Source organism: Pristiophorus japonicus, chromosome 22 (assembly GCF_044704955.1).
Source record: "Pristiophorus japonicus isolate sPriJap1 chromosome 22, sPriJap1.hap1, whole genome shotgun sequence".
In the NCBI taxonomy this organism is placed as follows: domain Eukaryota; kingdom Metazoa; phylum Chordata; class Chondrichthyes; family Pristiophoridae; genus Pristiophorus; species Pristiophorus japonicus.
In genome coordinates this window covers 60,995,180-61,104,965 of record NC_091998.1, presented here as the reverse complement: position 1 = coordinate 61,104,965, position 109,786 = coordinate 60,995,180, and the positions used below count along the sequence as shown (strand labels likewise).

At 45.2% G+C, this 109,786-nt stretch overlaps 2 protein-coding genes across 8 annotated transcripts in view; both read left to right on the top strand.

The window, feature by feature from the left end:
• LOC139235078 (protein phosphatase 1 regulatory subunit 3C-like) overlaps positions 1–4,071 on the top strand; it is a 12,086-nt gene extending 8,015 nt beyond the window's left edge. For 3 of the 4 annotated variants that reach the window (XM_070866215.1, XM_070866218.1, XM_070866216.1), the window contains exons 2-3: positions 168–1,088; positions 1,393–4,071. In XM_070866215.1, the coding sequence (XP_070722316.1) occupies positions 211–1,088; positions 1,393–1,426 (912 nt within the window). In that variant the 5' untranslated portion in view covers positions 168–210 and the 3' untranslated portion in view covers positions 1,427–4,071. Of the gene's footprint in view, positions 1–167; positions 1,095–1,392 lie in introns of all 4 variants that reach the window. The other variant, XM_070866217.1, reaches the window with a different exon arrangement.
• Positions 4,072–15,338: 11,267 nt separating this feature from the next.
• On the top strand, positions 15,339–94,410 carry gpat4 (glycerol-3-phosphate acyltransferase 4). Of its 4 annotated transcripts, XM_070866213.1 has the most exons (14): positions 15,540–15,613; positions 19,901–20,036; positions 40,856–41,035; positions 42,324–42,393; positions 43,711–44,008; positions 49,767–49,841; positions 52,195–52,284; positions 63,497–63,590; positions 67,739–67,854; positions 68,162–68,217; positions 78,341–78,426; positions 84,237–84,365; positions 86,641–86,720; positions 90,728–94,410. In XM_070866213.1, the coding sequence occupies exons 5-14, from the start codon at positions 43,758–43,760 to the stop codon at positions 90,834–90,836; spliced, it is 1,086 nt and encodes a 361-aa protein (XP_070722314.1). In that variant the 5' UTR covers positions 15,540–15,613; positions 19,901–20,036; positions 40,856–41,035; positions 42,324–42,393; positions 43,711–43,757; the 3' UTR covers positions 90,837–94,410. The 4 variants fall into 4 exon arrangements, with proteins under 4 accessions (XP_070722312.1, XP_070722313.1, XP_070722314.1 ...); XM_070866212.1 differs by lacking the exon at positions 19,901–20,036 and having other exon boundaries at positions 15,527–15,613; XM_070866214.1 differs by lacking the exon at positions 40,856–41,035.
• Positions 94,411–109,786: the final 15,376 nt, after the last annotated feature.

The following is a 109,786-nucleotide window of genomic DNA, read 5'->3' as shown; positions in this document are numbered from 1 at the left end:
CTCCCCTCCTTCCCCCCCTCTCTCCACCCACCCCCGGCTCCGCAGCGATAACAAGGGTGCTCCCCCATGCCCGGCCCCCTTGGCCCCGCCACAGACTCTCTCTCTCTTTCTCTCTCTCTTCCTCCCTACTCTTATGGTTAATTGAATATTGTCTCCTCTCTCTCCAGGGTTTTGATTGTCTGCAGTGTTCTGCTGGCCCCTCCTCCAGTCATGCCTGTTGATATTGCCATGAGACTTTGCCTCAGTCACTCCCCTCCCATTCACAGCTTCTTAAACTATCAGGAGTTCAGGGGAGTGAACATATCCCGACTAAAACCACTGCGCCCATGTCTGAACCAGAAAAGCAACTTGTGCCTGGCCAGGGAGGAATGGAAGCAGAGCAAGAACAGCAACATTGAGAAAAAGAAGGTGGTTTTTGCGGATGCGAAAGGTTTATCGCTCACTGCGGTCCGAGTGTTCTCCGAGTTTGAGGAGGACTTGGCAGACCTTCAGTTTGAACTGTCTGACCTCGCAGACTGTGTTCCACATCCTAGCAAGAATGAAAAGTTATTCCTCGACTTTCCTCAGCCCATGGCAGATTATTTAAACTTCTGTTCTCGTTTGCAAGAAAACTTTGTTTGCCTCGAGAGCTGCGTCGTCCATGAGATGTCCATCTCTGGAACTGTCAAAGTCAAGAATCTCGGCTATGAGAAAAAGGTCATGATCCGGATAACCTTTGACACCTGGAAGAGCTTCCAAGACATTGAATGTGTTTTCTTGAACAATACATATGGCTGCACGGACACAGACACGTTCTCCTTTCAGGTCCACCTGCCAAAATGTTTACAGCCTCGTGAGAAAATTGAGCTGTGTGTGTTCTTCACATGTGGCCGAGACACCTTCTGGGACAACAACAATGAAGAGAACTACAGGATTACTTGTGTGGACTGGCCGTCAGATGGTGGGAAAGTTTCCTACGAAGAGAATTCATCGAATTACAACATTAGAGGGAAGGCTCAAGAAGTCGATTTTGAGCAGTTTGGCAGTCCTCGATCAGCGGATGTGATATTCTCCCAGTGGCAGAGCTGGGGCAGATTTGATGGTGATGGGTATTGGTGAATACCTTTGGTCCCTTTTTTTTTAAATTGGAGGGGGTGTTGACTGTTGAAATGACAGTTTATTAAGTAGCATCAGCTGTAAACCCATGTACATCACATCCATTGTTTTGAGGCTTGGTCCACACTTGCATGAAATTTGAATGAATAAGTCCTTTACAATGAAATATGAAAGCTGTGTTAAGAATGCGATGATTCTGTGCTACTTAACATCACTGCAAAGCTGTTGCCCAAATGTTAAAGAAACTTGAGCGTTGAATCTATCATATGACCCTGTTCTTTCCTATCTTTTCCCCAGATTCGGAGGACGTAGCAGAGAATGTCCAATGTAATTAGCCAACAGGATATAGGGAGAGTGCTTTGGAATAAGTGTGATATTCCTACCAATATGCAATGACTCTAAACTATCGTAATCCTTCACTTCACAATGTTGTAAAATGTCCTCAAATGTAAACCTTTTGATCTAAATCGGTGACTTATATGAGCAGGACACAGTGCCTGAACTTTGAATTCCACAAATCAAAGTTGCACAAATAAGGCAAATCAGTCTGTTCACATGCTTTAAAGTACTCATCACTTGTGCAAATCACATTCTCCCTAACTGGGTACATTCTGATATAACACAGTCTTCTGTTAATGGTTGTATTGATGCACATCATCTGTCCTGTGGCAAGCCGGGACTGACATTGCAGTAACTACTACAGGATCTTCATTTAAATTGAAAATTAATTTAGTTTGGGCTTCAGCATGGTTTCCTCAATTCGAGTACTGCGTTAAGAGATGGACATATGGTGGTTGCATCACGGGCTCCACATTAATCACCCAGTGGTCCTCTTGATGTCCACAGCACTTTGTGGCTGGACAAGGAGTGTCTTCATTGTGCATACCCTGTTAGATCTACAACAAATACAATTTGAAGATTTTCCTGCGATATTGTGGTATTTAACTAATTCTAATTGCATTCTTGCAGCCAAATTTGATTCTCAAAAATGCAACATTCTGCCCACCTTCAAATCTTTCCTTTCTTTGGAATCTCCAAGCGTTTGGAGGTGGCACAGACTTAATGCCAGATAATGGGATGATGCCCTCATACTAGGGGTGTCTGATTTTTACCCCTATAATCTTATAACTTTGGGGGGGGGGGGTGGTGTGTGTAGGAGGATCTGTTGAATTCTCCTATGTTGTTTATCTTCCTGAAATGCGGAAACCCAGTGAGTTTGAGTCATGAGGTGATTGACGTATTAAATTTTCTTGCCATTTTAAACACTTGCACTCTTTTTGATTTTGATTGATGCTTTAGCCTATGAATTTTCAAACAAGATTTCCCCTTGATGGTCAGAGAAAACTATGCAAGTAATGTACATGTAAAAATGGAAAATTCATGGATATTGTTGGGAAGTAATTATTTTAGACATGGATTGAATGGAACTGCAATTGCCAAAGCAACAGAATAGCCTATGCTGAGCACTTATGCTTGTGGTCTGCTCATCAGTGTTGCTGTGAGGTCTATGGAATCTTGCAACTGAATGGTTTCCAGGTCCCACCTGAAGTATAAATCTCATTCTTTAGGAGGCTGTTAATTTGTATGAAAGCTGTTTGTTAATAAAAGATCATCTTGTATTTGGATTGATCCGTGAACTTCTTCATATTGAAGATTCTTTCATGGAGGGGAGCATACTTAGTAATGAAGGCTGGAATCTTTGCCATCAGTGCCCCTCGCTTTAATTGTTCAACCTCCTAGAGTTAATACTTGTACCTTTTTTTTTTAAAGTGTGGCTATTGTTAGGGGTAGAACTGGGCTTGGCTGTGATGTCCCGATAAGACAGACTGAACACTCACTGCCTAGACGTGCACATGAAGTATGATTACTTGGGAGGGTGTCGTCACCTGTTAAATAATATCCACGTATCAGTTGGTGACTTTGCCCCTGAGTGAGGGGGGTGAGGAGGAGAAATACTAGGCGTGAGATGAAGATTGCAATTGAATTGCTGGATTAGTTTCACTTAACATAGTTCAAGGTTGCCTGATTTCTTTGGTTTGAGACTACACATGAGTAATTCATTCCACAGTATTCATTTTAATAAAAGATTAGTCAAAATCTTCTGAACTTGGCTTTTTTGTGGCAATTGACTTAGACACTGGCAGATTGGGATCTGAACATAAGAGAACTTTTAGCAGATGATAGTGATTGGGGAAACTGACATGAGGTTTCTTTTCTGATTCATACCTCCTCGTATGAGAAAGCTAAAGAACCTTCACTTCAAACAGCACATTGAAGTGGAAGCTTAGAGCCCTAGATGGCTGTAGAACATGGTGTTTGGGGCTTGGGAGAGAGGGCATAGTAGGAAGAAAGGAAAGCCCCAAGTTCACACACATCTCAGTATTGATTATTGATTTTGTTTCTATTCATTCCTTGTGGAAAAGGGTGGGTGAGAAATGTTCAGCTGGAATGTATTGGGAAAGTATATCTCTGTCCACCCTGAAGACTTGTCGATATAGCCAATAATTTATAGCGGCTTTTCAATGAAGTAGTTGAGCAGCAGCTCGAGTGTTCCTCCCCAGTTGTCGTCCTATAGTAGGTACCTGGTAGACTTCTTCAGAAAGAGGAAGCTTAAAAGGAGAAGGTTTCGTTGTTGAGCTAGCTTGGGTCGAGGAAAGTATCCTTTCTTCTATGTGAGCTTGTGGCAAGGGCGTACAGTCGGTGAATTCACCAGGAGTCTGTCAGCTGGGATCTTGGTTGTGAGGTGTTTCACCGGGAGTAATAAAGGGAAGTGGTTATTGCCACTGAGGAACTCTTTTTGTTAACTGGATGGGAAGATGGCTTTGCGAGGGGAGAATAGAATGGTTTCTCTGTTCAATAAACCAATGTTGCTGCTTGCATGTTCTGGAGTATTTGTTAACTGTTAACATTTGAAGTAGATGGATATTAGTGTTTTTTTTTGTATTTAAAAAAAAATAAAGTTTATATAAAGTTAAATTCTTAGCTAATTTCTTGGAGTTTCATTTCCTGAAGTCAATTATTTTTTCAGGGTCATTGGTAAATGGTAACTAATTCAAATGCTGTTTATATTATGAGGGACTTGGGGGATTTGCTGGTTTATTGGGGTATTGCATACTGCAATTGTATCCCTTTTTTTGTGAAAACTACAAACTATTAGCATTGACTGAATGGAATTGAAGGTCACCAAGCTTGGAAGTACTTTTTTTTTTAAAAGCGAAGTATGACTTAAGTTCCTCTTTATACAATATAGCTTCTGTACAACACTGTTTTTGTGTATTCCGCTTTGTCCATCTCGACCTGTCTGTAGCCTTTGACACTGTTGACCATACCATCCTCCTCCAACGCCTGTCCAGCTGCGTGGGACTGCACTCGCCTGGTTCCATTCTTGCCTATCTAATCGTAGCCAGAGAATCCCCTGCAACAAAATGTCTTCCTGCCCCGGCGTCGTTTCTCTGGTATCCCCCAAGGACCTATCCTTAGCCCCCTCCTATTTCTCATCTACATGTTGCCCCTTGGTGACATCATTCAAAAACACAGCATCAGTTTCCACATGCTGATGACACCCAGCTCTACCTTACCACCACTTCTCTCGACCCCTCCACTGTCTCTTAAATTGTCAGACTGCTTGTCCGACATCCAGTACTGGATGAGCAGAAATTTCTTCCAACTAAATATTGGCAAGAAAAAAGCTACTGTCTTTGGTCCCTGTCACCAAACTCTTCCCTAGCCACTGACTCCATCTCTCTCCCTGCCAACTGTCTGACGCTGAACCAGACTGTTCGCAACCTTGGTGTTATATTTGACTCAGAGTTGAGCTTCTGACCTCGCCATCCCTAAGAACACCTATTTCCATCTCCAGAACGTCGCCTGACTCCACCCCCGCCTCAGCTCATCTGCTAAAACCCTCAACCATCCTTTTGTTGTCTCTAGACCTGACTCTTCGAACGCACTCCTGGCCGGCCTCTCACGTTCGACCCTCCATAAACTTGAGGTCATCCAAAACTCTGCTGCCTATGTCCTAACTCGCTCCAACTCCCATTCACCCATCACCCTTGTGCTTGCTGACCTACATTGGCTCCCAGTTAAGCAACGCCTCGATTTTAAAATTCTCATCCTTGTTTTCGAATCCTTCCATGGCGTTGTCCCATCCTAGATCTGTAATCTGCAGCCCCACAACCCTCCAAGATATCTGCACTCCTCTAATTTTGGCCTCTTGAGCTTCCCCGATTTTAATCGCTTCTGCAGCTGCCAAGACCCTAATTTTTGGAATTCCCTCCCTAAACCTCTGCTTCTCTACCTCTCTTTCCTCCTTTAAGAACATAAGTAATAGGAGCAGGAGTAGGCCATACGGCCCCTCGAGCGCCTCTGCCATTCAATAAGATCATGGCTGATCCAATCATGGACTCAGCTCCACTTCCCTGCCCACTCCCCATAACCCCTTATCGTTTAAGAAACTGTCTATTTCTGTCTTAAATTTATTCAATGTTCCAGCTTCCACGGCTCTCTGAGGCAGTGAATTCCACAGATTTACAACCCTCAGAGAAGAAATTTCTCCTCATCTCAGTTTTAAAGGAGCGGCTCCTTATTCTAAGGTCATGGCCTCTAGTTCTAGTCTCCCCCATCAGTGGCAACATCCTCTCTGCATCCACCTTGTCAAGCCCCCTCATAATCTTTTACGTTTCGATAAGATCACACCTCATTCTTCTGAATTCCAATGAGTAGAGGCCCAACCTACTCAACCTTTCCTCATAAGTCAACCCCCTCCTCTCTGGAATCAACCTAGTGAACCTTCTCTGAGCTGCCTCCAAAGCAAGTATATCCTTTCGTAAATATCGAAACCAAAACTGCACGCAGTATTCCAGGTGTGGCCTCACCAATACCTTGTATAGCTGTAGCAAGACTTGCCTGCTTTTATACTCCATCCCCTTTGCAATAAAGGCCAAGATTCTATTGGCCTTCCTGATCACTTGTTGTACCTGCATACTATCCTTTTGTGTTTAATGCACAAGTACCCCCAGGTCCCGCTGTACTGCAGCACTTTGCAATCTTTCTCCATTTTAAATAATAACTTGCTCTTCGATTTTTTTTTTTTCTGCCGCAGTGCATGTCCTCACACTTTCCAACATTATACTCCATCTGCCAAATTTTTGCCCATTCACTTAGCCTGTCTTATAAGCTTTTGCAAATTTTTGTGTCCTCCTCACACACTGCTTTTCCTCCCATATTTGTATCGTCAGCAAACTTGGCTACGTTTCACTCAGTCTCTTCTTCCAAGTCATTAACATAGATTGTAAGTAGTTGAGGTCCCAGCACTGATCCCTGTGGCACCCTACGAGTTACTGGTTGCCAACCAGAGAATGAACCATTTATTCCGACTCTCTGTTTTCTGTTAGTTAGTCAATCCTCTATCCACGCTAATATATTACCCCCAACCCTGTGAACTTTTATCTTTTGCAGTAACCTTTTATGTGGCACCTTGTCAAATGCCTTCTGGAAGTCCACTGGTTCCCCTTTATCCACCCTGTTACATCCTCAAAGAATTCCAGCAAATTTGTCAAACGTGACTTCCCCTTCATAAATCCATGCTGACTCTGCCTGACCGAATTTTGCTTTTCCACTTGTCCTGCTACTGCTTCTTAATAATAGACTCCAACATTTTCCCAACCACAGATGTTAGGCTAACTGGTCTATAGTTTCCTGCATTTTGTCTGCCTCCTTTTTTAAATAGAGGCGTTACATTTGCAATTTTCCAATCTGCTGGGACCTCCCCAGAATCCAGGGAATTTTGGTAAATTACAACCAATGCATCCACAATCCCTGCCGTTACTTCTCTTAAGACTCTAAGATGCAAGCCATCAGGTCCAGGGGATTTATCTGCCTTTAGTCCCATTATCTTACTGAGTACCACCTCCTTAGTGATTGTGATTGTGTTAAGTTCCTTCCCACCTCCCCCCCCCCCCCCCCCCATAGCCCCTTGACTATCCACTGTTGGGATAATGTTAGTGTTCTCTACAGTAAAGACTGATACAAAATATTTGTTCAGAGTTTCTGCCATCTCCATGTTCTCCATTACTAATTTCCTGGTCTCGTCCTCGAAGGGACCAACACTTACTTTAGCCACTCTTTTCATTTTTATATACCTATAGGAACTCTTGCTATCTGTTTTTATATTTTGTGCTAGTTTACTTTTAGTCTATCTTCCTTAATCATTTTTTTTGTTGTCATTCTTTGCTGGCTTTTAAAAGCTTCCCAGTCTTCTGTTCTCCCACTACTTTTGGCCACTTTGTATGCCCTTGTTTTTAATTGGACACCGTCCTTTATTCTTTAGTTAGACACGAATGGCTCTCCTTTCTCTTGCACCTTTTCCTCCTCACTGGAATATATTTTTCTTGAGAGTTGTGAAATATCTCCTTAAATGTACACCACTGTTCATCAACCGTCCTACAATTTAATCTATTTTCCTGGTCCACTTTAGCCAACTCTGCCCTCATACCTTCATAGTCTCCTTTATTTAAGCTTAGTACGCTGGTTCGAGATCCAACTTTCTCACTCTCTATCTGAACTTGAATTCAATCATGCAATGATCACTCATTCGAAGGAGATCCTTTACTAGGAGATTGTTTATTAATCCTGTCTCATTACACAGGACCAAATCTAAGATAGCCTGCCCCTTGGTTGGTTCTGTTACATACTGCTCAAGGAACCTGCCCCTTATGCACTCTATGAACTCCTCCTCAAGGCTACCCAGACAATTTGATTTGTCCAATAATTATGGAGGTTAAAATCACCCATGATTATTGCTGTTCCCTTTTTACAAACCCCATTATTTCCTGGTTTATGCTCTAACCAACAGAGTTGCTATTGTTTGGGGGCCTATAGACAAAGCCAACCAGTGACTTTTTACCCTTATTATTCCTTATCTCCACCCAAACTGTTTCAACATCCTGATCATTTGAGCCAGTATCGTTTCTCATTATTGCAGTGATTCCATCCTTTATCAATAGAGGTACCCCACCTCCTTTCCCTGATGTGACGAACAGGGTGGATAAAAGGGAACCATTGGATGTGGCTCCTTTAAAACCTAGCTACTTTGACTGAGCTTTTGGTCATCTGTCCTAATATTCCCTTGTGTGGCTTGTCAATTTTTGTCTTAGAACACCCCTATGAAGCACCTTGGAATGTTTTACAGGTACTACGTTAAAAGTGCTATATAAATGCAAGTTGTTGCTTGTGAATGGAGTCCTCACCAGAAACTTTAAAAGATGGAACATTGGTTCAAGAAGTTGACTTCCTTAGTTCCAGAAGTGAAGGCAGCCCTCTTGGCCTAGGTGGTGAGTGTTTGGCGGCGTAGCTGAGCCCAATCCAATGCCCAATGTTCACATTCCCAATCTCTACTTGATTCAGTCGCTGAGTATGAAGGTTATGGTTCAAGCAGCATCTGCTGGTTTTCAGCATATAATCAAGACAGTTTCAATGCAACTCCCTTCAGTATTGAGTAAGGTGCCAGACTTCCAGGTCTAGGTGTTAAAATGATAGCCTGTCTGTTTCAGTGGTTTAGGTGGAATTTCAATTCCCCAAGCATTATTTGAACAAGAGCAGTGAGGTGTTCTGTGCAATGTTCAGCACTAAACCAAGACCACAAAAAAAAATGCCTCGACGGCTGAAGACACGGCCAGCAATGGTGAGGTGAAGGAAGTGGGTGGATACACAAGAGGCCAGAGTTGGAGGAACGCAGTGTCCTTGGAGGGTTTTAGGGCTGGAGGAGGTTAGTGATGGGGCGAGGTGAGGCGATAGAGGGATTTGAACACGAGGATGAAAGTTTTAAAATCGAGGTATGGGTGGACTGGGAACCAATGTAGGTCAGCAAGCATAGGGGTGATGGGTGAATGGGCCGGTGAGAGTTAGCATACGAGAGGCAGAGTTCTGGATGAGTTTAAGTTTATGGAAGTTTGGAGGCTGGCTAAGACAGCTTTGGAATAGTTGAGTCTGGATGTAACGAAAGCATGGATGAGGGTTTCAGCAGCAGATGAGCTGAGGCAGGGACACAGATGGGCGATGTTACGGTGGTAGAAGTCGGCGATCTTGATGATCACATGTCGGAAGCTCAACGCAGAGTGAAATAGGACGCTGAGGGTGCAAAGAATCTGGTTCAGCCCGAGACAATAGCGAGAGAGGAGGAGCAATCAGTGGCGAGGGAAACAGTATTTATTGTGGGGTCCGAAGACAATGGTTTTGGTCTTTACAATGTTTAATCGGAGGAAATTTTGGCTCATCCAGGACATGCAGGCTTGCAACACAGGCAATAGAAGGGTCGAGAAAGTCCCAATATCTCAAGTCTCTCCTGGTAATAGCTCCCCATCCCTGGCATCCTGTATGCTCTCTCTGGCTTTAATGCATTGTCTATAATGGGACACCCAAAACTACATACAGTACTGCTAAGAGTGGCCTTTTACAAATTTATTGTAACTTCCTTGCTCTTGAACTCTATTTATTTATAAAACCCCAAATTTCTTTTTATGGCTTGATCTAGCTGCACTTGCCTTTAAGGAACTGTAGGGGTGAAATTAGTCTTCAATGGTTGCGCAAAATGAGTGGCGGCGAATCAGCAGCTGCTTTTGCACTCGATTTTCCATGATTTCAATGGAAAAGAAAATCCGGCATGATATAAACCGAGCTGCCAATTCGCTATCGCCGAAGAGTAATTTCACCCCCTATACTGTTCGCCACCCCAGGGCTTTTGGTCCCTCTATACCTTGCAGCATCTTTCCATTGCGAGCATGCTCCCATTCCTTGTTTCTTCTCAAAAATCATCTTGCTCTTTATTAGATTGGATCTTCCACTTGTCATCCCACTCCACTACCCTACATCCTCCTGAAATCTTTTACAGTCCTTCTGATTGTTTGCTAAATAGACAAAAGTAGGGATTTGGCAAAGAACATTACCAGTCGTATTTTTTAACGACAATCCAACAACTTTCATGGTCATTATTCTGTTTGTCAGCCCACGAATTACAATCATAGGCCAAATAGCCTCCTCCTGTATTTCTATCATGCCTGTGCCAGTTCTTTGAATGAGTTATCCAATTAATCCCACACCTCTGCTCTTTTTCCATAGCTCTGCAAAAATTTTTCCTTTTAAGTATTAATCCAATTCACTTCTGAAGGAGCTCTTGAACTGAATTTTACAACTTGGCATGGTGGGATTTGAACTAGTGACCCCTGGATTTCTAATCCAGTACCATGATTTCTAAGCTACTCTGTTGAAAGTAGGTGAGCAGGTGCCTGAGCACTGGGCACCATTCTTCAGTGATGAAGTACACTTCCCTTTTAAACCCACCCCCCTTCTCAACAAACCCACCCTTGTTCATGACCCCAGCTCAATCCTCTCTTTCCTTTCCACAGTCATGAACAGGATGTTCCGCAATTGCCTGTCTGAATACCTCTAACCTGGCTTCCATCACTCCTACAGCTCACCAAAGTCATGAATGACATTCTCCGTCACTAACAGTGATGCATTCTTCTCTGTAGACTCTGGTTCACCAATCAATCATAGGCAGTCCCTCGAAACGAGGATGATTTGCTTCCACGTCAAAAAAAAAAGGATGAGTTCACAGGTGTTTCGAAAGAAGAACCCGAACTACATCCTCAAGGGTGGAAGATGCCTGTGCGTGGAGTTTTTTTTTTAACGTGGTGGCCGTTGCACACCAGCCACCACACGGGCTTAACAGAGCTAGGTCTTGGTCCAATGGCAAGGATTACCCAAGACAACTGGAGACTTGAGGCTAGACTTTCCACTAGGTGGCTAAGGCCGAAAAAAATGGGCCTTGTTCCAGTGATGTGGGACATCTCGGCCTTGCTGATCGCTGGTACAAGGCCCATTTTTTGGGGGCCGATTTTCCACTCGGCATTACCCCAGCGATGTCAAATGGGCGATGTGATTTTTCGGCGATATCATGATCACCCACCGAAAACGGAAGTTTAAAAAAAAAGCTTCCCTAGCAACGCTATTCTGCGCATGTGTGGTTTTTTTTTTAGGCTGCCTTTCTTTGCCGTGTTTTGAGAGGTCAGGGGTCATCACACACACTCAGAATGCACAGGGAGGGTCAGAGAGAGAGAGTGGGTGGAGATAGAGGGAGTGAAGGAAGGCAGAGGAGAATTTTGGAGGAGTTTGTATTTGTTTTTATCAAAAGTTATTTTTATTTATAAAGATTTATATTGTTAGTGTTATTATTGAAGAGGCTGGACATTGACAAAATTTAGATTAAACTTGAATATTAAAATTATATATTCCAGTGCGCGCACATATTGCAGTGTAGTCACTCTGGTTGACCAATGATATGGTTGACCACATCATCCTATTCCAACACCTCTATTGTCCAGGTTTGTTAAACTTTCCTCACGTGGTTCTACTTTTACATTTCCAATTGTACATAGAATTTACAACACAATAACACGCCATTCAGCTCAACTGTTCTATGCTGGTGTTTATGCTTCACATGAGGCTACTCCCATGCTTTTGATATAACCCTATTGGGATAACCACCTATTCCTTTCTCCCTCATGTACTTATCTAGCATCCCTTAAATGCATCTATGCTTTTCACCTCAACTACTCCACACAGTAGCGAGTTCCACATTCTCAGCACGCTCTGGGTAAGGAAGTTTCTCCTGAGTTCCTTTATTGGATTTATTAGTGACTATCTTATATTTATGACCAATGTTCCCTGTAAGTTGTGCTTTGTTCTACGAGGCTTGTTTCTTTCAATGCATGATTTAGATTTCTGCACGTATGCAGTATTTACAACGTAAAAGCCGGTGAGTTGTCAGCACGGGACTGCACAGCTTAGCGGAAGCAGTGTTTATGACCCCGAGGATTGGATTCCCCCACAAGTGGAAAGATTTTCTCCACGTTTACTCTCTCAAACCCCTTCATAATATTAAAAACCTCTATTAGGTCACCCCTTGGCCTTCTCTTCTAGAGAAAACAGCCTAGCCTGTTCCAAATGTAGCCAGACTATCTCTAGCAATTGCTTCTCTTCCCACCCCCGCACCATTACAACAACTAGATATAACGCTTCTGAAGTTCTGCAAGGATCCATCCATTTTCCATCTACACGCTGCTCTGTGGCAATATCAACTGCAGAAATATGACTGCTTTCACAATGGCATCCACCTCTATATCTCTATCATCTCTCAACCGTCTACTGTCTATACTTTTTAAGATACAATTTTTGATGAGTCTCAAACAATAGGCAAACGGAAGCCATCATGGGCCCATGCCATATACCCCCCTCCCTCGTCACTGAACTCCGCTCCCTCCCTAGACATTGTCTTCGGCTGAACCAAGCTCTTTACAATCTCTGCATCCTGTTCGACCCCAAGATGAGTTTCTGAACGAATCTCATTCATTGAGCGAGTCCAACTCTGTAACCACTCCTCCTCCATCCCCGGCCTTAACCCACCATCCTGCGATCTCCCAGCCCCGACCTTGGCCTGCTACTGGGACTTCCCAGCCTGACCGTATTGGAATTGAGGGTAAATTATTGACCTGGTTAGGAGATTGGTTGAGCGCCAGAAGACAGAAAGTAGGGATAATGGGTACGTACTCTAATTGGCAGGATGTGACTGGTGGTGTCCCACAGTGATCTGTTTTCAGGCCTCAACTATTCACCATATTTATAAATGACTTAGAGGATGGGATAGTGAGCCACGTAGCCACATTTTGCTGATGACAAAGATAGGCAGCATTGTAAGCAGTGTAGATAGATGCATAAAATTACAAAGAAATATTAATAGATTAAATGAATGGGCAAAACTGTGGCACATGGATTTCAATATAGGCAAGTGTGAGGTCACCCACTTTGGACCGAAAAAGGATAGAAACATAGAAAATAGGTGCAGGAGTAGGCCATTCGGCCCTTCGAGCCTGCACCACCATTCAATAAGATCATGGCTGATCCTTCACCTCAGTACCCCTTTCCTGCTTTCTCTCCATATCCCTTGATCCCTTTAGCTGTAAGGGCCATATCGAACTCCTTCTTGAATATATCTAATGAACTGGCATCAACAACAACTCTGCGGTAGAGAATTACACAGGTTAACAACTCTCTGAGTGAAGAAGTTTCTCCTCATCTCAGTCCTAAATGTCTTACCCCTTATCCTTAGACTGTGACCCCTGGTTCTGGACTGTTCTAAACATCGGTAACATTCTTCCTGTATCTAACCTGTCCAGTCCCGTCAGAATTTTATGTTTCTATGAGATCCCCTCATCCTTCTAAACTCCAGTGAATACAGGCCCAGTCAATCCAGTTTCTTCTCATGTCAGATCTGCCATCCCGGGAATCAGTCTGGTGAACCTTCATTGCAACCCCTCAATAGCAAGAACGTCCTTTCTCAGATTAGGAGACCAAAACTGAACACGATATTCCAGGTGAAGCCTCACCAAGGCCCTGCACAACTGCAGTAAGACCACCTTGCTCCAAAACTCAAATCCCCTAGCTAGGAAGGCCAACATACCATTTGCCTTCTTCGCCACCTGCTGTACCTGCATGCCAACTTTCAATGACTGATGTACCATCACACCCAGATCTCGTTGCACCTCCCCTTTTCCTAATCTGCCGCCATTCAGATAATATTCTGCCTTCATGTTTTTGCCCCCAAAGTGGATAACCTCACATTTATCCACATTATACTGCATCTGCCATGCATTGGCCCACTCACCTAACATGTCCAAGTCACTCTGCAGCCTCTTAGCATCCTCCTCACAGCTCACACCACCACCCAGCTTAGTGTCATCTGCAAACTTGATGATATTACACTTAATTCCTTCATCTAAATCATTGATGTATATTGTAAATAGCTGGGGTCTCCGCACTGAGTCTTGCGGCACTCCACTAGTCACTGCTTGCCATTCTGAAAAGGACCCGTTTATCCCGGCTCTCTGCTTCCTGTCTGCCAACCAGTTCTCTATCCACGTCAATACATTACCCCAATACCATGTGCTTTAATAGAACAAAGTACTTTCTAAATGGTGAAAGGTTAGAATCAGTGGTGGTCCAAAGAAACTTTAGGGGACGAGGGGGGTCCGCGAACATAGATCATTAAAATGTCATGGACAAGTACAGAAAATAATCTAAAAGGCTAATGGAATGCTGGTCTTTATATCTAGAGGACTTGTATACAAGGGGGTAGAAGTTATGCTGCAGCTATACAAAGCCCTGGGTAGTCCACACCTGGAGTACTGTGAGCAGTTCTGGCCACTGGAAGGATATATTGGCCTGGGAGGGAGTGTAGTATAGGTTTACCAGAGTGGTACCCAGATTACTCAAATTACGAGGAGAGATTACACAAACTAGGGTTGCATTCCCTGGAACTTAGAAGATTAAGGCGTGATTTGATTGAAGTTTTCAAGATATTCAGGGGAATCATCATCATAGGCTGTCTGTCGGAATCGAGGAAGATTTGCTTCCACTCCCAAAGTGAATTCTCTGGTGGCTGAATAGTCCAATAGGAGAGCCACAGACCTTGTCACAGGTGGGACAGACATTGGTCGAGGGAAGGGGTGGGTGGGACAGGTTTGGTGGAACTGGTAGAGAGAAACTATTTCCGCTGGTTGGGGGAGTCTCGGACTTGGGATATTCACCACTCACTCTCCAGCCCCACCAGGTGTTGCTGCCGTGCGCAGTGCGGCCGCAGGGGGGAGCCGTATTACTCATGCGCACACCCTTGCGGGCGTGTACGCGCACCACGTTCCGAGCGCATGCACGCTCCGCTCCGCTGACCCGCGCGGATGCGCGCGCCACCGCAAAGCTCTGCGATTGGTCGGTTTGTGACGCGCGCGTGCGGCCGCGGGAGAAGAGGCTCGGGGACTCGGGCCGGAGCACAGGCTGCAGAGAGAGATAGAGAGTCGGGTCGCACCGCGCCGCGCCGCGCCGCGCCGGGGCCGGGACCGGGACCGGGACAGCGGGTCGCAGCACAGGCCTCTCCCGCGCCAGGGACGGTGGTCGGACCCGAGCAGCAGCGAGTGAGGCCAAAGCCAGGGCCTGAAGAGACTGGCGGCGGGAGCGGCGATAGGCCCGGCCACCTGATGAATGAATACCTCGAGGCCGTGGATTCATGTGGACACATTGATTAGACAGGCCGCAGTGTGAGGGGAGGAGGAGAGGGGCCAGTGAGGTCTGAGGGGTGGGGCCAGTGAGGTCTGAGGGGAGGGGCCAGTGAGCTGTGTGGGGAGGGGCCAGTGAGCTGTGTGGGGCGGGGCCAGTTGAGAGTGGTGGGCCCAGTTGAGTGTGAGGGGAGAGGTGTGACCACTTCAGTGCGAGGGAAAGGGTAGTGAGGGTCGAGCGGCCTGCAAACATGTCGTTCCTCATGCCCTTCGACAACCTGGTCTGTATCCTACTTGGTATCTCGCTGACCGTCTGGATCACCCTTCTACTGGTCTTCATCATCGTGCCTGCCATCTTCGGTGTGTCTTTTGGTATCCGCAAGCTCTACATGAAAACCCTGCTGAAAATCTTTGAGGTAGGTCAAGCTCGAGTGGGTGTCACACAATCGGATAATGTTTAAACAAGGGGATGAATAGCCCTGGGACTTGGGAATGAGGAGCACACTCACCATTGCTTAACCCATGCCTATAGAATTTCTTGGCAATTTATTTCAAGGAACTCTTAAAATAGCCAAGTAATTCCATGCGTGGGGGTAGGGAGGAAGTGTATGTTGGCTGCAGATGGTATCACATCCTTATGGGGAAGGATAGATGAACAGCGGTTCTTTTCCTGTCCATTTTTGTATGGGGGTGTATGTACACAAATCTTTGAGGGTGGCAGGGCAAGTTGCGAAGGCTGTTAAAATAGCATATGGGATCCTTTGCTTTATAAATAGAGGCATAGAGTACAAAAGCAAGGAAGCTATGCTAAACCTTAATAAAACACTGGTTAGGCCTCAGCTGGAGTATTTTGGGCACCACACTTTACTCGAATGGTGAAAGACTTCAGTTATGTGGAGAAACTGGGGTTGTTCTTCGAGCAGAGAAGGTTAAGGGGAGATTTAATAGAGGTGTTCAAAACCATGAAGGGTCGATAACCAGACGACACAGATTTATGGTAATTGGCGGGGCTCTGGGGAAAGAGCAGAGGGAATGGAACTAATTGGATAACTCTGTCAAAGAGCCTGCACAGGCACAATGGGCCAAATGGCCTCCTGAGGCGTATCATTCTATGATTCTATGGAATATTGGTTTATATGACTGGATGGTGAGCTTACTCGGGAGATCATACATCATGCCACCAAGGCATGTATGTTATACCACACTATAGTGCCTTACTGGGAATTCTGTATGTTCTGGTGTATGTTGATTCGAGCTGAAAAGTCATCCAGCAGCACTCTTATAGATTGTGTTTTGTCTGGAGAGAGTATTTCGAGCTGTATGATACTACGATGAAGTACTGGTCCTTACAGGCTTGACACTGGTGATTGGAGCAATTGGAGGTGATGATAAATGCATTGAAGCATATTGATTTTAAGCCAGATTTTCCTGGTTGCCATGAACTAATTATGTGCCAACAAATTTGGTGTAGTTTTAAACTGAGCAGATGGCACAACAAAAACTTTAAGCAACCAATGAATAATGAGAGAGAAAACTTGCATTTATATAGCGCCTTTCATTACCTCAGGACATCCCATTAGTGTTATAACAGTTGTCAAAATGGTGAAAATGTGTACTAGTGTTTAAACCACAACTAACGTCTGATGGCGGTGTTTAAAACTGTGAAGACACTGGGCACAGTGTCCAGTGATCGAGCAGTTTAGAACAAGGGGATGTCATGGATACAAGATTAAATGTAAAAGATTTAGGACAGTGAGCAGGAGAAACTCTTTTACACAGAGGGTTGCGAGACTGGAATGAATTAGTGGTTAAAGCAGAGACCATAACATTTAAGACTAGGTTGGATAGCTGGTTGAAAGAAAAGTGGGATAAAGGGAAATAGGAAATAGGGAACAGGGACGGCGCATGGGATTAGGACTACAGTTTATGTGGAGGATAAACACCATCACGGACTGGTTGAGACCAAGCAGTCTGTCTCCGTCTTTTCATTGCTGTGTAATTAGATGTCGGGCTTGAGGACCACTTCCATATAATCAAAGAGGATAGAAGGAGGTCAGATTTTGAATGATAAGGGAGTCAAGGGTTATGGGGAGTGGGCAGGGAAGTGGAGTTGAGGCCAAGATCAGATCAGCCATGATCTTGAATGGCTCGAGGGGCCAAATGGCCTACTCCTGCTCCTAGTTCTTATCTACATATTCGGTCCATCGCTCCCGAACCATCTCTCTGAACGAGCATTCCACCCAGTCCCATTCCCTGTTTTTTTTCATCTTCTAAATTCAAAAGTCTTTCATTCTTCTAAATTTGTCTTTTTCATTATTTTATCCACTTCCTTTTTAAAACCTGTTCCAGATTCTGCTTGCACCACTGTTTTGTGCCGGGAATTCCACGTCTAAACCCTCTGTGTAAAATAAATAAATCATTCTAACCTCTCCTTTTGTTCCTTTTGGTGATCAGAAATTTATGTCTTTTAGTTATCAACTCACCGACCATTGAAAATGTGCTTTGCCTGAGTTTCCCCATCAAAGCCGCTCATAATTTGGAACCCCTCTATCAGACCCTCACTTAATCGTCTTTGTTCTAATGGAAAGAGCCCCGGTTTCTTCAGTCTCGCCTCATAACAAAAACCTCTTTATCTCTGGTATCATAGTGCGTTTCTTCTTCACCCTTTCACTTCCATTACCATCTTTTCTAAAGTAAGGCACGTAAAACTTGACACAATATTCTGCAGTGCAGTTTAATCATTGTTTTTTTTGTAGGTTTAGAAATGCATCTTTTGGACTTTGCTTTTGGACTCTCTACACTTATTATTAAACTCTGCGATCCCATATGCTGTTTTAATAGCTTTATAAACTTATCTTCCCACTTTTCAAGATTTGTGTATTCTAAACAAATCTGCCTCTTTACTTAACATAGTGAAACGTCCCAAGGCGCTTCACAGGAGTATTCTGAGATAAAAATTTGACACCGAGCCGCATAAGTAGAAATTAGCGCAGATGACCAAAAGCTTGGTCAAAGAGGTAGCATCTTGAAGGGGGAAAGAGAGGCAGAGAGGTTTAGGCAGGGATTGGGCCTCGACAACAGAAGGCTCGTCCACCAGTGGTTGAGCGATTTATAATCAGGGATGCTCAGGGGGGTAGAATTAGAGGAGCGCAGATATCTCGGGCGGTTGTGAGGCTGGAGGAGATTAGAGATAGGCAGGGGCGAGGTCATGTAGGGATTTGAAAATGGGAATGGGAATTTTGTTGCTTAACCGGAGGCCAATGTAGGTCAGCGAGCACATTTTAAAAGGGGCCCAGGGACATGGGTCTGTGCATGTAGGAAAATAAAAATTTGGATCATTAATTCTATTAATTATTTGTATTGAAATAGGGATGTTTCACTTGCTGTGCGGAGTGATAATTTGCACAAACTATGCGCACCTCTATGTGAGCGGGGACTACACACTGCCCCGCCCCTACAGGAACCGCGCACCCAACGTTGCGGCTCTGCATGTGCCCTGATGTTCCACCCGCACAAGCCTCAGGGCTGTGGCCTGCAGCCTGAACCACGTTTCCTCTGTGTGGAGACGGTCAGGCGATCAGAGCGGGGATCGGAGGGTAGGGAGAGGTCAGGAGATCGGGGTGATGAGTGGAGAGTAACTTGGTGGTGGGGTGGGGGAAGAGAAGGTCAGGAACTTGGAGTGTGGTGGGGGGGGGGGGGGGGAAAGAGGGAAGGTTAGGAACTCGGGAGGGAGGGTGAGGGAAGGTCAGGAACTTGGGGGGGGTTGGAGAAATGGTCAGAAACTCAGGATGGGGGGGAAGTGGAGAGGGAAGGTCAGGAACACGGTGAGGGGGGGGGGGGGGGGAAGGTCAGGAGCTTGGCGGGGGGGGAATGGAAGGACGGGAACTCTGGGGAAGAGGGAAGGTCAGGAACCCTGGGTGAGAAGGGCAGGAGTTCGGTGGTAGGTGGTAGGTGCTTGGAGAGAACATGGGAATGGGGGAAGAATGTGATCCCAGTCTAAAGGGGGGGGGGAATGAGAGTGAGAACGTTATCCAGACAGGAAGACAGATCATGTACTCCCCACTCCCCCTGCTTCGCTCTGTTAGATGTGGATCATTCTTCCAACCCCACCCCCTTTACACCTGCACCGCGTTGTCCTTCTCCTTCGCCCTTGACCTGGATCATGCTCTTGACCGTGAATGCAGTGCGTTGATTTCTCGGAAAGCCCGACGCGTGTGCAGCAAATAACATCATTGGACTGGACGAAATCCAGAAGACATGACGCTCGCTATTCACTTTGCACCCAATAAACCTGTTAACAATCCGTGACCCCCATGCAACGCCCCATCAGTCACCGCAGCTCTTACCGTGTTTAGTTTGACGGAGTGATTAGCGACAGTGCAGGTACTTGTGATTTTCGGTTGACTTGTGATGTCATCCTGTACATGAGCCAGGCCACTCAATGTCATTCTCAGCGCCTGCTAAAAATGTACGGCTCTGCTAGTGATGTAACTTGCAATAACGTCCGCCTCACCTGTTCTGGTTGAATGAAATGTGTCTCACGAAACCAACTTTGCAGCTCAAATTATGCAAAATAGTCACTGTTGTGGATTTGATTCGGCAGATCAGGCAGCATTTACGGAAAGAGAAACAGAGTTAACGTTTCGCGTTCTGATGAAAGGTCATCGACCTGAAACGTTAACTCTGCTTCTCTCTCTCCTCAGATGCTGCCTGACTTGCTGAGCATTTCCAGCATTTTATATTATATCACTCAAATGAGGATCGAGAGGAGGTTGGCAAGGTAGGCCTTGCGTGGCCGTATGAGGGTTATCTTGCTTTTCTAGGTGGCCGCATTAACAGGTAGGTGCCACTGTTGTGGTTGCACTGGAGTAGCTTGGCTTGGGGGAGCCTGCCTGTGACAATGACCCCTTTAAGGGACTATGTGGCCCATTAAAAATACAGTGCATGCGCAGTTTTTCCAATTTAAAAGCCAGTGAGCTGGCTGCGCGGGACCTGCAGAGCGCCTCGCGATCATGCAGCTTAAAGGAAAGATTGGTGTTCTCTCCTCCAAAGGCACCAATCAGAAACCACTTGTGGTGCAATGGTTGCAAATACCTTGCCCTAGGTGGTGGTCTTGCTGGAGGGCGGGGAAAGGAGCACTAACTAACCGGTCATGTCACAATCCCATGGACCGACAAACCATGAATTGAGGCACGAGCAGCAAATCTGCTGATGCCTTGGTTGAAGGAGCTGTGGGCTACAAATAGTTCTTTTGAGGTGTATTCTGAGTGCTGCTAATGTATGATATATTTAGTGTTGCAGTCACATCAAAAGAACTAATATAATCTTGGTCCTTGTAAGAGCAAAGTTGCAATCTTATAACAATTATGTATCTGAATTCAGAGATTAGATTACAGCTTTGAGCGAGCTCCCTGTTTTACAGTACAGTACAGACTGTTCTATTGAGACCGGGAACAGTTGCTCCTGTTATTATTTGTGTGATAGCAGTAGCTGTTGTCCTTTGATTAAATGAGGCTATTGATGCACTTATTTATTATCAAAATTTCTGTCATTTGTGAATTGGAAATTCTGTATCCATTCCATGTGTGATTTCAAGATCATAGCGACTGTTTGAGCTGAAGCAATGCCAGGGTTTTCTATGCTCCCAAGCTCACGACTTTCTACTCGTCGAAATGAATGTGTAGAACTCATAGGCTGGTGAGCACAGAAGCAGAAAATCCCAGTGCAAGTTCTGTGTTTCTCTCTCAAAAGTTATGACTGAATAATACCCCGAGGTGTCTGCACTCCTCAGATTTGCCCTCTTGAGCATCCCTCATTATAACTGCTCAGCCATTGGTGGCCGTACCTTCAGCTGCCTGGGCCCTAAGCTCTGGATCTCCCTCCCTGAACCCCTCTGCCTCTCTCCCCCTCATTCCTCCTTTAAAATGCTCCTTAAAACTTACCTCTTTAATCAAGCTTTTTGGTCATCTGCCCTAATTTCTTCTTATGTGGTTTGGTGTCAAATTTATTGTTTTGTCTTTATAAAACTCCTGTGAAGCGCCTTGGGACTTTTACTACGTTAAAGGCGCTATATAAATACAAATTGTTGGTGCAAACTTGCAGTAACTCTCTTGCCCCTGCTGTTGAAAAGGCATTGATTTGTGCTGGGCTGCAGTTCTACAGGCACCTGCCTACTCGGAACTCGTCCACGGCAAAAAAGCCAAAGGCGGGCAGAGGAAACGCTACAAGGACACCCTCAAAGCCTCCCTGATAAAGTGTGACATCCCCACTGACACCTGTGAGTCCCTGGCCAAAGACCGCCCTAAGTGGAGGAAGTACATCCGAGAGGTTGCTGAGCTCCTCAAATATCGTCGCTGAGAGTGTGCAGAAATGAAACGCAGGCAGCGGAAGGAGCGTGCGGCAAACAAGGCTCCCCGCCCACCCTTCTCAACCACTGTCAGTCCCACCTGTGACAGAGACTGTGGTTCTCGTATTGGACTGTACAGCCACCTAAGGATTCGTGCTTGGAGTGGAAGCAAGTCTTCCTCGATTCCGACAGCGCTTCATAGTCCGCTTTGATCCTGTCCGCCCAAAATTCGCGCACAAGCATTTTCAAATGGGGATCGCTGCATTGGAAAGAGGAACAGGGAGCTTGACTGATTTATTTTTCTTTCCCATACTCCAAAGTGCAGAAATCCTAAGGCTGCTTGTAGTGGCTGACTTGCTGGTTAAAGGGAACAGTGAGCAGGTGTTGAGGGCAGAATGGATGGAAGTGGGTCGTGGTGTTCCACAGGGTTCTGTTTGTGAACTATTTCTGTACATCAGTGATTTGGATTTTTAGCTAACGAGTGTGAAGCTACAATAAGAGGCAGAGTAAATAATGCTGAGGATTGGAGATAGTGACAAAATCATGGAACGGGCAAAACATTTGCAGATGGAATTCAATATTGATGAGAATTTTAAATTAGTGGTGTTGGAGGACCGGGAGCCTACATAGGCCAGCGAGTACTGGTGATGGATGAACAAAACCCTGGTGTGAGTTAGGATATGGGCCATAGAGTACTGGATAAGCTGAAGTTTATGGAGGGTGGAGGATGGGAAAGTGGCTAGGAGAGCATTGAAATAGTCTAGTCTTGAGATAACAAAAGCATGGATGAGATTTTCCGAAGCAGATGGCCAAAGGCAAATAATATTTTAGAGATAGAAGTAGACGGGTCTTTGAGATGCAGAGGAGGTGATGTTGGAAGCCCAGCTCAGCATCAAGTTGAGGTTGCAAAGACTGCTTCAACTGAGATAGTGGACAGGGAGAGGGATAGATTCGGTGGCGAGGGGATGGAGCGTCTGGTCTTCCCAGTGTTTAACTGGAGGAAATTTTGACTCATCCACACTGGATATAGGGCAGTCTAATAATCCAGAGGCGGTAAACGGGTGATGGAGACAGAGGTGGAGCTAGATGTCATCAGCATAAGTGAATACGGAAGAAAAGAAAGAACTTGTATTTATATAGCGCCTTTCACGACCTGAAAATGTCCAAAAGCACTTTAAAGCTAATGAAGTACTTTTGAAGTGTAGTCAGTATTGTAATGTAGGAAACACGGCAGTCAATCTGCGCACAGCAAGCTCACACAAACACCAATGAGATAATGATCAGATAATCTGTTTTTGTGATGTTGGTTGAGGGAGAACTCCCCTGCTCTTCTTTCTCTGGAGCTGTGGGATCTTTTGCATCCACCTGAGAGAGCAGATGGGTCTCAGTTTAACTTTTCTATCCGAAAGACTGCACCTGTGACAGTGCAGCACTCCCTTAGTACTGTCCCTCCAACTATGCAGCACTCCGTCAGCGCTGCCCCTCTGACAGTGCAGCTCTCCCTCTGTATTGCCCCTCTGACAGTGCAGCTCTCCCTCTGTATTGCCCCTCTGACAGTGCAGCTCTCCCTCTGTATTGCCCCTCTGACAGTGCAGCTCTCCCTCTGTATTGCCCTCTGACAGTGCAGCTCTCCCTCTGTATTGCCCCTCTGACAGTGCAGCTCTCCCTCTGTATTGCCCCTCTGACAGTGCAGCTCTCCCTCTGTATTGCCCCTCTGACAGTGCAGCTCTCCCTCTGTATTGCCCCTCTGACAGTGCAGCTCTCCCTCTGTATTGCCCCTCTGACAGTGCAGCTCTCCCTCTGTATTGCCCCTCTGACAGTGCAGCTCTCCCTCTGTATTGCCCCTCTGACAGTGCAGCTCTCCCTCTGTATTGCCCCTCTGACAGTGCAGCTCTCCCTCTGTATTGCCCCTCTGACAGTGCAGCTCTCCCTCTGTATTGCCCCTCTGACAGTGCAGCTCTCCCTCTGTATTGCCCCTCTGACAGTGCAGCTCTCCCTCTGTATTGCCCCTCTGACAGTGCAGCTCTCCCTCTGTATTGCCCCTCTGACAGTGCAGCTCTCCCTCTGTATTGCCCCTCTGACAGTGCAGCTCTCCCTCTGTATTGCCCCTCTGACAGTGCAGCTCTCCCTCTGTATTGCCCCTCTGACAGTGCAGCTCTCCCTCTGTATTGCCCCTCTGACAGTGCAGCTCTCCCTCTGTATTGCCCCTCTGACAGTGCAGCTCTCCCTCTGTATTGCCCCTCTGACAGTGCAGCTCTCCCTCTGTATTGCCCCTCTGACAGTGCAGCTCTCCCTCTGTATTGCCCCTCTGACAGTGCAGCTCTCCCTCTGTATTGCCCCTCTGACAGTGCAGCTCTCCCTCTGTATTGCCCCTCTGACAGTGCAGCTCTCCCTCTGTATTGCCCCTCTAACCATGCAGCTCTCCCTCTGTATTGCCCCTCTGACAGTGCAGCAGGCTCCTTCTGTATTGCCCCTCTGACAGTGCAGCGGGCTCCCTCAGAACTGCACTGAAGTGTCAGGCTGGATTATGTGCCGAAGTTCTTGGAGTGGGACTTGAACCCACAACATTTTGACTCTGAGATGATAGTAATATTCACTGCGGTGGTCCTAATACTGACCCCTGAGGAACATAAGAAATAGGAGCAGAAGTAGGCCATTTGGCCCCTCGAGCCTGCTCCGACATTCAATAAGATCATGGCTGACCGTCGACCTCAACTCCACTTTCCCGCCCGATCTCCATAACCCGATCTCCAATACCACTGTATACTTCCCTCCAGTCTGAAAAGCAATTGTTCAACACTACTCCCTGCTTTCTGTTCCTTAGCCAGTTTTGCATCCACACTGTCACTGTCTCTAAATCCCACGGACTTTAATTTTGCTGTGGTACTTTGTCAGATGCCTTTTGGAAGTCCGTACACGCATCAATGGCATTATCCTCATCAATGTCTCTTAACTAATGTTCTTGGGCAGGAATAATTGGTTGGCTTCTCCTGCTGTTGCACTGAGTGCTCTGTAATCTATCTCAGTACCTCTAGGTATGTCTTGCTCCACAGCCAGATTCTTTGCGATGCTCTAGTGCTCCTTCAGTCTGGGTGAGTGTTGGAGATACACGAGGAAGGACAACATTCTAATTGATGAGAGCACTGCTTGGGTTCTAGTAACACACTTACATTGCCCTTCACAGGGCTCCAGACAAGAGACTCTGGTCTTCTGGTAATTAAACAGTGAGCAGAAGGGCTCAATATATGACAGCTACGATGAGTGTTGAAATGTGGTTATCTATTGTAATGTATTTGCTTCATGGGTTATTTGCTTAAGAATTCATAGCAACACATCGCTACTAAGAACTAGTTGGTTTACTAGCAAAGGTTTAACAATCACATTACACATTACCAGTTTATCCACCAGGCTCACAGCCACCTGCCTCATCATGGATCCCCCGAACCCAACTGGCTGGGGTTTTATTGAGTCTTGTGAACATCACGTGACTGGCTAAGCCACTCCCAACTCAATAGCTCGTCAAACCTGAGCGCATCCTCACAGGGGCATATATTACACCTATGATTGACGTAATTCTTGGCTGATGTCTAGTTATGGACTACACTGTTTTGGAGAGGTATTAGTGGTTAGTTGAATGTATTTGCCTAAACCATCAGTGTACAATACTGTGCCATGTCACTGATCTCTCTCAGCAGATTTTATCAGCTTTTATCCTACACTTGCACTAGTGATTTTATTTCCATCTTTTTATGTCTCTCCTGTTGCTGCTGCCACATTCAGGTTCTGTGTTAACACTGACTGTAAGGACAAGCTTCGAGTGGTGCAGAGGTGACTTCCGACCAGTTTCTCCCTGCATGGGAGTCTGTTGTGGGCTGCTGGAGATTGAGAAGTTGTAGGGGATTAGAGGCACAAATCCACATTCTTAACATCTTATGCAACATCCATGGAAAATTGTTACAGCAACATACTTGGCTCACCTTGATTTGTAAAAGGTTTAAACTGACCTTTTGGTTAATGTTAAGTTAGCCTCCTTACAGTGCATCTAACTTGGAGAAATGTGTAACTGTCCAGTAAATGCTTCTGTATTTGTCAAGCCTTCAATGGTTTGCAGGAATTCTTTTATATCTCAATCTCGGTATCGGTTACTGAACAGCTGTCCCCTGTTTTGCTTAACTGTTCGTAGAGATCCTATTGGGAGTTATCATCGGCAAAAACATCAGAGTCTAATCAAGCAAGCTTTATGCTGCTGTGTTCAACTGTCAGTGAGGACAGCTCTACAGACACATGGTTAATTCCAGTCAAAAACATACCTGGTTTAAGTGCAGGATTTCAGCAGCTGAATCCCATCTTGTTGGCTCCGATTGTATAGAATTTTAGTGGAGCAGATAGTAATTCACCGTGTATAGCGTGCCTGCACTGTCGGAGGGGCAGTGCTGAGGGAGTGCGGCGCTGTCGGAGGGGCAGTGCTGAGGGAGTGCTGCGCTGTCGGAGTGGCAGTGCTGAGGGAGTGCTGCGCTGTCGGAGTGGCGGTGCTGAGGGAGTGCTGCGCTGTCGGAGGGGCGGTGCGGAGGGAGTGTGGCACTGTAAGAGGGGCGGTGCAGAGGGAGTGCTGCGCTGTCGGAGGGGCGGTGTGGAGGGAGTGCTGCGCTGTCGGAGGGGCAATGCGGGGGGAGTGCTGCGTTGTCGGAGGGGCAGTGCTGAGGGAGTGCTGCGCTGTCGGAGGGGCAGTACTGATGGAGCACTACATCGTTGGTGAGGCAGTACTGCGGGAGCGCTGCACCGTCGGAGGGACGGTACTATATAATTCCCAGTTTAAGTACAAAAGTGTTTTAAAGATGTTGGGTGGTGTTTTGGTGAAAGGGTGAAAACAGGCAGTAAATAGGTGCTCTGCTAATAAGACACGTCTTTAGTATGCAATTTTGGTCCTAATTGCTGATTACCATAATTTGAACTTGTCTGGAGGTGCTAAAACAGACCTGCAGATTTAGCACTCAGCGCTGATTAGACACGATTTTTGTGGAGCAGTACATGTGAGCTCCACTCACCCACTTCCACTGAATGTGCAGAGTGGGCTGGCTGGCACACAGCAGCACGTTGCAGGGTGGCTCAGGGACCGAGGGAGAGGGCGGACAGGTTCTTGTATGCGGCACTGGAGGTCCAAGTGGAGGAGATCCAGCGGAGGAAGGATGGGGTGTGTGGGGGGGGGGGGGGAGAATGTGATCTCGTCTTGCTGCCTTCCTGTCATTCTCTCGCAGCAGTGGGGGGCGGCTGCTATGCTGGCCTCATGACCTCCTCACATTCCTCCTGCTGTCCAAGGGGGACCCCTAGCAAGCGCTTCCTTTTTCCTGGTGACTCCTATAAGGCACCCAATAAAGTAGAGTAGCTCAGCACCTATTCTTTTTAGGTGAAGTCTTCAGAGAATTTCCAGAATAAATGTTGGGAAGTGTTGAAGTCTTGAAAAAGTGTCCCAGAAAGTTTCCTGATGCGTTTCAAAAGTTCGCAAAAACCTCTAGCAGCGAGTGAACAGTTAAAGGTGATATACCTTTTAAGGAGCACTCAATATTCTCAGCAACTACTTGTTCACGCCTAATCAGCTCGTCGCTGTTGGGAGAGGGCATTAGGTCAAGCTCTTGCCACCAAAATGCCGTGCAGCCTCCTTAATGAGCGCTAGGAGACAATTTAAGTAGCAATCAGCCCCTTAACTGGTTGGCAGACAGGAAGCAGAGAGTCGGGATAAGCGGGTCCTTTTCAGAGTGGCAGGCAGGGCTCAGTGCTGGGACCCCAGTTCTTTACAATATACATTAATGATTTAGATGAAGGAATTGAGTGTAATATCTCCGAGTTTGCAGATGACACTAAACTGGGTGGCGGTGTGAGCTGTGAGGAGAACGCTAAAAGGCTGCAGAGTGACTTGGACAGGTTAGGTGAGTGGGCCAATGCATGGCAGATGCAGTATAATGTGGATAAATGTGAGGTTATCCACTTTAGGGGCAAAAACACGAAGGCAGAATATTATCTGAATGGCGGCAGATTAGGAAAGGGGGAGGTGCAACGAGACCTGGGTGTCATGGATTATCAGTCATTGAAAGTTGGCATGCAGGTACAGCAGGCGGTGAAGAAGGCAAATGGTATGTTGGCCTTCATAGCTAGGGGATTTGAGTATAGGAGCAGGGTGATCTTACTGCAGTTGTACATGGGCTTCGTGAGGCCTCATTTGGAATATTGTGTTCAGTTTTGGTCTCCTAATCTGAGGAAGGACGTTCTTGCTATTGAGGGAGTGCAGCAAAGGTTCACCAGACTGATTCCCGGGGTGGGTCTGACATATGAGTAGAGATTGGATCAACTGGGCCTTTATACATTGGAGTTTAGAAGGATGAGAGGGGACCTCATAGAAACTTATAAGATTCTGACGGGACTGGACAGGTTAGGTGCGGGAAGATTGTACCTGATGATGGGGAAGTCCAGAACCAGGGGACACAGTCTTAGGATAAAGGGTAGGCCATTTAGGACTGAGATGAGGAGAAACTTCTTCACTCAGAGAATTGTTAACCTGTGGAATTCCCTACCGCAGAGAGTTGTTGGTGCCAGTTCATTGGATATATTCAAGATGGAGTTAAATATGGCCCTTACGGCTAAAGGGATCAGGGGGTATGGAGAGAAAGCAGGAAAGGGGTACTGAGTGAATGATCAGCCATAATCTTATTGAATGGTGGTGCAGGCTCGAAGGGCCGAATGGCCTACTCTTCACCTATTTTCTATGTTTCTATGTTAACGATCCTCTAGGCGGCCGTTTCTAGTGCGAGCTGCAACTCCTTTGCCAAGGTGGCGTCTTGCGCTAAGCACAGGCTGAACTGGCCTTTCAGCTCAAGACCCCATGTTGGCCACCTTGGAGGCTCTTTACTGTCTGAAGGCGCTGTCAGAAATCGCCCCCTTAATGTTTAACGTGGTATGGTAACGTCTTCATATTCTAGCTCTGCTTCTCGCGTAAAGATATAATATAAAGCAGGTGACAATAACACTGAAACCCACTTCTTGAGACTGCGTGGCAAATATAAATGGCAGGTAGGGACGTGGATGTTGCTAGCTGAGCTCTTGGTCAATCCATACAGACTAGCGGTGTTCATACTGGCTGCCTTTACAGACTACCCCTCCATATTGGAGAAGGCTCATGGTCTGCAACTTGCTTTGATACTGGTTCCATGATAACAGAATGAATTTGCAGCAGCAGCAGGCGGCTCTTGCACTTTTCTGTAAACAGAATCCGAATATAAATCTTCATAGGCAGTCCTTCGAAATCGCGGAAGACTTGCTTCCACTCTAAAAGTGAGTTCTCAGGTGACTGTACAGTCCGATGTGGGAATTACAGTCTCTGTCACAGTTGGGGCAGATAGTGGTTGAATGAAAGGTTGGGTGGGGAGCCTGGTTTGCCGCACACTCCTTCCGCTGTCTGCGTTTGGTTTCTGCATGCTCTCGGTGACTTGACTTGAGGTGCTCAGCGCCCTCCCGGATGTTCTTCCTCCACTTTGGGAGGTCTTGGGCCAGGGATTCCCAGGTGCCGCTGGGGATATTACACTTTATCAAGGAGGCTTTAAGGGTGTCCTTGAAGCATTTCCTCTGCCCACCTGGGGCTCGCTTGCCGTGTAGGAGTTCCGAGTAGAGCACTTGTTTAGGGAGTCTTGTGTCGGGCATGCGGACGTGTGGCCTGCCAAACGGAGCTGGTTGAGTGTGGCCAGTGATTCGATGCTGGGGATGTTGGTCTGAGCGAGAACACAGACGTTGGTGCATATATCCCCTCAGTGGATTTGCAGGATCTTGCGGAGGCAGCGCTGTTGGTACTTCTCCAGCATTTTGAGGTGTCTGCTGTTTTAGTCCATGTCTCTGAGCCATATAGGAGGGCAGATATCACTACTGTCCGGTAGACCATAAGCTTGGTGCCAGATTTGAGGTCCTGGTCTTCAAACACTCTGTTCCTCAGGCGACCGAAGGCTGTGTTGGACCTTGTCATCGATGTCTGCCCTTGCTGTGATAGTAGACTCCTGAGGTATGGAAAGTGGTCCACGTTGTCCAAGGCCCAGCCGTGGATTTTGATGACCGGGGGGCAGTGCTGTGTGTAGGGGTCGACCTTTTGTCGTATGGAGATTTAGCGTCAGGACCGTGCTTTCATACGCCTTGGTGAAGGTGTTGACGATGGCTTGGAGTTCGGCCCCTGAGTGTGCGCAGACGCAAGCGTCGCCTGCTTACTGTAGTTCGATGACAGAGGATGGGACAACCTTGGATCTAGCCTGGAGGCGACATAGCTTGAACAGGTTCCCGTTGGTTCTATAGTTTAGTTCCAATCCGGAAATAATGCCGCAGAAAAATCAAAGCCAGGGCCCTCAAAGACCCAGTTAAGAAAGCCCTATACAGCCAGCGCCTCACTACCAATCTGACGACCCTTGATGACCCCGAGACACACAGCGCCTGGTCTGCCCTCAAGGCCTCCATAAACAGCGCCTGCGAAGACACGCTCGGTCACTCAACCAGGAAACATCAAGACTGGTTTGACGAGAACGACCAGGAGATCCAGAAGCTAATAAGCCACAAGCGCAAGGCTTTTCTGAACTTAAAGCAGCAATCCAACTCTGGAGCAGCAAAGCAGCTCTACAGGTGGCTGAAGGCCGAGGTCCAACAAAAAACCTGCGACCTAAAGAATAGATGGTGGGTGGAGAAAGCACAGGAGATCCAGCAGCTGGCCAACAACCATGTCGTGCGAGGATTTTTCAGCGCAGAATATAAATAGACCACTGACAAATAGCAATCAAAAACAGCGGCACACTTAAGAAATTCGACTAGTTGTGTCTTGAAATAGAATTTTGCCTTTAATGGATTGAATTTCTGAATCATTCCATTGGCTGTTAGATGCCGACATACAAGCAGCCTATTTTTATCTACAAATGTTGCCGCCTTTGGCCCAGGAATAACTGCTGTGCTGATCAGGGATACTCACCAAATTCCTGATCTGATAATATGTAAAAATCAAAATCTTGATCCAAGCATGACAAATTCCTCAATCATGTTCTTTAGATGCCAGAACTGGCCTCTTACCTTGAGTGTTGTGCAACAGGTAGTGTCATTTATTTATTTCATAAGGTTATTGGATTCTCTTGTACTCTTCAGAGGCTTTGAGAGCATTTAAAACTCTAAACTTTTAAGATAATTTATGCTATGATTGTTAAAAGAATGTCATTTTGTGGGTGGGAGTGCTTTGTGTGCGTTTTGTTCAATTGAGCAGTGTGCATGAAGAACTAAGATCCATAGTGGCAGGACAGAACCAGACATGAAAAGAGGACAAAGTAAGTCAGGCAGAAGTGGCTAAATGACTCGAGCCTTGGGGATTGGTACATTTGGAGGAGGAAGGAGAGACCGGGAGGTAAGGAGTTTCATAGTATTGAGATTGTGGGAAAGAAAAAGTTAGTTATGGATGATGAGATGAGGCTTGATCAACATTTTGAGAGTGTTGTGGGTGGGTGTCAGGCAATTGCTTCAGTCATTGTGGGATAAGGTGAGGGCGCAATTGCTTTGGCCAGTGTGGGATAGGGCAGGGGAGCAATGTTCAGTTCCATTCACAACTCCTCAGATAATAAAGCATATCCCCATGCAGCAAGACCTGGACAACGTTCAGGATTGGGCTGATAAGTAGCAAGTAACATTTGCGTCACACAAGTGAAATGACCATCTCCAACAAGAGGAAGTCTAACCACCTCTCCGTGACATTCAATTGCATCACCATCGTCGAATCCCCCACCATCAACATCTTTGGGGTCACCATTGACCAGAACCTTAACTGGACCAGCCACACAAATAAGAACAGGTCAGAGGCTGGATATTCTGCAGCAAGTGACTCACCTCCTGACTCAAAGCCTTGCCACCATCTACAAGGCACAAGTCAGGAGTGTGATGGAATACTCTCCACTTGCCTGGATGAGTGCAGATGCAACAACACTCAAGAAGCTCAACACCATCCAGGACAAAACAGTCTGCTTGATTGACACTCCATCCACCATCTTAAACATTCACTCCCTCCACCACTGGCGCAGTGTGTACCATCTACAAGATGCACTACAGAAACGCGCCAAGGCTTCTTCGACAGGACCTTCTAAACCCATGATCTCTATCACCTAGAAGGACAAGGACGAGGGCAACAGGCACATGGGAACACCATCACCTCAAGATAAATTTGGAAATCTATCCGTGTTCCTTCATCTTCGTTGGGTAAAAATCCTGGATGAATTCCCTAACAGCACTGTTGGGAGTACCTTCCTTACACAACAGCAGCGGTTCAGGAAGGGGGCTCACCACCACCTTCTCGGGCAATTAGGGATGGGCAAAAAATGCTGGCCTTGTTAGTGACGCCCACATCCCAGGAATGAATAAAAAGAAAACGCCCAAGCATGGACTGCTTCATTATCTGAGGAGTTGCGAATGCAACTGACACTGTGCAATCATCAATGAACATCCCCACTTCTGACCTTATGATGGGAAAGTCATTGATGAAGCAGCTAAAGGTGGTTGGGCCGAGGACACTGTCTGAGATGAACTCCTGCAGCGATGTCCTGCGGCTGTGATGATTGACCTCCAACAACCACAACCACCTTCCTTTGTGCTCGGTAGGACTCAAACAGTGGAGAGACCCCCCCCCCCCCCCGATTCCCATTGACTTCACTTTTACTAGAGCTCCTTGATGCCACACTCGGTCAAATGCTGCCTTGATGTCAAGGGCAGTCACTCTCACCTCACCCCTGGAATTCAGCTCTTTTTTCCATGTTTGGACCAAGGCTATAATGAGATCTGGAGCTGAGTGGTTGCACCATTGAGAAATGTTCATACCTGTTTTGTTGCTGTTTTCATCGTAAGACTGCATGGTACACAGTGGCTGCCTTTCCCACATTTAAAGATGGGAAGCAAAGAAACATCCTTGATTTTTCTTTCACCCCTCTTCACACAACTTGGAAAATGTTTTTGCAGCGTTTTATCAGTGTATAAGATACCTGTTTTTTTCTTCACTCTCCTCTTTGCCGGAGCACAGCTCATTTTGTGCTGACCGCTTTCTGGTACCTCACTCGCTAAAATGACCATTCTTCTTGTGTGGCTAGCTAGTAAGTGCTAGTGGGCTATTTTTATTGTGGGAACCTTGCTGTGTGCAAATTGGCTGCTGCGTTTCCTACATTACAACAGTGACTACACTCCAAAAGTACTTCATTGGCTGTAAAGCGCTTTGAGACGTCTGGTGGTCGTGGAAGGCGCTATATAAATGCAAGTCTTTCTGCTTTTTTCTCCTTTTTTTCTTTCTTTTTTCTTTTCTTTTTTTCTTCCTTCCATCCTTCCAATGCTAGAATGTTTATGATGCCATTCAGCAGGTTGAAAATAATTTGAATCAGCATCCCTCTGCCTGTGGGACAGGATCTAGGAGACAGCTGCTTGCTCCTGTTGCACTGTACTGGCTCTGGTGATGATTTAAATACAGATAAATTGCCAATGACCTTAATTGTTCTTGGAGTTTGACCTTTTAGCTTTGAGCTAACTTTTAATTAAGTTATTAGATAAGATTATATTTAATTTTTAATCGAGTTCAAGGTAGTGTTTGAAAGGGAGAAACGCGAAACAGCTACTAAGATTCTAGATTTAGGTAAGACTGACTTCAATGGGATGAGGCAGAGACTGTCCAGAAACTGGGCAAATCTGTTAATGGGTAAAATGACAGACGATCAGTGGAAGTTGTTCCAAAAATAATTTAATGTGGTACCGAACCAGGTTATATACCCTGAGGGGCAAGAACTCTACTTGCCGAAATAAAAACGACCATGTATGACTAAAGAGGTAAGGGACAACATAAAAATAAAAGATAAAGCGTACAAAAAATGCAAAATCTATCACAGATCGTGGCAACTGGAAGAGATACAAAGAACAACAAAAGGTGATAAAACAGATAGTAAGAGCTGCAAAAGTGAGTATGAAAACAAACTTGCAAGGGATATCAAAATTAACACACACAAATTACAATTTGATAAGGAAAAAGAGAGCTGTCAGGAGCAATGTGTATCCCTTTGTCAGTGAAAATAAGGAAATGGTGGACATGTTGAATAATTATTTTGTGTTGCTATTTATAATGGAGGAAGAGGTTAGCTTGCCGGACAGCCCAAGGAAACTAATATTGAATCAGGGTTGGGGGCTCACGAAAATTAACGTAAGCAAAATAACAGTTATGAAAATAATGGCACCACAGAGTGACAAATCCTCAGGACCAGGTTTTTAAAGGCAGTAGGTGAGAACATTGCAGCTATCCTAACTATAATCTTCCAAAGTTCTCTGGTTTCGGGAACCGCTCCTTTTAGACTGCACATGTCACTCTGCTATTTAAGAAAGGTGAGAGGGAAACCAGAGAATTATAGACTAGTTAGCCTAACATCTGTTGTCGGGAAATTACTAGAGTCTATAATTAAGGATAGAGTGACACAAAATTTTCAACTGATCAGAGAGCCAGCATGGGTTTGTAATGTGTTGATAGGAGGCTCCAGAGATAAGGGAAATGGTTCACGTCCAGGGCACTTCATCAGCTCCGCTGGGCAGGCCACATAGTTTGCATGCCAGACATGAGACTCCCAAAGTAAGTGCTCTACTCGGAACTCCTTCACAGCAAACGAGCCAAAGGTGGGCAGAGGAAACGTTACAAGGGCACCCTCAAAGCCTCCGTGATAAAGTGCAACATCCCCACTGACCTGGGAGTCCCTGGCCGAAGACTGCCCTAAGTGGAGGAAGTGCATCTGGGAGGGCGCTGAGCACCTTGATTCTCGTCGCCGAGAGCATGCAGAAACCAAGCGCAGGCAGCGGAAAGAGCGTGCGGCAAACCAGTCCCACCCACCCCTTCCCTCAACGACGATCTGTCCCACCTGTGACCGAGACTGTGGTTCTCTTTTGGACTGTACAGCCACCTAAGAACTCATTTTTAGAGTGGAAACAAGTCTTCCTCGATTCTGAGGGACTGCCTATGATGATGATGATGATTATGTAACAGGTTGGTCATGCCTAATGAACCAGATTGAATTTTTTGAAGAGGTGGATAGGGGAATATCTATAGATGCCATTTATGTGGACTTCCAGAAGGCATTTGATTAACTCCCTCATGAGAGACTGTTGGCTAAAGATGAATCTCATGGAATTGACCTCGTTTGGAAATTGGCTGAGTGGCAGGAGACAAAGAGTAGGAATAATGGACAGATGCTCTAATTAGCAGGATCTGTGTAACTATTCACCATATTTATTAATGACTTAGATGATGGGATAGCAAGCCACATATCCAAGTTTGCTGCTAACAAAAGATGGCGGTATTGTAAGCAGTGTTGATGGAAGCATAAAATTACAAAGATTTATTAATAGATTAAGCAAATGTGCAAAACTGGTAAATGGATTTCAATGTAGGCAAATAAATGTGAGGCCATCCACTTTGGACTTAAAAAGGATTAAAAAAAAAAGTACTTTCTAAATGATGAAAAGCTAGAAACAGTGGAGGTCCAAAGAGACTGGGGGTCAATGTATATCGATCATAGAGAGATTGAGTAGACTAGGCCTATATTCTCTAGAGTTTAGAAGAATGAGAGATGATCTCATTGAAACATACATCATTTTTACAGGGCTTGACAGGGTAGATGCAGGAGGATGTTTCCTCTGGCTGGGGAGTCTAGAACCAGGGGTCACAGTCTCAGAATAAGGGGGTCGGCCATTTAGGACTGAGATGAGAAGAAATTTCTTCACTCAGAGGGTGGTGAATCTTTGGAATTCTCTGCCCCCAAGGGCTGTGGAGGCTCAGTCACCGAGTACATTCAAGACTGAGATTGATAGACTTTTGAATATTAAGGGAATCGAGGGATGTGGGGATATTGCTCTTGCAGTAGAAGGACAATGTTCTGACTTGTGTGTATGGATGAGTTTGATTTGAAAGGCAGAATAATCGGAGAATTTTGGTGGATTTGACATAATAAGCATGGGGAATAGAGTTATGGATGAGCTGAGGTTTATGCAGGGTAGAGAATGGGAGATCATTGGAATAGACAGGTTTGGAGGTGACACAGGCATAGATGAGGATTTTGACAGCAGGTGCCCCAAGACTTCAGTGGAAGTGTTAAGTCTTCATAGTTTTAAAAACCTCTCTTAACCCAAATCTGATTTGATTAAAAAAAGTCAATGCAGTTCTTCCAGCTCCAATGGAAACATGAAATTGATAGCAAATAGTAGGATGTTCCCTGGAGGTTGTTCAATCTATTTGGCCCTGACTTTGTGGTTGGAGGCTTCGCCCGGGAAAATGTCTCTGATTCGTAAATAAAATGGGAGGTAGGGAAATTCGCGGTCCTGGGCTTCTCCGGGTACCCGCGGGTAGAGGCCCATGCATCTCGGGCGCACACCATTCGCAAGCACCCCTGGGATCACGTGCGCCGGCCCAATGAATGAAAGAACGGGATCCCCATTCATGCTGATGGGGATTCTGTATGTACGGAAACCCTGTAAGTATGAATGGGAATACTCCCAAAAATACATCTACACGTCAAACAAATTAAAAAAAAACATTCCATTTTAAAAATTAATTAAAATGGCATTTAATTAAACATTTAAAACAAAAATGTAATTTTTTGAAAAATAAATGTACATGTTTTAAAGGGGGCTAAAATAAGCTTACCTTATTGTACAGGTTTTGTGATGGTTTGATAAAATAATGGATTGATAAAATATTATTTTAATGTTTTTTTTAAACTCTTACACTGGTTTTACCAGGTGTCAGAATTTCACGGGCATTCGCTGGGCAGAAGTTAGGCAAACAGATCGCAAATCCGTATTTTCGCGCAAGTGCTTCGCGAATGAAAACCTGGAGCTTGTGAAAATTCCGGCCTTTTATAATTGCACTTTCATGTTTCAGATAGCACCAGGAGTGGCAGCCAGTGATTTCCGCAAAGCTCAAGGCTCCAACGTAAAATAAAGAGACACTGCTATTTCATATACTTGGGCAATCAGTATTTCATTGCATTATAATTGGGAAATTTGTTCTGCCTTGCATAATGCTTTCAGTGAAAGGGCAGTCAACTGTTTGTGCAATAGTTGGCTGTGTGTTTAAGAAGGAGGAGGCATTGACGCAGCCAATGACATGATGAAGTGGCAGAACTGTTTTTTTACATGTAAAAAAAGATATGTTAAAGCCACATAGGAAGCCTCACTTTGCCAACAGTGAAAGTGGTGGGATTTACTCAGTTTGGAAGCAAACCCTTGGAAGAATTGAGCCTATTCAAACTCTTCTGCTTCAATCCATAAACAATTGCCTGTTTAAATGTGGCTGACCAATATTAGCAGGTTTTTGCTGTGAAACCTGGAAATTACTGGTGTTATTTTTCCTGTTTATAATATTTTAAAATTATCACTGACTTTGCATGTTATATTCAAGTCTACATTTTACACAGTAAGTAAAATTGTTTTTGTATTCATTCCACTGATGGTTTAATTGGTAATGTACTGCATGGTGTCATACAGCCTGGCAAGTTTGGCTGATCACAGTTGGGGCAATAATTTGGCCTCAACGCCCCTAGGCAAAGGAGGTAAAAGTCGGCCACAACTTCTGCTCCCATGTGCTATCCAGTGATAGCTGGAATATCTACATGTGTGGATACTGAGTTAGACCGGGCTGGACTTGGCTTTGATGTCCCTCGTGTGTCAATAGCCTATTCAACCTGTGTCTCAAATAGCCAATTGGCCAAGGGATAGCTTGCTTGTCAACTCCATGAAAGTCAGCACTTTCTGGAGAGAAGGGATAAGCATTTGTTGGGGAGATTTTCCAAACGTCACAAGTTCAGGCCATGTGTCCACATAGGACACTTTGAGATATCACTGGATAGCATGCGGGGTGTTCAAGCCAAATTACTGCCCCGACAGTGATCAGCCAAACACGGACTAGAGACTTTCTGATCTTTATGGTTCAGTATCACACCATGCAATGCATTACCAACAAAACTATCAGTGGAGCTTGATTCAATTCAGTTTCTGGTCAGTGGTGACCCACCCCCCCAAATGTTGACGGTGAGAATCAGCAATGGTGGTGCCATTGAAGATCAGAGGGAAGTGGCTGGGCTTTCTCTTGTTGGAGATGGTCATTACCTGGCGTGTATGTTACCTGCCACTTGCTTATCCAGGTCCTGCTGTAGGTTAGCATTGGTTGCTTCATTTCCTTCCCTCATCTCCTGACAGCACTGAGAAATGGCAGAGGTGCTGACCATCTTCCCCCGCCATGACTATGTGCCCAATCTCCATGTGTAAGCCAAGTTGAATGTGCTTAATAGCTTCCTGACAATTGAGCCCATTCTCAGGATGTCCACGTGCAAACTTTCCAGCGAATCAGTAGAAACTCTGATACTTTATTTCTCTTCTCTCTTTCCCCATCCCAGCAGCTTTAGCCTGAAATGCCAATACTGATGAGATTTTTAAAAAGACTTACACTTATTTAGTGCTTTTCACAATTTCAGGATGTCCCAAAGCGCTTTACAGCCAATGAAGTACTTTTGAAGGTAGTCACTGTTGTAATGCTGGATAACCTGGTATACACTAGAGGTTGAAACTGGAACCTGGAACTGTATAGTCTGTGAGATTCAATAACATGGGTGCCACACAAGTAGATCACTTCTAGATTTGTAGGGCCCAAGTTTCCACATGATTTGCGCCTGATTTTTAGGAGCAACTGGTGGAGAACGGACTATCTTAGAAATCGCAATTCTCCACATTTTTTTTTCTGCAGTTCTAGTCAGGTAGAACAGTTCTACTTTGGAACAGAATTTTTTCTTCAAAAGGGGGCGTGTCCGGCCACTGACACCTGATTTCAAAGTTTCCACAGTGAAAACTTACTCCAAACTAAAGTAGAATGGAGCAAGTGAAGATTTTTGTAGAACTGAAAAAACCTGTTCTACACATTAAAAAATCAGGCGCAGGTTACAAATTAGGCGTCCAGAACGAGGTAGGAGGGGGGGAAGGGAAGTCATTAAATTCTACAATCAATCCTTATTTATACTTCTACAAATATTATACAAATAAATTCAACCTGAATAAACATTTATAAGCAAAGAAAAGATTAAATAAACCATCTTCCTACCTGTGTGAAAGTGCTTCAGCCATCGTTCGTTCCCGCGGGGGTGGGGAAGGAAACCGCCGTTTGTTGCCGCGGAGGGGAGGGAGGGGAAGGAGACAGCGGTTTGTTGCCGCCGCGGAGAGGAGGGAGGGGAAGGATTCAGCCGTTTGTTGCCGCGGAGGGGAGGGAGGGGAAGGAGACAGCGGTTTGTTGCCGTGGAGGGTGGGGAGGGGAAGGAGACAGCGGTTTGTTGCCGCCGTGGAGGGGAGGGAGGGGAAGGAGACAGCGGTTTGTTGCCGCGGAGGGGAGGGAGGGGAAGGAGACAGCGGTTTGTTGCCGCGGAGGGGAGGGAGGGGGAGGAAACCGCCGTTTGTTGCCGTGGAGGGAGGGGAAGGGGAAGGAGACAGTGAGAAGGGTAGCCTCAGTGCTGATGTGCTGATGGCAATGTGCTTTTATTAAAAAATGTTCAAAAATTAAACAGCTACAAAGAACTACAAAAATGGCCGAGTGCCAATGTTTTTTTCACACTGAGCATGTGCGAACGCTCCAACGCGCACGCGCAGCGTTGCCGGCAGGAAAAAAACTAATTTAAATAGTATCCGCCCCCTCCCACTTACAAAATCGGCGTGAGTGTAGGCTCATCCTCCCCTGTGCGCCACGCCAAACAGACGAGGAACTGCAAAGCGCTCGAGAATAGCGCGTTTTTTTTCTGGCGCCGTTTTAGGCGCGAAAAACGGGCGCCCAGCTCGGAGGGGCGCCCGTTTTTTATCCTGTGGAAACTTTGGCCCGTAGTGACACAAAATGTCAAAATAAGATGTTTATCCGAGGCCCTATCTATCTGTTCAAAAAACCCACGGACTATTTTAAAGAAAAGCAGAATTGTTCTCCCAGTGTCTTGATTAATATGGCTCCCTCGGCTTACACCATCAAAAAAGCAGAATAACTGGTCAGTTTATCCCCTCTGCTGATAATGGGATCTTGCTGTGTACAAATCGGTTGTCATGTTTTCCTACGTAACCACCCTATTGGACATGCAGCACGGTGACACAACCCGAGGATGGGATAAGGCACTATATAAATGCAAGTTCTTTACACACACACTATCAAAATCAGCAGGGAGCTATAGAAATCACTTCATAAAGGCTGACCCTAACCTGCACATATGTTCTCTGTTCAGTCTCTCTTATGGGAAATAGCTGTTGGATGTGGTGCTGCACATAGCTTGGCAGGGCTGGAAAATTCCATTTAATAACTATCCCGGACTGAGGCAGAGTTAAGAGCTATTTCTGATGGTATTCGAGAACAAACCGTTCTTACTGTTAATCGCAGCTCTGTGGAACAGTGACTGCCTGATGCTTAGTTATGTTACATCAAAGGTCAGACTCTGTACTTATTGCAGGCAATAGTTTTAGATGTCACAATTTTGGCTCTGGAGCCAGCCAAACTTGGAAAAAACCACTCCATTTTTCCTGTATTTTCTCCCTCCGCTTTTTCCTTATTCACTGCTCTGTGCCAATCTTTTATTCACTACACTTATTTTCCCCTAAACCCAGTGCCCTACTTCATGTGGTTTTCAAATATGGCTTCAAATAGTAAATACTAAACTGGGATTTATGTGCCCATAGAGATATCGGTTCACTGCAGTGGCTCCAAAGAGTGATGTGTCTGGAATGTAGCTGAACTCTTTCCTCTTTGAAGGCCTCCCATTGCTAATTTACCTTTTTAACCTGCCAGTCTATGTTTCTACTCTACCTGGGCCAGACCCCTTTTCAACTCACCTGAAGTTAAGCCACTTCCAGTCGAGTATCTTCACCTTTGATTGTTGTCCCTTTCCAGAACTATTCTAAAGCTGATGATATTGTGATTACTATTTTCCAAATGCTCTCGCACAGAGACATGCTTCACTTGCCCCACTTCATTCCCCAGAACTAGATCCAGCACTGCTTCCTTCCTCGTTGGGTTGGAAACATACTGATCACAAACGTTCTCCTGTAGTAATTTCAGGAATTTCTTTCCCCCGCCCCCCCCCCCCCCCCCCTCCTTGTCCTTTACACTTTTTTTCCCCAGTCTATAATATAATCTTGGCTGACACTGTAGTGCATTGCTTGAATGAGTGCTGCATTGATGAAGGTACTGTACTTAGAATGAGCCATTAAATCAAGGCTTTGTCTACCTGTACAGGTGGATGTTAAAGATCCCATGGAACTATTTGAAGAGGAATTTCTCCGAGTCCTGGCCAACATTCCTCCCCGAACCAATACCACAAAAAACCAACTAACTGGTCATTCATCTCATTGTTGTTTGTGGGAGCTTGCTGTGTGCAAATGGCTTGAACTTCAAGTCATTCATTGTTTCTGAAAGGTATGATGAGTTAAGATATAGATTCAAGTCTCTTTCACAGCAGTTGGTGTTGTAACATTTTGGAACAATTTGCACGTTTACTGGAATTCTCCTACATAAAACAATATGGTTCAACCCAAGGGTTACTGTAGTTCATTGAGCTCTGCTGCTTTGTGTGAGAAGCGGTATTGGCTCTGTACAGCAGACACACGACCTAAGGCTGTGAATATCCAGTCAGCGTTCTGTGTCAGCTGACACCATCATTGATGTCTTGGCTTCTAAATCTGGCTCTCATGGGTGGCTGATTGTGCTATTTGCAAAATTGATGGAGATGGGCGGGCAGCGTCTGAGCTTGTGTTTCACTTGCATTGTTTACAATCTATTCGTATGGGTTTCAAAAGTCTTTACTCCAACTTGTTGTTCAATTTAAGTATCAATCACCCGACCGCTCAAGAATAGTCGAAGGTTTACAGCTGTGTTGGTTCCGAGAAGCTGTGTTTCATCTCTGCAGTTGGCAGATTGATTTATTTGAGGTGGTAACTATTCTTTTTGCTTAGATTATTTTCTGCCATTAAGGTTTAGCGTTGCAGTCCTCCAAAGACTCGGGAGTTAAAGTTACTGCGCATTGTGAAACTGAGCCACGCAGCCCGGGAAGGTTCTGTATCCAGGCTGTACTGAGTTACCTGACCTCTGTCAGGTGGGTGATAGGGATGCTGCAATTGGTCTCCGTGCTCCTGGGCTAGGGAGGGTGGAAAATTCACCCAGGGTCCCCACTCCCGATTGCTTTTCCAGTGATTCCTCACTGGAAAATATGTCTTGTATATCCATCGGATAAGGACAGAGTAAGGTTTGACTGTAACGCCTACCTCCACTCACCGTCCAAGAATGATAGCCATTAAAAGAATCACCTGATATCCACACACATCCGAAATCTCTGTCATTATATTTTTTTATTAAAAACCTTGAGGATGGACATCTATTTGGCCAGATGGGATGCACACCCATCCCTGGGTCAGGAGCTGCTCGTCACTTTAGCTGTCCTTGAGGGGTTGGTAACTGCTCCAATCTCATGTTCTTGGATGCTGGATATTATTAAATGCATCCTCTGAAACAATTTCAGTAAGTACCTAGGCCTAAGGTCTATAGTTACGACACACAGACCGTTTCGTCAAATGCAGTTTTTGTCTTCGGTGGCCTTGCCGCTTTGTGATCTTTCCATGAGCTGATGTGCCTGCATCCTCCCATTTTATTTTTTAAAACTTAAGAGAGGGTGAATTAGTCCAGTGTGTGTTTCTGCTTTATCTTTCAGTGGGCAACACTGCGGATAGAAAGAGGAGCACGGGAGAGAAAACACCTCATTTATAAAACCAACTCTAACGGTAAGTACCAAATGATGTGTGCTTCCTTTGATCACATATTGCTATGATGGGGAGGCCTGGGGTCTGCACTTGTGATTGAGCAAGTTTTATGGTTTGCAATGGGTTAGTCTAGAGTAAAGCAGACATGGACTGACCTGTCAGGGAGGTCATTCCCCTATTTAACTGTTGGGATATGGCACCCAAGGGGTGGGAATCTTCAATAACAGTAAGTAAAATTTGCTTGACTTGTTGAATCTCACTATTTAGTTACAATCATGTTAAGAAAACAAGGCTGACTTTTTGAAACATTGGTTAATGTGCAATGTCCTGGTACTAGGCTGCTGCAATGTGAGTCATGTAAAAAGGTTTAGAGCTAGAAAAGGCTGATTCACCAATGAAGCCTCCATGCAGAGTTCATATATAATTATTCTGTGTGGGACCCTCTTCCCCTGAACAAATCCTGTCGCATCTCTTGATCTTTAAGGACCAGAAAGCTCCTTCCCTTGTTAATATCTCCCTTAACAGATACTGATAGATGAGGTGTTGCACCAAGGTAAGGTTACATTCTGAGCATGGTAGTTCGCCTGATTCGTTTAATCTTGTGTGTCAGGAGCTAAATTTGCAGCTTTGACAAGAGAGTAAATGATGACCACTTCAAAATCCTTAGTGTAAAATTGTCTCTTTTTGCAACTTGAAAGAAACATTTGCAAGAAAGAAAGTCGTCAATAATCAATGTTCAATGCATAGAATTATATCGAATATACCGCACAGAAACAGGCCATTCGGCCCAACTGTTTTGTGCTGGTGTTTATGCTTGTCACGAGTACAACTTGGTTTGAAGGTTCCCTGACGATCAGGTAGCAGTAAGCCCAGCAGTCCGCAAGATCTGTCGCTCCCTTCCCTTCCTGATCTGTGCAGAGTTAGCTAATCTCAACCAGACAGCATTTGTGATGCTCCAGATGGCCTCCGCATCTGTGAAGGTGAAATTATAGCTAGTTCATTCATGTTGACATCTGGTGAAGTCAGGATCAGTCTTGACTTTGATGTAGTCCACACTCATGGTCTATGCTCTCATATGAAGAACAGGTACATGGGCAAAGATCTATCCCTCTGTAATCCTAGTAAAGTAAAAATCTTTAGAAGAGACAACAAATTGTGAAGAAACTCACTATATTTATGTTTATCAGCCTTCAGCGTAACCAGTTGCAAGTACATTAAGAGCCAGGTGAACAGGTGGATTATGTGCCGGGCTCTCTCTCTCCTATTTTAAGCAGTTTCCCACCAGCGATGCCGAGGCGACAATGGATGAAGTGTACAATGTTTGTGTCTCCTCTCTAGGTATTATAGTGAAGGAGCCCACGTCTCTGGAGGAGGAGATAAAGCAGATGCGGCGGAGCGGAAGCAACAGAGCCCTGGACAGTCGAGAGTTTGAAATGTCTGATATCTTCTATTTCTGCAAAAAGGGTGTCGAGACCATTGTGGACGATGAAGTAACAAAACGATTTTCTGCAGAGGAGTTGGAGTCTTGGAATTTGATGACCAGAACAAATAATAATTTTCAGTATATCAGCCTTCGCCTGACTGTCCTCTGGGGGTTGGGTGTCTTTGTGCGGTACTGCTTTCTACTCCCATTGAGGTAAGCACAAATTCGTCACATCCAGTCTGATGAGGGGACACTTGCTGATGCAGTGTCAGGTCTCTTCTCCACAGTCTGCTGCTCTTGACATTTGGAAACCTGCACCGAGTATAAAATGACACAATCTCTTGCAGATTCTTTGAATTCCTTCTCCCAATATTTATGGGTAGTTTTGTACTAAATACTGGGTACTACATTAATATTGTCTAATTGGGACATTTCAATTGGAAACAGTGTTCAGATGCTCAGTTTGGATTCTGCCAGGACCACTCGGCACCAGCCTTGGTCCAAACATGAACAAAACAGCTGAATTCCAGAGGTGAGGTGAGAGGGACTGCCCTTGACATCAAGGCAGCATTTGACTGAGTGGCATCAAGGAGCTGTAGTAAAATTAAAGTCAGTTGGAACCAGGGGAAAATCCTCCACTGGCTGGAGTCATACCTAGCACAAAGGAAGATGGTTGTGGTTGTTGGAGGTCACTCATCCCACCCCAGCTGCTTCATCAGTGACCTTCCCTCCATCATAAGGTCAGAAGTGGGGATGTTCACTGATGACTGCACAGTGTTCAGTTCCATTCGCAACTCCTCAGAAAATGAAGCAGTCCGTGCCTGCATGCAACAAGACCTGGACGACATTCAGGCTTGGGCTGATAAGTGGCAAAAAACATTTGTGCCACACAAGTGCCAGGCAATGACCATCTCCAATAAGCGAGAGTTTAACCATCTTCTCTTGTTCAACGGCATTACCATCGCCGAATCCCCCACCATCAACATCTTGGGGGTCACCATTGACCAGAAACTTAACTGGACCAGCCACATAAATGCTGTGGCAATAAGAGCACATCAGAGGCTGGGTATTCTGCGACGAGTGACTCATCTCCTGACTCCCCAAAGTCTTTCCACCATTTACAAGGCACAAGTCAGGAGTGTGATGGAATACTCTCCACTTGCTTGGATGAGTGAAGCTCAAACTACACTCAAGAAAGTCTACACCATCCAGGACAAAGCAGCCCACTTGATTGGCACCCCATCCATCACCTTCAACATTCACTCCCTCCAGCGCACCGTTGCTGCAGTGTGTACTATCTACAAGATGCACTGCAGCAACTCACCATGGCTTCTTCGACAGCACCTCCCAAACCCGCGACCTCTACCACCTAGAAGGACAAGCGTGGCAGGCGCATGGGAGCACCATCACCTGCAAGTTCCCCTCCAAGTTACACACCATCCTGACTTGGAAATATATCGGCCGTTCCTTTGTAGTCGCTGGGTCAAAATCCTGGAACTCCCTCCCTAACAGCATTGTGGGAACACCTTCCCACACGGACTGCAGCGGTTCAAGAAGGCGGCTCACCACCACCTTCTCGGGCAATTAGGGACGGGCAATAAATACTGGCTTGCCAGCGATGGCCACATCCGGGAACAAATTAAAATAAAAATGTCCCTAGTATAGGGAGGAGAGAAACACAGCTACTTAATGATCTCTGCTGGGAAATGTGCGATTGGACAACAGGTCTGGCTGTGGTGCACTCCATGATGGAACAGCCCACTAATCCAAATTTTGTCCGCTCTGTTCCATTTCTCTTTCTCCACGCTTGGTGACCATTGTATCCCTTATTGGAAAGTGCTTCGAGGTGTCTTCCTGCATGTGAGAAGCTTTGCAAAAATGCAAGTGGTTATTGATAAGCCTCACAAATGAATAATGTCTGCCAGTGGCCATGCAATAATATCCCAGCGATGTGGGGTGAACATTGAGAAATATGATGTTTAAAATGCTGCCTAAACTTTTCTTGAAGGTGGATTGACATTCAGTGAGAAAAGACCATTATAGCCTATGCCTGGGTTAGATTTGACGTTTGTTCTAAATAGGAAAAAGCAGTCTTGCCACCCACTGTTTCAGCAGAGAATGAAGGTGATGGTGGAGGCCTTAATCAACTAGTGTGAAAGCATGAACTTGAGTTGGAGCACATTCACATTCCCATCTAATTGTAAAAAGTAACATTTACCAGTAATGAAGCAGAGCACAGCATTTTGTGTCCAGCACTTTTCTGTTTGAAGGAGAAAGTGAGCAGTGGGATTAGGAAATCCAGCTTTACAGTGCCACAGGTGATGGTGGAGACAGAGCTGCTACATTGCCACCACTGGTATGAGGATTGACCGCAGCATTGAATGGGAAATGGGAACGAGAAGTGGGAAAAGTTGCCACAAAAGTGTAACTAAAAAATGTGACAACAGGAAAGAAGTTTTTAAGAGAGGAAGTGCATGCAGAGTTTTTAAAGAGAGGAAGTGCATGCAGTCATACAATTTTTAATATATAAATATATATTATATGTCTATGTATGGCTGAGCAGGACAGTGCGAGTTAGGATACGGGCAGCAGAATTTTTTATAAGCTCAAATTTATGCAGGAGAACATTGGCCTCGTCTAGTCTAGAGGTGACGGAAGTATGGATGAGACTTTCAGCAGAGGATGGACGGAGGCGGGGCAGAGATGGGCAATGTTACAGAGCTGGAAGGAGGCATTCTTTGTGATGGTGAGGATATGGGGTTGGAAGCTCAGCTCGGGGTCTGATGAGACGGCGAGGATGTGAGAGGTCTGGTTCAGCCTCAGACTGTGCAAAGTGTTGTAACAACTGTTCGAAATGTTTCACGTCTCCACTAGATATTCCTTTGTGTTTGGTGCAGTCACTTGTGTAAGCGGACTTTAAATAAGGATTTAAAGGGGATGAGGGATGTGCACTTCAAAATAGGGAGGAATTACAGCAGGAATTTATAGAGAGAAAACACGGAGGATTTAAAGCGGAGCTTAGGGGTGCGCACCACAAAATAGTGATTTAAAGGGAGTGATTTTAGTGTTTCCACAGCCCTTCAACCCTTCATCCTTCATCCATTTACCCAATCTAATCTTCAATGATGACATCGTTTCTACCTCAACCACTAACCGTGGAAGTGAATTCCACAGCCTCATAGCTCACCGAGTAAAGAAGTTTCTTCTGCCTTTGGTTCTAAGTCTCTCGCATTTTATTTTGTATCAATAGCCCCTCATTCTAGACCCTCAACTACAGGGAACAACCTGCTTCTATCCACCCTGTCCCATCTGCCATCAGCTGCTTTCCTATGGTGGCAACCCCTCATTCTTTCTCGGGTGATGTGGACCTTTGTATCTCCAGGATTTTCTGGTTTTATTTCAGACTGCAGCATTCCCAGGGTTTTCATTTGCTTACGATCGTAGACTTGAGAAAATAGCAGATTTGTTGTGAGACTGTCCATCACAGTGAGATTTAAACTCTGAGAGTTAACTAGTCATCAATTATAGTGACTGATTACATGTTCTAGACCTAGACCTCTGCGCCACGCCTATTCTGGCCTTTTGAACATCCCTGATTTTAATCGCTCCACCATTGGTGGTCGTGCCTTCAGCTGCCTAGGTCCTAAGCTCTGGAATTCCCTTCCAAATCTCTCCATCTCTCCACTTTTCTTTCCTCCTTTGAGACGCTCCTTAAAACCTCCCTCTTCGACCAAGCTTTTGGTCACCTGCCCTAACATCTCCTTATGTGGCTTGATGTCCGATTTTCTTTTTGTTGATAATACTCCTGTGAAGCATCTTGGGACTTATCATGTTAAAGACGCTATGTAAATATAAGTTGTTCTGTGAGCTGATTTAAGTGGTTAATTAATCTTAAAAGCTCTGCTAAAATGACACATAGGAATTCAGATGAGTAAAATATTCTGGAATGTTTTAATTGTTCCTGTGACCTGTCAAACAACTTTACTGGGTTCATGGTCAGGAGCCAATGTTCAAGATGAATTTCTGTGGCGAGCAGTGAGTGAAACAGTTAGCTGATTCTCTCGTGCCTCTCCAAAACTCTCTTCCATTTCTTTACATTTTGCATTCTTCTGTCTTTAATTTTTTTCATTGTCTTCAGTTTCTTTCATTTTTTTCCCTCTGTCTCTGTTTTCTTCCCTCCTTCTAAGGTACTGATGCTTTAATGGGACACCGTTTCACAAGCGGTGACAGCTCACTGGTAAATCACCATGTGACCATTCTTCATATGTGGGCCTAGACAATGAGTGTCAGCAAGCTGTTAGATAATTGCAGCCTGATCTTTGGTCACTGCAACAGCCTGAGGTCTGTATAGCTCAATTACAGACTGCCTTGCCACTATGAACTGAACCATCAGGAGAAACCACTTTTGGTTCTAAATGGCATTAATTGTAAGCAGTATACAACTCCCCACCCCACAAAAATAGAATCATACAATTGTATGGAATTAAAAGCTAGTATCAGTCATGGTGACCATGAAACTAAAGGATTGTCGTAAAAACCCAACTGGTTCACTAATATTCTTTAGGGAAGGAAATCTGCTGTCCTTACCCGGTCTGGCCTATATGTGACTCCAGATCCACAGCAATGTGGTTGACTCTTAATTGCCTTCCGAAATGGCCTAGCAAGCCACTCTGCTGTACTCAAGGAGGCGGCTCACCACCCCCTACTCGAGGGAAATTAAGGATAAACAATAGATGCTGGCCTTGCCAGCAACGCTCACTTTCCATAAATGAATTTTTTTAAAAGCACAGAAGGAGGCCACTCGGCACCGACTCTTTCCCGTTAGTCCCATTCCCCCGCTCTTTCCCCATATCTCTGCATTTTTTTTTCTTCAAGTATTTATCCAGTCCTCTTTTTTTCAAGGCTACTATTGAATCCGTTTCCATCACCCTAGCAGGTAGTGCATTCAAATCCTAACCACTCGCTGCGTAAAAGAGTTTTCCCTTTTGTCGCCTCTGCTTCTTTTGCCAATCATAAATCTGTGCCCTCTGGCTATTGACTCTTCAGCCATTGGAAACAGTTTCTCTTTATTTACTCTATCAAAATCCTTCATGATTTTAAACACCTCTATCAAATATCCTCTTGTCCTTCTCTGTACTCTTATAAGAACATAAGAAATAGGAACAGGAGTAGGCCATACGTCCCCTCGAGCCTGCTCCGCCATTCAGTAAGATCATGGCTGATCTGATCATGGACTCGGCTCCACTTCCCCGCCCGTTCTCCATAACCCCTTATCTCCTTATTCCTGGCACCATTCTAGTAAATTTCTTCAATAACCTCTCCAAAGCCTCCATGTCCTTCCTAAAGTGTGCCCAGAATTGGACACACTACTCTAGCTGGGGCCAAAATAGAGAAACTACAGGATTAGCATGTCCTAATTTGGCACTGACTGAATTTTAAATTGGCAATGCTACTAGCAAAGGCTACAGTGTAACTAATGTGGAATGCCAAGTGGAGCAGTAAGGGGATGTGTTGCTGACATTGGATTGTGGCAATTTAGAGGAAACTTTACAATCCATGTAACTATCATGTACCTGACCCTGGAGTGCTTGACGCTGGCAGTTTGTGCCTGAAATGGAAAATCTTTCATTCCTCGTTACTAACATTTTTCATCTTGATGAGCACAGACTTTATACAGGAAAACAGTCAACTCATTGCCTCATTTAGACCCTTCATGAAGGTCCATGTGTCTTCAAAGTAACTACTGACTGCAACAGGAGCTATAACTTAGAAACTGAAGGGAATGAGTGTCTCATTTTTGTCTCCTTTTGGGGAGGGTAGAAAGGTTTGAAGGCAGTGGTTTCCTACTTAGATGATTTCCTGACTGCAAGACTCCTAAGTATTTAAATGGGGGCTGCATACAAAATTATTTTTGTGTATGTTTGTAACTGGCATTAAAACCTAATTGTGTAACATTCTTGTTTTTTAATAGGGTTACCCTGGCAATAACTGGCATTAGCTTGTTGGTGATTGGAACAAGCATTGTGGGATATTTACCAAATGGCTGGTGAGTGTTGTCTCTCCTATCACCAGAACAGGGCTGTTATAAGTCTGTTCACACATATGATAGCAAATTTATTTTTGTTGCAATTTTCTATTGCTTCTTCCTCACTGAAGATGTTGACCTATGTTGTGGTCCAATTCCAGAGCTCCGGTACCTTGCCAAAATGGCCACTCTTCACACACGAGCTTAGGTAGTGAGGGTTGGAAAAGTTTTCATTAGTAGAGGATATTGAGCCTCAGCCTGACCCTGTCCTTGTTTAATGTTCACATAGAGGGCATCACGACTTCATTCAATCAGGTCCTCATCTATTGCTCATGCATGCACTTTCCAACAGAGTGGATTTTACTGGATTGTGATCAGGAGAAGGAACCCTGACTGATTTTCCTCTCCTTGGACTGTGGCACCGAGGACACTTGTACCCAAGAAGTACGTCAGCTGAAATCTGAGAACCATTCCTGCTCAGTCCTGTTATAATTAAAAGTCTAAAGGATTTGGTTTGGGCCTAAACTTAGGTGGATTGAAGTTTTCTTATTTCTGCTCCTTATATTTTACTTTCTAACTGCAATCTTTGTAGTTACTCAGAGAAAGTTGATCCTTCCAGAATGTCTAGATCCAGTCAGAGGTTGCTGCATAAGGTGCTACCCAATCACTCACTCATTTCATGGAGATGTTCAATCCATTTGGCATTTGAGGGTGGGTGTTTGCATTTAAAACTTGTAAGAAAGTCCTGTTTGGTGAAGACCATGACAGACAATAAGGTTATCCTGAATGGGAATGGTGAAATTGCAGTTTGGAGTCTTAATCGACACTTTGCTTTTTCTTTTTCTTTTTCTTTTTTGCATCCAGCATTCACTGGTGCACTTTTCAATAGGAACTCTGGCTGATTTTTTAACCTTCTCTCGCTAAGGGACAGTGAGACTAATTATAATATTTAAGAAGGGAGATAGAACATGTCCATGGAACCAATGACCAGTCAGCTTAACATCAGTGGTAGGAAAAGTAATGTAATCCCTACTAAAGGACAAAATAGAAAAACACCTAGAAAATAAAAATATAATAATGAATGGTCAGCATGGATTTCCAAAGGAAAATTCTTGCTTGACCAACCTCATTGAATTCTTTGAAGAGGTAACAGACAGATTTGGTGCGGGTAATGCAATAGATGTAACTTATCTTGATTTTCAAAAGGCCTTCAATAAGGTGCCACATAAGTAAACTAATGAATAAGGTCAGAGCACGTGGCGTCAAGGGTCAAGTAGCAGAATGGATAGCTAGATGGCTGCAAGATAGAAAGCAGAAAGAAGGTTGGAAATGGGGTCTGACAGGGATCAATGCTGGGACCACTGTTGTTCACAATTTATATTAATGATTTAGACCTTGGAATCAAAAACACAATTGCAAAAATTGTGGATGACACCAATATTAAGAAGGACTCCCAACAAATTATAAGAAGACATAAATAAACTTGTGGAATGGGCATATATACTCAGAGATCTAAGAGTACGGATACTCAAATCACTAAAAGTAGCAACACATGTAAGGCTACTTGCATAAAGCAAACTAAGAACTCAAGTTTATTTCTAGAGGGATAGAATTGAAAAGTAGAGAAGTTATGTAAACTGTTATTGAACCTTGGTTAGATCACACTTGGAGTACTGAATACAGTTCTGGTTGCCATTTTATAAAAAAGGCACTGGAGAGGATGCTAAAAAGATTTACAAGGATGATACCAAAAATGCGAGATCATACCTATCAGGAAAGAATGAACAGGCTGGGAAAAGTGAAGCCTAATGTATCAAAATTATGAACGGTTTTGACAGAGTAGACAGAGTGTTTCCACTTGTGGGGAAAAAACAAAACTAGAGGCACTCAATATAAGATAGTTACCAAGAAATCAAATAGGGAATTTAGAAGAAACTTCTTTACACACAGAGTGGTGAGAATGTGGAACTTGCTACCACAGGGAATAGTTGAGGTGACTAGCGTAGATACATTTAAGGAAAGGTTAGATAAGCATATGAGGGAGAAGGGAATAGAGGGTTATGCTGACAGAGTTAGATAAGGAAGGATGGAAGGAGGCTCGAAGTGGAGCATAAACGCCGCCATAGACTGGTTGGGCCGAGTGGCCTGTTTCTGTGCTGTGTATTCCATGTAATGGCCTAGCTGATCAAAACTCAAGTGACACAGCACACACTAGGAATTGAATTTGGAATCTTGTGGCTTATTGGATAGACAGTGCAGTTCCGCAGTAAAAGTTTGAACAGTTTAAGTCTGCATTATGCAGCTTCTGTCTACTGGCTTCTGTTAATCTTTTCCTTCACTAAAGTTTTGCAGTGTTCCTTCTCCCTTTGCCTAGGTTGAAGGACTTTCTCAGCAAGCATGTGCATTTGATGTGCTACAGGATTTGTGTGCGAGCACTGACCGCTATTATTCACTACCATGACAGGTGGGTATGTCGCACTGAATAGCTGGCCTTTATCCCAGAACTTGTTTGTGGTCGATCATGTCATCAGGTGTTTGGGACTGACTAAAAGTTGGAAAGTTTGATGGAATATCACACGTTTTATAGTATCATAGAAACTTCACAGAAGGAGGCTATTTGACCCATCGAGCTGGTGCGAGCTCTATATACAACAACAACTTGCACCTTTAACATAGTAAAACACCCCAAGCTGCTTCACAGGAGCGTTATCAGACAAAATTGGACACCGTGCCACATGAGATATTAGAACAGGTGACAAAGTTTTGGTCAAAGAGGTAATTTTTAAAGAGCATTTTAAAAGAGGAGAGAGAAGCAGGGAGGGAATTACAGAGCTTAGGACCTAGGCAGCTGAAGGCATGGCTGCCAACGGTTGAGCGATTATAGCCGGGCATATGTAAGAGGCCAGAATTGGAGGAGTGCAGACATCTCTGAGGCTGGTAGAGGTTACAGAGATAGGGAAGGCAAGGCCATGGAGGGATTTGAACACCAGGATGATCATTTTAAATTTGAAGCCTTGGTGGACAGAAAGCCAATGTGGGTCAGCAACCTCGGAGGTGATGGGTGAACAGGTTAAAATATGGGCAACAGGGTGTTTTGGATGATATAGTCGAGCTATCTCCTCTAATCCTACTTGCTTGCTCTTTCCCCATACCCATTATTATATTTTTACGTGTTTACCAATTACCTCTTAAATGTCATGATTAACTCGAGTTTAATTACCACTTTGAGTGATGATTTCCATATTTTAATGACCAATGTGGAAATAATTTTTTTCTAACCTCCTCCTTTGTCATGTTACAAGCTTATGTGTAGTTCGAAGAGAGAACACAAAGTTACAATCTCATACTTGTGCGGACAGAATAAGTTGTAATTCACCAGTGTAGCTTTTTCTGAATTCTGACTGCAACTTTACTAGTATCTGTATCTCTGTTTGTATTTAGTTACTGCCTGTCATGAAACTTGGTCTTGCTTTTCTGTCAAAGTTCACCATTGTGAATTCTATGTCAACATTTCCCATTTACTTTTCAGTATTATATTAAAATGTAATTGGCGGATCTAGCCACGTGTTTGGGAGTTACCATTAGAGTTGGTTTTACAGATCTGGTTTGTGATGTGTGCGCGCACGCGCACACTGAAGGAACACACACCCCTACACACACACACACCACTTACGGGACTAGACGGAGATGAGAGTTCAAATCCTACCATGGCATGAAACAACGGGTTGTTGTAAAAACCCATCTAGTTCACTTTTGGGGAAGGAAATCTGCCATCCTTGCCTGGTCTGGCCTTTATGTGATGGCACACCCATCCCAGTCGACCCTGCAAAGTCCTCCTCACTAACATGGAATCATAGATATTTACACTGAGGAGGCCATTTCAGCCCATCGTGTCGTGCCGTCCAACAAAGAGCTATCCAGCCGAATCCCACTTTCCAGCTCTTGGTCCTAGTCCTGTAGGTTACGCCACTTCAAGTGCACATCCAAGTACTTTTTATATGTGATGAGGGTTTCTGCCTCTACCACCCTTTCAGGCAGTGAGTTCCAGACCCCCACCACCCTCTGGGTGGAGAAATTTCCCCTCAAATCCCTTCTAAACCTCCTACCAATTACTTTAAATCTATGCCCTCTGGTTGTTGGCCCCTCTGCTAAAGGAAATAGGTCTTTCCTATTCACTCTATCTAGGCCTTTCATAATTTTATACATCTCAATAAGGTCTAGCCTCAGTCTCCTCTGTTCCAAAGAAAACAAACCCAGCCTTTCCAATCTTTCCTCACTGCTAAAATTCCTCAGTCGAGGCAACTTTCTTGTAAATCTCCTCTATGCTCTCTCTAGTGCAATCACATCTTTCCTTTAATGTGGTGACCAGGACTGCACGCAGTACTCTAGCTGTGGCCTAACTAGTGTTTTATACAGTTCAAGCATAACCTCCTTGCTCTTGTATTCTATGCCTCGGCTAATAAAGGCAAGTATTCCTTATGCCTTCTTAACCACCTTATCTACCTGGACTGCTCACTGCAGGAATCTGGACATGCACTCCAAGGTCCCTTTGTTCTTCGACACTTCTCAGTGTCCTACCATTTAATGTATATTGTTAGCCCTCCCCAAATGCATGACCTCACACACTTCTCCGATTGAATTCCATTTGTCACTGTTCTGCCTACCTGACCAGTTCATATCTTCCTGCAGTCTACAGCTTTCTTATTCATTATCAACCACACATTCTACATTCAAGTCTAAATCATTGATATACGCCAAAAAAAGCAAGGGACCTAGTACTGAGCCCTGTGGAACCCCACTGGAAATAGCATTCCAGTCAAAAAAACACCCATCAACCATTATCTTTGCTTCCTGCCTCTGAGCCAATTTTGGATCCAACTTGCCACTTTGCCCTGGATCCCATGGGCTTTTACTTTCATGACCAGTCTGCCATGTGGGACCTTAGCAAAAAAGCCTTGCTAAAATCCATATCAACTACATGAAATACTCTCATCAACCCTCCTTGTTATCTCCTCAAAAAATCAAGTTAGTCAGACATGACCTTCCCTTAACAAATCCATGTTTTTGATTAATCCGTATCTTTCTAAATGAAGATTTATCCTGTTCCTCAGAATTTTTTCCAATAATGTTCCCATCACTGAGGTTAGGCTGACTGATTTGTTATTACTCAGTCTATCCCTTTTTCCCTTTTTAAACAAAGGTACCACATTGGTAGTCCTCCAATCCTCCGGCACAACACCTGTAACCAGAGAGGGTTGGAAAATGATGGTCAGAACCTCGGCTATTTCCTCTTTTGCTTCTCAACAGCCTGGGATACCTTTTTATCTGGGCCTGGGGATTTATCCACTTTCAAAGCTGTGAAACCCCTTAATACTTCCTCTCCTATATTTATTTCATCTAATATTTCACATTCCTCCTCCCTGATTGCAGTGTTTGCATCACCTCTCTCTTTTATGAAAACAGATGCAAAGTATTCATGAAGAACCATACCCACGTCTTCCGCCTCCACACACACACATTATCTTTATAGTCTCTAATAGACCCTACTTTTTCTTTAGTTATCCTCTTGTTCTTAATGTATTTATAAATCATCTTTGGTTTTCCTTGATTTTACTTGCCAAAATGTTTTCATGCTCTCTTTGCTTTCCTAATTTCCTTTTAAATTGTACCCCTGCACTTTCTATACTCCCTAGAGTTTCTGCAGTATTGAGCCCTCAGTATCTGTGATAAGCGTCCCTTGTTTTCTTTCTTCTACCCTGTATGTCCCTTGACATCCAAGGGGCTCTAGATTTGTTAGTCCCACCCTTTTTCTTTAAGGGAACATACTTGCTCTGAACCCTTCGGATCTCCTCCTTGAATGCCTCCCACTGCTCTGACACTGATTTACCATCAAGAAGCTGATTCCAGTCTGCTATGGCTAAATCACCTTAGCTTAGCAAAATTGACTTTTTCCCCAATTGAGAACTTTTATTCCTGGTTTGTCTTTATCCTTTTCCATAACTACCCTAAATCTAACTGAATTATGATCACTAGCACCAAAATTCTCTCCCACTGATAGCCCTTCCACCTGCCCAGCTTCATTCCCTAAAACTAAGTCCAGAACTGTCCCCTCCTTGTTGGGCTTGGTACATACTGGCTAAAAAAATTCTCCTGAATGCATTTTAGGATTTTTGCAACCTCTGTATCTTTCACACTAATTTTATCCCAGTTACTATTTAGGGTTAATAATATGTCCTGTCCCACCGGCCAGACCCACCCGAGGTATACAGATGGGAGGGAATGGCCTCAATAGTGACTCTGGACCCCGTGAGGTCTCATGGCTTCAGGTTCAAGGACAACTCCTGCTGAGTACCACCTACCACCCTCTGTCAATCAATGAACCAGTACTCCTCCATGTTGAACACCACTTGGAAAAAGCACTGAGGGTACCAAGGGCACAGAATGTACTCTGGGTGGGGACTTCGATGTCCATTACCAAGAGTGGCTCAGTAGCACTACTACTGCCCGAACTAGCTGAGTCCTGAAGGACATAGCTGCCAGACTGGGCCTGCAGCAGGTGGTGAGAGAACCAACACGAGGGGAAAAACCTACTTGACTTTGTCCTCACCAATCTACCTATCGTAGATGCATCTGTCCATGACAGCATTGATCGCAGTTATCACCGCACAGTCCTTGTGCAGACGAAGTCCCATCTTCAATTGAAGACATCATCCATCGTGTTGTGTGGCACTACCACCGTGCTAAATGGGATAGATTCAGAAAATATATAGTAGCTCAAAACTGGGCATCCATGAGGCGCTGTGGGCCATCAGCAGCAGCAGAATTGTATTCCACCACATCTGTAACCCCATGGCCTGGCATATCCCTCGCTCTCCCATTACGACGAAGCCGGGGGCCAACCCTGGTTCAATGAGGAGTGCAGAGGTGCATGTCTGGAGCAGCACCAGGCATTGCTAGAAATGAGGTACCACCCTGGAGAAGCTGCAACACAGGACTACATGCATGCTAAACAGAGGAAGCAGCGTGCTATAAACAGAGCTAAGCGATACCACAATCAACGGATCAGATCAAAATTCTGCAGTCCTGCCACATCCAGTTGTGAATGGTGATGGACAATTAAATAACTAACAGGAGGAGGAGGAGGCTCCATGAATATCCCCATCCTCAATGATGGTGGGGCCCAGCACACAAGTGCAAAAGACCAGGCTGAAGCGTTTGTAACCATCTTCAGCCAAAAGCGCTGAGTGGATGATCCATATCAGCCTCCTCCTGAGGCCCTCCCCATCACAGAAGCCAGTTTTCAGTCAATTCAATTCACCCACGTGATAGCAAGAAACGGCTGAGCACACGGGATATAGAAAAGACTACGGGCCCCGGCATCATCCCGGCTGTCGTGCTGAAGACTTGTGCTCTAGAAGTAGCCGCGCCTCTAGCCAAGTTGTTCCTGTACAGCTGCAACATTGGCATGCAGCTCCCCGACAATGGAAAACTGCCCAGGTATATCCTGTCCACAAAAAGCAGGACAAATCCAATCTGGCCAATTACCGCCCCATCAGTCTATTCTCAATCATCAGCAAAGGGATGGAAGGTGTCGTTGACAGTGCTATCAGCGGCACTTACTAGTAACTTCCGCACTGATGCTCGGTTTGGGTTCCGCCAGACCTCATTACAGCCTTGGTCCAAACATGGACAAAAGTCTTAAGTTGAAGTCAATGGGAATTGGAGGGAAATCTCTCCTGGAGTCATACCTAGCACAAAGACAGATGGTTGTGGTTGTTGGAAGTCAATCATCCCAGCCCCAGGACATCGCTGCAGGAGTCCCTCAGGGCAGTGTCCTATGCCCATCCATCTTCAGCTGCTTCATCAATGACCTTCCCTCCATCATAAGGTCAGAAGTGGGGATGTTCGCTGATGATTGCACAGTGTGCAGTTCCATTCGCAACTCTTCAGGAAATGAAGCAGTCCATGCTAATGGGACTCGAGGTAGACAAGTCCCCTGGTCCTGATGAAATGCATCCCAGGGTATTAAAAGAGATGGCGGAAGTTATAGCAGATGCATTCGTTATCATCTACCAAAATTCTCTGGACTCTGGGGAGGTACCAGCGGATTGGAAAGCAGCTAATGTAACGCCTCTGTTTTTAAATAAAAAAAGGGGGCAGACAGAAGGCAGGTAACTATAGGCCGGTTAGTTTAACATCTGTAGTGGGGAAAATGCTTGAAGCTATCATTAAGGAAGAACTAGTGGGACATCTAGATAGGAATAGTGCAATCAAGCAGACGCAGCATGGATTCATGAAGGGGAAATCATGTTTAACTAATTTACTGGAATTCTTTGAGGATATAACGAGCATGGTGGATAGAGGTGTACCGATGGATGTGGTGTATTTAGATTTTCAAAAGGCATTCGATAAGGTGCCACGCAAAAGGTTACTGCAGAAGATAAAGGTATGCGGGGTCAGTGGAAATGTATTAGCATGGATAGAGAATTGGCTAGCTAACAGAAAGCAGAGAGTCGGGATAAATGGGTCCTTTTCGGGTTGGAAATCGGTGGTTAGTGGTGTGCCAAAGGGATCGGTGCTGGGACCACAACTGTTTACAATATATATAGATGACCTGGAAGAGGGGACAGAGTGTAGTGTAACAAAATTTGCAGATTACACAAAGATTAGTGGGAAAGCGGGTTGTGTAGAGGACACAGAGAGGCTGCAAAGAGATTAAGATAGGTTAAGCGAATGGGCTAAGGGTTTGGCAGATGGAATACAGTGTCGGAAAGTGTGAGGTCATCCACCTTGGGGGGGTGGGGGGGGGGGGGGAAACAGAAAAGGGGAATATTATTTGAATGGGGAGAAATTACAACATGCTGCGGTGCAGAGGGACCTGGGGGTCCTTGTGCATGAAACTCTTTTTGGTCATGAATCCCAAAAAGTTAGTTTGCAGGTGCAGCAGGTAATCAGGAAGGCGAATGGAATGTTGGCCTTCATTGCGAGAGGGATGGAGTACAAAAACAGGGAGGTCATGCTGCAACTGTATAGGGTATTGGTGAGGCCGCACCTGGAGTACTGCGTGCAGTTTTGGTCACCTTACTTAAGGAAGGATATACTAGCTTTGGAGGGGGTACAGAGACGATTCACTAGGCTGATTCCGGAGATGAGGGGGTTACCTTATGATGATAGATTGAGTAGACTGGGTCTTTACTCGTTGGAGTTCAGAAGGATGAGAGGTGATCTTATAGAAACATTTAAAATAATGAAAGGGAGAGACAAGATAGAGGCAGAGAGGTTGTTTCCACTGGTCGGGGAGACTAGAACTAGGGGGCACAGCCTCAAAATACGGGGGAGCCAATTTAAAACCGAGTTGAGAAGGAATTTCTTCTCCCAGAGGGTTGTGAATCTGTGGAATTCTCTTCCCAAGGAAGCAGTTGAGGCTAGCTCATTGAATGTATTCAAGTCACAGATAGATAGATTTTTAACCAATAAGGGAATTAAGGGTTATGGGGAGCGGGCAGGTAAGTGGAGCTGAGTCCACGGCCAGATCAGCCATGATCTTGTTGAATGGAGGGACAGGCTCGAGGGGCTAGATGGCCTACTCCTGTTCCTAATTCTTATGTTCTTATGTTATGTTCTTATGCCCGCATGCAGCAAGACCTGGACGACATTCAGGCTTGGGCTGATAAGTGGCAAGTAACGTTCGCGCCACATAAGTGCCAGACAATGACTATCTCCAACAAGCGAGAGTCTATAACCACCTTCCCATGATATTCAATCGTATTACCATCGCTGAATCCCCCACCATCAAGGTCCTGGGGGGTCACCATTGACCAGAAACTTAACTGGACCAGCCATGTAAATACTATGGCACCAAGAGCAGGTCAGAGGCTGGGTATTCTGCAGCGAGTGTCTTGCCTCCTGACTCCCTAAAGCCTTTCCACCATCTACAAGGCAAAAGTCAGGAGTGTAATGGAATCCTCTTTACTTGCCTGGATGAGTGCAGCTCCAACAACACGCATCGTCCAGGACAAAGCAGCTCGCTTGATTGGCATCCCATTCACCATCTTCCACATTCACTCCCTCCACCACCGGCGTACCATGGCTGCAGTGTGTACCATCTAAACGATGCTCTGCAGCAACTTGCCACAGCTTCTTCGGCAGCATCTCACAAACCCGCTACCTCTACCATCTCGAAGGGCGCGTGGGAACACCATCACCTGCAAGTTTCCCCTTCAAGTTACACACCATCCTGACTTTGAAATATATCACCATTCCTTCATCGCTGGGTCAAAATCCTGGAACGCTCTCCCTAACAGCACTGTGCGAGCACCTTCACCACACTGACTGCAACGGTTCAAGAAGGCGGCTCACTACCACCTTCTCGAGGGCAATTAGGAATGGGCAATAAATGCTTGCCTTGCCAGTGACGTCCACATCCCGGAACAAATTTGAAAAAAAACACACATCCTTCAGCCATTTTCCTCTGTTGCTTCCCTACTTCCTGTTCCTTTGTCTATAGCCATAGTGGCTTTTTAAACTAGCAGAAAGAAAGGTAGTGAGGGACACGGGTCAGTACGAGGAGGTGGCGAGGGACATGGGTCAGCACGGGGAGGTGGCGAGGGACATGGGTCAGCACGGGGAGGTGCTGAGGGACATGGGTCAGCACGGGGAGGTGCTGAGGGACATGGGTTAGCACGGGGAGGTGCTGAGGGACATGGGTCAGCACGGGGAGGTGCTGAGGGACATGGGTCAGCACAAGGAGGTGGCGAGGGACATGGGTCAGCACATGGAGGTGGCGAGGGACATGGGTCAGCACGCGGAGGTGGCGAGGGACACGGGTCAGCACGAGGAGGTGCTGGGGGTCACTGGTCAGCACGAGGAGGTGCTGTAGGACGCGGGTCAGCACGAGGAGGTGCTGGGGGACACTGGTCAGCACGAGGAGGTGCTGGGGGACATGGGTCAGCAGCGGAGGATGTGCTGGGGGACACGGGTCAGCACGAGGAGGTGCTGGGGGTTACGGGTCAGCACGAGGAGGTGCTGGGGGACACGGGTCAGCACGAGGAGGTGCTGGGGGACACAGGTCAGCACGAGGAGGTGCTGGGGGACACGGGTCAGCACGAGGAGGTGCTGGGGGACACGGGTCAGCACGAGGAGTTGCTGGGGGACACGGGTCAGCACGAGGAGGTGCTGGGGACACAGGTCAGCACGAGGAGGTGCTGGGGGACACGGGTCAGCACGAGGAGGTGCTGGGGGACACGGGTCAGCACGAGGAGGTGCTGGGGACACAGGTCAGCACGAGGAGGTGCTGGGGACACAGGCCAGCACGAGGAGGTGCTGGGGGACACGGGTCAGCACGAGGAGGTGCTGGGGGACACGGGTCAGCACGAGGAGGTGCTGGGGGACACAGGTCAGCACGAGGAGGTGCTGGGGGACACGGGTCGGAACGAGAAGAGACCGGTTAGGGCTCATAGAGCAAGGTACAAATACAGAGAACAGATAGAGAGAAAGCAGACCCACAGATTTGTGTGGTAACAAAAATTATATTCTTTTTATAAAGGTTAATGTTATGTTTCAAAAAGTCCTTCCTCTTGGTTTCTTTCCGTTTTGATGTGCACGATGGAAGGAGACGGGGATTTATACCCCATAATGATGGTTTATTTAATCCACACAGTTATCGCCTTTGGATTGACTTGAACACTTTGCTCGTCGTCCTTTCTGCGTCATCTGCGGACCATGTCCTTTCCCACACTACGGCCACATTTCCATCACTTCTGTTCTCGCCAAATTCATTAGCCTCCTATGTTCCAGAAGATTCTCGCCCTCACCTTCAAATCCCTCTATAGCCCTGTCGCTACTTCCATGGTCTCTGAGTCCTGTGTTCCTGCATACGTCATGTGGTTTTCCAATGTCAAATCACCTCATTCCTTGCTTGACCATCAGTGACCTCTCCTGCCACCTTCCCCTCGCCCTCTACACCTTTGACAACCTTCTCTGTGCCTTCAAAACCTCCCATACGTTATGCATTTGCCTCCCTCCTGACCCTTACCTTCATTTTTCTTCCACAGCTCCTGAGCACCCACTCGCTATCCGCTGCCCTGTAACGCATTCCCACAAGATTTTTGAATGTAATGAAGGCAAACACACATAGAAAATAGGTGCAGGAGTAGGCCATTCGGCCCTTCAAGCCTGCACCGCCATTCAATAAGATCATGGCTGATCATTCCTTCAGTACCCCTTTCTCGCCTTCTCTCCATACCCCTTGATCCCCTTAACCGTAAGGGCCATATCTAACTCCCTCTTGAATATATCCTATGAACTGGCATCAACAACTCTCTGCGGCAGGGAATTCCATCGGTTAACAACTCTTTGAGTGAAGAAGTTTCTCCTTATCTCAGTCCTAAATGGCCTACCCCTTATCCTAAGATTATGTCCCCTGGTTCTGGACTTCCCCAACATCGGGAACATTCTTCCCGCATCTAACTTGCCCAGTCCCGTCAAAATCTTATATGTTTCTATGAGATCCCCTCTATCCTTCTAAACTCCAATGAATAAAGGCCCAGTTGATCCAGTCTCTCCTCATATGACAGCCCAACCGTCCCTGAAATCAGTCTGGTGAACCTTTGCTGCACTCTCTCAACAGCAAGAACGTCCTTCCTCAGACTAGGAGACCAAAACTGAACACAATATTCCAGGTGAGGCCTCACTAAGGCCCTGTACAACTGCATTAAGACCTCCCTGCTCCTATATTCAAATCCCCTAGCTATGAAGGCCAACATACCATTTACCTTCTTTACCGCCTGCTGTACCCGCGTGCCCACTTTCAGTGACTGATGAACCATGACATCAAGGTCTTTTGCACCTCCCCTTTTCCTAATCTGCCGCCATTCAGATGATATTCTGCCTTCGTGTTTTTGTCCCCAAAATAGATAACCTCACATTTATCCACATTATACTGCATCTGCCATGCATTTGCCCACTCACCTAACCTGTCCAAGTCACCCTGCAGCCTCTTAGCGTCCTCACAGCTCACACCGCCATCCACTTTAGTGTCATCCGCAAACTTAGAGATATTACACTCAATTCCTTCATTTAAATCGTTAATGTATATTGTAAAGAGCTGGGGTCCCAGTACTGAGCCCTGCGGCATCCCACTAGTCACTGCCTGCCATTCTGAAAAGGACCCGTTTATCCCGACTCTCTGCTTCCTGTCTGTCAACCAACCAGGGTCAATAACCAGAGGTCAGAGATTTAAAATCATTGGCAAAAAATCTAGAGGAGAGAAGATGAGAAATACTTTCACTGAGTTGATGGGATCTGCAAAGCTCAACCTGAAAAGGTGGGAGAAGCTGATTCCATGAGTCATTTTAAGAGAGTTGGACTGGTACTTGAGGATGAAGAACTTGCAGGGTTATGGACAACTGCCAAAGTTGTTGTATTGCTATCAGTGTTTGTAGAAAGAAAGGGAGAGATTACTGAGAAACATCCTGAACTGCAATGCATTTGAGTGAGTGAGGGACCAGAGAGAGTGGGAGGTTGCTGAACAACTTCCCTAACCCTGTGCGAAAGAACAGGGAGCGGCTGCACAGTGATGCCTCGAGCCAGCGCACGGCATTGCAAGGTTTTCAGCACTGAGCTCTCCAGCGATTAGCTTGCTTTGTGTTTATTCCTTTTATTCATTTCCTCGGCAGTGAAAACAGGCCTAAAAATGGAGGCATATGTGTTGCAAACCACACTTCTCCAATCGACGTCATCATCCTGGCAAGTGATGGCTTCTACGCTATGGTGAGTGCTTTCTAATTCTTGACACCTGGATTCCTGCAGTAGTAAGAACGCCAGACCTAATATGATCATGTCTCTGGGGTAGTGGGTGGGACCTCCTTAAGCTTTTTTCCCCTATGTTTCAAGATATTATTCTGTCCCCCTCAATCCATTATATACCCCAATATCGCCCAATAAAAATCTGCTCACATTCAAATGGCCGCTTATGGCATTCGAAAGCTTTCTATAAATTCAAAATCGTAGAAACTTACAGCACAGAAGGAGGCCATTCAGCCCGTTGTAGCTGTGGTGGCTCTTTGAAGGAGCAGTCATGCTTAGTCCCACACCCTGCTTTTTGTCCATAACCCTGCAAGTTCTTCATCCTCAAGTACCAGTCCAACTCTTTTTTTAAATGACTCATGGAATCAGCTTCCTCCACCTTTTCAGGTTGAGCTTTGCAGATCCCAACAACTCTGAGTGAAAACATTTCTCATCCTCTTTCCTCTAGATTTTTTGCCAGTGATTTTAAATCTCTGACCTCTGGTTATTGACCCGCTCGCCAACTCTATCAAAACCTCATCAGCCTGAAAACCTCTATTAGGTCACCTCTTAACCTTCTCTGTTCCAAGGAGAACAGTCCTAACTTTTCCATCCTCTTCTCATAACTGAAGTCCCTCATCTATGGTAACATCCTGGTAAACCTCCTCTGTACCTTTTTATAAGGCCCTTGCATCTTTCCCAAAGTATAGTGCCCGGAATTGTCCATAAAAACATAAGAAATAGAAACAGGAGTAGGCCATACGGCCCCTCGAGCCTGCTCCACCATTGAATAAAATCTTGGCTGACTCAGCTCCGCTCCCCATAACCCCTTATCGTTTAAGAAACTGTCTATTTCTGTCTTAAATTTATTCAATGTCCCAGCTTCCACAGCTCTCTGAGGCAGCGATTTCCACAGATTTACAACCCTCTGAGAGAAGAAATTTCTCCTCATCTCAGTTTTATTCTAAGATCATGCCCTCTAGTTCTAGTCTCCTCCATCCTCTCTGCATCCACCTTGTCAAGCTCCCTCATAATCTTATACGTTTCGATAAGATCACCTCTCATTCTTCTGAATTCCAGTGAGTAGAGGCCCAACCTCCTCAACCTTTCCTCATACGTCAACCCCCTCATCCCCGGAATCAACCTCATGAACCTTCTCTGAACTGCCCCCAAAGCAAGTATATTCTTTTGTAAATATGGAAACCAGCTGAGCCTAAGCAGTGAATTACAATGTTGTAGCATTATCTCTCTGCATTTATATTCTATTCGTCTATTGATAAACCCAAGTAACCTTTATGCTCTTTTTAACCACCTTATCAACTTGCTGTGCCACCTTTAAGGATTTGTGTATATGGACACCAAGGTGTCTCCGCTCATTTACACTTTCCAAATTCATGCCATTTATAGTGTAATGTCTTTCCATATTCGTCCTCCCAAAGTTCTGCACTTCACAATTCTCTGCATTGAAAATGACATTGACCAACCACAGTAATGTTTGGGTGTGATGTGATTGTGTGGAAAAAGTGATTATGCAAATTGTCCTTATCCTTTTTAAAATGTGATCATTTTAATGGTAGTTGAGTAATGTTCTGGAAAGGAAGGTTGGGTCAGAATTGGTTCGAGCAGCACAATAGCTTTTCACTTAAATGTGTATGGATTTCAGAATGGGGAGAGAATAAGACTGGTGACTGGAGTGAAAGACAAAGCAGCAATCTTGCATAAAAAACATAAGTTTTAGAAATTGGGCCAGAAAAGGCTTCTCCCGTTTTGTCATTGATGTTATAGCCCCACCTTTTCACCATTTTCCTCAATCCCTTCTCTGTCCAGAAACACATCCAGTTGCCTCTTCAAGCAATTTAATACTGCCTGCTTCGTGGCCTTGCCGGGAATGTATTCAGCTTGACTAAATTGGTAGCATCTGGTCAGATGATAGTGAGGTTGAGCCCATTAACAGTGTGAGGGCACAGAACTTGCAGTCTTACTGAGATGTCGGCACTGCTGCACTCAGGCCCCAGGTGCTACACTTGACAGTTGAAGGCCCCATGGCACTATTAAAAGAGCAGGGTGTTCTACTGAGGTCCTGCCAATATTTCTCCCTCAACCAATACTATCAGAAAAGACAATTAACTGGTCTATTGTATTGCTATTTGTGGGATGTGACTGGCACAGAATGGCTGCTGTATTTCCCTACATAAAAGCAAAAATAATTAATAGTATGAAAGGCTTTGAGATGTTTTGAGGAGGTAAAACATAGTATAAATGTAATTAATATTCTTTGAGTGATAAAATTCTGATTCCTTTTCTACTGGTAATATTGATTCCCCTTTCCCTGAAGCTGCTCTGTAGTACGAAGTAGTCAAGAATAAAGTAGGTATTATTTTCAAATCCCTCTGTGGTGTAAGATTAGGATCACAGGTCACACACACATTACCCAAAGGGTCTTAGAAACCATAAGGCATTTTATTAAGGTGCAGTAGTTCAAATATCGTCAAACACAACACACAATCAGGGTAGACATTTGACCGTGACAAGTAGCTGGTATTAGTCCCAATTGGACACACGGACAATTCTTCTCTGCACCGTCTGCCCTGAAAAGCTCGTTAGATATCTCCATTATTCTCTTTTTAGGGGTGGCCTTGGAGTGAAATGATGGACAGGACCATTTAACCTATTAAGGTCTGTTCCAAAACCAGGGTGCCCAATGACTCGTCGAGTTCTTTGTCTCAACTCTTAGGTGAAACCCTCCTCTTCACATGTCTTTCCTGTTTATACTTTTTGAAGGCCCATCTCCTGTCCTTACCCTCCCAAGGTTGCGTCAGATATGCCATTCTTGGCCTTCAGTTATTTGTAGCTGTCTGTTATCAGTTATTTATGTTCATGCTGTTCAAGTAACTTTAGCTATTGTACCAAAGCATGAATCCTTTAATTCTAACACCAGTCTGAAGATACTTTTTTGTCTCAAGTTATTTCTTCTAATCCACAATTTTTTACAATGGCCTCACCCCTCCCTATCTCTAAACTCTTCCAGACCCACAAACCCCGATATAACTATGCTCCTCAAATTCTGCCCTCTTGAACAACCCCGATTTATAATTGTTCAACCATTGGTGGCTGTGCCTTCAGCTGCCAAGGCCCTAAGATCTGGAATTCCGCAGCATAACTTAGACCGCCTGTTTACATCTCCGTAAGATCACCCATCTCCGCCTTTGCCGCTGCTGAAACCCTCATCTATGTCTTTGTTACCTCTAGACGTCACTATTCCAACGCACTCTTGGCTGGCCTCCCACATTCTACTCTACGTAAATTTGAGGTGATCCAAAACTCGGCTGCCCGTGTCCTAACTCGCACCAAGTCCCGTTCACCCATCATCCCCCTGTGCTCGCTGAACTACATTAGCTCCCGGTTAAGCAATGCGTTGATTTCAAAATTCTCGTCATTGTATTAAAATCCCTTCATGGCCTCACCCCTCCCTATCTACGTAATCTCCTTCAGCCCCACAACCCCCCAAGATGTCTGCGCTCCCCAAATTCTGCCCTCTTGAGCATCCCTGATTTATAATCACTCAACCGTTGGTGGCCGTGCCTTCTGTTGCCTGGGCCTAACCTCCCCAGCTCTCTACCTCTCTTTCCTCCTTTAAAACGCTCCTTAAAACCGACTTCTTTGACCAAGCTTTTGGTCATGTGTCCTAATTTCTCCTTATGCGGCTCAGTGTCAAATTCTTTGTCTTGTAACACTCCTGTCAACCGTCTTGGGACATTTTACTGCATTAAAGGCACCCTATAATTACAACTTGCTGTATAAATGCAGGCTATTCATCATTACTCAGTTGAAGAATCTGTAACAGATGGGTTGGGGAAGGAGGACGACTGACAGAAAAGCTAACTGAGATATTCACTAATACAATGCTGGAAATCTGAAATAAATATAGAAAATGCTGGTGATACTCAGCAGATCAGTAGGTCAGACAACATTGGTGGAGAGAGAAACAGAATTAATGTTTCAGGTCAATGACCTTTCGTTAGCCAGTTCTGCCTGGCCTGAGTATTTCCAGCATTTTCTGCTTTTACCTCAGATATTCAACTAGAGAAGAACTTGTTAACTGACCACCTGTGTGTAACTGGACTTTTCTATAGGTCGGGCAGATTCATGGTGGCCTGATGGGAGTGATTCAGAGAGCCATGGTCAAGGCTTGTCCTCATATCTGGTTTGAGAGGTCAGAAGTCAGAGATCGCATCCTTGTTGCAAGAAGGTGAGAGAAAAGGAGTTGCAATTTAAAGGATTTGGAAACTATATAGTTCAGATTCATCTTCTGGCTTATTGGCAGATTGCCAGAAGACTATTATTGGTTTGGTAATAGACCGCCAGTAATATTGTCTGTTGGTTTGGGAGGGGGAGGCTGGCTACAAAGTTTACTTTCTTTTTAATGGCTCTGGCTCTGATTGGTCCACATCACATGCTTAAAAAGGACACATCAGAGAGCTAAGAGGAGTTCTACATTTGTAGATGTACATTATTTGATTTGTAATGGCCAACTCTGCTCTTTTTGATCCCTTTAGGCTGAGTGACCATGTAAGAGATCAGGCTAAGCTACCAATTCTAATTTTCCCAGAAGGTAAGTGTCAGCACATTCAGTGGTTTGGTAGCAAATGGTCTTTCTCCATTCCTATAAGCAGCAGCTTCTCTGGCTCTGGCGTGGTACCTGCATTATGGAAACAGAATTATCATCAGATAGGCAGTGAAATATCTTAAAAGTCAATTTACAGGCTCTTTTGATGGTTCAGTTGCTAAGGGCAATATGGCCCCAGTTCGATTCCCACTCAATGGGCCCAAGTTTCCACAAGAAAAAAACCGGGCGCCCCTCCGAGCTGGGCGCCCGTTTTTCGCGCCTAAAAAAATCCTCGGTATTCTCCACCGACTTACAGGTCCTGTGGCAATCGGCGCAGCCGGGACGAGCTGTGGGGGGGGGGGCGGAGCCAGGTCCCTGCGCTGAAAACAGTGCCGGGACGTCTGCACATGCGCGCCACAGTCGGCACACATGTGCAGTAGCTCCAGGCGCCGAACTGTGTGGGAGGGGCCCGAAGCACACAACCCCTAGCCCTGGCCCAATGGCCTCACTGGGGCTGCGTGAATGAGGCTCCTCCCACGGCCAGCTCCTGCTCCCCGCCCGACCCGACACGACACCCCCCCCCCCCCCCCCCCCCGCGACCCGCTCCCTCCTGCCCCGACCGAGACCCGCTCTCTTCCACCCCCCCCCCCCCCCCGCCCCGACCCGACACCCGCTCTCGCCACCCCCCCCCCCGACCCGACACCCGCTCCTGTTCACCGACCCACCCCCCACTCCCTCTCTCTCCTCTCCTCCCTCCCTCCCTCTCTCTCCTCCCCTCCCTCTCACTCCTCCCTCCCTCCCTCCCTCCCTCCCTCCCTCCCTCCCTCCCTCCTCCCCTCCCTCCTCCCCTCCCTCCTCCCCCCCCCCCCCTCTCCTCCCTCTCCTCCCCTCTCCTCTCCTCTCCTCCCCTCTCCTCCCCTCTCCTCCCCTCTCCTCCCTCTCCTCCCCTCTCCTCCCCTCTCCTCCCCTCTCCTCCCCTCTCCTCCCCTCTCCTCCCCTCTCCTCCCCTCTCCTCCCCTCTCCTCCCCTCTCCTCCCCTCTCCTCCCCTCTCCTCCCCTCTCCTCCCCTCTCCTCCCCTCTCCTCCCCTCTCCTCCCCTCTCCTCCCCTCTCCTCCCCTCTCCTCCCCTCTCCTCCCCTCTCCTCCCCTCTCCTCCCCTCTCCTCCCCTCTCCTCCCCTCTCCTCCCCTCTCCTCCCCTCTCCTCCCTCTCCTCCCCTCTCCTCCCCCCTCTCCTCCCCTCTCCTCCCCTCCCCTCTCCTCCCCTCTCCTCTCCTCCCCTCCCCTCTCCCTCCCTCCCCTCTCCCTCCCTCCCCTCTCCCTCCCTCCCCTCTCTCTCCCTCCCCTCTCCCTCTCTCCCTCCCCTCTCCCTCCCCCCCTTCTCTCTCTCTCCCTCCCCTCTCTCTCCCTCCCCTCTCTCTCCCTCCCCTCTCTCTCCCTCCCCTCTCTCTCCCTCCCCTCTCTCTCCCTCCCCTCTCTCTCCCTCCCCTCTCTCTCCCTCCCCTCTCTCTCCCTCCCCTCTCTCTCCCTCCCTCTCTCTCCCTCCCCTCTCTCTCCCTCCCCTCTCTCTCCCTCCCCTCTCTCTCCCTCCCCTCTCTCTCCCTCCCCTCTCTCTCCCTCCCCTCTCTCCCTCCCTCCCCTCTCTCTCCCTCCCCTCTCTCTCCCTCCCCTCTCTCTCCCTCCCCTCTCTCTCCCTCCCCTCTCTCTCCCTCCCCTCTCTCTCCCTCCCCTCTCTCTCCCTCCCCTCTCTCTCCCTCCCCTCTCTCTCCCTCCCCTCTCTCTCCCTCCCCTCTCTCTCCCTCCCCTCTCTCTCCCTCCCCTCTCTCTCCCTCCCCTCTCTCTCCCTCCCCTCTCTCTCCCTCCCCTCTCTCTCCCTCCCCTCTCTCTCCCTCCCCTCTCTCTCCCTCCCCTCTCTCTCCCTCCCCTCTCTCTCCCTCCCCTCTCTCTCTCTCCCCTCCCCTCTCTCTCTCTCCCCTCCTCTCTCCCTCCCCTCCCCTCTCTCTCCCTCCCCTCCCCTCTCTCTCCCTCCCCTCCTCTCTCCCTCCCTCCCCTCCTCTCTCCCTCCCTCCCCTCTCTCTCTCTCCCTCCCCTCTCTCTCCCTCCCTCCCCTCTCTCTCTCTCCCTCCCCTCTCTCTCTCTCCCTCCCCTCTCTCTCTCTCCCTCCCCTCTCTCTCTCTCCCTCCCCTCTCTCTCTCTCCCTCCCCTCTCTCTCTCTCCCTCCCCTCTCTCTCTCTCCCTCCCCTCTCTCTCCCTCCCTCTCTCTCTCTCCCTCCCCTCTCTCTCTCTCCCTCCCCTCTCTCTCCCTCCCTCCCCTCTCTCTCTCTCCCTCCCCTCTCTCTCCCTCCCCTCTCTCTCTCTCCCTCCCCTCTCTCTCTCTCCCTCCCCTCTCTCTCCCTCCCTCTCTCTCTCTCCCTCCCCTCTCTCTCTCTCCCTCCCCTCTCTCTCCCTCCCTCCCCTCTCTCTCTCTCCCTCCCCTCTCTCTCTCTCCCTCCCCTCTCTCTCTCTCCCTCCCCTCTCTCTCTCTCCCTCCCCTCTCTCTCTCTCCCTCCCCTCTCTCTCTCTCCCTCCCCTCTCTCTCTCTCCCTCCCCTCTCTCTCTCTCCCTCCCCTCTCTCTCCCCCTCTCTCTCTCTCCCTCCCCTCTCTCTCCCTCCCCTCCCCTCTCTCTCCCTCCCCTCTCCCTCCCCTCCCCTCCCCTCTCCCTCCCCTCCCCTCTCCCTCCCCTCCCCTCTCCCTCCCCTCCCCTCTCCCTCCCCTCCCCTCTCCCTCCCCTCCCCTCTCCCTCCCCTCCCCTCTCCCTCCCCTCTCCTCTCCCTCTCCTCTCCTCTCCCTCTCCTCTCCTCTCCCTCTCCTCTCCTCTCCCTCTCCTCTCCTCTCCTCTCCCCTCCCTCGCTCAGCGGCACGAACTGCTGCAGAATTCTCCCTGCCTGAAGCACTTTCACACAGGTAGGAAGATGGTTTATTTAATCTTTTCTTGGCTTATAAATGTTTATTCAGGTTGGATTTATTTGTATAATATTTGTAGAAGTATAAATAAGGATTTATTGTCGAATTTAATGAGATCCCTTCCCCCCCACCTCGTTCTGGGCGCCTAATTTGTAACCTGCGCCTGATTTTTTAATGTGTAGAGCAGGTTTTTTCAGTTCTACAAAAATCTTCACTTGCTCCATTCTACTTTAGTTTGGAGTACATTTTCACTGTGGAAACTTTCAAATCAGGCGTCAGTGGCCGGACACTCCCCCTTTTGAAGAAAAAATTCTGTTCTAAACTAGAACTGTTCTACCTGACTAGAACTGCAGAAAAAAAAATGTGGAGAATTGCGATTTCTAAAATAGTCCGTTCTCCACCAGTTGCTCCTAAAAATCAGGCGCGAATCATGTGGAAACTTGGGCCCAACGCTTTGATAAGTTCCGCTTGAGCAGTAGCAGGTCTAATTGGCCGTGGCAGTATTGAGGTACAAAGGTCCTGATTACTATACAGTGACTGTCCTACTGGAAAGACCATCTGTGATTATTGTGCTTGGCCTATGTTGAGTTCAGCTGTGATGTTCCCCACGATTAAGTAGAGTCTTGAGGCTTGTTGTTCATGAAGAATGCCGTTTCAGAGGGCTTCTATACACAAGGAAACTATCTTGTTTGGAGATAGAAATAGCTGTCTTCATTAAGATGCTATTCCCTACAGTAACTGTTTCCTACACAACTTTGGCTCCATGTTCGTTAGCGACCTTTGTTTTGAAGTGTCTATAGTATTGATGCACACCTGTGCAGCTTGAAATAGGAACCTGATATAAATGTGTGATTACATCTATTAACAGATGCCAGCCTGTTTCAGCAGTGCATTTATTTTTGGCGAGGAAGGCGATTGAGTTGAATTTAGTACTTTTGGTACATGCGCGCACCTCGTGGATGTCACCAACATTGGTTCCAAGGCGAATGAAGGAGATGGATTGAATGGAAGGGTGCATTTGCGCCAAACCCACACTAATACCCTCCAGACGGCAGGCTGGAGATGGCGAGAGAATCCCCACATGATTCATGCTGCAGCATCTATAACAACTGGAGAGGAAATGTGCCCCAACTGTACAAGGCAAATGCCAAACCATCAGTTGCCAGTTCACAACTGTCACATCGCAAACTTATAGAACCTGTTTGTGATGTAGTTTTCTTTTGCAAGACTTGCCCCATTTGGGAAGATCAAGTTTTGTACCATTTTAGCTATCCTGTGAAAATTTTCACAAAGAAATGTATTTAATATAATTTAAGTTCTCCTGAGTGTGAGATGATGCAGCTAGAGAATGCTGCTGTTCATTTTTCACTTGTAAATTTGTGATTGTCTTTCTTCCCTCCCCCCACTGTCTCCATTTTTCTTGCTTCTTTCCCTCAGAATGCTGAGTTGTGCTTAGCTGCGGTTCCTCGGGAGTCAGGGACTCTCCAGTGTCTTGCACAAGTGCCCATTGTCATTTCTGAGCCAGAGGTTCAGTGTCTTCAGGATATTTGAGTGAAGAGGAAAAAAGTCTTGTCCCCACTCTGTGCCCTAGACCACCTTATTCCTCCTACCAAAATGTACCACCTCACACTTATCTGTATTGAAATTCATTTGCCATTTACACACCCGTTCTGCAATTTTGTCGTCTTGTATTTTGTTGCAGTCTTCATCAGCATTAACTACATCCCCCAATTTGGTGCCATCCGCAAATTTTGATATAGTACTTCCGATTCCTGAGTCCAAATCATTTATGCAAATGATGAACAACAGTGATCCCAGCACCGATCCTTGTGGAACACCACACCCACCTTCTGCCAGTCTGAGTAACTCCCCTTAACCCCTCCTCTCTCTTTCATTTTGTAGCTAGTTTGCGATCTCTTCCTTTGCTTCTTTTAGTATGTGCAGATGCAATCCATGCGGACCAGGGGGTTTATCTTCTGTACATTTGTCTAATTTATCAATTACCTCCCTCCTTTCTATCTTGCATGTCTTGATATCTTTTTAATCTCTTCTAATATCAAATGCACATTGTTAGTCTCCCTGGTAAACACTGAGGTAAAGTAACTGTTCACTATTTCTGCCATTTCACTATTATTACCCGTGAGTTCGTCTTGTGCATCCCTTAGTGGTCCTCTCCCTATCATAATTCAGAGTTCAGAGAAGGTTCACTAGGTTCATTCCGGAGATGAGGGGGTTGACTTATGAGGAAAGGTTGAGTAGGTTGGGCCTCGACTCATTGGAATTCAGAAGAATGAGAGGTGATCTTATCGAAACATATAAGATTATGAGGGGTCTTGACAAGGTGGATGCAGAGAGGATGTTTCCACTGATGGGGGAGACTAGAACTAGAGGACATGATCTTAGAATAAAGGGCCGCCCATTTCAAACTGAGATGAGAAATTTCTTCTGAGGGTTGTAAATCTGTGGAATTCGCTGCCTCAGAGAGCTGTGGAAGCTGGGACATTGAGTAAATTTAAGACAGAAATCGACAGTTTCTTAAATGATAAGGGAATAAGGGGTTATGGAGAGCGGGCAGGGAAGTGGAGCTGAGTCCATGATCGGATCAGCCATGATCATATTGAATGGCGGAGCAGGCTCGAGAGGCCGTATGGCCTACTTCTGCTCCTATTTCTTACGTTTTTATAATTCACCCATAGGATACTTGACTTTTTAAATAATTTTGATCATTTCATTTTGTGATTCCTCAGTACCTTTTCTATTTTGTTTTGTTTCTTGCCTAACTACTAGTATTCCCTTTTGTCATCCTGACAAACAGATCAAGAAAATGAATGTGTGGCTGAAAGACTGATGTGGAAAAGAAGGAAGCCATTTCAGAGGACACTGGCAGCAGTACTGGGACAAGACGGAGCTGTACCGCTGGGATGTGCTCCACCTGAACTGGGCTGAGACCAAGGTCCTAGCTGGAAGGATAAATAGGGCTGTAGAAAAGACTTTAAACCAATAATGGGGGTGGGGGGTGGATATGATAGAAATAGAGAAAGCAAAGCAATGAGTGCAAAGCTCAGTGCAAAAAGAGATATAAATAATTCAAGCCAAAAACAAAATACTGGGGATGCTGGAAATCTGAAATAAAAACCAAAAATTCTGGAAAACTCAGCCAGTCCGGCAGCATCTGTTTTAGGGAATTCAGTTATGTGGAGAAACTGGGATTGTTCTCCTTGGAACAGAGAAGCTTAAAGGGAGACTTAATAGAGGTGTTCAACATTATATAGGGTTTTGATGGAGTAGACAGGGAGAAACAGTTACCACTGGGAGTCGGTAACTAGAGGACACAAATTTAAGATAATTGGCAAAAGAACCGAGGGCCAGTTGAGAATTTGTTTAGGCAGCGAGTTATGATGATTGGGAATGCCACTGCATGAAATTCAGTAGTAACTTTCAAAAGGGAATTTGCATCAAAAAGAAATATTTTCAGGTCTATGGGGAAAGAGCAAGGGAGTGGGACTAATGGATAGCTCTTTTAGCGAACGGGCACAGGCTCAATAGGCCCAATGGCCTCTTTCTGCATTGTAGAATTTTATGATACTATGTTAGAGATGTACAGTTTTTAAGCCTGTTGTGTGTGTGTGTGTGTGTGTGTGTGGGGGGGGGGGGGGTCGTTTGGGGACGACGACGACAAAGGAAGGGGTGGAAGACTGGAGTGATTAAATGACAAAAAGGATGATGATGCGAGGCAAAAGGGGATGGTAATGGGACAAGCAAAGTATCAAAAGAGGGGTCCAGAGGAGCTATCTGTGGGAATATCCGAGGGGGAGGGAAGCATAGAAAATCTGGCAAAGAGGAGATGGCTCCCATGCCCTGGGAATGTGGCAGAGAAAGGTGGGGAGACCCCGGGATACGGAGCACTCCGCTGGCTGTGTACCGATAGGAGAGTCCCTCCACTCCTCTCTCCTCCCACAATTCTTATCTTTTCTATCTTCTAAATATATTGTGTCCCAGTATGTTTGTTTTTCATTTCTCTCCAGTTTGCAGCCAGGTTTCTGTCAATACTATGAAGTCTCGATCTTCCCGTAAAATGATTGCTTTCAGTTCTTGTAGTTATTTCCTATACTCTGCATGTTACAGTCCATGCATTCAACCAATTTTTTGCGTTTTAAAAAAAAACACTACACCTTTCCCATGATTTCTTTGTAATGCCCATATCATTACATCAGTCGTTACCCTGTTTATAACATGTTTGAATTTAATTTCTCTTCTCCATATCTCTCTGGATAAATTATTTTCTATCTGAATACTCAGGACAGGCACAATGGGCGAATGGCTTCCTTCTGTGCTGATCATTCTATGGTTCTAATATTATCTCCAACTAATAGCCAATCTCGGTTGGTTTTATTCTCCTAGCCCCCTCTCCCCTGTTTAAATATCTCTCCCCTTCCATATTTAAAATGTCTTCCCGATACACTCGAACCCCTTGTTCCGATGTATTCCATTCTTGAGCAATTGCTCCAATTGGTCCTGGAAACAAAGTGGAATCCCTCTTGCATAAGAAATGTAGGAAACAGGAGCGGGAGTAGGCCATTCGGCCCCTCGAGCCAATAAGATCATGGTGGATCTCCTACCTCAACTCTACTTTCCTGCACTATCCCCCCCATATTCCTTGATTTCCTTAATATCCAAAAATCTATCGATCTCTGACTTAAATATACTCAATGACTGAACTTCAACAGCTCTCCGTGGTAGAAAATTCCAAAGTTTCACCACCCTCTGAGTGAAGAAATTTCTCTTCATCTCAGTCCTAAATGGCCGACCTTTTATTCTGAGACTGTGACCACTGGTTCTTGACTCCCCAGCCCGGGGGAAACATCCTCCCTGCATCTACCCTGTCAAGCCCTGTAAGAATTTTGTATGTTTCAATGAGATCATCTCTCATTCTTCAAAACGCGAGACAATATAGGCCTAGTCTACTCAATCTCTCCTCATAGCACAATCCTGCCATCCTAGCAATCAGTCTGGTGAACCTTTGTTGCACTCCTTCTATGGCAAGGATGTAAGGAGATCAAAACTGTACTCCAGGTGTGGTCTCACCAGGACCTATTACTCATACTCAAAACCTCTTAGTCCAACATACCATTTGCTTTCCTAATTACTTGCTGTACCTGCATGTTAACTTCCAGTGATTGTGTACAAGGACAGCCAGGTCCTTCTGAACACCAATATTTCCCGCTCTCTCACCACTTAAAAAATAATCTGCTTTTCCATTTTTCCTACCAAAGTGGATAACTTCACATTTCTCCACATTATATTCCATTTGTCACGTTCTTGCCCACTCACTTAGCCTGTCTATATCCCCTTGAAGCTTCTTTGCATCCTCCTCACAACTTACATTCCTACCTAGCTTTGTATCATCAGCAAACTTGGATATACAGGTACAGCGTCGAGAATCCGGAGTTCCGGAATCCGTACTGACCCAGACACCCGGACGATCCGTGGGGTTCGTCTGGAATACGGAAAATGTTCCGCAATCCAGAGCCCTGCCCCAGGCCGTCACCGACCTCCACCATCGCCCGTCGCCACTTGACGCCCCCCCCCCCCCCCCCCCCCCACCTAGCTACCTTAGCCCAAGTGTTTCCGGACTCGGGACGTTGGAAAGACGTTCCGAAGTCCGGAACTACACAGAATCTGCCTCAGTCTCGAGGCTTCTGGGTTCTCAATGCTGTACCTGTATTACATTTGATCCCCTCATTCAAATCATTGACACCACTCCTTTATCCAGGCATCAACTTCCCTAATCCGCCTGTCCTTCCCTGTTCTAATGCATGGCTGGAGAAGTAATCCTGAGATTACCATCCATGAAGTCCTGTTCCCAAACTTGCTGCTTAATCTCCTAAATTTGTTTTGTAGGACTTTAGGACCTTCTCAAACTACATCATTGGTTCCCATGTGGCCTGGTTTCCCCCTCTCCCCTTGCACAATATTTTCCAGTCTATGTTGTGTGTCCTCTACTTGAGCACCTGGAGGTAACAAAACATCTGGGACTGTCAATGTGGATTGCAAAAGGCCGTGTCAGCCCTTATAGCTATTGAGTACTCTCTCACTACTGCATTTCTAGCTCTGCTGCTAATTTCTTCCACTCCCCAGAGCCACCTGTTGTTCATTGGGGCCATTGATATTTATTTGATGGTCCTGCCTATAGTCCTCATTTTCCCCGCAGGGAGCTAGATCTTCTAATCTGTGAGAGAGCATGTTTCCGTGAGCACTCTTATTCTGACAGTCCCTGCCTGCCTTTCGCCATCCCTCTGTAGGATACATTAAGTAGGAGCTGCAATAACTCTGTTGTGGATTCTGTTCTTTCCCCTCTGAATTAAAACTCCATATTAAAATGTTGTTTTTGCCACATTGCGGTAGCACTGGGGTCAGGGTATCTGGCCGAGTGCCTTACTATCTGCTACTTTAGAGAGGGTTTATCTCTGTTTTAGGAAAGGAAGCTGGGGCTTATTGCTAACTGAAGCAACAATAACCTTTAATTGGGGATATTTCCTTCAGAACAGAATGTAAAACCATCAAAGCTCATTCATCTAGCGCATTATGGCAAGTATTTGTATTATGAATGCTTTTGCATTGGAGACCTCAGCCTACTTAGTTAAGAACTTGTTGTCACTCTTTAGATAAGTTCTTCAAATCAATAGCTAGGGTTGTAACACACAACGTGGGTCAGGATTGTTGGAAGATCAGCCATGATCGTATTCAATGGCGGAGGAGGCTCAAAGGGGCGAATGGCCTACTCCAGCTCCTATTTCTTCTGTTCTTATGTTATGAATTTAAACATATGATAATTTGTGGAGGAAAGCTTTAAAACTATGACTCTTCATCCTTGAAATCAAGGATATACCAAATTTAAAAGAAGATCTGGAGCATTATCAAATGAAACTTTGTGTGCAGGCCCAGAGGACATGGGTCCAAAATGGAAAAAGAAAAGCTTCAGTGCATCAGGAAGCATTTCACATGAAGAGTGATCGATATGGTCCAGTATGTTCTTCTGTGTAGAGCAATGAAGGCAAGCACAATTTAGCTGTTGCAACGGAGAATGTAAAGATGAGCTTTTTGGGCCAAAGGCCTTACCTAGTTTGTGCCCTGTGGGAAATTCCAAACTCTGCAACACTGGTGCCTGACTGTGTCCATCTCTACAGGAACATGTATCAACAATACCTCTGTAATGATGTTCAAGAAGGGCAGCTTTGAAATTGGAGCCACTGTCTACCCAGTCGCCATCAAGGTAAGACTACTTGCAGCATGTATCTGGGCATGTCCCATGATAAATGACACCAAAGCTATCGTCCTTCAACAAAATGGCGGAATAATTATTTTTAAGTGTTTTGGGCATCCTTTGGGGCATGGGCTTGGAAGAGTTTCTGAGCAAGGCTCTTTGGCATAATTACCATGATACACTGTGCAAAAGTGCAAGCAGTGTTCCCACTTATCAACAGCAGCTCAGTATAGATTGCAATATATAGGGGGCGAAATTCAGCCTCCCAAAAAGGCCACTTACCGCCAGAAAGCGGCGGCCAGGCGGCGGAATCGAGCGGCCACCGACTTCCGGTCCAATGGCCGCCACGATCGAAATTAACCTCTGGGATTTTTCTGGCGATCCCCACTTCCGCCCCGCGGCTGCTGACCGTCCTAAGTGCATCATCAAAGGGCGCACCGTCGATCTCACCCACCTCCATGGCACCCCCCAACCCCCGCGAAATTTGGCTGGAAAAATCATAGATCCGCCGCGCGGTGCCCCCCCTCCCGACAGCTTTTTCTGCTGGTGCACCTTGTTTTTTTTTTGAGAGTGCCACGGCAGCGCGGCGGCCCTTCAAGGGGAGGGCGCACTGCCGCAGCCGCCATGTTTTTTTTTGCCAGCTGACTTCCCGATTGGTTGGACAATTATGGCCCCGTGTTCGGCTGTACCGCCAACAGGTAACCTGGCACCCCCTCTTGGGTGCCAGGCCGCTGGCCCGTCCGAAACCCTCCCTGGTGGCCCAGTGGGCCGAAGCTAAATAATCGCTGGTTCTCTCCCCTTTAAGTGAGGGGAGAGATGTGGTGACGCACACACGCAATGACGTCAGCACTGCTCCCCGGCTGAGTGACAGTGGCGGAGACTCCGCCACTCTAGAGTACTTACCGCCGCACTTCCGCCCCCATTATGACTGACTTCTGGTCCGCTCCAAAATAATTGGCAAAGAGCTGAAAATCGATCAAGAGTCCAGCTCGTCTGTCGCGACGGTAAAAATACTTTGAAAATGGTAGGTGCAGCAGGATTCCGGCAGGGGTGAATTTCTACCCGATAGTTTTCTAAAATTGCGAGTGCAGTTGGATAAAGCCATAAGAAAAGCAAAATCATTGTGGGTCTTATCAGTAGGGACATCAAATACAACAGTAATGAGGTGATACATTTGTACAAGCCAATGGTTAGGCCACACTTTGTAGTTTTGGGCATCCCATTATAGAAAGAGCATTAAAGCCATAGAAAGCGTACAGCGTAGATTCACCAGGATGACACCAGCAATGGAAAACTATAGTTGAGGATTGAATTACATAGAAATTGCAGCTTGGAAAGAGGCCGTTGGATCTAACACGAGCACTCTTTTGCCATGTCTCTTTATCCCCTTTTCCTTCAACCACCTATCGAACATATTCTTAAATGTTGACATGGTGACTGCTTCGATCACTAACTCCGGTAGTGCATTTCAGTTTCCCAATGCTCTGTGTAACATAGTTTCTCTGGCTCACTGTCCCAAATCTCTTAAATTTCATCTTATATTGGTGTTCCTTCGTTCTAGACTTCTCGCCTACAGGGTACAGTTTCTATCCACTCTTTCCCCCATCCCTTCTTCGTTTTAAATATCTCTGTCAAATCACCCCACAATCTCCTCTGTTCGAATGAAAGCAAACCAATTGTTCAACTCTTTCTTCATTTCCTCACACCAGGCTTCCCAGTGAATCTATGCTTTACCCTCTCTCTTGCCTCAATATTCTTCCTATAGCATCAAGCCCAGAATTGTACACAATACTACAACTGTGGTCTGAGTTAGGCTTTATAGGGAATTCCCCATTAAATCTTGACTTCTATATTCTGTACCACTTGATATAAATCCCAGTATTCCATAGCTTATTTTTTATTGATCTTATCTAGTAACTTTTAATGTCTTGTGAACCTGAACTCAAATGTCACCCTGCTCCTCCACATCACACAGCCTTCCCCATTCAAATTCTAATTATTACTTTTTTTTAACCAAAATGTTCCACCTCACATTTATTGATATTGCATTCCATCGACTACATTTTGTCCATCTTGCCAATATACCCTTGCAGCTTTGTTGACTCTTCAGTTATTTACTCTGCTTCCTATTTTAGTATTCTCTGTAACTTTGGATACACACTCCCTCTAGCCCTATATCCAAATCATTAAAACGAGATCCTGGGATTATTCCCACTGGAGCTGACGAGGTGGATGCAGAGAGGATGTTTCCACTGATGGGGGAGACTTGAACTCGAGGGCATGATCTTAGAATAAGGGGCCGCCCATTTAAAACAGAGATGAGGAGAAATTGATTCTCTGAGGGTTGTAAATCTGTGGAATTCGCTGCCTCAGGGACCTGTGAAAGCTGGGACATTGAATAAATTTAAGATAGAAATAGACAGTTTCTTAAACGATAAGGGGTTATGGGGAGCGGGCGGGGAAGTGGAGCTTGGTCCATGATCAGATCATCCATGATCTTATTGAATGGCGGAGCAGGCTCGAGGGGCCGTATGGCCTACTCCTGCTCCTATTTCTTATGTTCTTATGTGAGACTGACGAGATTTATGCATTTTTAAAGTTCTGAGCACTTTCTGATGGGATGAATAGAGTCAGCAATGAGGAGTTATCCATTTTAAATTGTCAATGAAAATGAGGAGGCAAGTTCGGACAAATTTCTTGACTCATGGGGAGTAGTTGAGGCAGAGATCATTCTCCGGAAAGAGTATATAAACACTTGAAGCAGACAAAATACAGGGCTTTGGAAAGAAAATAGGGTAGTGGGATTATTTCTGGATACGAGCAACACTCCAGCAAGGACACAATTGGTTAATTAGCCGCCTCTTGTGCTATAAACTTCTACGATCCAGTATAAAAGGAGAGTTTTGTGTAGTTCTTCTTTGTACCCACAAGATGGCAATATTCTTCCAGTAAAGTTCCCTCACCAAATGAGAGGTTTATAGAGTAAATGTTTCTGCATCGTTGGAGCTGTGAATTCAGCCATGCTGGTTGACCCCTGTTACAGATCCTCAGTGATCTTTCTGTACTAAAATGAATAAGATTTCCTGCACGGCCTCATGTATCATTGTCATAAACAACCAGCAAGTCTGAGCTATCATTACTGGTCTTTCGTTGCTTAGCAGTTGTTGGAGAACTAGATTTCACCTCAAAGAAATAACTTGCATTTATATAGTGCCTTTCACGATTCCAGTCCCAAAGTGCTTTACAGCCAATGAGGTACTTTTGAAGAGTTGTCACTATTGTCATGTAGGAAATACAGCAGCCAAATTGTACATAACAGCTTGCAATTATATATGTAATAAAATGTGCCAAGGCACTTCGCTGGAGTGTTAACGGACAAAACTGACCATACAAAGATGGGAGAAAAAGCAATGTGTGAGGAGGACACAAAAAATCTACAACAGGACATAGATAGGCTAAGTGAGTGGGCAAAAATTTGGCAGATGGAGTATAATGTTGGAAAGTGTGAGGTCATGCACTTTGGCAGAAAAAAATCAAAGAGCAAGTTATTATTTAAATGGAGAAAGATTGCCAAGTGCTGCAGTACAGCGGGACCTGGGGGTACTTGTGCATTAAACACAAAAGGATATTATGCAGGTACAACAAGTGATCAGGAAGGCCAATGGTATCTTGGCCTTTATTGCAAATGGGATGGAGTAGAAAAGCAGGGAAGTCTTACTACAGCTATACAGGGAATTGTGAGGCCACACCTGGAATACTGCGTTTCCAAAATTATGTAAGGATATACTTGCTTTGGAGGCAGTTCAGAGGTTCATTACGTTGATTCCGGGGATGAGGGAGTTGACATGAGGAAAGGTTGAGGAGGTTGGGCCTCTACTCATTGGAATTCAGAAGAATATGAGATGATATCGAATCGTATAAGATTATGAGGGGGCTTGACAAGGTGGATGCAGAGAGGATGTTTCCACTGATGGGGGAGACTAGAACTAGAGGGCATGATCTTAGAATAAGGGGCCGCCCATTTAAAACAGAGATGAGGAGAAATTGATTCTCTCAGAGGGTTGTAACTCTGGAATTTACTGCCTCAGAGAGCTGTGGAAGCTGGACATTGAATAGATTTAAGACCGAAATAGACAGTTTCTTAAACGATAAGGGGATAAGAAGTTATGGGGAGCAGGCAGGGAAGTGGAGCTGAGTCCATGATCGGATCAGCCATGATCTCATTGACTGGTGCAGCAGGCTCGAGGGGCCATATGGCCTACTTCTCTTCTTATGTTCTTATGTAAAATTTGACACCGAGCCACGAGATATTAGGACAGGTGGCGAACTGTTTGGCCAAAGAGGTAAGTTTTAAGGAGTGTTTATCCTGGGTTCTAAAATGAAATGTTACTCGGGGATAAACAGTTGATGCTGGTGCTCCCAGTCTCGAATCTACAGATGTGTCACCACAAGGGTGAGTAAAGCAGCCCCTTCGTTGACTGCCAGTACACCGTTGACAATCGGTAGTGGTTTTGCAACATCATCCTCATCCAACTTTCACTCTTTCCTACACCCACCCCAGGAAATCACATGGCTTGCACCCGATACCTCCCCATCTGGTGCAGCGCTGATCGAGAAATACAGCGCAGATCGGGAGTGGGAAATTGAGTTTGAACCCTTGCATTCTGTGGCACTGCCCTGTTACTAGCATCACGATGTGGTCTGTTTAGTTTTTAATTTGAATATTTCCGATTTATTTTTTTCACTCATTAAGTAGATGGAGAATGAAAGAACAACATTCTTGACATACAGTGCACTCAATAAAAGTTTTGAACTCAGCCCTAGATTAGATATAAAATAAAGATCCCTCCACCTACATTTCAACAGCTGCAGTATCCAATATTCGGGAGTAGGGGCCAGATAAATGTGCCACAGTGAGTGGACTGTATCTACACAGAAATGCATGACCTCCCAAATGCAAAAATTGTGATACCGCCTTCACGCAAAACTGCAACATCCCAATCTGCACAAATATCTAAATCTCCCCTGCAGTAATTGGCTGTCTGCATGTCATTCATACTTTTTCACCACTCTCTAGCCTGAGTTGCCCTCCACTATCACTCGGTCCCATTGTGATCTTTCCTGCTGCTTTTCCTAACACCACGACCTCTGCTCTGCTACCTGAAGTTTGAAAGCTTGGAATCTTAAACTTCCATGGCCCGAAGAGTTGGTAAAAGCTGATTCTTGATTGGTGCAGGAAAGTTCTGACTTTGATCTAAATACACCCACCGGGGAGCAGCTTCTTGCAGAAAGCTATGCCATGGGAAGTTTAAGGACCCAAGACTTGAGTAAAGTCAGCCTTGTGCACAAACACGGAAGGAAGAAACAGACCAGCAAGGGTTTTGTGGGCCAGCTAAAAGAAGCTGAACGATGTGCAGGGATTGACTTGAGCACATCTGAGATGCAACGCAAATTAGATGCTGAATAAAACTCCCTCTCGACAGTCCTATCAGGCACAGCTAGCGAAGGTACATCACAAGTTAGAGGCAAAGTAAAACCCCTTTCACTCTACTTAAAATAAGCTCGATCTTAATCTTCGAACATACCTATTTCTCACGTCATCTTTCTGAGATTGGCGGTTGGTGCCAAATTATTGGCTGTTGCCTTCTGTTGGATTGCTGTCAGAGGACACTCCCATCCCGTCCATCTGGGCTCAGTTGTGCCGAGGCTTCAAAGGTGAAAGGATGACCTATTAAATGTGTTGTCCAGTCTCTAATACTGTCACTTTGACCTACTGATTGCTTTTAATTGTTTGTCTTGTATTGTGCTTTTCTTGCCAGTATGATCCTCGATTTGGAGAAGCGTTCTGGAACAGCAGCAAGTACGGAATGGTGAACTACCTCCTGAGGATGATGACGAGTTGGGCAATTGTCTGCAGTGTCTGGTATCTGCCGCCAATGACACGTGAGGTAACCTCTTGCTTCATGTATGTGTGTGTGTGTGGAGAAAGTTGACGGATTCTGGGAGCAGAGTACTGCTTTTTAAAAAAAATATTATTTTTTTTCCTTATAGTTTTATTTTATTTGTTCATGGCTGTTGGCATCGCTGGCAAGGCCAGCATTTATTGCCCATCCCTAATTGCCATTGAGAAGGTGATGGTGAGCCGCCACCTTAAACCACTGCAGTCCGTGTGGTGAAGGTTCACTGCTGTTGGGGAATTCCAGAATTTTGACCCAGCGACGATAGTGTGAGATTTGGGGGCGAACTTGCAAGTGGTAGTGTTCCCATGCACCTGCTGTCCTTGTCTTTCCATTTGGTAGAGGTCGCGGGTTTGGGAGGTGCTGTCGAAGAAGCCTTGGCGAATTGCTGCAGTGTGCCGGAGGTGGAGGGAGTGAATGTTAAATGTGCTGGATGGGGTGCCCAACAGATGGACTGTTTTGTACTGGATGGTGTCGAGCTTTTTGAGTGTTGTTGCAGATGCACTTATCCAGGCAAGTGAAGAGTATTCCATCACACTCCTGATTTATGCCTTGCAAATGGTGGAAAGGCTTTGGGGAGTCAGAAGGCGAGTCAGTCATCACCGAATACCCAGCCTCTGACCTGCTCTTGTAGCCACAGTGTTTATGTGGCTGGTCCAGTTAGGTTTCTGATCAATGGTGACCCTCAGGATGTTAATGGTGGGGAATTTGGAAATATTAATCTGAATAACTGTCATGGGAGGTGGCTAGACTCTCTCTCTTGTTGGAGATACTCATTGTCTGCCAATTGTGTGGCGCAAATATTACTTGCCACTTATCAGCCTAAGCCTGAATGTTGTCCAAGTCTTGCTGTATGTAGGCACAGACTGCTTCATTTTTTGAGGAGTTTTGAATGGAACTGAACACTGCAATCATCAGCGAACATCCCCACTTCTGACATGATGAAGGGATGTTCATTGATGAAGCAGCTGAAGATGGTTGGGCCCAGGACACTGCCCTGAGGAACTCCTGCAGCAATGTCCTGGGGCTGAGATAATTGGCCTCCAACAACCACAGTCATCTTTTGTGCTAGGTATGACCCCAGCCAGTGTCGAGTTTTTCCCCTGATTCCCATTGACTTCAATTAACTAGGGTTCCTTGATGCCACAATCAGTCAAAGGCTGCCTTGATGTTAAGGGCAGTCCCTCTCCCCTCACCTCTAGAATTCACTTTTTTTTTGTCCATGTTTGGACCAAGGCTGTAATGTGGTCTTGAGCCAAGTGGTCCTGGTGGAACCCAAACCAAGCATCGGTGATCAGATTATTGGTGACTAAGTTTCGCTTTATAGCACTGTCGACTACACCTTCCATCGCTTTGCTGATCATTGAGCGTAAGCTGATGGGGCAGAAATTGGCTAGATAGGATTTGACCTGCTTTTTGTTGACAGGACATACCTGGACAATTTTCCACTTTTATCGGGTAGATGCCACATTTGTAGCTGTACTGACAGCTTTGCTAGAGGCGCGGCTAGTTCTGGAGCACGTCTTCAACACTATAGCCAGATGTTGTCGCGGCACATAGCCTTTGCAGATCCAGTGCATTCAACCGTTGATAGCATGTGGAGTGAATCGAATTGGCTGAAGACTGGCTTCTGTGATGGTGGGGACCTTAGGAGGAGGCCTGGCACTTCTGGCTGAAGATGGTTGCGAATGCTTAAATTTGATCTCTTAACAATCCCTGGTTTCAGCAGTTTATGGCCTTGCTACCTCTGGTTGAAGGAAGGGAAAAACAGCCACGGTTGTTGCTCCTGATCACTATCCATTGCTGCAATGGGTCCGGTGACGACAGGACCAGGCTTTGCTGTGAAGTATATTGTGTTTGAGAAGTTCTCGACACACTACGGTCTCTGCTTTGGACAAGAGTATGATAAAACAAGAGTATGTTTTTCCCTTCCTTCAACCAGAGGTAGCAAGCTCATAAGCTGCTGAAACCAGGGATTGTTAAGAGATCAAATTTAAGCATTCACAATCACCACTTTATTTCCATTTGCATCTAATTTACATTGCACTAATTCTGCTCATAAGTTGTATTGTGGCTGCTGAACAGACTTTAACGTTCCAGTGAAGGCATTTCCATTAGCTTCATTCTGTGCTGGTTGACCAATTTGTTGTTATTTGAGATCCACATACAACATGTCTTTCACACAGATGAGGCAGCAATATATGGTAACTTACTGAGAGGCCCTGTAGAGCAGCACTGTTTGAAATGCTTTCTTTGTGTTGCATAGGAAGGTGAAGAAGCAGTACAGTTTGCTAATCGTGTGAAAGCTGCAATTGCTCGACAAGGTGGTCTTGTAGATTTACTGTGGTAAGTAAATTTCTTCCAGTTTGTTGCCCAGGAGCACCCAGGGCCTTGTTCTGCTTCGCATATGAGAACATGCCATAAATGTGTCTCTTTTTAAAAAAAAAAATAATAAAGTTTGTTAAATTAGAGTATCCAAAATTGATCATTTTATGAGTGACCTAATTGCATTACATTGAATGAGGCGATTTCTAAAACACTTAGTCAGCAAAAAGAATGGCAGCTTCTCACTTCCTCCTTTGTAACAAAATGCCTTCTGTTCTGTAGCAACACTAGCACTTTTTGGGAAAACCTGATTTCATTGAGTCTATGTTCAGTTCCCAAATTTGTTTGTCTTGTATGAATAGAGATTCGGTTGCAGGCCAGTTTGTGAATCTCATGTTGGACAGACCGGTTGTTGCCCAGGGTTTTTGGCTGGCACAGGTCCGTTGCCCCATTGTTTATATTTCAGCACTACAGATATACCTCATGAGACAGCAAACGATCACTTTGTTCTAGCTGCAGTCTTTACACTTAATATGCTATAACTCTCCCTGATGTCGAGAGAGGTGAGCAACCAGATTGGGTGAAACTTTTGAGCAAATGTGTTGCATTGCTTTCTTCAGATAAATGTTGCCAACTGTTTTCTGAAGCAGTCCCACAAAGTGAACAAGAACTCAAAGCAGCAGCAGTCTCCACATCCCAATAAACTGGACATGCTTCTGCTTTAGGAATTGAGTGTGACTCATGGTCTCGCAGGAGGCGTTGGCTGAACCCTGCTGAAGTTTATTTCCCAATTCAGTTTTTAATGCTGCTTATTATATTTTGGGAGTTCCTGGATTCTGTGTATACAACCTGGGTTTAATCTGGTGTGTAGTACCTGGGTTTAATCTCATGTATACAAGAGTACGAGAGGAAGCTTGCAGGGAACATTAAGTCGGACTGCAAAAACTTCTATCGATATATAAAGAGAAAAAGATTAGTAAAGACAAACGTAGGTCCCCTGCAGTCAAAATCAGGGGAAGTCATAACGGGGAACAAAGAAATGGCAGACCAATTGAACAAGTACTTTGGTTTGGTATTCACTAAGGAGGACACAAACAATCTTCCGGTTATAAAAGGGGTCAGAGGGTCTAGTAAGAAGGAGGAACTGAGGGAAATCCTTATTAGTTGGGAAATTGTGTTGGGGAAATTGATGGGATTGAAGGCTGATAAATCCCCAGGGCCTGATGGACTGCATCCCAGAGTACTTAAGGAGGTGGCCTTGGAAATAGTGGATACATAGTTGACAGTCATTTTCCAACATTCCATAGATTCTGGATCAGTTCCTATGGAGTGGAGGGTAGCCAATGTAACCCCACTTTTTAAAAAAAGGAGGGAGAGAGAAAACAGGGAATTATAGACCGGTCAGCCTGACATCGGTAGTGGGTAAAATGATAGAACCAATTATTAAGGATGTCATAGCAGCGCATTTGGAAAGAGGTGACACGATAGGTCCAAGTCAGCATGGATTTGTGAAAGGGAGGATGTTTCCAGTAGAGCGGACAAGAGAGAACCAGTTGATGTGGTGTATTTGGACTTTCAGAAGGCTTACGACAAGGTTCCACATGAGATTAATGTGCGAAGTTAAAGCACATGGGATTGGGGGTAGTGGGCTAGAACATAAGAACATAAGAACTAGGAACAGGAGTAGGCCATCAAGCCACTCGAGCCTGCTCCGCCATTCAATAAGATCATGGCTGATCTGGCCGTGGACTCAGCTCCACTTACCCGCCTGCTCCCCGTAACCCTTAATTCCCTTATTGGTTAAAAATCTATCTATCTGTGATTTGAATACATTCAATGAGCTAGCCTCAACTGCTTCCTTGGGAAGAGAATTCCACAGATTCACAACCCTCTGGGAGAAGAAATTCCTTCTCAACTCGGTTTTAAATTGGCTCCCCCGTATTTTGAGGCTGTGCCCCCGAGTTCTAGTCTCCTCGACCAGTGGAAACAACCTCTCTGCCTCTATCTTGTCTATCCCTTTCATTATTTTAAATGTTTCTATAAGATCACCCCTCATCCTTCTGAACTCCAACGAGTAAAGACACAGTCTACTCAATCTATCATCATAAGGTAACCCCTTCATCTCCGGAATCAGCCTAGTGAATCGTCTCTGTACCCCCTCCAAAGCTAGTATATCCTTCCTTAAGTAAGGTGACCAAAACTGCACGCAGTACTCCAGGTGCGGCCTCACCAATACCCTATACAGTTGCAGCAGGACCTCCCTGCTTTTGTACCCCATCCCTCTCGCAATGAAGGCCAACATTCCATTCGCCTTCCTGATTACCTGCTGCACCTGCAAACTAACTTTTTGGGATTCGTGCACAAGTACCCCCAGGTCCCTCTGCACCGCAGCATGTTGTAATTTCTCCCCATTCAAATAATATTCCCTTTTACTGTGGTTTTTTTTCCCCAAGGTGGATGACCTCACATTTTCCAACATTGTATTCCATCTGCCAAACCTTAGCCCATTCGTTAACCTACCTAAATCTCTTTGCAGCTTCTCTCTGTCCTCTACACAACCCGCTTTCCCACTAATCTTTGTGTCATCTGCAAATTTTGTTACACTACACTCTGTCCCCTCTTCCAGGTCATCTATGTATATTGTAAACAGTTGTGGTCCCAGCACCGATCCCTGTGGCACACCACTAACCACCGATTTCCAACCCGAAAAGGACCCATTTATCCCGACTCTCTGCTTTCTGTTAGCCAGCCAATTCTCTATTCATGCCAATACATTTCCTCTGACTCCGCTTACCTTTATCTTCTGCAGTAACCTTTTGTGTGGCACCTTATCGAATGCCTTTTGATGTGGATTGAGAACTGGTTGGCAGACAGGAAGCAAAGAGTAGGAGTAAATGGGTACTTTTCAGAATGGCAGGCAGTGACTAGTGGGGTACCGCAAGGTTCTGTGCTGGGGCCCCAGCTGTTTACATTGTACATTAATGATTTAGACGAGGGGATTAAATGTAATATCTCCAAATTTGCGGATGACACAGTGTGAGCTGCGAGGAGGATGCTATGAGGCTGCAGAGTGACTTGGATAGGTGAGGTGAGTGGGCAAATGCATGGCAGATGAAGTATAATGTGGATAAATGTGAGGTTATCTACTTTGGTAGTAAAATCAGAGAGATAGACTATTATCTGTATGGCGACAGATTAGGAAAAGGGCAGGTGCAACGAGACCTGGGTGTCATGGTACATCAGTCATTGAAGGTTGGCATGCAGGTACAGCAGGCGGTTAAGAAAGCAAATGGCATGTTGGCCTTCATAGCAAAGGGATTTGAGTACAGGGGCAGGGAGGTGTTACTACAGTTGTACAGGGCCTTGGTGAGGCCACACCTGGAGTATTGTGTCCAGTTTTGGTCTCCTAACTTGAGGAAGGACATTCTTGCTATTGAGGGAGTGCAGCGAAGATTCACCAGACTGATTCTCAGGATGGCGGGACTGACATATCAAGAAAGACTGGATCAACTGGGCTTGTATTCACTGGAGTTCAGAAGAATGAGAGGGGATCTCATAGAAACGTTTAAAATTCTGACGGGTTTAGACAGGTTAGATGCAGGAAGAATGTTCCCAATGTTGGGGAAGTCCAGAACCAGGGGTCACAGTCTAAGGATAAGGGGTAAGCCATTTAGGACCGAGATGAGGAGAAACTTCTTCACCCAGAGAGTGGTGAACCTGTGGAATTCTCTACCACAGAAAGTTGTTGAGGCCAATTCACTAAATATATTCAAAAAGGAGTTAGATGAAGTCCTTACTACTAGGGGGATCAAGGGGTATGGCGAGAAAGCAGGAATGTGGGACTGAAGTTGCATGTTCAGCCATGAACTCATTGAATGCGGTGCAGGCTCGAAGGGCCGAATGGCCTACTCCTGCACCTATTTTCTATGTTTCTATGTGTAGTACCTGGGTTTAATCTGGTGTGTAGTACCTGGGTTTAATCTGGTGTGTAGTATCTGGGTTTAACTTGATGTCCCTGTGCATTTCAGGGATGGCGGCCTCAAGAGAGAAAAGGTGAAGGAAACCTACAAAGAGGAGCAGCAGAAACTCTACAGTAAGATGATAGTGGGGAACCACAAAGACCGAAGCCGATCCTGAACTCTCCGTTGGACTACCCATTCCACTGCCAGTGTGGGCATGTGAAAGGACACATCCAAGGCTGTGTTTCTGGCCCGTAATAAACTAAAGGGCAAGAATTTGTCCTGGTGCTTGTTTTCTCTTGTTGAGGAATGTAAAACTGAGCAGTATGGAGTGCAAAGAAATCTGCTGTATCTCGGACTGTCTGCACCTGGAAATGGACACAGAAAAATGTCTTACAAAAATGGCAAATGTGTCTAGGTTGGGGGGAAAAGGAAAGAATGAGATACAACTTAAAGATAAAGCAAGGCGGAAAGGAATGGTGCAGCTGATGTGGGTTATGCCAAGCCCGTTTTCAGACCAAATGGGACAGTTAGCCATAGTCTGTGTGTTTTAGCTGACTGGGTCAGTAGTGTTTTAATTGGAGAGAGGTGCTCAAAGGCTGTGAACAAGCAAGAAGCAGAAACACAAAACCTTTGACCACATAACTGACTGGAAGAGGCGTGTTGATGGAGATCCTATGATGCATGACTTTACACGTACTCATTTTATTTTGACACCGGTTTTAAATATGTATTTGCATGCTTTTGTTTTTTTTTTCTTTTTTTTTTAATTACGTAGACTTTTAACATTTTCATTGTAACCAGGAAAGAAAAGATTCTGCTGCCTATCCTCCATGGCTGGGCTTGACTGCAAGCAGATGTGAAGGATCCTTATTTTTTGTACTTAATTTGCTTTTCCTGAAGTGTGCTGTAGGGACAAAGGCTCCATTGTCCTGCATACACCCATCAATCCAGTTCCTTGAGGTTTTTTATTCTGTTGAAAGCTTACTCTGCCATTCTGTTTACACTGTTAAGCCATTAACATCTGGATCTATTTCAGCAAGGCGTGCATAAGCACATATTTTCCATTCCAGTTTGACAAAATGATTTTAACTGTCTCAGTTCAAAGCTTGGAAGCTGGTGTGCAATCACCTATGTGGTATAATTCCCAATCTTGAGTTTTATTATTGACAGGGCTCGTTGTTTTTTCTGTGTCCTCAACCACTTCTTAATGTCTCGTTGTGTGAACCATATTGGCTAGACTTTGGCATCTCTGATGGTGGGACCTCAGGAGGAGGCCGAGTAGAATCATTCATTTTTGATTTAAGAACGCTTACAAATGTTTTAGCCTGGTCTCTTGTACTCGTGCTGGATTCTGCGCAGTCTTGGGATGCTAGATTTGTCCTTAGTCTGTCCCCCAAAACACAGTGGTGATAGCACCCTAAGTGGTGGAGGATGCCCTCACAATGGAGACAAGACTTTGTATTCACAAGAACTTGTGGTCACGCCTACCAATGCTATTGCGGATGGATGTGTCTGTGACAGGTAGGTTGGTGAGGAGGAGATCAGGCAGATTAATGCCCTCATGACATAATGGAGGCCCAGTCTGGCAATTACAAACATTTTCAGGCCAGGTCAATCAGTGGTGGTAATATCAAGCCACGGATGGTGAACATTTGAGTATTTTGTGTGCCCTTCCTTCCCTTGGTGCTTTCTTTAAGTGGTGTTCAACATGGAGGAATACTGATTTGTCAGTTGGGGATGGGGGAAAGGTGGTACGTGGTAATTAATGGGACTTTCCAAGGCTTTGTTTAACCTAAAGCCATGAGATGTCTTGGGGTCCACAGTCCCAGGAGCACGCCCACTGACTGCTACTCTGATGGGACTATCCTGCCAATGTAATGGCACGTACCCAAGAATGATGGAGGAGGAGTCTGGGATGATTGCTGAAAGCGTGTACAAAAATACGTGGCTTTTGCTGGTCTAGTCTTTGGGATAATAGTCCCCATGTGTTAGCGAGGATCACCCGAATCTTGCCCTGAACTGATGCCTGGTTGTTGCAATAGGTCCATCTGATATTCTGTTTTTCTATCATGATTGTGTCAGACCACTTTGGAGGGTGTGAAGAAAAGCAGTAGTGAACCATTTGAGTTTTTAACAACAGTCCAACAGTTTTTAAGAGTTAAGATGTGGTTTGTTGAACTCAGCGTCACAGATTGCTATGATGGGATTAGAGCTAATGACCTATGTTTCTAAATTTAGTATTGTAAACTCCGGGCTACTGTACCTGAAGAATGACAATTGGGGTGACACACCAAAGGGCATTGAGCACCTGTGGAATGTGACCTCAGAAAGGAGTCATCTTCAGGAGCAGGGGAGGAGAAGAAAATTGGTAAGAGAAAGAATCCAAAGTGGGCAAAAATTTAGATTGGGGGGGGAAAAAATGTTGCTATGATTTGTAGCTAAAAGTTCAGACCCATCAGCGGAGAGTGAGCTAGCAATCATAATTCTAGAAAGTACATTTTGAAATTTTTAATAAAATGTATGCAGCGCTTCAAATTGAAACTAACCAGATGTTATTTTAAATTACATCCATAATTTAATATTTCATCTGCTAATGCTAAAACATGAATTGTATGGAGCTACAGATTAGGAGTTCACTGTGATTTGCCCAACTGTTGGATCTTACCCAGGAAATACCCGTTATCCCAGTATGAGTGAGGAACCTAATAGCAGCTTAGTGAGTATACTCTAACCCAGTGAGTTGTATAGGTCAGGAAAGGCCCAGGTTTGTGCTGAGTTGCTGGATTTCATGCAGGATAGCAACTGGGGTACTACTAGCAAAAAACAGCTGGGGTTCCAGCATCTGGTCACTATCCAGTAACTAGTGCTAGAAAGATATAAATGTATTGTTGCTAACTAGGTATCTTTTTTTTTTATTCGTTCCTGGGATGTGGGCTTCGCTGGCTAGGCCAGCCTTTATTGCTCATCCCTAATTGCCCCTTGAGAAGGTGGTGGTGAGTCACCTCCTTGAACGCTGCAGTCTGTGTGGTGAAGGTATTCCCACAGTGCTGCTAGGGAGGGAGTTCCAGGATTATGACCCAACGACAATGAAGGAACGGCGATATATTTCCAAGTCAGGATGGTGTGTGACTTTGGTCTGGGCTCTCGCATGCAAAGTAGTCATTTCAATGAGGAATCATGCCTGTTGGCACTCCGGAACTGTGCCCCAGTATCAGTCAGCACATGTGCTAAGGAGGCTGTGTGTGGGGAAATGGACATCCAATGCCTTATTGTCCTTAGCTACACCTGTCGGAGAGGGGAATGCTGCGTTGACCGAGTACGTAAATGTAAACAAGTTCTATCATTGCAAATTGTAATAAATGGAATTAGGAGATTATGCTTTAAAGTATACTAGCATGAAGTTGACATTTGGGGTAGGAGATGGGGGGCAGTTGAGGAAAGCATTTTCAGATTTATAAACTTTTTAACTCTTAGACGATTGTAATGTTAGGTGTGTCACTCAGTGCTGGGTTGGATGTTATGTATTTTGAACCCTGTTGCACTGCACCTTACCTTTTTTGTAGAGGTAATATTGTTTTCATCACCTTGAAGGTTCATCTAAACAGATAAAGGAAGATAATACTGAGGGCTGTGTGTTTGTGTGGAGTTTTCATGTTACATTATAATGAGATGATCTGACAATGTATTTGCTAACAAAATGTTCTGCTTGGTTTTCTATAAACTGCAGATAAAAACCTTTGCACCATCAAGCTTGTCATTCTTCCAGTTCAACCAAACCAAGACAATTTTAGTATATTTTTAAAGAAAGCGGAAGTGCTGTGTAAAATTTCTGAACAGGATGAATGAGAAGCGGCTCTGTTCTTTGGAATGGGAGCGAGGAAATAATTTGATCCCTTTGAGTTTTTTATTCCTCGGCGTGAAAATGAAATAATACTGTCAACAGTTAGCATTTGATGCAGATCTTTGGGGACTCGGGCAGCAGAAGAAAGTTTGGTTTTTAAAGAAAACCAGAGTAAGGCCCTATTTTCTTAATTCCTTCCAGGGGAGTCGTGCTGCTATTCCAGCTATATTGCATTACTGCAAGCAGGAATAATCTCCCACCAGAGAGCCATATACCCTAATGTACCCATCTGACACTCGGTTACTGCTTGTGCACATTCTAGAGCACCATCCTTGCACCGAGTATTTTGGGTGTGGGGGTTTGATGTTCAGGGCTAGGTGCTGCAGCTACAGCCAACTACACCAGGTCAGATCATCTTTCCGAACTACATGCAATGACAGATTGTACCCTGCATCTGTATACATAAATGTACATTTTCCACTTGGGTAAAAGCCAGAGTGGGAAATGACACAGTGCAATGCATGCCTTCAAGATATAAAATGGATGACTCCACCACATTTTGCAGAGTTAGTTAATATTGCAGGTGGATTCCCAACTGTAGTACTGCCTCTGGCGCTCACCATGTCTGGGAAATTCATCTTCAATCCCCCAAAGACATAAGAACATAAGAAAGAGGAGCATGAGTAGGCCATACGGCCCCTCGAGCCTGCTCTGCCATTCAATGAGATCATGGCTGATCTGATCATGGACTCAGCTCCACTTCCCTGCCTGCTCCTCATAACCCCTTATCCCCTTATTGTTTAAGAAACTGTCTATTTCTGTCTCCAGGAGATCACTGGCGTTCAAGGGTGCCATGGATCAATTAAATAACGTCCTGTGGACTGGCAAGGCTGGTATCTCCCAGGAACTGGTCAACATGGTGGACGATTTTAATAGAGACCCCCCCCCGCCCCCTCCCCCATGCCTGGTGGGTGTAGTGGAGGTGGCGGCTCCTTCTCCCCGTCTCTGACCTTGAGATGGTGGAACTGGGGATAGACTGTTCCCGGTTTAACCATACAGCCCATCAGCAGAGTTACACTGCTTGGAGGGAGGGGTGGTGGGTGGTCCCCCAACCTGCCGCCATCCTCTGACACACCCAGCCACACCCCCACAACGTTTCCTTTAAGCTGTGTGGCTGCGCAGTGCTCTGCAGCTCCCACGCAGCTAGCTCATCTAGGTAGGAAAAAACACGCTGGCGCTGTATTTTGAATGGGCTCCACCGCTCCACCAAAACAATTAATGGCTACATTGGCCTTTGATAATTGCAGTTTCAACAATTGGTTTCCAACACTCGCATTTACACCGGAATAGGTCTCCAGACTACCTTCTTAGAGTTTTGTTATTTTATGCCCCTATCTGGTTTGACGGCATGATTAGAATCTATGCAATGATCAAGGTCAGTAAACCTATCTGCACGATCTCCATGCTGATCAAGTTTAACTGCTTCCTAAAAGCAAACTCAGCATCCTCTGCCAGTCCTTGTGCTCTCAGGAATTTTAGATGGAGGCTGTTCCTCCCGTACAACTTACCTTGTCAGTGGACATGTCCCAATTGTCAACGAAGGAAGGTGTTCAATCCTATGATTCAGCTGTTCCTCTCCTGTGATCAGGACATGACTGGTAATAACCCAAAGACCACAACCGTGCACCCTTACTCTGGTGGTCAGCAATGAGGTCTTTGTAGGAATCCTGCAAAATAAATCAATTTATATCGATTACATAATTAGTACCCGCATGATGTCGAGGGGTAGGCTTAGGGTAATACTGCATTGCGTTAGGGTTAATAATACTGCATTATATAAAATTATAAATTATGAGGGGCCTAGATAGAGTGGATAGAAAGGACCTATTTCCCTTAGCACAGAGGTCAATAACCAGGGGGAGTAGATTTAAAGTAATTGGTAGAAGGATTAGATGGAAGTTGAGAATTGTTTTCACCCAGAGGGTGGTGTGGGTCTGGAACTCACTGCCTGAAAGGCTGGTAGAGGTAGAAACTCTCATCGCATTTAAAAAGTACTTGAATATGCAATTGAAGTATTGTAACCTGAAAGGCTATGGACCAAGAGCTGGAAAGTGGGATTATGCTGGATAGCTCTTTTGGCCGGCAAGATGGGTTGAATGGCCGCCTTCTGTGCCCTAAAATTCTATGAGAAGAACACAATAGGAGCAAGAGAAGGTCTTTCAGTCCTTTGAGCCTGCTCTGCCACTCAGTAAGATCATGGCTGACCTGCTTCAACTCTACTTTCCTGCCCGATCCCCATATCCCTTGATTCCCTTTGTATCCAAAAATCTATCTTTGTATCGACAATACTCAATGACTGAGCATCAACAGATCTCTGGGGTAGAGAATTCCAAAGATTCACAACCCTCTGAGTGAAGACATTTCTCATCTTAGTCTTAAATGGCTGACCCCATATTCTGAGACTGACCCCTAGTTCTAGACTCCTCAGCCAGGGGAAACATAGAAAGATTTGCATTTATATAGTGCCTTTCATGACCACTGGATGTTCAAAAGCACTTTACAGCCAATGAAGTACGTTTTGAAGTGTAGTCTCTGTTATAATGTAGGCAACATGGCAGCCAAATGCGCACAGCAAGCTCCCACAAACAGCGTGATGACCAGTTAATCTGTGATGTTGATTGTGGGATCACTCTTGGCCAGGACACCAAAGATAGCTCCCCTGGTCGTCTTCAGAATAATGCCAAGGGATCTTTTATGTCTCATCCGAACGACGATCATTACCAGCATCTACCGTGTCGAGCCATGTAAGAATTTTATGATTCAATCAGATCACCTCATTCTTCTAAACTCTAGGGAATATAAGCCTAGTCTACTCAATCTCTCATAGGCCAATCTCTCCTCATAGCACAATCCCCCCCATCCCTGGAATCACTCTAGTGAACCTTTGTTGCACTCCCTCTCAGATAAGTATATCATTCCTTAGGTAAGGGGAACAAAACTACACTGTACTCCAGGTGTGGTCTCACCAAGCCCCATATAATTGCAGTGACTTCTTTACTTTTATACTCTAATCCCTTTGTAATAAAGGCTATTGGGGTCAAGGTTAGTGACTGTGCATCAGGTGCAGGGGTAGAGCTCGGGAGTGGGGTTAGGGTTAGGTTGGGGTGTGTGGAACAGAGGGTAATTGTCTGGCTCCTGCGTTTGTATTCTCATTTCTCGAGTTTTTTTGTTTCACTGGTAGCTGCCACTTTAGATTGGATCATACTTTGCTTGCCATTATCCTTTTTTTTTTAGTAGTCTACTGATCCCTGGATAGTAGTGGGTTGATTATAGTCAACCTCAAACTGACTTCCTATATTAAGGTTGTTTGCTCTGTGGGTGTAGTTTATTTGAGTGTTGTGGGTTGGCTTTAGCGTCAAGAGTTGGGGCTTGAGGCATATGTTCGATTCTTAAGAGGGTAGATCTGGTTAAGGTTGGGATCAGGATAAGGATCATTGTTGTGGATATTTTAGGATGAGGATTTCAGGTAAGGGCCTGGGTAGTCAGGATTAGGGAAGTGAGTATGGTTAAGCAGCCAATATAATTATGGCTAGTGGGAGCTGTTAAATCATGAGTTAATTGTCCCTCATCTGGCAAAAGTGATCTATGTAATGTATTTGCTTCATGGGTTCTTTGATTAAGAATTCATAGCAACACATTGCTATTAAGAACTAGTTGGTTTATTAGCAAAAGTTTAACAATCACACTACATTACCAGTCCATTCACCAGGCTCACTACCATCTGCACCCAACTGGCTGGGGTTTTATTGAGTCTTGTGAACATTACGTTACTGGCTAAGCCACTCCCCACTCAACAGCTCTACAACTATTTTAGTTGTATCAGTAATCAAATGCTCCCCTGATTAAAAGGGGTGGGCACACTCCAAAAACTTTTCAAGTGCCCCCTTGATTTGTTGTTTGTTTTGGGTTTTTTTGAGGGCACTTGAAATACAAATTATACAAGTGCCCCCTGGCTAACAGTAAGATCAAATTAAAATTTGGTTGCCGGGGTGATGATGCATTCCAGTCCCTCTGGCGCCCACCTGTCGCGGAAGGCCGCGAGCATAGCGGTGGACACAGTGTGTTCCATTTCCAGGGAACAAAAGCCCTATAACTATTTTTGTAGAAAACAGTCAAGTGCCCCCTGATTAAAGCGGGCGGGGGGGGGGGGGGGGGGGGGGGGGTGGTCACACTCCAAAGCCTTTTCAGGTGCCCCCTGTTTTTTCCTGAGGGCACCAAACCACAGCTCTACAAGCCTGTGAGCATGCTCACAAGTGCATACATTACAATCAAGTTACTGTAACTGTGACTATCTTTTGAGTTCTCAGTCAGCGAGTTGTGCCTCTGCTGGGCAGCGACATCATAATATTGGCTGTTGAAAATCTCAAAGGAGGATGATCTGCCTGCAGGTGGGAGACAAGAAAGAAAATTGTCTGTTTTGATATCCAAATTAGTAATCAAAGCAATATAAGGCTTGGGTTAAAAAACTGCTCAGCCAGACTCACTCCTGCAGGGCTTGTAGAACACAAAGCTCCACCCACCAGAGCAGGAAGGAGGAAGAGACCAAGGTAGGAAAAAGCAAGTGCCCAGCAGTCAACCAAATCAGCTAACCTTGGATCAGATGAGAGGACCCACCAATTCTGAAGAACCAGGGACTGCAAAGAGGTTTTCGAGTTGTTGACGTCAAAGACGACATTGAGGAGAGGCAGTTCGAGGGGAACAATCCAAGAGACAAAGCTATCTGGAAATACCTGATATTACAACACTAGAGCCCCAGCTTTTGGGTATGGAAACCAATGCATGTACCACGCGTTAAAGTGAGATAAGCTTGTAGTTGTTAATCATTAATAATATGTGTTTATTGGTGGTAAAGCACCGAAAGCTGTAAAGGCCACTAGCCACATGACTAGCTCAGCTACATCTCTCTTTTGATGGTGGATTCCACGCATGATGATCCCAGTGCTCTGAGTACCTGGCTCCTTCCCTGAGCCTGTGATGAATCGCTGGACTTTAATCCATGGACAAGCCATGTAAAGACTCGAAAAAAGGCATTCCATCATGGAAATTGCGTTCCAAGAGTGTGTGAAAATAGCCAAATGCCTCGCCAACTGATTAGTGATGTGCATGAATGGATGAATGAGATTTTCACTGTCCTCACCTATTCAGCAAAACCACAGCCAAGGGAACGTGCGTGGCAGAATCAACGGGGAAAGGCGGCCCTGCTAAGCTTGACTCTAGTCTGGTACTGTGAAGCAGCATGAGAGATGTAGAATAAGTGGGAGGCCTTGGTTGCTGGTGAAATACCACGGCTGGTTTAATTATCAGTTAACCATGTCCCCCGATTTGTCGTCCACGGTCGGAGGCCTGTATCTCTGGCTCCAGGTCTGTTTTGTTCTAAAGATAGTACCAAGCTATTAGGTGTGTAACGCTGCTGGGCCGAGTTACAGCAGAAGGACGGAAGACCACTGTCCGTCCCGTCGCTCAACGGGCTTGAAGCCGAATGTAATCATTCCACAACTGCTGCTAGTGTGGGTGAAGGGCCAGCAAATGGTACCAGGGAACTCGGTCCGGCACAGGGATGCCGAGTGTTGCTCCTGCAAACCGAGTGAGGTCGGCCCATTTAAAGTACAGGAATAAATGCGGGTGAGTAGCTAGTATTACCTTCGTTAATGATTTTCAGTTAACCATTTCCCCCTATTCAGGGATATTCACCACAATACTGATGAGGAACACGGCAAGTGATGGCTTTCCAGCATCGCAATTCAAACACCTCACGACTTTGTCTCTCATTCTGAAGCTCAACTTTTTTTTGCTCTTCACCATGGTGCACATTTCTGCGAATGGGATCAGGCATTTGAATGTGCTACGTGATTTTTTTTTTCATCTTGTTCATAACTTTTGCTCGCAGTTCAAAGTTCAACTACATCCCTGTGCATGGTGCACCCGGGAAGTCCCACACGTCCCCTTCAGCTGGTTGATGCAATGCACCTGTTTCAAAGGGGCGCACAGCTGACTTGATGGCTAATTTTATCATTACTTTGCATTAGCGCTATCTGGTATTTCTTTGCAGAAGAATAAACGCATGGAGGTCATGCTCTTCACATTGCCTCTCTTTCTTCTTCCTACAAAAATGTATCACTTCAACCTCTTGGTAATGGTGATAATAATGGAGAAAATAATGAGATGGAAGGTTGACAAATCTCCTAACCCGATGGTTTCCACCCTAGGGTATTGGTAGAAGCTCTACTATGATCTTCCAAAACTGTCTCCATCCAGGAATTGTCTCTTTTACATTGGACAACTGTGAATATAACTCCATTATTTAAGGAAGATAAAAGAAAGAAACCAGGAAATTATAGCGTCGTTAGTCTAATATCTGTTGTGGGGAAGTTATTGGAATCTGTACTTATAATTAAGGACAGAGTGACCGAGCACTTTGGGAATTTTGAGCTGATTAGAGACAGTCAACATGGATACGTAAAGGGTAGGTCATGTCTAACGGACCTAATTGAATTTTTTGAGGAAGTAACTAAAATAGTAGACAAGGGAATGTCTATGGATCAAGTTTATATGGATTTCCAGAAGGCATTCGATAAGGTTCCACTTTAGAGTCTGCTAGCTAAAATTAAAAGGTACAGGCTCGACAGGCTGGATGGCCTCCTGTGCCTACGTTGAATTGGTACTATGTTCCCTTGAATAGAGCTTGAACGCTGCTGCTGTGTGTGGGGCTCAGTACCACACAGCGTGAAGTAAGCTAACTCAATACAGGCTAGGCTGGAGCCTGCAGCTGTGGGGCCTAGTACCTCATTGGGTCAGATCAGCTAATCAATACAGGCTGAGGATGGATCCTGGGCCTTACCTGCTCTGTGTGGTGTTCAGTATCGGACTAACATAGGAACAGGAGGAGGCCATTCAGCCCCTCAAGTCTGTTCTGCCATTCAATGAGATCATGGCTGATCCGTATCTTAATTCCATCTACTAGCTTTGGCTTCATATCTCTTAATACCCTTGGCCAGCAAAATTCTATCAATCTAAAACTATTAATTCAGCTAGCAACTGCTCTATTTGTGGGAGAGAGTTGTACATTTGTACCACACTTTGCACGAAGAAGTGTTTCATAAATTCACTCCTGAATGGCCTGGATCTGACTTTAATGCTATCTCGCCTTGTCCTAGATTCCTCCACCAGCGACCAGGGTGAGATCAGCTACCTCTGGCGTTGGAATCTGTGCTCTTTCTGTGGGGCTTGGTACCACACAGAGTGGGATCAGCTAATTCAGCTTAGGTCTTAGATATAATCCGGGCCTTTCCTGTTCTATGTCCAACCTGCTTCAATGGCTCTCCTCTGTTGTCCAGTTGGGAGGGACTGCCCTTGTCTGGTTCCATTCTTGTCTATTCATAGCCAGATAATCACATGCAATGGTTTCTCTTCCCTTTCCTGCACATTTACCTCTGGAGTCCCCCAAGGGTCTATCCTTGCCCCCTCCTAGTTCTCATCTACATCCCTGTCCCTCGGTGACAACATCCAAAAACATGTCCGATTCCACATGTACGCTGACAACACCCAGTTCTACCTCCTCACCACCTCTCTCGACCCCTCCACTGCTGGTTAAAAAATTCATATGATAACTAATACAAAGGAGCATTAAGCCAAATTCAATGCTAATCAGAATCATAGAATAGTCTATCTATCTATCAAGCGGCACTTTTTCACCAATAACCTGCTCACCGATGCTCAGTTTGATTTCTACCAAAACCACTCAGCTCCAGACTGCATTGCATGCAGCCTTGATCCAAGCATGGGCAAGAGAGCTGCATTCCAGAGGTGAAGTGAGAGTAACATGAAGGCAGCATTTGACTGGGGTATAAAGGAATCCTAGTAAAATTGAAGTCAATTGGAATCGGGCAGGGGGCCGGGGTGGAATCTCCATTGGCTGGGGTCATACCTAGCTTGTGGTTGCTAGAGGTCAAAAATCTCAGCTGTAGTATTCCTCAAGGCCCAACCATCTTCAGTTGCTTCTTCAATGACCTTCCCTCCATCATAAGGTCAGAAGTGGGAACGTTCACTGATGATTACACAGTGTTCAGTTCCATTCACAACTTCTCAGATAATGAAGCAATCCATGCTCACATGCAGCAAGACCTGGACAACATTCAGGCTTGGGCTGATAAGTGCCAAGTAACATTCGTGCCACACAAGTGCCAGGCAATGACTATCTCCAACAAGCAAAAGTCTAACCACTGCCACTTAACATTCAATAGCATTACCATTGTCAAATCCACCACCATCAACATCTGAGGGTTACCATTGACCAGAAACTTAATTAGATCAGCCACATAAATATTGTGGCAAGAAAAGCAGGTCAGGGGCTGGGTATTCTGCAGCAAATGTCTCACCTTTTGACTCCCCAAAGCCTCTTCACCATCTACAAGGCACAAGTCAGGAGTGTGATGCAATACTCTCCACTTGCCTGGATCAGTGCATCTCCAACAACATTCAAGAAGCTTGACACCATCCAGGACAAAGCAGCCAGCTTGATTGGCATCCCATCCGTTACATTAAACATTCACTCCCTCCACCAACAGTGCACCGTGGCTGCAATATGAAGCATCTACAAGATGCACTGCAGCAACTCTCCAAGGCTTCTTTGATAGTACCTCCCAAACCTGCCACCTCTACTACCTAGAAGGACAAGGGCAGCAGGTGCAGGAACACACCATCACCTCCAAGTTCTCCTCCAAGTCACACACCATCCTGGATTTGAAATTTATTGGTGTTCTTTCATTGTCCCTGGGTTAAAAACCCGGAAATCCTTCCCTAACAGCAATGTGGGAGCACCTTTGCCTCATGGACAACAGCAGTTCAATATGGTAGCTCACCACCACCTTCTCGAGTGCAATTAGGGATGAGCAATAAATTATGGCCTTGCCAGCGATGCCCACATCTCATGAACGAATTTAAAAGAATGTTAGTAATTAGTGGGTTCTGTGGGAGTGATTAAATGTTTACAAGGGTACTAGACAGTTTACATATCTAGACTGTCTACAGATTGTGCCAGGAAATCCAGAAGTGGCCCAATATTGTTAGATGTCTTCAGAGCCTTTATCATAGTTTCTAGGAACATTTGCTTGGAAATCCATACACAGTGCCATTATTTCCTGGTAGATCCTGAGACTGTGCTTTGGGCATTCCAGTTGTGTAACATTTGGTTAAATATATGTTATGTATAAAAATGGCGGGTTTAAAGTTGTTAACTGAATCTGTTTGTTCAGTGACTGTAATTAATGTGTGTCTCCATGGGCTGTAATTGTGCCACTGGAGTATTTCTCTCTGCTATAAATAAGCAACTGTTCTCAATGTATTATCCCATAGTATCAGTGGGAGCACCACCTCTGGCATTAACAGGAATCAGTGGATCTGGAGAGAGCGAAAGGATCGATTGGAATCTTGAGTACAACAGATTGGAATGTTAAAACAATGAGTCAAAATCTGAGAACAGTGGATTGGAACAGTCCATTCTGGGTTTTTCAGTTTCAGTATCTATATGCATTTTATGATTCACTACCATTAGACCATCGGATATGTTATGCGCTTATGAATATACATTTAATTTACGATCCCCTCCTTGCTGCTTTTGGTGTCACTGGTAAGTGTCTATATCCAGCTATTAATTCTATAACCATGCTTAACTGTATTACTATTCTTGTCATTCACTGTCCCACACTTGTTGCTATTGCTGTTCCACATAAGTCTTTAAACCCAGCTATTAATTCTATAATTTACTATATAATTCAATTTATAATGGGTCCCTGGCAGGTGTGGCTGTAGTTGCTGGTTCTTGCAGTGTGCCAGTGTTTACAGAGCGTACAGAAATGTTACTAATATTGACAGAGGAATCAGAGATGGTATGAATATCTACAAGGGATCCAGATATGGAACTAAGATTACATGTTTGTTCTAGTGAGTATTAAATGTTCCAAAGCACATGCTAATATTTACAGCATATCCAGAGATGGTACAAATGTTTACACGGGATTCATAGACAGTATCATTATTTAGTGGATCAAGAGACGGTACTAATATTTACAGCAAATCCAGAGATAGTACACATTGCCCAGATTTTGCGGTCAATGGTGAAAGGATGGCACTTGCCGCTGACCTTGAAGAATCTGCCCACAAAAATGTTGCAGGCTCTGTGATGTAGAGCAAGCACTCCACTCAGAACTCCTTCACGGCAAACAAGCCAAGAGTGGACAGAGGAAACGTTAGAAGGACACCCTCAAAGCCTCCCTGATAAAGTGCAACATCCCCACCGAGACCTGTGAGTCCCTGGCCAAAGACCGCCCTAAGTGGAGGAAGTGCATCTGGGAGGGCGCTGAGCGCCTCAAGTCTCATCGCTGAGTACATGCAGAAAACAAGCGCAGGCAGCGGAAGGAACGTGCATCAAACCTGTCCCACCCACCCTTACCCTCAACGAATATCTGTCCAACCTGTGACAGGGACTGTGATTCTCGTATTGGACTGTTCAGCCACCTAAGGACTCATTCTAAGAGTAGAGGCAAGTCTTCCTTGATTCTGAGGGACTGCCTATGATGATTTCCCCTATAATGTCCAAAGTAATTTTGACACCATCTATAGGGGATCTCTGATGTCCAAGAATAGTGAAATCATCAAGCAGGTTGAGCAATCAATTAGATTGAAGAATTCTCACAGACAGCAAACCAGGAAGTAAAAAGCACTGATTATCATTCACCTTGTAACCATTTTACACAGAGAAAAATAAAGATTGGAACATATGCATGGGATATCATAAGCAAACATTAATAAAATATAAATATATTATTTTAAAAATGTTTAGAATATTTAACATGGAATAGAGGGAAATCCAGAATTATTAAATTCATTTTTCAGGGCCGGCGAGGACTGGGACGGGAAGGAACTATAACATTAGGATGAGCTTCACCTGAACTAAGCTGGGACCAGGGCCCTCATGGAAAGGAATAATAGGGCGGTCACAAGGACTTTAAACTAGTAAATGGGTGGGAGGGAAGGGATCAGGTAGAACAGGTAGTATAACTAATAATTTTAAAGCAAACAAAAAGGAAGATTGCAGAGTAATAGTCAGAGATAGTGCTTTAGCACTACAGGTAATGGGAAAACTAAAAGATGTAAATTATTAAATTAGGAGAGTGAAATAAGAAAGGTGTGAGAAAATATATTAGAGGAGAAGGACAGGTTAGGGTGTGTGGCCTAAATAAGTGTTCTTCATACAAATGCACAGAGTATAAGAAACAAATTGAATGAACTTCAGGTTCAAATTCAACTTAGAGGTTACAACATGGTAACCATTAATGAGAGATGGCTGCAAGACGGTTAGGACTGGGAACTGAACACATCAGGTTATAATGGATAGGGAAACTTATGTGGGAGGAGTAGCCTCAGTGATTAAGGATGAAATGACTTCAATGATAATAAAGGATATAATGAGAAGTAAGCAGGCAGTGGAGACTTTGTGTAGAATTCAGAAATAAAAAAGGATCTAAAGCTGTAGTGGGAGTTGTGTATAGGCCCCTTGGTGGCAGAATACATAAATGCAGAGATTAAGCAAGTATGTAATAAAGGCAGAGTGGTTTTAATGAGGGATGTTAACTTCCATATAGCTTGGAATATGCAGACAAGATCATGTCAGAAAGCTAGTGAATTTCTTGTATGTGTTCAGGATGGGTTTTCTGCAACAATATGTCCTAGAATCAACAAGGGTGCAGGCCATATTAGATTGAATAATGAGTAATGAGCCAGATTTAGTTAACAGCCTAACGGTGTGTGAACATTCATCTAATAGCGTATCGTATGTTTGAGTTCAACATTGTGATTGAAAGGGAGAAAGACAAACAGCTTTGAAAATTCTAGATTTTCTAGGCTGACTTTAATATGATGAGACAGAGACTGTCCACAGTAAACTGGGACAATCTGTTAATGGGTAAAATGAAAGAAGGTAAGTGGGAGATATTCAAAAATAATTCAACGTGACACACAACCAATTTATATCCCTTGGAATAAGAGCTCTACATGCCAAATGAAGCAGCCATGGCTAACAAAAGAGCAAATGACAGCATAAAATGACAAGAAACATACAAAAATGCAACAATAGTACAGATCTTGGTGACTGGGAAAGATACAAAGAGCAACAAAAGGTGACAAAATCCATAGTAAAAGCTACAAAAGTGAGTACGGAAAGAAACTTGCAAGTGATTCTAGAGAAGTTACTACTACTTACAAGTGGTCGCAGAAATGTATAATTTCCTGTTTAATTCCCTCCATTTCAGTTAACTTAGTGACAATTGTGATCCTGTCACGGGGAAAGTGCGGTCTCTCCAAATGTATCACTCACTACCTGGTGGCCATGGCAGCGGCTGATCTACTGGCTATCATCTCCGATCTGATACTGAGGCAGATTCCCATTCGTTATCAGAGTCAATTTCAGTTTGTGCAGTACATGCTCGTGTGTAACATCCACGCTGTCCTGCTTTATACAGCCACAGACTGTTCTGTCAGGTTCACCGGCACTTTCATCTTTGATCGATTTGTGGCCATTTGTTGTCAGAAGCTGAGAAGTAAATATTGCACCGAGAGAACGGTGGCTGTGTTTCTTGGAACCGTGACTGTGCTGAGCTGTTTAAAGAACAGTTTCTGGTACTTTATGTTCACAGGTTTCTATAATCTTGGCAATAACCCTTGGTTTTGTTATGTAACATTCAGAGTTCAGACAACACAGGTCTTTGGAGCAATCAAACTCCTTTATTATATTCTCACCCCTTTTCTCCCATTTGTTTTGATTCTACTGCTCAATGCCTTCACTGCCAGACACATTTTAGTGGTCAGCCGAGCTCACAGGAGACTCCGGGAGGGTCACAGCAGTGGGGAGAGTCCCAGAGAACCGGAGATGGAAAACCGAACGAAATCCGTAATTTTACTGCTTATCTCGGGGAATTTCATAATTTTGTGGGCAATATTCACGTTGTATTATATGTGGATTCGAGTTTCCAATTGGGGGTATTTTTCTATATATCCACCATTCCTTTTACAAGAACTGGGTTTCATGCTCCAACTCCTGAGTTGCTGCATTTTTATTTATGCTGTGACCCAGACTAAGTTTAGAGAGCAGTTAAAAAATGTGGTGAAATATCCCTTTACTGTAATGATTAAATTCATTAAATGGTGAGAAGAACTAAAGACATTCCGAAATCAGGACTCAATCCAGCTTTATATTCTCACTGACCCGCTCTCCCCCAGGGTGTTTGATACAAACATATTGTGTCCAGACTGTCTTCCCCCTGCTATCTGTGATTTCATAGAATTATATAGAATATACAGCACAGAAACAGGCCATTCAACCCAACCAGTTCATGCCGGTGTTTATGCTCCAGTAGAGACTCCTCCCATCTTTCCTTATCTAACTCAACAGCATTTATTCCCTTGTCCTACATATGCTTATATAGCTATCCCTTAAATGTTTCTATACTATTCATCTCAACTACTCCCTGTGGTGGTGAGTTCCATATTTTCACCACTCTCTGGGTAAAGAAGTTTCTTCTGAATTCCCTATTTGATTTCTTTGAGACTATCTTATATTGACGGCCTCTGGTTTTGCTCTTTCTCACAAGTGGAAACACTCTCTCTCTGTCTCCTCTATCAAGATGTTTCATAATTTTAAAGACATCTATTAGGTCACCACTCAGCCTTCTCTTTTCAAGAGAAAAGAGACACAGCCTGTTCATCCTTTGCGACTAGGTGTAACCTCGCATTTCTGATAAATTTCTTGTAAATCTTTTTTGTATCCTCTCCAGTGCCTCTATATCCTTTTTACAATATGGTGACCAAAACTCTACACAGCACTCCAAGTGTGGTCTAACCAAGGATTGCTACAAAGGTAAGTTTATTGAGTTCAGACAACTCAAGACACGGAGTTCTTGTTTCCCTTTATGGGGTAATCTTTTCTTTACTTAAAATAAAACAAGAGATTGCAAGCAAGCATCCAATATTACTGGTGCACAATAATCCCAGATTAAAAATAAGCATGCACAGATCTATTCCTTTTACTTTAAGCTCAAGCGATCATAATTAAAACTCACTCGTACTAACCAACGAATGGTCGGTTCAGCAGTGACTAGATGTGGCTCTTTAACTGGCAACTGTCCAGGTTGTCCTTGACTGCAGCAGCATCACTTTTTGCATCACTCTTTATACCGCAAAACTTGTTAAAACTGCACACTGCATACATGTAGCAGCTGTTTTCTTAATTTCTTCTTCTTCAGTTAATTGAATGTTTTATGTCAGTGGCTTCAAGGTTAGTCACTGTCTACGGATGGTCTTGTTTTCCTCGTGATAGCTCAACAGTTCATTCCTGACCAAGGTCAATTACTCCCCTTATCTGCAAAACAGTCTTACAAATATTCTCACAGGAATAAGTCTTTTGGCTTCCCGAAGCATGCTAGTTCATTAAAATTGGTCAAGATTTTAAGTTTGGTTAAGTTCTAGCAAGTTTACAGCAAAATGGTGTATTCTTACACAAGTTTAGCCTAACTTCTCTATTTTTTTAATTCTATCCCTCTAGAAATAAATCCTGGTGCCGGGCTTGCCTTTTTATGGCCTTATTGAACTGCGTCATGACTTTTAGTGATTTGTTTATTTGTACACTCAGATCCCTTTGCTCCACTGCTCCATTTAGATTCTTATTTTCCAAGTAATACATGACCTCCTTATTTTCCTTACCAAAATGTAATGCCTCACATTTACAGATGTTGAAAATGATTTTCCAATTATATGTCAGTTCTGAAAGTTTATTAATGTGTTCTTGTAATTTTTTTGCAGTCCTTCTCAGTATTGACTATCACCTCCAATTTGGTGTCATCCACAAATGTAGAAATTGTGTTTTTTATTCTATAGTCCAAATCGTTAATATAAATTGTGAACAGCAGTGAGCACTGATCGTTGTCGCACTCCACTTCCAAACTTCTGCCAATCTGAACTGCTACCCCTACTCTCTGCTTTCTGTCTTGCAGCTATCGATTCTGCTACTTGTCCCCTGACTCCAAATGTTCTCACCGTATTAAGCAGTCTATTATATGGCACCTTACAAAAAGCTTTTTGGAAATCTGCATAAATTACATCTGCTGCATTATCCTTATGTATTCTCTTTGTTACCTTTGTTACCAAAGAATTCAATGAAGTTGTTCAAGCAAGAC

What these genes read in the sequence shown, in the direction of transcription:
- gpat4 (XM_070866211.1), top strand. Translation starts at nt 15,449, where the DNA reads ATGTCGTTCCTCATGCCCTTCGACAACCTGGTCTGTATCCTACTTGGT. An exon ending in CGCATCCTTGTTGCAAGAAG is followed by an intron (nt 67,855 to 68,161) that starts GTGAGAGAAAAG and finishes TGATCCCTTTAG; the next exon opens with GCTGAGTGACCATGTAAGAG. An exon ending in GGTCTTGTAGATTTACTGTG is followed by an intron (nt 86,721 to 90,727) that starts GTAAGTAAATTT and finishes TGTGCATTTCAG; the next exon opens with GGATGGCGGCCTCAAGAGAG.